Source organism: Gallinula chloropus (genome assembly GCF_964237585.1).
Source record: "Gallinula chloropus genome assembly, chromosome: 10".
In the NCBI taxonomy this organism is placed as follows: domain Eukaryota; kingdom Metazoa; phylum Chordata; class Aves; order Gruiformes; family Rallidae; genus Gallinula; species Gallinula chloropus.
The window spans coordinates 19,391,744-19,498,548 of record NC_140095.1 but is presented as its reverse complement, the minus strand read 5'-3'; the positions used below and the strand labels follow the sequence as shown (position 1 = coordinate 19,498,548).

General features: G+C 46.8%; 1 protein-coding gene and 1 long non-coding RNA gene across 2 annotated transcripts; one reads left to right on the top strand and one right to left on the bottom strand.

The window, feature by feature from the left end:
• Positions 1–12,200: 12,200 nt before the first annotated feature.
• Positions 12,201–101,615, bottom strand: HTR4 (5-hydroxytryptamine receptor 4; the record flags this gene model as incomplete). The annotated part of the gene is given in 8 exon segments (XM_084268888.1): positions 12,201–12,288; positions 62,325–62,893; positions 64,619–64,772; positions 77,855–78,055; positions 79,028–79,153; positions 101,353–101,408; positions 101,412–101,434; positions 101,609–101,615. Coding segments are annotated over 8 exon segments (1,224 nt in total).
• Positions 16,725–26,680, top strand: LOC311195251. Its single transcript, XR_014617493.1, has 5 exons — positions 16,725–16,773; positions 18,991–19,128; positions 21,162–21,239; positions 24,004–24,138; positions 26,426–26,680. It is a non-coding gene; the product is annotated as an uncharacterized lncRNA (long non-coding RNA).
• Positions 101,616–106,805: the final 5,190 nt, after the last annotated feature.

The window sequence follows — 106,805 nt, the reverse complement described above, 5'->3', positions numbered from 1 at the left end:
TGGCTGAAAGCTGAGTTTTCCCTGAAGACAAGCAGGAAAAGCAATGTGTAACTGCTTAGTTAGAGCTGTGTCAGTGCAGGATCTGCCTCACTCAAGCAGTGAGCTTTCAGGCTGATTCATGCTCGCTCATGAATGCAGATTTCCCATACAATCAGTAACTGCTCTTTGCCCCTGAATACTCATTTTTATTGTAGAAAATAAATAGAAAATGCCTCTGGTTCCCACAATATCCATAGATGTTTTGTGTATATGTCCAGAGTTTGCTGCAATTCCATATACAGGTGTATATATATTCAGCTAGCTGGCTTGTGCGCTGTTAGGAAAGTGCCCTGTGGTGTGGGCAGCCTCTTACAGGCTCATGTGCTGTGCTGTGGGGCAGTGTCTGCATGCATGTGCAGAGGTAACTGCACAGATGCACCTTTGATGTGCTGCCTGATCTACTATGGCCTTACCAAGCTGTTTTAAAGGGGTAGAGTTTCCAGCCAAGCGAATGATGGTTAACTGAATTGCTGTGGTACAAGCCACAGAGCTGATACAATTTTCCAGATTATTGTTAATGATTTTATGCCTTTGAACTTTGGTATCAGTGTGGCTCATGGGGATTTCTATGACTTTTGGCTCTGTAGAATTGAAGACACAAAACTTCAGCACAGAAAAGCCAAGCGCGTGTTTTCTCTGCATCGTGTTCCTCTGCAGAAGGGTTTGAGGTAATGTGGAACTAGAAAGAAATTAGGTATGAGGAAGAGGATGGTGCCTAATGGAAGCAGCGAGGGCTTTGGTGCAGTTGCGCCTTCTCACATGTGTGCTATCTACTCATCGCTGGAGGTGGAGTGCTAAATGCCAGATAATGATGCAAATGCTGTGAAATCTGCTTTAATGCAGGATCAAAGTTAATGGTTTAGTTGTAACAAATATATTTAACCACAGATAATATATTCAGTGATGTTCAGACAAAACGTAATTGTGACCCTTCCTAGAAGTGTTTCAAGTAATCTGAGTCATTGATTCAGTCATGTTTACCACTTTAATACAGCATGTACAGGAAAACGTTACCGCGTTTCCAGAGTATCGCACCAGATCTCCATCTGGTATCTCTAACTTTAGCCTTTTGAAGAAGTATTTATACAAATTACGTGCTTATTTATATTCAATATTTCTTTCTGTAAACAATTGAACCCTGTGGTAATTTTAACCTCTTAAACATTACACCCATTTTACACATAGCAGTAATGTAGTGACTAAATTGATTGTGTCCATCTCATGAAAGCTCTGGGTGCCTGAGGTTGTATCTGGGATGTGGCCAGGGGTCCCTGGCCTCTTTGCTAAGTTCAGCCTCTGAAATTGAGGAAAGGAGCGAAGCAAATGAAAGGAACTATTTGAATTACTTTCCCCCTCAACCTTCATTAGTAAAAATAAATACATTTTAAAAGTTAATAGTAGTAGATGAACAGGTACAGTGCATGTCAGCAGGAGCGGGTGTGCATGCAGCTTGCTTTGCACTGCTGTGCATCGCTTGCCAGGCTCGGGCTAGTGCCAGACATACAGGGTACCACCTCCCCTCCCAGTTGAAAAACTCCCCAACTGTAGGAGCTGTGCACACCTTGATTTGTTTTCCACCCTGCAGTTGTCGTTGTTGTTTGGGTTTAATTTTTGTGGGTCCTCATTCACTGTGGTGGGGGCTGTGTCTCTGACATCAGCTGCTGCACTGTGCGAGCCGTGAGTGGAAGTTCTCTCCTGCGCCTTGTTCTTGACGGCAGCAGAGGAGGGCTAACTCGAGCCAACAACTGCCTGTAAGGCGAGGAGCCTGACCCCCGGCATCCAGCCTGAGTTCGCTACCCCCGCTCATGCGCTGAGCTGTCTGCGAGGTTTTCACTTCACGAGGGCCACGCAGGACTCGGAGCCAGACCCGCCTTCGGACGGGAGCTCTGCCCGCCCTCGCCGGCTGTACGACCGCCTGCCCGCCGCTTCGCCTTGGGAGCAGGGGCTCTCTAGCGGCAGGGGGCGCTGTCTGCCAAGCTGCCGAGGCGGGACCGGCCGGCCCGGCCCTGCCCTGCCCTGTCCTGCCTCCCGTTCAGACTCTGCCTCCCCTTCTAACCCCCTTCTGCCTCTGTCCCCGCCTCCTCCTCTGCCTGGGAGCAGGTCAGCCCGCAGCGCTGCGGTGCCGGCTCGGGCTTTGCCGGCCCGGCTTGTGTTGGTGTAGCTGGGCCCGTGTTGAACCCACAACAGAGCGCTGTCTGTGGAACGCGGCGTCTCGCAGAGTCTGGGATGCTTCAGTTTAGGGGATTCTGGCATAAACTTTGTGACCGCTTAGGGGAAACCGAGGCTTAGGATGGAGACGTTTACGGTCAAGAACTGTTCTCGTGTTACTACTTTAAATGAAACCCTTTTCGCTTCCGTGTGTGAAATGCGAGTCCCTTCCATGGGACAGGCTCCTAAGCCCTTCTTGAGCGAAGATCAGCAGAGAACAGCTGATATAAACAGATAAATGCCTGTCTACCGGAGCTCTAGGTAAACTAAGTAGAAATCAATAGCTTCCTTTCCCTTTTCTTGATGCTTAAGCAGCCTGATTCCGGGAGGTCACGCAAGGTACGCTGTTCAGACATTTGGAAGTGTTCTGTATCGTATCTCCTCTGTGCCATGGAGTGTCTCTTTTAAGAGAGTTTGATACTTGTATTCATTTAATTTTCTTAAATCCTATATATGTCTCCAGAAGATTCTATGTGCCATTGGAAGAGTGTCACCACAATTGTAGAAGCAGAGGTAGAGATCCTCAGCTTGAGAAATTCTGGTTGCAGAGGGATGTGATCTTCCTTGTCTGAGCTTGCCCTGGTCTCTCCATTCTGTTTCTTTTTGGGGCAGCCTGTTGTTCAATTGCCCTGTCAAGGAAGGGTTTCCACTGCACTGACCTGCCTAGCTGTTAAGCTTTCCTCAGGAAGCAGCCAGCTGCCTTCTGTCAGTATGTGACAGGCTCCCCTCTTCACACTGAAGTCCGGTCTGACACCTCTTTTGGACTCTGGCAGGAGGCACAGGCTGCTGTCACTGCAAATAAGATGGCTGAGCGATCCTGCTCTGTTTGTCTTCCTACAACAGAGAAAGCAGCTGGGGCTTTTAGCTTTACTGTGCTCACGTTTGGCAGCTTTGGAATGAACTATGAGATCCATTTACAGCCCACTTAACAAACAGTGATATTTGCATCTGGATATCAAAGCAAGCTGTTTGCTGGAGTTCAAAAGCAGCTTTGTGAACATCAAATCTGATAGGTAAGGAAAATGACAAAGGGAACTCTGATATGATTTCATAATTTGTCTCCTGCTTCCTTCATGTGTTTTGCATGCGTGTGGCTTCAGGGAAATAATTAAACAGGAAGGATTATCTTCCCTAGGTTAGCTCTGATGTAACAGGCCTTGCTCAATAATACACCTCCTTTATACCTTCGTTAGATTTGTCAGCCTGTAGCACAGACACCTGAAGTGTGCTCGTCAGGGGCTCTTCTCTTACGGTCAGTGAGGAGAAGCAAGTGTTTCCAGGGCCTCATTCAGCTGGCCAGAGGTGGGTAGTGACCGCTCTCAGCTAAGTGGAGAGCGAGCCTGGCATGGCTCGTGCCACTGCAGGGGAGCGTGTGAACTGCTTTGTGCCTCTCTTTCCCCACTGCAAGCAGGGTGTCAGCTGCTCCTGACAGAGGGTGCAGTGGTCATGGACGTGTCACTCAAGTGCCTGAGAAATGTCATCTGCATAGAGAGTACTTCAGGTAAATGGATAAGGCAGGAAGCATGCTTGGGAGGTGGGCACTGCAGGGAGGAGCACAAAGTGGTGTCTCGGAGGGGGCAGCATGCCCACTCTTGCTTTTTTCTCTGATGTAGGACAAAAGCACTGGGGTTTTTTTTCCTGGGTTTTGAAAAGAAAAGGGTTTTAGAAGTATGTTTTCATTTAAAGAAAATATATAAGAAGTGGATGGAGATAAGAGTTTCTGCTCCAAGTTACTAGTTCAAGCAATTTAAGCTTAATCCCGTGACAGGGGACATACAAGGCACTTGTATGTACACATGTACCATCAGGAAGGCCATAACTAGTGTCCCATCCAATGGAGAGTTTCCATTAGCTCATTAACAGTCATTAGGTCTTGAGATGAGATAAATTTTCTCCATTGCAGACTTGTTAGAGAACAAAACCACCAGCTTTGTGTTTGCAGGAAACAACAACCTATGGTATGATGTCTCTAAAGGAGTTACCTAAGCTGGAAACACCACTTAGGGTGGAAGATGTGTATGATCACATAGCTGTACGTTGCTCGTGACAAGGAGTAAGGAGACATATCGGTGTTGGGAACTACCCAAGGTGATCTGTGGATGGTGACCTTGGTTTAGCCAATGTTCTTGCTTCTACAGGGCAGTTGGATCAAAAGCAGTAGCAGAGGACAGGTCAGCTTTCTCCTTCAGCAAATACTTCCCATGTTGATCTGCAGTTTAGATGTGAGCCTGTGCAGACAGAGCTGTGAAGGATGTATGAAAAGCTGTATGTTGGAACATTGGTATAGAAGAGAGAGGTGGTAAAGTTTATCTGCTGCTTATGACTCTGCTCTGCAGGCAAGCTACCAAATTGGTGGCTCAACTGGAGATCTGCAGGCAAGGGTCTGAGGATCATAGAGAGCATAGTGACAGTCACGCTTTGGCTGCTGCTGTTTGTTTGCAGGGGGGGGACAGGGGTCATGTTTTAGAGTTCAGTGGATGGGCTACAAACAAGCAGTGACCTTTTCACTCAGTTTTCAAAACACAACCTCATGTTTCTCAGTGGTCTGCACAGGCCAGCTCTGGAGCTGAGGTGGATTTCTGCTTGAGAATACTTCCTGATGTAGTTTAATGTCCTCATCGATCTCTCAATCTCCTCCTCCTCCAGAAAATCACAGCTTTTACATTCAAGTTGGACTTGGGCTTTGCTGTGCTCCTCTCTCCAACTCATTAGCTGGGCAAGGAAGGGAGCAAACAAGTGGAGGTTATCAGTTTAAACGTGCCTGGTCTAGCAAAGGGCAAAACATCTGGCAATTCAAACTGGGGAATGAGGTGTAGGCTCTCCGGGGTACATAACTCCTCTCCTGGCTGCTCTAAGCTTACACAAGAGGAGCACAGATGCTCACAGCTTGAATTCCTGTGTGAAGGGATTACCAGTGATGACCTTGGGACTGCCATCGAGGGCTGTAAGGGTGGTGGTGAGGGAATTAACTCTCGCAAAGAGAGTAGTGATTGAGCGTGATAGTGAGGCACAGTCATGGAAACTGGTATGGAGTGAACATGTCTGTGTTAATCTGTGTAATCCTGAAAGTAACCCCTGAAGCTGTCGTTCAGTCACTGCAATAATACTCTAGACGCTTCTTTCTGGTGTTTTTTACAGGTAGAGGGATGCCCTTGAGTAGGGTTGGATTTAGAGATGAATGGTATGAAAATGGACATTGACACGGTTTGACAGCCCTTTTGGATGCTCCTTATGTCAAAAGCCCTTTGGTGGGTGGGATACAGCTGTCAGGAATATGAAAAACAGATCGATTGCTGAGGCCACTGGAAAAGGATTTAGTTCTGATGCTTTGTCTGGATTGCTGCCTGACTGAACACACTCCATGGCAGCTAAACATCCTGATTTGGGGCCTCACTAATCTTGACTTTGAAGAAGGCTTCAAGGAAGTGAAGTGTGCTACTTACTCAGCAAGGAAATAAATTTTCCTCTTATGCTGGAGCCCTGAGAAGTCCCCTTCACAGCATCTCATAGAGTACAGACCTTGGCACTACAGCTGCTGTGTAGCATCAGCTAGCATTGCATTCCTGTTCCGTGGTCCAGGAAAGATGTTTAGGGTTTCTCTGGGTTTTCTTTTAAAGGTTGATTTCAAGAGTTTCAGAAGATCAATGAAAAATCATTTTAAAATGACAGAATTCTGTAAGTTGTTGAATAGTGTCTGCAAAAATAATGTTTAAGTTCTTCTGCCAAATCTTTGATATCCTTTAAGTAATAAGCATATATTAGTCAGGAGATCTACTAGATTTCCTCGCAGCACAGGCAATGTCAGTTCAGCTTTACAGGAAGCATTGGAACTCATATCCATGAGAACTGTAACCAGGTAAAGTCTACTTAAATCATATCTGGTTTTTTTAATTAGGTGAGGAAGTTCCTATGACAAGGTAAGTCCTTATAAGGTGCAGAACGAATATGTGATTATTTTGGATTCAGAAAGATTTCAGCTATACAGAAATGGAAAGAACTGAAAACCTGTATATATATATTTTTAATGAGTTCATATTAGTAGAAAAACCCAACAGATTTATTGCCTTTTGGCATAATAGTACTTAGAGATGGCTCAGGAAATCTAATGCAGAGAAAAATATTGGATCTTAAACTGGTGAAGGATTTACAGTTGACAGTTGCAGAATGGAAATGCTCTCCTTGGCTTTCGTGTTTACGAAGGCAAGTGAGGAAAACTCTCCAGGATGATTCAGAGTCTGCCGTATGTGGGCTGCCTGCTCCAAGAAACCATCATTCCACTGGCATTGTTATTTATTTTTCATTTGCACTAGGTATTCAACGGACACGATTTGGACCCAATTGGCTGGTTCTGTTGCGTGCTATGAAGCAAGGACAATGCCAATAAATACCTTAAATGGCTTTTGATTCTTCCTCATCTTTGCTGAGCAGAGCCATTTTTGAGCATATTTAATTCTAAAAACTATAATCCTTTGGTAAGATGACCTTTTGGGTTGAAGATGTTTGGTAGTAATATCTAAATTGAGAGGTATTCTGGGATACACAAATTCTTTTAATACAACTAATGTGCTATTACTGGTTATTCACACAGCTCTTGATCCTATTTAGGAGACAGTAGGAGAAGGCAGGTAAAATGAAAACCATTTTGAAGTGTGTTGAAGTCAAAGGTGAGGTGAGTATCATTCAGCCCTCTCAGCTCTGACTCATATTCATGTTTTCAGTGGTTACTGAAGGCCTTTCCAACATGCATTCTCCCTGCAGTGTCCTTTGTTCCAGCAGAAACTCATGGAGGACCAGAATTTGCAAAAAAGAACAAGAGATGCTCTCAAACCAGGGGCTTGTACTGCTCCCAGTCGAGATGACCTAATGACATTTCATTGCTCACATGAGTCCGTTTTGACTGCACTCCTCCTGCCAGCCAGACCAGCGTCACAGTCACCCTCCACCCCAGGACTCCTCCAGGTAGATGTGCTGGGCCAAGACGTGGGCTCTGTGGTTGCAAGTAAATGGTACCCAACGATGAATTAAACTTACTAATGTCACAGTATCTCTGGAAGGAAACAGCAGTTGGGTTTTTTTTTTTATCCTCTGCTGTCTGCTTGTGACTAGAAGTGTGCAGAGAACAGAGCACTGCAACAGCTTTTCACTGTGCCCTGCTTGTTTATCCCGCTCTGCGCGGCGGCGGCTGCAGACCGTACGCAGCCTCTGAAGCGTTCGCTCCGTACCGAGGTCGGGCAGGTGTTCAGCCTGCAAGCAAGCTCAATGTGGAGCCAGGCACTGTGTGGGCTAGAAGCAAGTGAGGGCTTCCCAGGAGCCAGGCACTGTGTGGGTGAGAAGCAAGCGAGGGCTTCCCACGCATCTCTGCAAGCGCCGCTCAGCTCCGGCGCTGGCGGCCCCTCCGCTGACACTGAGAGCCCCTTCTTGGCTCAGCCGGAGCGCGGGCACCGAGGCACGGTGCTGCTGTGAATGTGAACGCAGGCTATTGCTTCCATCTTTAGGCAGCTGTGGTGAATGTTTCCATTCCTTATTGTGCTTAGATAGGCACCTGGCCCTGCGGCAGGAGCAGGGTACTTATTTCTGAACTGCATGAGAAGGGTTTTGAGGATTTATTGAAAGCGTTTTTCTAATTGTTCTGCCAAGATAGTGTTTCTCCCTTTTTATTACTAATGGTTGCCTTCTCCAAGGCCAAAAGCTGAAAATACGTGCAGTGTTGAAAGAAATGAGGAGGGTAACTCTGGAAGGGACATTTCCCCATAAGGATTCATCTCTCTGCAGGGTGTTCACAAGCATGACCTGCTAGTACACTTGGGCTGCAGCCATATCTCCATACATCTGTCTAGCAACACAGCTGCTGACTGCCTCAAGCACTGACATTTACAGAGCGTGTATCATCCAGTTATTGCTTCACATCCCTCCAGACAGTCTTGATCATCAGCTAATTAAAGTGTGTGGCCTCTTCTGCACTCTTACTTGGGGCTTCTGCTTTGTGAACACAGCTTCTCCTTCCTGACGTGTTTATTAGGTCTGGATTTCACTTAGCAGTGTGACTGTGACTTAGTTTCTAAGTAAACTGAGTACCAGAGACATGGAAAGCTGCTCAGTAAGAAAGATGGCTCACCTCATGATGATGTGCACCCTGACACTGCCTAGGTCTTCTTAAGGTCAGATATGCACAGTTTTAGCACTAGACTAGGTTTTCAATCAGCCTGTTGCTCTGCTTCCCTCTTTCAGCCTAAGTAACCTCAATGCCTCTTTGGATCTGCTTGTCTGGGTTTACCCTGCTAACAAACGTCATGTAAGATCTCAGAAATGCTTCTGGAGGGTTCTGGAGGCTTTTGGAGCCTAGAAAATACGGAATATGGAAATACAACTGTGTTGACAGATCAGCCTCCTGAAGACAGTTTAGCAAAGGCCAATTTCTTATTAGCTAGTTGTTCTGCTAGCACATTGTCTCTGGCAAGGAAAAGTGTAATGAGTTGTTATCCAAGAAAACAGCTACAGCAGGCATCATGCTCAACACTTCTGAGGCTTACTGCATTCAAAAAAAAAGGAAAATGTGCCTAGACTGTAAATGTGCTGGTGTGATAATTGACTGATGAGTACTTGTATATTTATGTGAAGAAACAAATGTGGTAGGTAGATATTAGAATCTGTGAGAGATGGCAGGGAAGAGATGGAAAGGAGGGAAGTAAGGAGCATCCTTTTTCAGTCAAGTTCTCTAGGAAACTCTGGGAACCAGAGCCACACAAAATTATGTCTGGCTCCCCATTTGCAAATGTCTGTCTTGAGATTGATGCCTGAGCAGAGGCATCTCCTGGTGTAGACAGTGCGAGGTGAGGTGGGCATGGGGCAGGTAAGGGAGGAAGGGGCTCAGTAACAATCTCAGCAGAAGTGTGGGGAGAAAGAGAGCAGGCACATGATGGCTTGGTGCAGGAGGCAGGATTGTTCCAGTATCTAAACATGAGGAGCTTGCGTTGTAACCCAAGAGCTCATCACTGTTTTCAAAGCAGTAGGGCCAGATTGTGCCTTGCTGTTCGTGCTGCTTGACTACATTGGGAGGCGGGTGGAAAGTATTACTTGGGAGCATCTCATGTTTTGAGTGAAAACAGTACCAGAAATGAGCATGAGCTGGAGTTCACTGCCACGTACACAGAGGGGTTTTTATTCTTAGAAACAGCCAATGCATTACACGTCACTCAGCACAGGCAAAGACTGACACCACTAGCCAAAATGGTCAATGGAAAGAAGAACTTGGAGGCTACAGGAGCAGCTACCTTTAGCAAAGGAATGCAAGCACGGGTCCTTTCCATGACACAGCTTCTTTTCCACAGAAATTCTAATATTACTGATGATGGACAGTGTCATTTGCTGGGTTCACAGAAGCATTGCTGAGATTATTGACTTATTAAGCAGGAGCTGCCAGGTGGTTCGTGACAAGTTTACTGAGTCCAACGAGCAATTAGTCAGGTGACACAGAACACAGACATTTCATGTTTGGCATTTCATTCCAAGAATGTTTGGAATTGGAGCATTTTTTTTTCCAAGCAGAGATGTTGACCATTTTGGCTAGTGAGCTACTGATCCCATTGACAGAGTCTTCTGACCATTGCCCATGAGTAAAATTCAGTGTTGAGAAGTTCATTTTAAATTAAGACGCATATTACCAAAGCACATAAAAATATAGGAGAAAACAACCCTTCAGGGACAGCAGGGGAAACAAAACACCGTCATTATTGCATCCCCACGCTGCTGGTGCCACATCACTCCAAGAAATTTCACACCAATATTTTGATGCCTTTGAATGGGGACAGAGAAAACCTTTTCTCGGATTTCTGTAAGATACTTGATACCTGTGAAACCAAAACAGCTTGTTCTGCAGTGTTGCATATGCAAATCCAGACAAAATCTGATGCAAGCAGTTCTGCAGAGCTATAGCTCATAGGATGGAAGTGGCCCTGGATGGATCTTTTCAAAAACTTCCAATAATGGCCTAATTTTTTTTTTCACCCACTACTCTTTTTTTTGGTGTTGGCAATAGAGTTGGACAGATAACAAGTTCTTTTGGAAGCACAACGCTATTAAAACAGGTCATTGCCAAACTGTTCCTGGAGATAAACCAGGAACTGACTCAAACTCTCTCACTCTCTCCTCTCAAGTAGCTCATGTTCTTCCCATCGGCATCTATCCCTGCAAACACTGAGAGCCTGTCTCTCTAACTGCTAGCAATGTTCTACACAGGTAAGTGCCTGGTTTCTTCTAACTAGGGCTGTTGCTGCTCAGTGTCCATTTGAATCCTAGAGGAAAATGATGTGGAGCTTTATCAGTGATTTTTAGGTGGAAGAAGTATTATGGGAAGTCAGACACCATGGCAAGGAAGCCAGTTGTTCTTATCATGCACAGTTTGTTTTTCCTACTGAGTAACATTTTTTGTTTGTTTAAAGCAGGGTTTGTTTGTTTGTTTACAGTAAGTACCTGTCACATAGCAACAGAAATATTACTAAATAATAATACATATAATGTTAAGCTCCTGGGTCTAGAAGCTTTCAATGAAAAAACCCACGTGTTCCTGATAAAAAATAATAAATAATGTCACCTTTTCTTTTTACATTAAAAATATCTGTACATGATTGCACAATATAACAAAGTACAGTTTTATTTTCTAGGCTCAGGGCGGCATCTCTGGGTTAGATCTTCGTCTAAAAAGGGTCAAGGCTTGTAGTGTTGATCCTCCATACTTCCCACTGCAGGAAAGTAATTTTCCCAAAGTTGTGATGTCTCCTGCCTTGCCTACCCTTTTCATGCAAAGGTGGAAGCAGCTCACAAGGAACACTGCGACATCTACATGCAGGAAGCAGCTAAGGACTGAGATCTTTGCAAACAGAGGTGTGAGTATGGTGATACTCGAAAGTCTTGAAACTTCTTGCCTCAACTGGAAGAGAACTGAAACAAACAGAAAAACAAAGATGGGAAATGTAAGTAGAAGTTTGTCTTCCTGTTGAAGCTAGAAAAGTTTTTTAGATGGTACATTTTTCAAGATGGCACTTGGTGATCTAGTACAGACTGACTGTCCCTTGGCCAACCTTTCTTCTTGGTGCGAATGCCCAACTTTTTGCTGGCCTCATTTGCTCAGATGAGGCCAGCACAGCAGCTTGCTCAGGGTTTGAGTGGCACATCCCGTCCATCAGCCTCCGAATAGCAGGGGATGGTCACCATATAACAGCCAGGCTGGATTGAGGCAGCGCTTGCAGGGTGGTCTGTTAGCAGTGAAATGTCTCTGTAGGTCCCACTCCAGCTTGTCAGGCACTATATAGACCCTGTGAGTCTTCTTTTAACAAACTTGGCCAGGAACCACAGTAAAAGCATTTACAAAGCAAGCTCTGCAGAGTAGGGTGAATCAGCAGCTCGTGCTGACCTTTCACCAGTGGCTCTAATCAAAAGGCAAACATTTCCTCTTATTTTGCTGAAGAAACGTAGTGCTGTTTCTCCCCTGACAGCATCCGACGGGCAGGGTCTTGTGCCGACAGAGCAGGCATTTAGTCTCACATCATGTTAGGGCTCTAGCCACAACTTTAAGATCATGATATCACAGGAGAGGTGCCTCGTACACAGATGGCAACTGGGAAGGAATAGTGGGAGTCCCTGCACTGGGTGATTTGTACCTGTGTTCTTTCCTTACATTGGCAGAAATGAGCCCACTCCTGGAGTAAGGCTCTTCAGTCACATAGTTCAGCTGTCCTCGCAGATGCAGGAGGCTCCCCACCCATTCTGCTCATGCACCTTCCCCTGTGCCCATCAATCCACGTACATGCAGCTGGACATCTGTATGAGTCAGTCCAGGAGGCTCCATGACAGTACAGAGGGATGAGTTTTCATTAAGTCCCGCTGTCCATGAATCCTTTGGGTATCCCAAAATGTTCTGTTCCTTCAGCTGGGCCATTTCTCTTCTAGGACCATGACTAGAAACAGGACTCTTGGGATTCAGGGTCATTGTGAATGGGAAGCTTCTCATGTTCCTGATGATGCCCATTACGTAAAACAGCGTACCTAGGAGTGGGAAAAGATGAAGTCAGACTTGTCAGTGCTAGTCAAATGGACAAATTATGTAAAATGAGTTTTTGAAAACCCAAAAGTACATCTTAAGACAGTACATCTTCCAGGTGTACAATATCCACATCCAACATAAAGCAAACGTGAATCTCTAGTTTGCTCCAGGACAGGAAACCAAATCTTCAGTTTGATGCAGTCAAGGCAAAGCCTGAAAACCAAGAACCTGTTGGTTTTCATTAATCTAAGGGGCAGCTGGCAATGAGAGGAAACCAGACCAAAGGACTAAGGAACACTGAACAGCATCTGTGAGTGGACTAAACGGGGGCAGTTCAGTTAGTGTCTTCAGTGGAACATTTAAAGAATCATTTGAGACCAGCTTGGGAAGGCTGGGAATGCAGTTTCAGATGAAACCCAGACCAGAATTCCAGGGTGTTTCCACTTACAAAAGAACGTAGTCTCTGTCTATTGCAAAGTTGGGTTTAGTGCCACTTCTAGTATGTCTTACCACACTGGTGCTGTTCCGGCTCTATGTCCTTTGGAGGTGTCATGTCATGTGTATATCTTTCTGATATTTTTCCAGGCTTTTGGCTAGATATGGAAAAGCAGAATTCCATGTTACCTCTTACCCTGTGCCTCATCTATCAGCCCACTTCTTGCTACCCATCTCAACACAGCTTTCTGAGCAGAGCTTTTGATTTCGTTTGCTGATGACTGCAGCTCTTTTCCTGCTCAGTAGGAATAAGCAGATCTGAGGTAATACCAAAACTGTTGGCTAACTGGAGTGAAACTCATTTAGCACATCTTTCTAGAATTTCACATCTAATTGTTCCTGCCTGCACACCCCCTGAAGGGTACAGAGCAAGTGAGGCATTTTCCCTTAGCAGTCCATTTCATTTAAACTGAAGCTGAACCAAACCATCCTTTGAGCAGGTCCAGAAGTAGGAAGCTTCAAAAATAACTGTAAAAACCTAATTTTCCCTAGTCCAAATGCATATTGGAGAAATCAGGTCTCTGTTAAGACTCTCCTCTCCCAAGTGTTTAGAGATGTAAATAGATTATTTGTCGTAGTAACAAACCTCAAAGACATATCTGAAATATCTTCATCCCAATAAGCATTTAAAAAAAAAGCATAAGAAAGTAGAACAATATGTCAGTTCTCCTGCTGTTAGCAGAGGCAAAAGAAGTAGCATTAGCTTCAGGATTTGTTTGAATAGTCATTAGGAAAAAAGGTCAGGAACTCTTCATTGTTTACATATTCAAAAACTGACTCTATGACATTAATTTACTTGGTATTATTAATCTGGAGTCATGTCTCTGCACTGTGTATACCTGGGACTTAGTCTCCTAATTAAGGTGCTTACAATGCCACTGAAATGTCTTAAGTAGATGATCTGAGTGTCCTATAAATGTATCCGCTGGCTCCAGTAGATGAGTCATGGACTCAAAAGGAAAGCCTGTACTGCCTGTCTGAATTTGTCCTGGTGAATATTTCTGGAGGACATGACCCTCTAGTGTACTAGATACTGTTTTTCAACATGGTCAGGCTTGGCTGCCTTGCTACAGGTCGCTGTATGTGCAGACATGTCCATGGAACATCCTCCCCTAGTACTCTGTTTGAAATAATGGCCATATTATTTCAAACATACGTGCCAGTTCTACCCACAAGATGCAGACTTGAGGCAAGAAACAAGAGAAGACATTTTGCATCTCACACTGAACAGACACTCCAGTTAGATGACCATGAAGCATACAAGTCATAATGTAATTTTCATTTTCTATAGCAAGTCAGACAGGGCACGTTGTGTGAGGTGAACCAGCAGAGAGACCTCTGGCATGGCAAAGCCTCTGCTACAAACGGTGATGCAGAGGATGAGAGCCCAGAGCCCGCTCTGTGAACAAGGCAGGCAGACTTCAGAGCAACTTGGGACTTGCTCAGCAGCACAACAGACAGGCACTGAAAGCTGACTTCAGACAGGGTTTCCAAAGAGCCAAACCTTGCTGCTGCTGCTGTAGTCAGAAAGCAGTTGTGCAAGATCAGCAGTTTAGCAGGTGGTGCCGTTTTTTTACAAAGATGCATTAAGCTAAAGAGAAGTCACTTAGATGTCCCAGGATCTCCCGTGGCACAAAGTGTCTGTCTGAAGGCTCGGGCAGTTAGCACTTCCAGCTGCTTACCCTGTGGGGAAAGAGGACCTGTAGGAGAGGAGGAAAGAGCATCCATATGCGGGGTGCAAAAGCTGCTGTGCTGCAGGGGTGATGGCTCGCTCTGGTAGTGGCACTTCAACCCTAAAACTCTTACCATCATCTCCAGGAGACCGTTAAAGGAGTCCTCCACTGGCAGGCTTTTGAGTTCCCAGGGTTGTTTTCACGTACTGGAGTTTCTTCCTTCAAATGAGAGTTCAAAGCTACCTGTCAGTTACGCGGCACCGATTGAACGTTGGGTAAGGGGCAGGTTTGTAACAACCCTGCCTTTTCACACCACTGTGTCTTAACTGATCCACTCTGAAAATACAGTGACTGTTTCAGGCATCAGTGTCTATGGGAAACACGTTTCAGAGAGAGGGCACAGCCAATGACAACGCTTGGTTCTACCTCACCTACAGGACCACAGACCCAAGGTGCCTCAGCTCCCACCCCACCGAGAAGCCTCCCAGCACCGTGGGATTTGGCTTAGTGACCACAAGCACCAACCAACCCTCGGACCCTGCGTGTGTGGAGTGAGTTTTTCAAGAGGAATTTGTCAAGTAAGTTTAAGTAATCTGAGGAAGCAAATTTAAAAGGTTTAAATGCATTAAATAAATTATCTGCAGCATATTGGTTGCTCAGCTTTCCTGCCTGTAATGCGTTCCCTCGGTGGGGTTTGGATCTGCTGGCATGCTAAGCTACCAAGCTCGGTTACAAAGAGCATCCTAGGCTGCCTGTGCCCCCTACATCCCACTGGTCCCAGAGCTGGGGGTGAGTGTCACTGTCGTTTCACCCGCCAGCCTTACTCGGTCATAAACGCCACCACCCAGCAGTAAAGCCCAATAATGAAAAGCCATTACCACCTATAAAGGGACCCTGCTGCAGGCTATTCACGTACTTGCCAAATGGTACTTTAATTGTGATGATGACCAATTTGGAGATAATTGCTTCTGCATCTCCTGCTGTTTCTGACAGTCCAATGGACTCTTTAATTAACTGGTTGGATTAGCTCTCAGCACAGCAGAGGGGAGCTGCGTGGTTTTATCCTCTGTAGACCCATGACCAGGACAAGAAGAAGCTCCAGCGTTATTCTGGGAACTCAGCAAGAGCCAGGGACAAAGCACGGAGGGGATGCAGAGGCTGTTTTTAACCTCCTCACTTTCATTCCCTGCAGAGCTATCTCCCCCACCAACGGGTACAATGCACTCAGGAAGCAAAGCCAAAAAACTGCTGGTCTTCGGCTTTCCTTATAGCAATGAGAAACAGTCACCCTTTCCATTGAGGCAGAAGTCCCTGCTTAGCCCTCTCCAGACAAGCAAACCCCTGGTGACTTGCTCTGTGCCCCTGGATTTTGGGGCCAGGCTCCTGGCTCTGAACACAAAAGCTAACTGCATCTATTTCCTCAGCACAGCACAATGCAGGAGGAGGGGATGTGAAGCCACAGTGGAGCCGTGCCACCCCTCTATCAGAGCTCCCAGCTAGCTGCTCACTCTCTGGAGGGCAGTTGCTATGAAGAGTCAGTGCCTGGGGACCTTTGGACAGGATGGAATGGCCAGGAATTGGAAGGTGTCTGCTCTCTTTCCCAAAACTGCTCCTACCTACCCTTCATGCCTGCAGTATCCCTGTAAAGCTCATGTCTCTGGCTTCCCCGTGCCAGCCTGGGAAGCGCAGTTGCAGTTCTGCAGGCGTTTTATCCCTGAATTGCTCCTGATTTTTAACCATAGCTCATGCTCTGATTACCTGTATCCATCCCTGCCTAAGCTCCCTGAGGCTGGAGTTCTCCAGGCTGTGGGCAGTTCATCCCCGTGGCTGCTGCGAAGGGCAGAGGGCCCCTGGCAGGTACAGAAACTCTGCGGGGTTTGGATCACATTAGTGGATGCTGCTCATTAATAACAGGGCACCAGGGAGCACAGCCAGCCATTCCCAGCCACAGCTTAGTTGCTGAGGGGCTGACTCGTGTGGTAGCATCTCCTGCGCCTTCCAAGCCTCTGAACAAGCACCGGGCTCTGTCCCTTTACCCTGGCAGGAGAAATAACTTCACCTTGAGGTTCATCATAATAGCAGAGAAGAAAAAAGGAGTAAAATAACTTCCCACAACCACCCAGCACAGTGAAGCTTTCGGCTGGGCTGAAGGGGGATTAATGGAAGAAGCCACAGCCATAAACCCGCTGTAGGTGCGCAGCTGTCTCTGCTCCTGTTTACTAACCCTTTCCCAACGCACCTGTTTACATTATTAATTGCTTCCATTTCTGAACTGGCAGACGATGGTTCCTGTTGCCCTGACATTCACTGGAGACTAAGGTGAGGTTCTGCAGCTGTCCCTGGACTGGGCTGGGAAGGGGTTGCTGTTGTGCTGTTGTAGCTCACTGTGCTCCCTGGGGCCTTGCCACTTAAACCCACTGCCCCCTGCCCAGGACATGAAGGATGCATTGTCACCAGGCAGAGAAGAGGCTTTGCACACACGTTCAGGCACCGAGAGGTTAAGGTTGCTGCAGAAGGAGGTGCATTTCTGTAGGTATGTCTCAGTCCTAGGGTGCTGCCAGGACAGCTCAGGTCTCAGCAGGGACACTCGTGGCTGCAAAGTTTGGGCAAGTTTAGACACCAACTATACAAAGAGCTGATAAGGACCAAGTTTCATTGCATTTGCAAATATTTTTGATAGCCTTTATATTTTAAATGCAGACTAGTTGCTGCCCAAGTTTTGAAATACTCCTGGTAATGCCAGAATGGAAGACAAACCTTGTATCAGATTTTTTCTTTGAAGTAAGAGCTGCTCTCAGCAGTTCACCTGAATTTGTTTGAAGCCTGAATCTGCTCCACTCCAGCTGACCCCACACACAGTCAGACAACTCAGGAAAATTTCCCCTAACTGAAACGAAACTGTGGCACTCAGACATCCCTGAACTGGTATTTGGGGTTTCTTGCTGGCACCTCATTAGTGACTTTCCCTGGATTTTTGTCTCTTTGAATGATCACATTTGCAGAGGCAACTCAAAACCCCCAAGTATTTGTGGTTGTTCTTAGTGAACCCAGCTCCCCAGGGCAATAGACTGTAGGAAGAGTCTGCACATAGGTAGAAGCCGGCTGGAGCCGCAGTTTAAGTGGAATTGAGTCTCCAAATTGAATAAAGAATTGAAACTTTGCTTAGATTGAAAACTGTCTTGGTCCACAATTTATCTTTCCCTGCATTTTTCTTCGTGCCACAGCAGCACACCTCTCCAGTGCTTTCTTGCCTGGGCTACGTGCAGAACCGTTACCGTATATAGTGCCCATTTCTCAAAGCTCTGTTTCTTTCAGATGGACTTGCAGAGAAAGAATAAACATCTCTCTTCCATATCAAGTCAGGATTACAGTTAACAATCGCTTGGCAGACAAGAGCAGGTTATTTTAATGAACACATCATTCTGAAATAAGCCTTCCACCATCTGCTCAGTCCCATAATTATAAATGCAAACAACATAATTCATAAATGTGCTATAAAAGAGAGGGAAAGAGAGAACAGCTCAGGATGACTGTTTGCTAGTTATTCCAGGCAGTGATGCATCTGCTTACTTTATTCCTGTTTCAGGAGCAGGTAGAGAACAGTCATTTAATTCTGTATTTTGTGGCAGTCACTCAGCCACAGTAAGCAATGCCTGGAGATGACAGAGATGCTGTTAAGTGCAGTAAGGTTTCTGGTTGGCATCATTATTTAGCCATGCCTATGATGGAAGCACCTAGGAAAGATCACACAGACCATCCTGGGCCAGGAGTAAACTTTAAGAATGTGTTTTAGAAGAGCAGGAAAGAGCCTGTGGCATTGGAGTGCCCTCCAGGCTTACAGGAGCTAAGGGTAAGGATGGTGGTGTCATTTTGTCCCTGAAAAGATGCTTTTAATGCTTTGGAAAATTTGGAACTGTTGGGAAAGTTGAGAAGAGTGTCAACATAAAATCCCAAGAATCTCTGAAATTTGCTAGTTTAATTTGTGACATTTTTCATTTTGAAAGAGGCAGAAAGTCTTTTTTAAAATCCAAAATACACAAAATAAAATGTGAACAAAATATGTTATTTCATTCCCATTTTCTGTTGGGAAAAATGAATATAATACAAATTAAGTGTTTTTTTTTTCATGGAACATTTCATTTAAATGCAGCTGCATATTTAATTCTCAAAAGGTCAGTGCAGAATTGTCCCTCTCTCACAATTAGCAGGTTCAGAGACTCCATAAAATGAAAAGCTTTCTAGTAACTCTCTAATCCCTGGGTTGGGTGACTCATGTTTCCATCCACTGGAGTGAGCTGCCACATTTGGCCACCAGTAGCAAATCTGTGTGGCAGGATAAGAAGAATATCCTGCTACCCCCACCTTCTGAACACGATTCCCAGGGCAAAAGGGAGCCAGAAAAGACAAACTCATTCTGTCTCTGTTGGTATATATCAACATTGAAGAGCAACGTAAATGGATTTCATATTCAGTGCTGGAAAACTAGCAATATCTCTCATAATTCCAGGATTAAGAGCTCCTGTCATTTCTCTGCAGGTTGCTCATTCCTTCCCGTTTCTGAGATGAACAAGATACCTGCAAGACTTCCTAGAGTAAGGTTTAAGCTCATTGTCTGTCGTCCTTCTGCTGCATCTGATTGACCTGTACCCAGAGGAGACCAGCACTTGATCTAAGGTGAGCTTGCTCAAGGTAGGACTTCCACTGTGCCTGTGCTATTACCTGTGACCTGCTTTGGGCAGCCAGTGCCGACTGAGAGAGAATTTACCTACTAAATGTATGGGAAAGCCATGAATGAACTGAGGAAATGAGACCTGCCCCTGAGAACACCCTCAAACACTGTAATTCAGTGGTGAAACACCCGGTGTTTGTCCCACCCCAGCATGCTGGAGGCAGCAGGATTTCCAGCCAGGCGTGGGGATGGTGCAGACAGTGTGGCTGCTGCTGCTCAGGGGCTGAGCTAGCCTGGGCAGTAGATGAACATCTCCATCCCCTCCTCCTGGGACTGATTCTCCTCATTGCAAGCCTGCAGAGCCTGTAAAGATATGGCATGATCATCTGAGTAAAGAGGCTGGGGTAGATGGTCTGCTAAATCGGCTGTTGGAGCTCTGGGGGAGAACCAGCCGACCAGACATGGTGAGTATCTGTCTGCCCCTCAGCAGCCAGGCCCAGGGAAGCACAGTGATGTGGCTGACAAAATTAAATCCATCCTCTGCAGTGAGCAGGAACCTGCCTGTGTCTTCATTGCCTTCTGGTCCACTCCTGGGGAGGGAATGTGTTTCCCATGTGTAAAACCCCTCAGTCAGTGCATTTGATGTCTCATGACATCAGTCTGTCCCCAAAGAGAAACTATTCCTCCATTCTTACAGCACTCTAGCCAAAGTTGAAGGCTGCCCTAGACTTACTATTTAATTTTAATATTTTTTAAATAAAGAGGAGCAAATATCAGTGGACCATTCCTCCTTAGCAACACTGGAGTCCTCTGGGAAAACATGGGTAAAATCCACAGCAATGTCATCAAAACTTTGATTTTCCCATTGCAGCTGAATGGTGAATATCCAGATCTTGGGAAAACATTTGGATGGCTAAATTATTTATAGGGATATGACAGCAATGTGGACTTTAAAGCCCTTTGTAGTCAAACATAAATACAAATTTGTCTCTGTCTCACGACAAGTGTTTATTTTTTCCCACTCTGGAGCAGTTACTCTGAATATCTTAATTATCTTTAAATCAAATAATGCTGTTCAGACCTTGTGAGCTGGAATTAAGCACTCATCTTTCTTTACTAAATTTCAGTTAGAGGTTTTAAAAACAGCTGTCTCCAGCCCACGTAATCCAGCATGTGGTACATTTTGTAAGACTTCGACATGCCTCCTCACATTTAAAATTAGCAGACAGCTCTCCAAGTAAGCAAAGCCCTTGAGTGAGAGATACATACCACTGGGAAAAAAAAAAAAAGACTTTCTTTGTATATGACAAGGCACAGAAAACAAAGAAAGCATCTATCAATACCTTAGTTTCTCCCCTTTCTTATTCCTTGGTTCCATCATCCCTGAAGGATGTTTGCCTTAGCTGTAGGTTGCCTGTTCTCTCACTCACAGGCCAGCTTTAGTTGTTGCTTGAATGACCTGTGCCTCCAGATGTGTTCCCAGAGCCTCTGGGCCAGACACTAGCCAGGGCATTCCTGCTGTGAGGGAAGCCCTCATCTCCAGGGGTGGAGGAGGTCAGACAGTGCCTGGTGGAGCTGTGACTGTACCAGCACATGGGCACTATTGCTTTGGGCTGCCATAGGATAGAAATGTTTGGGGGAGGGGGTGGTTTGGTTCTGGCAAAAAAGACCAAAATCATTCCCTCCCCCTCCCAGCACCATTCATTTATTGTGTTTACATTAGAAGTGTATTTTTTTCAGGAGGATGTGTAGCTCCTTTTAAAAGTGCAGCAAATAATAAGCTGAAATATGATTTTGAAAGAAAATGTCAAAACACGTCAGCATTATGTTTCCTTTTCATTTTCTCCTGCTGAAAACATTTGTGGAATTTGACCCAATCACTTTGTTTCCCTGGAACTGCAACTGTTCATTATATCTTCCTTTCTCATTCTTTTTACTGCCAGGCTCTATTAATGAATTTGGTCTAAGAAAAATTATAGGAATCCATTTAAGCTACTGTAACTTCAACAGCTCATCCCAGCAAATGCTCTTTTCACAGGACTCTTGCTCTGTGAATGGAGGAAAATCATCTTGGGTGGAGTGCTGAACACAACTCCTCACTTGGCAGAAGAAACAGGTAGGATAGGGATTGATTGATGAAGATAACTAATTAGGACCCTGGCCTGAGTCAGCCAAGGCATGCCACATAGACCAGCAAAGAACTGAATTCAGTAAAAAAACAGGGCTGAAAGAACACATTCTATATGCCATTATCTCTGGGTGCTCACTAAAACCTTTTCATGATGTTATAAAGTCTAATCACTGTATTGAATAACCACCTCTTAAGATGATAATTACACTCTTTATGGACCTCAGAAGTTAAAAACAGGAACACCATGATGGATACTTTAATGCTAAACAAATAGAGAAATGCTAAACCTGTGTTAATAAGAACAAAGATCAGCCAGGTTCTTCAGGGAGCTATTTTAAGGAATTGTTAGCAGAAGGTTACCAGCGACTCAGGACTGCAGTGGTGACTGTGCCAACAGCTCCTGCTCGACTGTGGGCAAACCATGACACTTCTCTTGGGCTTTCTTTCACAGAATCATAGAATGGTCTGGGTTGGAAGGGACCCCAAGGATCATATATTTCCAACCTTGTGCCACAGGCAGGGCCACCAACCTCCAGGTCTGGATCTACACAAGGTTGCCCAGGGCCCTATCCAACCTGGCCTTGAACACCTCCAGGGATGGGGCTTCCACCACCTCTCTGGGCAGCCCGTTCCAGCAGGCTGTTCCCCTAATATCTAATCTAAACCTTCCCTCCTTTAGCTTTAATCCATTCCCCCTTGTTCTGCCATTATCTACCCTTTTAAAAAGTTGATTCCTCTCCTGTTTCTCTGCTCCCTTCAGGTACTGGAAGGCTGCAATGAGGTCCCCCCACAGCCTTCTCTTCTCCAGGCTGACCCAGCCCAGCTCTCTCAGCCTCTCTTCGTAGGGGAGCTGCTCCAGCCCTCTAATCATCTTTGCAGCCTCCTCTGAACCCTCTCCAACAGTTCCACATCTTTCTTGCATTGGGAGCCCCAGATCCTCACTGGGAGCCGCACAGTACTCTCTGTGGATAATACCGAGGGAATAATACTTCCTTTGTAGTCCTTGTCTTTAGATTTCAGTCCCTTTGGACGTTGTGTCATTTCAGGTATGAATAGTGTCTGGCACGACTAACTCAGCTCTGTCCAGGGCCCTGGTGCTCCAGGAGCAGCATTAATCACTTATATAAAAATAGTTTGTTTACATTTTAAAATGTCAGAAATGCTTTCCTGGACAGAGCAACCTGCAGCTGCAGGGACAGTGCTTTATTTATTGAAGAACTTCTTTCCCCTCTGAACCCTTCGCACCCACAGAGTCCTGTGTCTGGGTTACTGACTGCAGAGCTGCTTTCAGGCTGGTAAAACAGGAACAGGGAGATGGCCAGAGTTTGGTTTGGACCTCCCATTTCTCACAGCACAGCCTCTGTAACTAGATTCCACCTTCCCTCTGGTTCTTTTAGCAATGCTGACAAAAAGGCTGAAGCCTCCCACGCTGTAAGGGTGATGCTGAGCTGGGTCAGGACAGGACACTCCCTTCGCACCGAGCAGCCCCCACCCGCAGCTCTCATCTCTCCCACCGACCTGTCAAACTGCCATCCTGGCTTAAGCTTCAGCATCCCAGTTTCACCTGACATCATTTCTGACAAGGGCAGTGATTGTGGCCGGGCTGGCACTGTGCCTGTTGACCCTGGCTCACCTGAGCAGGTTTGTTTTCCATCGCCTGGTGTCCATCAGGTTTGCCACTGCTGGCCAGCAGTTAATTGTAACATGGATGTTGCTGAGATATGCCTGGGATTTTTAATAACTTTTTAGTTAAGAACAGTGAACAATCTGAGTGGGGCCTGGAAGAGGCAAGAAATGCAGGGCATGATCCCTTGAGTGTATTGAGAAAGTTAATCCTTCTGGGGATGGTGACCAGATCTCCTCCTTGAGTCAGAACACTGAGCTGCTGATGGCTTTTCAGACTGCACTTTAAGTAAACCAAATAACCACATATCCCAAACATGCCATCCCTGTTGTCAGTTATCCTCTGCTGTCAGCCTGACCCAAGAAACAATGCTCAACTGAGAAGTTTTGGGGAACTGATAAATTCTCGTTGCTGCTGCCCTGTGCTCCCCTGGCCTGATTGCGTTTTCCTTCCTGTGCTCACACAGGTGCTCGAGCTGTCAGATGTGGCAGCTTTCAAACAGCAAAGCTCACTTTAATCAGCCTCATTATTCGGTTAGCAGTTTCCATCCTGCCAGAACAATAGCTGTTGTGTTTCCCCAGCACATCCCAATGCATCTCACGCTCCCTCGCTGGGAAGATTAGCAGTTTCTATCGCACCTCTTCCTGGGTGTAGGGATGAGAATCACAGGCACCTCTGCATGGAAAAACACCCAATTTAGGATGTGCTCTGTCCCCCTCTGCCCTATTCACAGAGACCTGCTGGGCTCTGGCACCCTCAGCTCCCTCCCCCACAGCTCTGGCTGCTGAGCAGTGCCATGGATTTTAAACAGAAAGATGATGCTGGCTAATGCCCCTCCTCGCCCCACTGGAGGGGTTGAAGACCCCCCTCACCTCGACTGCTGAGCTTGACTATTGTGATATATCAGCATATAGTGCAATAGTTTAAAAATAACCCTGCTTTGCTTTTGTTTAGAGCCACTGAGACAGGGTCTGGAGAAGCAGCCTCGGGTCTCATGTCAGAGTGAACCAGGGGGTGAAGGCGGCATCACCAGGAAGGTCCCCAGGCTGAAGGGATACTTAAGCTTCTGCCCTTCATATTCTTGACCTGAATGATGTTTAACAGTTTCCCCGTTTTCCATTACAGGACGATCTGCTCAACTTTAGGAAAAGGCCTTGGATTTATTATCAACGTGACAGCAGCTGGTGATGAAAAACATGGGATCCACACAAGAATGAAGATCATGAGTCAGTGCAGAGATGTCTACTTCTGCCATCACAGGTTTGCAACTCGTTAACATTATAACAAATGGTGTTTTCACAAGAGAAACAGAAACCTGGGCACAGAAGGACAGAAACTAATCTAACTTTAAAATCAACAAAGGACCTATTTGTGTTTGTGAGCTAAGTCCATTTTCTAATTATAAACACCAGGATAAACTAGTAAGCAAATGAGTCAGGCCATTCAATGACACTCTGTAGAAGATGGGCACTTTCCCCTTTTTCTTACATTAACTCTGTATTTCCACTTCTCTCTCATTAATGTTAAGTTTGGCACTACATTATATGCTCTAATTACCCACAGATTCTGGCCTACAGTTCATTTTTGCACCATGATTAATGCAACATTCATAAGAGGTCCAAATCTGATAATTAGGAGACTACTTGGAAGTGCTCACTTAGGTTAGAAATACACAGCATCACATTAAGAGGGGTTTATAACTACCCACAGATGGGATAGCTCATAATAGGCTTCTGCTTTTTAAGTAAGATGTTTCAATTACCCAAGTACAAGCAGGATCAATTAAGAATATTCAAATGGAAGATAATGAATTTTTTTTATATATAAATGGAGATCTCATAACTGGCATAATTATATCTTTCATCTGCCAGGGAAAAAACAGGCCATCCATCAAAGCTATGGAATGAAATAGTGACAAAAATACCTGGAGCTGTTCCCTTGTGCAATGGAGGCACCACAGTTTCCAACGTGCTGCAGAGCAGCCGTGAGCTGCAAGGCTGACTTTGGTTTGTCAGGCTTGTAACACACAGCACAGGGTTAGAATCACAGCTCCCTGGGAAACGGGTGGCTTTTCTGCAGTGAAAAATGACAACTGCAGTTTGTTGAGATCTTCCAGCAAAAAAAAGTTCTTCCTCATTTCATGTGCCCACTTTGTGTGCCCAACAGCAGAACTTTTCTGTGTCAAAACATGACTTTTGTAAAGAATCATGTGTTTCATAACAAAAGTCTGGCATATGCACATTGTTAATGTCAGTCACTACTGTAAGTTCCTTTCTGCATAGCAAACCATCACAAACTCCCTCTCAGCATCTGGGGTTCACGCATGTTCCCTCCTACTCCACAGCCTGCCGTCCGGTTTTCTGGTCACTGGGGTATGTATCATCCTTCCCTGCCTTTGGGAAGGATGGTGGGCATCCTTTGGGATGTGTCCATACATGGTCAATCGTTTTGTATCCTGGCAACTTCTGGATACACTGAAAGCACTGGTAGGAAGCTGGCTGTATCTTAAGGCATCTGATGATAAGATCTGATAAGTATGTTTTCTGGTAATGGAACAATGACACAAAAATTACAGTATTAAGATCAAAATTAATAAGGAAGATCCTTGTTGGTGCTTTTAACACCTCAACTAGTACCCACTTCACTTTAGGTTAAGTTGTCATGAGCCTCACTAACTGAAGGTGAAGTTTCTTTGCCTCCATAGCTGCTGCCTTTTTGCAGCTGCAGATCCTGCTCCCAGGGAAAGGCAGGTCAGAGAGCAAACACCGTGCTTCACCATGCTGGGTGGCACAGGAGTTATCACTCATGTCTCCTTCCTCCTCCTTTTTTGGTTAATACTCCTGTGATAAGCATTAACTAGCACATTCCTGACTTGAGACCGGTTCTCTCTTACAGCCCACTCACTGGGTGGGTATCCATGTAACTTCATACATCATGGAATGAAAAATAGGAATGGAGCAAACTTTTGAGCTGTGCTCACAACTAATCTTATTTAGTAAGCATTTTATTAGGATGAAATGTCATTCCATAGGCGGTGGCATTGGAAAGGGGTGCTTAATTTGGGTAAACTGTCCACGTTCTTCCCGCTACAGCCTTGGTTGGGCACACACCGTGTTTTCCCTCCGCACACTCAGGGCAGCAGCAGACCCTCCATGCTTCCCACCCTCCTCTGTCCTCCTATATGCACCCCTCTTGCAAACATGAATTCCCTGCATCACTTTCATAGGCAACGGCTCCTCGTTTTCAGCCTGGTTAAAACCAGTACCAAACCAAGCCGGTAAGCACTCACTGCTGTTTTCTTTCCCCTCTTGTCCTTCGGGAAGGATGATATGTCGTTTGCTCATCCGCCTTCCCTGCCAAGAGCTATTTCACAGCTAGGCTAGATCATCTTCAGGAGTGTGCTGGGGAGGACAGGAGGTGCCTTTGACAATTTCTTCATTTTAATATGATTCAGAGGTTGCTAAGTCCCCGTTTTCTGTTAGCTACATCCCCAAACATCCTGTGATGCTCGCCCATTATCTGACTTCACCCTTTCCAATCTCAACAGGAGCAGTTCCTGGACATCTGCTAGTGAGGATTTTGTATCAGTGATGCCAGCTTGATGTCGTCTCCAAGCTCAGGGACCTTCTGAACTTCTGTGTGCAAGAAGGACCCAAGGAAAACGTTTTCTTAGTTGAGCATAACAAGCAGAACCTCATCTCTTCTAAGATGTCTAGAGAAAAATGTCAAGCTCAGTCTGAACATTTGATTAACCCATGTTCAAGGATGCTTCATCAAGCAAAATATCTGAAGTGGAAAGAGCAAAGCTGTAAGAAATCTCTGATTTTTTTTGGGCAGGTGGGGGGAGTCCAAGAAACTAGGAACCATGATGAGAAAGAGATATTTATCCTCTAGTGGGTTTCATAAAGTATAAAGAGCCCTAAGCAATCCCTTTTGAGATCCTGTTACACAAATGCCTTGTTGATTGGAGCATGACACTTTAGAACTGTATTGATCAATGTATTGATTTGATTATGGGAGGAGGTAAATTATGCAATCAAAATACTTGGCCATCAGCTGGGATAACCACATACAATAATTGCTGATAAAGTCATATCCCTTTCCCTGCTGGCACAATTAAAATTTCAGTTTTCTTGCAGAAATACAAGGTGGGGAAATTAGGCCTCAGGTGAAACTAGTCATTTATTCTCCTTGATGTAAAGTGAAATGCTGGCAGAAAACAATCCAAAAATATTTTATGAATATTGAGTCTTTGGATTGAGTCAGCCAAGTTTGAGTCCTTTAAGCATATGTGAAGCTCTGGAGTTTGCTGGAATGAGTCTGTGGAATATATATTTTCACTGGCATTCAAGTCAGCATCATAGTTACACCAGCAAATGGCAGAGAACAGCCACAAGAGTGTGTGGTGCCTAAATCTGAATGCTAACTGTCAGATCACAAACATTCTAGTAATTTGTGCTGTGGCAGCAGTCACTGTATGCTTCAGATATCACAGGGGGTCAGAAACAATAGACCCTTTTGCTTCAGGTGGGACAGATCAGCCCAAAGTCACCAAATCCTGTAACCAGCAAATTCTGTTCTGCAAGGTCAGCTTTTTCCATCCCGTCCCAGTAACAGCTGTTCTCCACACCAGTGTCAGCCCAGGGGGCACAGGAACCCAAAAGAGGTGCCTGGGAGGGAGAGCGGGTGTCCCAGCAAGCCTCAGGTGCAAGACCACCCTGCAATCCACAGATGAAGCTCCTGTCTAAATGAGAGTTCCTGTTGGCTTACTCAGGGAATTTCTTTATAGTCCTGCTCCTTGGCACAAGCTGGTGGAATATCACCCTGTCTGTGTCTCTCCATGCTCGTACCTCTGTGTGCAAATACTTCATTTGCAATGCCTGCCAGTTACCCCAGCCTACCCAATTTCTTTTAGTCCTTCTGCAGATGCCACTGCATCTTCAGGGCTCACAAACCCAGCAGCCCCTCCTGGCTTCAACTTTATTGTCTTCAACTTTAAAGTGCAGAACTGAACAAGCAAGTTCAAACTTCTGAAGGGTGTGATACCCCCTTGCTTGGTTGCTTCTAGACCTCTTACTCTCTGCTTCAGGGGAGATGACACAGTCTATAAATCTCTGCCTTAGCCTCTGCTTTGGTAAATAAATGTTGCTCAGATTTATGTTTATTCTGGAGGAAAAGCAAAATAATGACCCATGTAGCAAATGGAACAGGAAATTGCATTCAGCCAGCAGGTTTCAAATGCAACTGACTTAGGTCTTGGCTCATCTAAAACTGTCACCCAGCAGTAAACCCAATTTTGCACCTACAATTCATTGTCTTACATTGAGGCAATCTCAGATGCACTTTGCCCAATTACTTAGCAAAAGATCCCACCCCTGCATGATTACCATAATACTTCCTGCATGGCCAAAATACAAAGAGTCTTCATCCCCTTTCTATGGAAACTCCTCTCTGTTTCTATAAAAATGTGGAGCTGTGTTGGCCCTTACAACAGAGCTAACAAGGTGTGCTGGACTTTGCAGACCATTTGTTCTTTATTATTTTATCAATGCCCATCCCAAGCACTTTGCTTTCACTTCTGTTTCTTCTTAGAACAGTCTGTCAGTAACCATTATTTTTAAAAGTTTAATGATTTCTTTCAGAGTAGGGATCTCTGATGTGGCCCAAGCACGTGGTTTTCATGCCCTGTGCCTCCAAGTCCTTCCCTTGTGCTTGTAATCAATTGTTGTTTCTAAGTGAGCAAACCTAAATATTTGCCTTTGGGTGTCTACATTGTGGCACTGTTTTCCATGCAGAGCTGTGCTATCTTAAAACTAACACCTGGGAATAGTATTATCTGGGAGGACATTGTCACACCCTTGGCTAATGAGCACATCTGACCAGAGTGATTGCAACCACACAGAGCAATGAAATGGAACCCTGATATCGAGGATATCAGCACTGAGCTCCTGGTGAAAATGTTCCTGTTCTGAAGCTAAGCTTGGCCCTGAGAGCTCAGAGTTTCTGCTCACAGGCTGCCATTGCTCACACTAAGGGGAGGGCTGGGGACACTAAAGACTCACACCTGAGGTGGCAGCTTACCCTGCTGCCATGACAAAGAAACCCAGCTCAGATTTTTGGCTTTCTCTGGAAGCCATGGAGCAACCAGCCAGCCCCCAGGACACCTCAGGAATTACTTGCATGGTCATGGGAAGGGTTAGAAGGAGCTGGACGACCACAAACCTCACAGTTTCGGTGCACAGGCACACCAATTACAGCAGGGAAACACAAGATTTTTAGCATCAGGCACCCTAAGTTGATAAGCAATTTGTGGATCTTCCATTTAATAGGAGTCACCTCCCAGACCCACTGAATGGGTGTACACCCCACACTCCCCACACTGAGCTGCCTGGCTGCTTGCAGTCAAATCAATCTGTGTTTTCCCTAATAGCACAGCCAAGGAATCTAGGATGGGTGACCTGAAAAATAAGGCTTCTTCAGGAAGCAGAGGCAGCGATTACACTGTCCCTGTGTTCCTAACGCAGCCAGGAAATTACTTTCAAACAGGACCACAAGATCTGGTGGCTCCAGATAGACTTGTCACCTCATATACCATCCAAAAAGCAATTCAGTTACCAACATGGAAGTAATTTCAGCTGACTATATTGGTGCAAAGAGCGTTTTTCTTCCCGAGCTTTACAGCTCTTGAGTGATTGAAAAGCACTAAGCAAGATCTCACGGTGATGAATAACGGGCTGGAAAACATGATTTCAGCTACAAAACTTGGTGATGTACTGCCACTAAACTTGTGTGGAAACTCCCAAGCCAGCTGTGAACGTGTGCTGTGAGCACACAGAGCTAGGACATCGTGGTGCTGAGACCTCAGACCAGTTAGGATGATGCATGGCTTAAGGAAACAGATAGTTTAAAAAACCCCTAAGCTGTCATGGCTGAGAAATAAAATATGGAGAGAGGCTATCTGTGGAGATCATCTATTCTAGAGGCATTATGTTTGCAAAACTGGAAGCTGAGAAACAAAAAGTATCGGGACCCCCAAGATTCCTGCCTGGGCCACAGGCATGGCTGGAGCACGTGTGCAGCAAGAGAGCATCACAGCTGAAGCACAAAAGCTGTGACATGGTAACAGGTCAAATGGGGATTTCTGGGCAGGGATTCCCCAGCTCTTGTTAAAAAAAATAATAAATCTCTAGCTTGATTTTACTTTTTAATTTTATTTTTTTTTTAGTTTGACCCAGAACATCTGAGCTTGCTTCCCTTTTATGGGAGAGACAAGAGAGGATGTCTCTCCTGAAGTAAGAACTGATGACACTGGAATTATCCTTTCATCCCAAGTAGGCTATGACATGCTAATTTCTTCCAACCATTTCATACAGCAGGTGTGCCTGGAGTGTGACAATTCTGTTACATAGATAAACCGTGTTGCTATCAGAGTAAAAGATCAGAGAAATTAAGAAGACACCAACATAGCTGCTGCCTCAAGGAGGGCTCCTAAAGGAAACTTTGTGTATATCTTGGCAGTGCTTTATCTAGGCTCCCAAGCTTCCACCTGCCAAGGTCTTAACTCCTGTGGTTAATAGGCATGCCTGTGTTTGGCCAAAAATAAAAGGGTGTGTTTCAGGGGCCAAACCCCATTGAATAAACATGGTTGGTGAGGCTGCCATAGCAGTGTTGCTGAACATCATGTTCCTGGTATGTGCCTTCCTGAATCCAGCATGTCACAGTGCTCTGCCTAGCCAGCTCTGAATTGCTCAGTTTCATCTTCTCCAGCTGGAAATCATGTGGCTTAATTAATCTTAATGAAGTGTTGCGGGCATCTCTCGATCTCAGTTATCTCTTTATTTAATTACAGTAACATACCATATAATGATCTCTGTTTGATGGGATGTTTTGCACAATAGTTTAATCCAAAAACTGAAAGAATTAATTAGTTCTTAGAATATGCCTCTGAAGGGGTGGCCAAGTAAACAGCATGTTTGTCACAAACGCCTGGACTCGCCAGTCATCGTAATCCATTGCTGATATTACGTACACAGAACGAGGAGCATGTCTGGTTCTGTGGCTCTCACATCTCCGTAGGCTCTTCTGAAGTAGGAATCACACAACTACCAGACAGGGATAGCTGGCATTTGTCAGCTGAAAGGCTCGGCTGCAGCCCAGGGGAGTTCACAGTTCCACTTTGGTTCCATCAGCGTCTGCTCCCGGCGAGCTGCCCCAACGTGCATCCCCGGCTGCGCTGTGCCGTGGCCCGAGCCGTCGCAGAGAGGCTGCCTGCCCAGGGCCTCCTGGTACCTCGCATCAGAGCAGAACCAGCGCAACGCAGGACCACTGCTCCTGGAACAGCATCTCACTGCTGGCGGTGGCTTCACAGCAAACAGATTTCCTTCCCTACCACATGCCTGGGTGTCTTTTCAGGGCCATACTGGTTTGATTCTCTCAACAAAGCCCAGAGCTGCTGGCGTCCCCCTTCTCACTGCCAAATAGAAGCTGGGTCAGCAAAAAATTGAACTTTACAGGAAAACTGTTGCAGCAAGGACAAAGCTGAGCCAAGGCAGGGGACTGCCCCGAGCAGACCACAGCCCCTGAGCTCCCAGAGCAGCGTGGCCCCAATACTGCTGCACCACCGGGCTTGTCTCTGCTCACCACCTTGCCTTGTTACACCCTTTGCTGTCACGCTTTTCTCACAGTGCTGTGTGCAGCTGTAGCTCCTTCAGCAATACAACTGGCGGTGAGCACAATGAGAGCTGCACTGGTGGCCAGGGTAAGTGTACAGCCCCCGAAGACGATTGTTTAAGGTGAGCACTTTCTATCCAGATACCCACCCAGATAATGTACACTTGGTCAAATAGACTTTGCTGTACAGTACCAGCTAAGGAAAGACACGTAGTGCCCGACTGGCTTGCTAGCAAACTTTCCATGAGCTTTCTGCTTCCTCCTGAGCTGAGCAGAGAGGTTTAGAAGCATCAGCAGTCTGTCTGCATGCAGGACACTTGTTTTCTGCCGGTTAGAAGACTGATGACAATGTGACGATCCTTGGAGATTCAAAAGTAAGTACTGAGGGGGAATTACTCCCAAGCAGCATGAAGCTTTCATTCATACTTCAGGAATCGGCTTCATCGAAATGGGGAGATAATCCAGCTGGCCCACAGCCCTCACAAGCTTAAATGCCGGTTTTCCGGTACATATGGCAGTACCATTCAAAGAGCTATGACAATGATACTGTTTATAGCTCTGAAAATGGCGCTGCCATCTGCACCATGGTGCAGCAGCTCTCATCCCCAGGACGCAGCTCTGCAGCACGGCCCGTCCCGTGCTCGTGTCCTGCTAAAACACAGCGCGACTCCCGGGTCATTAGTTGAACTAAATGAGAATGGAGGCATGGTTTTGGCTGAGAAATCCCTGCCTTCTTAAAGAAAAGCACCCTTGTGGTTCCTGGGGTGGCTGAAAGGATGAGGAGGTGCCAGCCGCACGGTCTTCTGCTGCCGCTGCTGCGGCTGTTCCCTGGGAATGCTGAGGAGGCTGTTTCAGTGGTGCAAGTGGAATATACTGACACAAGCACACGTGCACACACACACCTGTTTCCTCCTGTACTCTTGGCTTAACAGGAAAAGAAGGGAAAGCGAAGGGAAAGCTTGCCTTTCTTTCCTGATTGCCCCCACAGACTGGCAGATTTTCTTTCCTTCCCTTTTGATTAAAGTGAAGATGTTGCAGTGGAAACATATTGCCCTCCCCTCCCACCCAGTTAGCAAATGCTGCCCAGCACTGGGCATTAATTTCTCCTGGAGAACAAGCACATGGCACTTACAGGGCATGATGCAGTCACTGTCCCTACCAAACAGATTGCCAGAACCCACTCTGCAATTGCTCCCAGCATGCTGCTTGCAGTGAAGCACTGATGGCTATGGTTGGAAGCTGGTTCTAGGCTGTGTTTGTCCGGTTGCTCTTTGAGATCAGTCTTCAAAACAGAAAGGTTTGTGCTTTGGCACATCATGCAGCCCCTCATTTGTGTTGCTGAAGCATCTTTCCAAGACAACTGTTGTATGGCAACAGCCATAACTCCCACTAGAGATTATCCTTATCGCACTGATGCATTGTCAAAGTAGGAAGAAAGAGGAAAAAGGAGTTTTTCCTTCTCCTTGACAGTGGTGTCCTACCTGCAGTCTCCAAGGATGACTGTGGGAAAAGGTTTGTGTTACAAGCTGAGAATACTTTTTCTGCTGTCTGAAGTGTTTGAATCAGCTGTGCTCCTACGACAGGCACTGACAGCTTTCCTCTCAGTGCTTTTAAGCCTCAAAAAACCCCCAGCAGGATCTCAAATAACTTTTCTGCAGCCTCTCTGAGTGTCTCATCAATAACAACTGTGACATAATCAACTGGGGGATATAAACAAGGACAAAAAAAGAAGCAGAAGAACAAGAAGGAGATTTTCCAGTCCAGTTCTGTGCCTAGCCCATGTTACACTGGCCCAAACTGGTATAACCTGGGTGGGTGACAGTGGCATTTAGGGAGTCCATTTATTTTAGAGAAATACAAACAACTTACTTTCCTGTTCACAGTACAATATAAAGGGGTCTAAAGGACACCACCATCTCAGAGAGAATATCTGCACAGGTTTGAGTGTGGATTTTCTATGTGGCAATTTGATTTTAAAGTCTTGGCAATACTGTGAATTTACTTGGCCCGTGAAGGGAGTATATTGAAGCAAGGTGCTGAACTGTTTTATGAAATCACTGTTGAGCAGCACAGTCAATCCTCTTTTTTGGCTATAAATTTTTTGGGGCTGTGGATGTGCTTTCTTAAGTACTTCAGGAAATGTATGTTTTGTCAAAACTTTGGAAAGAATTGTTTGAGGGACTGGGACTGTACAAGTGTGTCTGTGTTGCTCTGGCTTTGTAGGTAATTGTCAAAGCTCAGCAATGCCTTAACGAATCTGTAGGAAAACTTCTCCCTTTGACTGTTCCTGTGGAGTTCCATTTGGGGAAGGAGCTTCCTGACCAAAGTAGCTAGCAAGGGGGTTTTTTTAACAGCAATTACTTCTACCACAATACTGTCATGCCAGTTCATTCTGCCACAATGCTCCAGCTCTCTGTGCTGATTCACTGAGCGAACCTCTCATCATCTCTCACCAGTGACACGGAGGCAGAGTCACCCACCTCCTTAACAAAAGAAACGGAGCAATCCACATTACACAGGGAGGCAGCCCCGACCCAAAGTACTGCTCTTAACTAACTCCATCATTGCAGCCTGCCAGGGCTTCTCATTTCATTGCAATTCCATGTTTTGGAACTGCTAAATTCACTTCTGAATGAATCACGCGGCTCAGAGAGTGTCCTGGCAGCCTGCACGTTGGGGTTTTCAGCCCCTAATCAAAGTAGTGGTGACTTTAAAGCCTGGGATAAATCAGGACTGGTTTTATCAGCGCCAAATTGTGACACAGCTCTGTGCTCCTCACAGCAGGGAGAGCAGAAGCCTGTGCTGTGAAGGAGCCTGCCAAGCCACGGGGTCAGAGCCCTGGTCCCTGCTCGTTAGGCAGAGCAGTGTTGGGGCAATGAACTGTGCTGATTTACACCGGCACCAACTGGCTTCTGCCAGCGGCGTTTTGCTTTTTGTGTCCTTTCTCCCCGTTGTTTTATGGCCCTGAGATACTTCTGCTGCTGTCCTGGCCTCTTCACTTTCACCAGGAAAGGGTAACATCCTACTAGACCAGGTTGTCAAGGCTTTGTAACTACTTAGCGTAGCTACAACTGGCTGTATGAAGGAGAAACAAGATTTTCCTGTGTTACAATCAAGTGTTAGTGGGCTGCAGGATGTGGCAGCAGCTCAGTTAGCTGGGGCTGTTCCAGACAGAGTTAATTATCTCACTGTAAAGCAGAGGTACCGGCACACAGACCTCACCTTCTCCTTCCTCTCTTCATTTGCACTTTGAGGAAGAACTGTGACTGAGCCAGGTTACAATCAAGCGATGGACATGCTGAGCTTGGGCAGGAACAGGGCATGTGGCTGTACGATGGGAAATGACAGTGGAGAAATTGCCAGAGGGAGGAAAGCAGACACAAAATCCATGAGGACATTTCACACACACCCCACACAAGGAGCTGAAGGAATAACAGACACTTTAGACATTTATGTCTGAGATTTAGACCTTTGGCCCCTGTGCTCATCCCTCATCTAATGATAAGCACCCAATAAAGCCCCTTAGATCCCTCAATGTGAAGAACTCGATGAGCTAGGAACCTGCCTCAGGCAAAAGCCACAGGAACCTCCTATCCCAGGTCTGCGTGAGCCTCAGTTTTCCAGCCCCACCCCATCAGCTCCAGCAGGCTGGTGTTGGTGACAGCAGCTTAGTGAGCAGAAAGGGACTTGGAAATGAGCCTTCGGCTCTCCTTTTTCCTGGAGGGAGTTGAACTTGTTTCTCCCCATCCTGTGGTGACCCACCACCTCCAGACTAGTAACTGCTTTCAGGGACAGATTCCTGTTTGGGGTTTTTCCATTCTGCACAAGTATTTAAATGCACACAGTGACTTTCTGGCTTATGTGGCTAATGGCCCTGCTTAGGGAACAGGCTGCATCTTTCATCCCACCTTGCCTTGGTTGCTTGCCAGGTGGGCCAGCACAGCTCATGTCCCACCCATGAAGGAGCCCAAGAACCTTCCAGAAGGTGACAGAACTTGGCAAAAGGGTCTGATGGCCTGAGACTGAAGCTAAAGGAGGGAAGGTTTAGATTAGATATTAGGGGGAAATTCTTTACAGAGAGAGTGGTGAGGGGCTGGAACGGGCTGCTCAGAGAGGGGGTGGGTGGATGCCCTGTCCCTGTAGCTGTTCAAGGCCAGGCTGGATGTGGCCCTGGGCAACCTTGTCTAGATCATGCCTGGAGGTTGGTGGCCCTGCCTGTGGCAGGGGGTTGGAGCTCTGTGATCCTTGGGGTCCCTTCCAACCTATGCCATTCTATGATGAGACACACAAAACCAAGCCGAAGACAACAGCCAGCTGGTCCCAGGCAGTGGCTTAGGTAAAGGAGTAAACTACAGTATTATAATCCTCAGTGAGAGAGCTCATCATAGAACGGTTATGATTGGGAGGGACCTTAAAGATCACCAAGTTCATAGGCAGGCTGCTCATAGGCAGCAGAGATCTCCTGAGCTGAGGCGTGTCCTTCCCTGCCGAGGAGTAGTGTCTTCCTCAGAGCAGCAGTGTGGCTGCAGGGTGCTGGCCTTGAGAGCCTGGCCAGGAGAGGTTACCAGGGCCAGCTGTGACTGCAGAGAGGGCAGAGGAGAGGGGTGGGGGGAGCAGCTATGAAGCCTAATTAGCACCTGCTCCTCCTGGTGAGTGGGATATAAAAGAGCCAGGGTGGGGAAACAGTGCTTCTTGGGTGCTGGGGTGGCTGGAGCTCTGTTAGTGCTCCCTGTCCTGCAGAGCATTGGAAAGGAGAAGGGAAGGTGTTATGAGAGGTAGTGACAGCTGTGCTAGTCCTCATCTCCCTGACAGCTGCCTCAGATGAGGAATTTATGGGTTAGGAGTTAAAGGTTTGTATCTGGGCTCTTCTACGTGATTCCCTTTGTCTTTCCTGTCTCCCAAGTGAGGGGAGGTGCACCCTCTTCTCTCCACCTGTGTGGGGCTGGGGAAGGACCTGGCTGTTACTGAAAACCAGAGCTGCTTGTCATGGGCTCTGTGGGGCAGGAACTGAGCTGTGTGGGACAAAACTGATGTAGGGTGATGCTGGCACCATTGCTGGGAGACTGCTCTCCCTGCCCTGGACCTGGCAAAGGGTGAGAGGATCTCTCCTTTGGGGAACTTCATGGGTGCTTTTGTACCTGCTAGTGTATCTAGGAGACAGTCCAAGACTTAATCACCTTAGTCTCCTCCTAATCCTTCAAGTTTCAGTGATGGCCAGGAACTGAGGGATGCTGGTGGTTACTGAGGTTTTCTTCTCTTCTAGTAAGGTGCTGGGAAGTGCTCAGTGTTCCCTTCCTGCTTAGTCAGGGAAGCTCTCTCTGGGCCTGAGAACTCTGCTTCACATTAATCTACTTTACATTAGCAGCTCCTGCAGCTTCTGCCAGCTGTTTCCAAAAAGGCATTTGTGCACCCCCTTTGTTGCTGAGAAATGTCCTTTATCCCTTACAGCCTTTGGGGAGACGGTGCCAGTTCCTCACAAAACTCCAAAAGCAGGTTGAGTGCTGATACAGGGAGCAGATTGCAGCCTGATGACAGCTCTGACTCTGCGTATGCTGCAGCCTATCCAGGGAATCTGGCTACACAAAGTCACAGATGGCAGAGACAGAAACTCTGTTCTCCACTTGCACTCCAGTATCTTAAAAGCAACTGTTGAAATCTGCTGCCTCTCTTCAATATCTGAGTGTCCTAATGAGGGATAAACAAAAGCAGTGGAGGGGAAAAGGAGATAAACCCCCTGCCTGCACAAATCTGTTGGGACAATTGGAGGCTTTGAAATCTCTGCAGGGTCTGTGGTTTCATTGGCTGGATTCAGAGGGCATGGTCTGGAGAGTAGGAGGGATAGGTAACCTTGAGATGCTGGAGCAGTTGTGGGTGTGTGATGCTGAAGGGCTGGATGCATTCTGTGTGTCTCCTGATGGAAGGTGCAAAAGGCTGGTCAAGTATCTGGTTCTTGTGATGTGTCATCCCAATTTCAAGCTAGGGAGACTGTCGTCATGACCACCTGGTCCCAAAATTAATTCTGCTCCTTTTTCCTACCCTCTTACCAGGAACATATTGAACAGGAAACCAATTTTCCTCTTTTCTTTTTAAGGCTGAGCTGATTGTCTGGAAGTGCCCAGCTCCTGGAGCATTCCCACTGTGGCAGGAACCTGGCTGGAACCCAACACACCATCTGAAGGAAGAGGAAGCCTCAGAGCTGTCAGAAGGCTGAACTGACTTAAGACAGGTACTGGAGTTTTCCATATCCCTGTGAGAACTTCTCATGGCTGTATCTAAACTCGAGGAACTATGAGAAACCCCATATGCTTTATGCACAAGTCAGGCTTGGTCCAGCCTTGGTCACGGAGAGCTCATCTGTCCTGAGCACGGTCTGTGATTTGTGGTGTTGTGCAGCTGTAATGTGAAATTGGTCCCAGCTTGCTACTGTCCTCTGCATCTTGTTCTGCTCTTCCATGTGGTACCTACTGGTGAGACCCTGCACTGCTGTAGCACAGTCCTTTGACAGCAACCATCACCAGAAGGCAGCATCCCTGTCACATGCTGTCCTGCAGCCAGGAGCCCACCCTCAATGTCCTGGGGTGAAGCATCCCCACCCAGCTGGGACTTCTGCCTCTGCCCCCACAAGTGTTAAGCTACACATGAAATGAGGTTTTAAATTATGCTATGGTAAATACTGAACAGACACATGCACAGAGCTGCAGTAATAAAAGGGAGGACTTACAGAGCATGTTCATGGTTAGACAGGAGCTGGTCTACTGCAGAAGAGCAGGAGGAGCTTGGAGACAGAGGAACAGCCACTTTTAGTGCAGAAAGGAGGAAAGACAGACATGGTGAGGTAGTAAGAGGAGAAAGGAAAAAACCACAGAGATCATTAATAGGAAAATGCTTTCCAGCTAGCCTGACATCAAACACCAAGAGCTTACATTCCAGTAGTGTCCCAGTTAGAGGTACATCCCCAAACCTCCCAGTAAAGGTGACACCTGACTTGCAGTAGTGGTTAGAGCTGTGGAAACCATCAGGTGGGGTCTTTTTTCATAAAACATTTGGGGAATCCTTCAGCTTTTCAAGAGTATCCTTTATCTGTCTCACTGACATGATTTTAGGCAAGAACAGTCTGCTGAGCCCCTTTTCCCAAAAGGTCTAGGAGGGAATTTGGTAGCTGCATATCATCTTCCTCCTGATAACTTTGTGAGCACCACCAGCCCGTTTGGTCTGGCTGAGGAAGCTGCCTGTGGGAGCTAGGTCACTTAATTTCTACTCGTGATAACTGACATGTTTGCAGCTAAGAAATGTGATTTTTGGAGGTATGAAGACCTGCCATAGATTCCCTGGCTGGTGATCCTTGGAACTCTTGACAGCTCTAGTGTGCTGGAAATGTCGGTCTGCTTTAAGTACAGATGGGGGAGTAATAGCTGAGCTCCTTGGGTCTGTCAGACTGCAGAGCAGGAATCCAGCAGTTACTATTTAATTTTTAGTAAAGTTATAACTAAACCTGGCTGCTAGCCAGCCCCCAGGGCTGACTCTAAAAATATACTGCTGTTGGCTGTGAGCAAGGTACTCTCACCAGCCCTCTGAAGTGCGACAGAGGATTACCAGTGCCTCTGGATGCACTTAACAGCTGGAACCCCTGCTCTAGTCTTGCACTTTTCTCCTGACTGACCAACAAGAACCTGCTAAAGTGAAAATGGGAAGGAAAAACTTCATCTATAAACAGTGGCAGCTCTGATGCAGAGAAGTTGAGAGCTTTTTAGACTTTGTCACAATGGGGATTTCCTTGGATTTGTTGGGTTTGATGGGTGTTTTCTCCATTGGCAAGGTGCCTGGAGGTGCCTTAGTCCCTGTTGTGGATTTTGATGTCATTGTTCTCTTCCCCCGGGCTGCCCTACGGATAAAATCCACCCTATTGCCTACCTATAGCACAGAACCTTGCTAAGTGCTTTGACCAGCTGTGTCCTTGGACCTTTTAGTTTCTTAAAAGCTGTGCAGCAGTTGAGTACCAATGCTGTAGTTTCATCTTTCAGCTACAGGATTCTCTTTTCGCTGCCTTTTATACTGAAGGTTGTCTTTGATTGTCTTCTGGAAGCTTTGATTAAAGACCAGCTTCCCCTTTTAGGCACCAAATAAGAGGTCATCTGTGAATTTTTCACTGCAAGGCAGGCTTTCAAATATTTCAGTTACTTTGTGCTTTGTTCCCCCTGATTTTTCTGATTGGTTTTTCTTTCATGTTCCTGACCTGGGCATGTCAGAACAGGCTACAGTATAGCCTGTGACCACATTATGTCAAAGAAAGAGGTCACTTCTTTATCCTTTAGTCCTTTTATTTCTTCATTCATGGACAGGAGAGAACCCTCTGCCCTCCTGACCCACAGGTCTGCTGTGGCTGCCTGTCCTCAGACAAACCTCATCCTCTGCAGACCCATCCCTTCTCTGATAGACCCCCACTTACAAACAAGTCATGGGGATCAGGAAAAGGGACTCTGAACCTCCAACATCTGCTCAAAAACAGAGTTTCTGGGAATTAAGAGAAGGAGGTAGCTGGGTTTTAGCTGTATTGGAATGAAGACTACGTAGGGTTGCCTTTCCAGCATTGAGGGGATTATCTCCACCCATACATTCAGGTCATACATTTCCAAGAACCTGGGCAGAAAGTCATGAGATGGGAAGGTAGTGGGGTTTTTTTTATCCCATAGTTATTAAAAACAGTAAGCATCAGCTGTAGCCCTTACTTCTCTCAGGTGCAGCTGCAGTTCTAGACCTTATTCTGCAACAATTATCAAAAAGAAAAATACAGTGATAAATGAGGCAGGACATATGGAAAGGGGAATGTACAGCAGAAGCTATTTGCTCAACACAAAAGGACAGAACAAGTCAGGGAACACGAGGAGCTTTGTGGGTTTGAAGGAGGCTTTGCAAGCTGTGGAGGATGTGGGGGTTTGAGCAAAATACAAGTGACCCAGCAGCTCCACTGAATGACGAAGAGAAGAATTACACATAGGGGACAACTGAGAAAATTTGCCCACATAACAGACCTGGTTTATTTTCTGCATTTCCATCTCTGGTTGATTAAGAGCCTCTTTGTTTCAGCCCAACAATACCCTTGTACTTCAGCATCTGTCCAGCCAGTATTTTGAGAGCATCTTACTGGGAGTTGTATGGTGTTCAGCTCAGGGGTTTATTGGTTTATTCTTCTGCTGCTGACTTAAACTGGAGGCTGGAGAGAAGGCTTTGCAATACACCTCTGATACACTGGATTGCAGAGGTGGAGTACCCACAGAGCCCAGCTTCAGGCATGTTGCTACCCCAAATTGCCTTCATTGTTTTCTCTGGGGTGAGGCAGATGTCCCAGCTTAGGTTTCTCACTAGGGCGGTGGGACGACCTGCTCCAGGTAACTGCCAGCTCATGGCTATCTCAGGCCTCTGCCTGTCTACAGAAGAGATGTATTTCTGACACCCATGTACTTGGGTATTGCTTTGTTTGCCTATTTTCCCTCCCCTAAAACCACTGAATTGGCTCAAGACGCTGCAGCAGTAGTGCAAGTAGCATCAGTGACAACATAATTAACAGCTGAAAATTATCCTGCTTGGGCATGAAAGCTTTGTAAGGCTAATCTAACCACGGGGGATGTCTCTGAGCTTGTTATCTGTGTCATAGCTTGACAAAAATTGTGGCAACAACAGTTGAGAATTTAGATTGGTGAGGAAGCCAAACTTTAGCATCTGAAAATTCATCTGAATTAGACAGCTTTCCTTGTGTCACAAGAGTAAAATTTAGAGCTGACCCTAAAGGTATGTCCAGTGTTTCTGAGCAGTATCCCACAGACCAGTCTCTGTTGCTTCCCAGCATATGTATTTCTTTACTCACAGGAACATATGGATTTTGCAGATCACTGAGGATCTAACTGTCTCTGAAACACTCAGCATCCAGGTCTGTGCTGGAAGCTAAAGGGAGAAGCGCTGCTGAAAATCAAAGCCTTTTGGTTTAGTCTGGGGTGCTCTGAAATCTTTGATTGTACAACTCTGCACGTGTGCCTCCTGACTTCACAGAAGATGTGTGAGTGAGGCAGGATGGCTCTGGAGGAGCACGACAGCCCATACTGCTCACCCATTAATTAAGCTGACAGTACGAAGCCCAAGGTAAGTGTACACAATTTTACAGCCCAAGTTTCCGAGGCAAACCCACATGAACCTGTGCACAGGGGAAGGAGGCTTTTAAGGAAATTAATTTAGCCTCCAGCTGATTTTAAAGGATGTTTATGGGCCTGTTGTAAAATTTATTAGAGAACAAAGATTCTTCCAAAACCAGATAAAGGAATTGTGTGTGGATAAAGTGCATCCTTTCCCTGAGGTTTTTGAGCTGTGTTTTATGGGCTTCTCTTGCATCCTGCTTTCTTTTCACTCCCATATGATGACAGAAGCTGAACGGGGCTGTGGTACCGAGGGATGCTGAGATGTTGCAGAAGGTCCATCTCCTTGCTGGGGAGGTGGATGTGACATTCCTGCTGGGGTGGAGCTGAACCAATGTTCCCATCCTCTGCGCTGACAGCGCTGTGCCGTTGCCAGGTGCTGGGTAGTACGATGGTAGGAAACTGAGCTCTTTGAAGATCTCTTGGGTAACGCTTCTTGAAGTGTCACTCGTAATTGCTTTCTTGCCTACAAAGTACTTGCTTTGTGCAGTTCTTGTCTCAAATATTGTATCAAAGTGTTATAAAGAGCTTTCATTGCTAATAAATACTAACTACGGTGCTATAAAAACTTGTCAAAAAAGCACCATAGGGCACGAATCTCACTGAATAAATTATATGTGCCTTTAATATATTAATGTAAACTGTTACTGTTTCTGTGCACTACCAGGCAGCTTACAGATCAATCAATGTGAAAATTATTCATACATAAATTAACATAAGATACTACCAGTTTCTTGGTTTTATTTTTTTTTCTTTGGTATAAACACTTGACTCTGGCTTGTTTGGCTTCCTGTAGCAATGCTGCATCCCTCCATTCCTTACGAAGTGTAAAATCCCATACTTGGATTTCCCTCATGTCTTTAAAAAAAGGGAGGGGGAGTGGAAGAAAAGCCTACTGCTGTGGTTTATCCTGGGACAGCTGTTACGTGTCTTTCAGAGACAGGCCACCAGAAGCACTGCCAAGACTCAGACCTTTGGAGACGTCAAGGCTAAAGGTGCTTCTGCACCTCATGTTGAGAGGTAAGGATTTCAGAGCAGTGTCATGATCCTGTGAGGATGTCACTTTAGAGCACAATGTGGGCTGCCTTTTGATTTCCCTTCATACAAGTGGATCTACATGAAGATAAGCTACAATGAGACTAACATGCATGTATTTGAGCTAGATTATGTGGAAAGTGGTCAGTGCTTCTCAATCTATTTTGGCCTGCCTTCTGATTCCAGGAGAGCGCAAAATGCGGGCGGGTGCCCTGCAAATGCCATGCTGCTGCCTGGCTCATGTTGTGGGCCATCTTAGTACCTGCCAGGTTAGGGACCAGTGAGTCAGGGATCCTCTGCAGCTCCAAATCCTCCTGGGGTTGGATGAATTCACTGTCAAAGCTCTTAATAAGTTCAAGAGGATCAACAACTGACCTGGAAGAGCATCTTTCTGAAGTAGAACAATGTTAATGATCTCAAAAGCAAGTGCACCCAGCCCCCTTTGGATTCCCAGTAGAGACAGCAGCATTTGCTGGAGGTTCAGCTGCTCTGCATTCCCCCTGCATGGGTGCATGACATGTCACTTAAGGAGGCTGCAGCCACAGCATTGAATAAATACAGACTTATACCTGATGTTCTTCCCAGGTGCTAAATAGCACTTTGAAGATAAAGCTAAATGCTCTATAGTACTGTGTGCCTCTAGCACTGAAGTACTGCACAGCATATGATGGGATGAGGGAATAACACGAGTCAATGGCCTAATTAACATCCCGTCTGCTAAGTCTGCAAGAACATCTCTGCAACGACTGTCAGTGCCAGTGACACTTAACCAGTGTCAGGCACAATCAACGTGCTTCCTTGAGGGAGGTGATTGACTGAAACTACTGGCTCAGTTGTTGCCCAGAAAGGTTTAACAGACGTTGGTTACATGTGGACTGCTGTGAGGGGAAGCAGCATCCGAGCGAGGGAAGAACGCAGGGCAGACCAGAGCGATGCTCCTCCTCTCCAGCACAGTACTGTTCAGGCAAAGGGAAGTAATGCAGCTCCTTGGCATCCTCAGGATTTCTCTGCTGTGCAAAACTCATTTCAAAACTTGTTCCTGTAAGGTGTCTCTCTTCTGGCATGAAATTTGAAGAAAGCCCAACTCAAGGCTCTGCAGTAGGAGTCCCTGACTCTCTGTGCAGAAACACGCAAGTTAAACTGAGCTGGAATTGCTTCAATCTCCTTCTTTCACTGCAGATGATGTGGGGACTGAGGAGTGGATAGCTCCAACAGCTTGCTTCCTGCAGAATCAGAGTTGGTCCTATGTAACCAGAGTGAGGAGGTAACTAGCAGATGGTCACTAATATTATTCCTCTTTTTCTTTCATCAGGGGAGGAAGACACATTAGCTCCAGGATCTGACAGTGCCTATGCCATTTCTTCTCCTGCTCAGAATGCCTCTGTGCTTGGGACTTGAGTTACAACTATCTTCCACAGAAAATGCTGAAGCTCACTGTGATCTGTGACATCTGTGAAGGGAGTAGCCTTCTTTGTTAGCTGTTCACATGTTGGCACTCCCTCAGAACGATCTTCCAGGGGCAAAACCCTGTACATTTCTCCACTGAGGGTGATGGCTGAGTCCCACTGGGGATTTATCTGTTACCACTGACATCAGGGACACCAGCAGAGACCTCTTATGTGCTCAGAAGATACTACTGCTTCCAATCCAAACAAATCAGTCCGCCCTCAAACTTCTTGGCTGGCAGCCTGAGGCCCCAAGCAGACTCCCACCAGGGCAGTGACACCTCCCAGCACTGCTCAGGAAAGCTCTGAGCCTTTAATGCAGACCAGCACCTGGAAATACCCCCCAAATACTCTTTACACCTGGATCTGCTCCCGCTCACCTGTTGCCTCTGGTCTGTAAGGAGTAGAATTCATACCAAAGAGCAGACATTTCTGGAAAGGTTAATTTTAGCTGCACAGAGATAACAGGCAATCCTTCCTCCTAATGGCATCTCACATTGCAATTAACAATGCTTCATGTGGAGTGTGTGAGTAACTTTCTCTATGCTTCAGTAACCTCTGGGGAAGTTCATAGGTTTTGAGTTTGAAATTTAAATATGGATTTATAAAATAGAGGGTGGTTAACTTGCTTCATGCTAGCTATGTAAACTTTGGGTATTAGATTGCAAGGATATGAACATCAAGAGAGGAATTATCATTAAATAAATCAACCAGATGTAACAGGAGAAATTAAGGGAAGACTTGTTAAAGAAGAGACAGAACTAAAAAAAGACACCTAATGGTGAAAGCTATTAGAGATCATGTAAGTGTTCTGTACAGGGGGTGAGGAATTTGCTTTGCCTCTGGAAATTTGAAGAGAGACTTGGGACTCTGACATGTGTCAGTCACAGGTTTCCCCAGGCAGGAGTTAATTGTCAGGTTAAGATATGATTGCTCTCCTGACTACAGCACCCACAAAACATGAAGGCTCATAGTGGAACTATAAATGATAAGGTTGTGATCAATGAAGACATCGTGTCCTGGGTATAAATCTTATTGATAAAGCTGCAACCATAGCAACAACAACAAAGGTGGGTTCCAAACCTGCCTCCTAAGGGCAGGTACCTGAACTTTAAAAGTGCTGTCTTCTGTGATGGGTGATGATAATGCTGAAGCAGCCTGTGACAGCTGAAGAACAGGAAGAGCAAAGCAGAAGTAAGGACTGGAAATCACCAGCTAATGCAGGAATAGCCTTACTCAGCTGTTTGTAATGGCTGATGCAGTATTTGCAAGACATTATGTCCTCCCAAAGGCATACATAAAGAAATATTGCATCTTTACTGGGGACAGAAGCAAAACAAAGCCACATCTGTGTCAATCCACAGGTCAGATCCTCTATTCAAGATGCAAATGTATATGGAGCAGCAGATGTTAGCAGCAACTATCATCTTTGCTATGCCAAATAAATAAAACCAAAAACCTCAAAATGGCCAATTTACTGTTTTGAAATGTGCAGTTTAAGATGGAGAGATGCTTACAGCTGACTAAGACCTGAAATCAGAGGCAGATGAGCAATGCAGGCAGGCCCACTGAGGCTAAGCAGGCACCTGAATCGCATGAAGCAGCCACCCAACAACTAGGTCCACAGGCAGTGGTTCAGGATCCAAAGAAACCTGCTGTGATTTGATTCTTTCACCATTTTGCCAGATGTAGTGAAAGTCCTCGACGTCTTCTTGGAGATACCAGAGAGCTGGCCAAAATGGCTTACAAATAGCAGGGCTCTTGTCCAGCAGATAGGCTGCAGGCTTTAGAAGCAGCCTTGACTACAGCAACAGGGAAGCTTTTCCCCAGTGTGAGTTCACAGAGAAAGAGGTGGTGCATGTAATGCTTAAATAAATTCTCCTACAGCAATCAGAAAGGGACTTTTTTTAAAAAATGACAACAACAAAAAAGAAGTTAACCTAAAATTAAAATGCACTTAAACATTTAGCCCTGAGTTTAACAGATGCCTGCTGCCACAATGAGTAATAGATTATCACAATAATTGCTTAGATTTATATAGCTTTTCTACCCCTAAGGCATGTTGCAAATACTGATGTGCATTATCTTAAAAACACTTTGGTAAAACGTATTAATCTCTGGAGAGGAGGGAAACAGCCCAACAGCTTCAGCACAGCTGTGCAAAGGTCTGGCTTGGGAGCTGTGCAGTTGGAACAGAAGGGAAGTAGGTGGTTAGGAAATTGCTATCTATAGTAGAATTTATTCAGGTACCAAAATTAGCTTTAAACCCTGTTTTGGCCCTTTGGAATGAAGGGCCATTGAGTCACCTTTGGTATGTGTTATGGGGGATGTATGTGTTTACCTAAATGTAACTGCTTAACTCACATCCAGCTCAGTAAGTTTCGTGTTTTCAGTTGCTCTGGGCCTCGCTTGGGACAGGAGGAGATGCCCAGCTGTCCAGCTGCAGGGAGCACAGAGCTGTGCCCAGCACTGCTCCCCTCTGGGCAACCGGTCCCAGCTCCCCCTGCACTGGGCAAAGGACCGATTACAGCTGGAAGGCAGAGAATCTGCATGCGGCTTTGTCCACCTCATCCCACCATTCCCAGCCCGCCCTGTATTCCCAACACAAGATGCACTGCTGGTGAGGAGCTCAGCTAAATAATGTTACATGAGAGGGAGTTTGTTTTTCAGCAGCAGCTTTCTGCTGTAGGTGTGTAAGCCTGAGCAAGTACGTAGCATCCTATTGCTGATTCAGGAAGCAGAGCTGGGATTAAATTAGGCACTCTGATAACGGTGCTCTGTATCGGTAAGGATTTAAGTACAATCAGATTAGATTTTCCCAACAGATAATGTCCTGGTTTTTCATCAAGGCCTCCAAACCAATTACAATTACCATTCCAATCGCTGTGCAGAACAAGAGCTGCTTGCTTTTACTCTGAGGAGAGCTAGAAGGATGGAAAAGTAAACGTGTGGAAGATGAAGGCATCTTTACTGAGCAAGTCCCACCAGGCAAGTGACTCTCCTATTTTTATCATGCCCTCCCTTGCTGTTTCCTTGCACTCTCTTTTGCAGGAGAGAGGAAAAGAAACTTCGAGGAAAGCTGCAGATGCTGGACAGGAGGGAAGCAGATGGAGGATGACAGTCAGGGCCCAGGCTTTGCACCGAGGGAAGCGTTTCTGAAGCCCTTGGGAGAGCTGTCGGAGCTCCCCAGGGCTCCGTGTGGGATTCACGTTCCTGTTCCAGGCCAGTGATTGCAAGCTGCTGGGGACACACTGTTGTTAGGAAAGCTGGCTGCACAAAGCAGAGAGAAATAAGAAACAGTCGTGCACGTCAAAGACCAGAGAGGTTTAATTGGAAAAGACAACAATTAGTGTTAAGTTACTTAAAGTTTCCATTTGAATCAGAGAGACAGTGAAGTGAAACCCAACAATAAATGCACAGAGAAGAAATGTTGACCTGCAGCAATACTAGCCATCCCCGTGGCTTCTTCCCCTCTTCTGCTTTTCCTAAGGGCACCCTTCCTGCTAGTGCCACCCTCCGACAGCACTGGAGGGGTGACCATCAGCTGCATCGCTGCAAACTTCTGTAAACTAAATTACTTTCCACTTTTCATAAACAATAAACAGGTTAAGAGAGGCTTTGCACAGAGTAACAGGGCTGAGTCGGGGTTTGGTTATGTAGGGCTTTGCTGGTGATACAGAAGGATGGAGCAGGATGTGGGATGGTGTGAGTAGGCAGCTCCTGGCATTCCTGCACTGAGCCCAGCTTCCCTGGATGCCTGTGGAGTACAAAATCTCCACTGTTCTCTGCAGAAAGGGTGCCCCCAGAAACTCCAAATGATGTGGGTCATAGTATAAGGGGGGAGCTACTGAACCAGTGGTGAGGCATTCTGCAGGGAGGGGAAAACCAGGGCAGCAAGCAACAAAGGTACACCTCAGACAGAAAGCCTTAACCGGGATCCTGCCCCAATGGAACACATCAATTGCCTTCATTACCCAGAGCACAAATCATGCACTTAAAAATAGACAAAACTGAGTTGATAATACAGTCACTTCCAAGCTCAAGGTGCCCTTCATGGCCTTGGCTTCCCTACCAGAAACAAACCAATGCAGAAGAGCCGTTCTGAGCTGGAATCTTGTATTAGGCCAAATAACAAAAAGGGGTTTATCTTGGCTCTAATCTCCTCTTCCACTATACAAACGTACTGAAAGTGATTATCTTATGAAAATTGAAGGAAACTGTGGTGTTTTAAAACCCTAATCCCTTCTTTCCTCTGTAGGAAATAAGATAAATATCTTGACTTCACTCTGTACAAGAACCTTTCCTCTTACCCAAAGGTCTCCATTTCCTCTGGTGAGACATTTTTTGTGCACCTGGCTACAGCAGTGTCCTGATTCTTGGCAAGCCACATGTTTTTGGGGTGAAGGAAGGTACCAGACAGGGTGCAGCACAGATGCCAACATCACCTTACTGGAGGGCAGGAACCCTCATGGGAACTGGTTTGTACTGGGACAGGCAGATTGCATTGTAGGTGGGACTGGCGTGACATCAGCAAGGGGAACCAAGGTCACCCATACCCTTTCCCTGGACTTTAACCTTTTTGCAGGAGAATTTTGAAGTCTCAAAAGGAAAAAAAAAAAATTAAAAACTGTTTGGATTTTAATTTCTTAAAATTTAGTACAGATCCCTAGGAAAGAAAAAGGAAGGGGTGGGAGGAGGAACCTCACCCCAGACATCACAGGTGACAGCTGAGAAAAAAGTGTCTTGACTTCCTACCCTGGGGCTAACCCAACCTCAACAAAAAGCCTCTTGCATTTACAAATACAAAGAGAGGCTCTAGCAGTACCTTCAGAAACCACCCACAATAAAATACAAGTCCACCCCCACGCAAGCTGGAGGCACACAGCATGCAGCATGCTGGTGGGTGCTTCAGTAGCACAGACACATTTTTGCCTTCCCAAATCCATGACAGGGGCAGAGCAGGGGCCGCATCTTAGACAGTGAACAGACTTTGGAGAGGGTCCTGACTGCCACGTCTTGCTATAAGCTTCCCCCCACCCCCTGGCTTTTCTGGCTTCGATTAATGGTGCAAATCCTAAATCCTGCTCTTCATTTTCCAGACTGTGCTGAAGTCTCCCTCCCTCTTTTGCATCTCTTGGCCCTTGGGATTCTTTTCTCTGATGTTTGGATGTCAAGCACCGTGGGGAGCAGCTGGTACCCACAGTGGTGGTGCTGCAGGCCCAGGTGTCTGTGTGGCAGGAGCCCAAAAGCAACCCTGGGCCACCCAGCCCAGCTCTCAGCAGCTCCTGCTCCCTTCCCCACCCTCAGCGGGACTACAGGGTTACAGAGACACCTTGGAGAAGCATCTGTGTCACTGCCAAGTAAGAGAGGCCAAAACCTCCCCTGACACCTGCTCCCACTCATGCACAGCTAGAAGCGCCCGTGCACTTGTCACCAGCTGGGGCAGGCAGCCAGGGATGCTGGGCATGTGGGGAAGCATCAGGAGGGAAGGGAAGGGGCCCCTACTGCAGCATCCCACCAGCAGGACTGTGGCTGCAGCTGCTCTGCCCTCACACATCCTCTGCACTGCCAGGCTGGATGTATGTGCTGGCTGTTGCAAATGCTTTTGCCCAGAGTGGACTCTGCCTCTGTGGGAGGAGCTCTGTGTGCCACCAGCTGCTGCCACAGGATGCCCCATGCATCCACCTACTTGCAGAAGTCAGAAGGCACAGAAATACACCCACCTTTCTTCAGATGAGAGAGAGGGGAAAGGAGGGACAAGGTGCTTGTGCTGATGACGTCCCATCTTTTAGCCTGTTGGTTGGTTGATGCTGCACAGAACAACACACAGCCAGGCCCTGGGTCACGTGTGCAACTCTCTATTTTTGTGGAGAGAACTTCTGCTGTTGTGGCACACCTCAATTCCCAGAGCCAAGGGTCTCTGCTCTTGCCTGCTGTGCAGCAGGGTGTGTAATCTCACCCTGCTCTCCCTGACCCAGCCCCTATCTCCTGCTTGTGCTACCACATACCTCCTGATATTTATAGCTCACTGTGCCCTGCTTGTGATCCGTCCCAACTCCCAGTCACAGTGTTTGTGAATGTTACACTAGAAGGCTGTTACTGTGGAGAAGACTGATGCCAAGCTGTAAAATTATACCAGGGAAGTTGGAACATAAGTTTGAGTGTAAATATTGGCAAAGCTTCATAAAAAATTACAAGACAGCTCCTCCAAGAAATGACAAAACTCTTCTTTTAGTTGTTACTGAGTCTAATGAACTCCTGTATTTCTACAGAATACCTTTGCAGGGCTGCAGCTAAGGAAATCTCAGTGAAAACCAGCAAAAAAAAACCTAGCAAAGGGGAAGCCTTAGTAACTAACTGCTATACTCTAATGCCCCAGTCTGAGACTGTCCCCTGCACTACTTTAATGCCTTTGTCAAGTCTAGCTTTAAATGGCAAATGAGAAGAGCCCTTTGTACGTGCTGTACATGCCATTGCATATCCACTCCGAAGCAGAAACTGGAAATAAGAGCAAAGGCACAACAGCAATGTATTTAGAGAAGTGATGGAGGTTATTTGAAGGTCACCAAGAGCCCTGGTGCTGAACCAAATGCAAACCAAGGCACTCGTGCTGCCTCTGAGCTGGAAGCTGTTTTCTCCTTTCTCGCGCTCATCCCCCCACTGGGCTGCAATCAAACACTCTGGCTCCTTACAAAGCCACACACTGCTGAGAGCTGATGGGCTCAGGCCGTGGTCCAACCTGCCAGCTCAGAGCCAAGCAGTGTCCCTCTGCTCCTCAGCTGCCACCGCCTGTCCCTCGCTGTCCCCAGGCTCGGCTGCGGGGTGTTCTGGCTGCCTTTCCCCTCAGAAATTGTGGGGCACCCAGCACAGTGGTGAATGAACTCCTGGCTGGTAGCCCTCAGTGCTGTTACACCAAAGCAATGGGTTGAAAGCAAAGGGGGCTGAGACCACCCCCACCCTGGAGACCAGGTCACTCAACCAGCAGAGATTCTTGTCATTACCCAGCATGTCCTGAGTGAAACAGGCTGCAGGGCTTCCCTCTGCTCACCCTAGTGTTCAACACCCGTTCTTGAGCAGGCTGTTTCAAGGAAAACCAGCCTTAAACCTACATTTCAAGTGGTAGAAAGCTGCACATGATAATCAGTCGTCATGGCTTTCAATTTTCACTTTTAAAAACCCACACTGTGTGTCCAAAGCACTTTAAACTTCCAGGCCTTTCCCTTGCTGCACGCGTTAGGCTTCTGTACCACAAGCAGACACCGAGCTCTCTGCCTTCTCTGGCACAAGACACAGAGTCCACTCCAAGTCTCAGGACTATTTTGCTTTCCTACAACCTTTAACCACACTCAGCTTTTCCCATCCTCGTCCTGGAGCGTGGGGCTGCACTGCCAGCCCTGCCTGCGCTGGGTACACGGGCAGCACCGGCTCCGTGCCCACTCCTCCCTTCAGGCATCGGATCGAGCGGGGCTGATGTTCAGCACCGAAGCCTGTTTCACACTGGCTGTTCATCGGACTGGCCTGCGTTCAGCACGCTGAGGGGCACAGCCATGAAGACCACCTTTCAGTAACTCTGTGGAAACATTTCCCTTGTGCTCTGTTACCCAAGGCATTCAGAGCGCAGGGCAGCCCCGTGCTGCTCGCTGTCACTAGGCAGCCCTCTAATCTTCCACTATCTGCCTCTGTTATCAGCAATTATTTTTTTTTCCTCCAAAGAGAAGATTAAAAGTAAACAGCTCACGGCCCAGACCTGTTCTTTAAACATCCTGACTAGAAATACAGCCGCTAGAAGATGTTAATTTATAAGCTATGGGGCTGATCCTGTTAATACGTGCCATGCTGGTGGAGGTACCGAGTGACAGTTGTCACGCTATGTGAAAATTGCAAACTCATAAAAACACAATTGTTTGGAGAACTGAGAACTACTTTTCACAATCTCATGTTTGCCAGCTGTACAGACGTTGCTCTGCCTCTTCAGACATTTTGTATCATATTCTAGATGAAACAATTTGAACACTATCACTTAAGCACCACATCCTTCCTATTTATCTGTGGATCTTGGGATAATGCTGCTGACCTGCAGGGTTGTGGTCTTGACCATCCTGCTTGCCAGCCAGTGGGGCATACTGCTCTGCAGCCACAGCTCGCAGGAACAGGGAGGCAGGAAGCATGGGAACCCAGCCCGGGGGTCTTTTGGGAAATGGGGACAATTTCTGTCTCTATCTCTCTCAAAGTTCCCTGATGGATGCAAAATCAGCAGGATGGAGGAGAAAGCTGTGCTTTCCACATCCAGTGTGGTCAGGCATCAACTAGACCAGAGGCAGTTAAGCTCTACTTCTGGTTTCCACAAGGGTGAGTATGGAGGCAAACATGAGGCTTTTGGGGGTCCTTAGGCAGTTCCCTGCTACTACAGTTCTATCATACGATGAGACAACTTTTGCAAACTCATCAAGCTTCATCTTGGTAAAAACTAGCCTTTTTTTCCCTATCAGTCTTTCAAAGAGATTGTCTCAAACCACCACTGCCACAATGGCTGAATTCACCTAATTCCATGCCTTAATTTATTCCTCACCACTTTATCTCCATTTGCTCTTGTGACAACTTAGCTTAAATAACTCTCTTTACCCCCTGAAATATTTACAGATAGCATTTAGATCCCCTTTCAGCATCCAATCTGCCAGAGGAAACAAGCCAGCCATGCCTGGGCTGTGGTCCGCAGCCACGCAGTGTCATTCCTGTCGACACGGGGAACTGATACTTGAACTGAAACTATCGGAGTGGGAAACACATCTTGAGCAACTTCTGGTTGCATTGCCCAGAGGGCTCAGCCCTGGGGTGGTGCCAAAATGAAGGAAATACTCTTTGTCAGCCCTGACCTCACCATTTTTGGTTGTTTTGGTTGATAGGGTATTTCATGCCCTGGGATGGAGAGCTCTCACGAGGTTTCTCTCTTCAGCATGGCTCTGAACCATGGTGGGAAGAGCTGTCTCTGGAGTGACCCATGGGACCACCTGCTCAGTACCTTCCAGCAGTGCTCATGCCATATACAGGGTATGTTTTTGGCCATCCCAATGCCATGCTTGCAGACTTGCAATGCATAAAATGCACACGACTGGTGAAAAGGGCTGATGGACAGCACCCAAGGATGTCAGCATGGCTTACCCAGGTACCTGCAGCTGATGAAAAATGGCACTACTGCAATTTAAAGTCAAGTCCACCAGCAGATTTATGTCTATGAAATGAAAAAAACAGCATTAGCTTCTCTTGTATCTCTTGCTAAGCACTGGAGTGTCCCTAAGGACAGAGCCCTCCCAGGTGCAGAAGAGGATGGCCCTCCAGGTCCTCCAGCTACCGCAAAGCGATGCGATAATGTGCCCACAGGGTACCATCAGCTGAGTGGCTGCCCACAGGCCTGCTAAACAGAGCAATTCAATCCTAGAAGCATGATGGTTTGCATACAAACATAATGCTTGCATCTCTTCGCTAAGATGAAGCAAAAGAACTTCCTACCATCAAGGACAAAAATCAGAATTCCAGCCCAAAAGGGTAGCTGCACCCTAGCAGCATTCCATCAGCTCTCCTGAAAGCAAAAATGATTGGTGTCTCTCAATGGGGAATTTCCACTAAACTCCTGTCCAAATGAGGAATTACATTTAAAACCCCAAATTTGCAGTGGGTGGAGATGGCAGGGGATGTCAGGATTTGTTATGTTTCTCAAGCTTCTGCTCAGAAACTTCCTAAAAAGAACTTGGTGAGAAGGTGCTTTATCAGCACATTCACCTAGGGGTGAAGCTCTTGCCTACTGGTCCCATTAATAAGGTGACTGCTGGAGAAATTACAAGAGCAGCCTGTAATTGCTCCAAGTCTCACAAGCACAGCAAAATAGATGCTACTTCCATTGTGCCTCCCAGTGACCTATGGAAATGCACTGTGAGACAGCAAGCAATGAGGCAGTGAAGGAGAGAGCAGACCGAGTCCGAATGATCTGTCTGGGGGCTAATGAACTTGTAGTATGTCACAGCTCTGATCCGTCTTGCAGGGTGATTAAAATTCCCAGGCAGTTCCTGCCAGTCAGAAATTATAACCCTAATGGCCTGATTTTGCTCTAAATAACCATATAGCTTTGGGCAGGAGTATTCTGCCACTGAAATTATTTTCTAAATGATACTTGGTGATAAGGAAAAAAACCAAGAGAAAATCTACAGAAAAATCTGTGCAAAGGGGGGAAAAAAAACCTTTTAGAATGGTATTCATGTTGGAGTTAGTGCTAACATTAAAGAGTAAATCCATTTTAAATCAAAGATGTGCATCCTTTGTGTGCATAAACTGAGTCACCATGAAGATTCACTTCCACATCAATTTCAAATTGGGTCAAATCAAGCTAAACCAGCATGTTTGCTTCTGATGGGTTCTAGTTCCCTCGACAGATCTGTTTGTGAGTTTTGTGCACCCAGACGCCTACCTGCCCTGCTGCCTATTTCTCCTTAAAAGCAAAAACAAACCCAAACCTTCCAGAAACTCAGGAAGAACCAATAAATGTTAGGTATTTACCCTTTGGGCTAATTTGGTGGAGCCTCCAGGCAGCCTGGCCGAGTGCGTGAGGAATGCCAATAGCTGCCTTTGAAGCTGCATCAGGATACCCAGAGTTTGAACCCAAACCTTAATCTTTCACCTCTGGGTCAGCTGAAGATCGGACCCTTTTGTGAGTTTGTCCAAAGTTGTGCATGTACCAAAATATCTCATTCTCTTTGTTTTCTAAAGCAGCACTGAGATCCTTCCTTGCCCAGCCAGGCCGGTTGCTGCTGCAGCCCAGAGCTGAACCACAGGCTCTCGCTGCAGCCCTCACACACCATCCTCCTTCCAACATCACCAACAGAGCAGGGCTGTAACACCCCCCTGATAACACAGCCTGGAAACATCTCCTTTCCAGAAAAAACTTCCCCGTCACGTTCACATAATGAGTCGTTTCCACAGACACGTGCACATGAGTGTGAGAGAGAGAAAGAGAGAAAACAGAGGGGAGACAAATAATTTAGCATCGTGTAGCAGCACCAGCAGACCTGGGCTCTGACTCCTCTCTGCTCCTACCAGGATGGTTTTTAGGGGCTTCAGCAGGGAGGAGAGATATTGTCCTGGCCGTGCCCGACCTGTCCCCCAGCTCTTGCTGCCGCGGTCCCTCCTTTCTCCAAAACACTTCTGCCGGTGCCAGCGGCCACCGCTCCATCCCACAGGAAAATGCGGTAACGGAGGCACGTGTTCCCCCGGCTCTGAGGCTAAAGGCACCTTCGCCGACCGAGTGCCGGTGCTGGGAGAGCTTTCGGCTTGCCAACCGCCACGGACGGCTCTGCCCTGGGCGGGCTGGAGAGGAGGCAGGGGAGCAGAGGCCAGGAGGCTGCGCTTGGCCGTGCTGTCGGCTGGAGGCTCGGCCGGGTGGGTGGGAAAGCCCCACTGCTGGCGCCAGCCCACGGCTGCTGCGGAGGAGCGGCGAGAGCCGCCGGGGCTTTCCGACCCCCGGCAGCAAGTGTGTTACTCTGCCTCGGGAAGCTCTGCGGTCTCTGCGGCTCTCCTAGTGCCTAAGGAAGGATAAGAGATAAGAGGAACAGGAGGAGGCAGAACAGGATGAGGTATTTTACTTGTAAACCCAGATCCTTGAGAGACACCTGCCAGTTCCATCAGGAAAGCAGCTCTGAGTAGCTAAGCTCTGTGTTTTCTCAGTCCAGCCATAGCTGCAGCCCATGAAATCCCACCATTCCAGGTGGGATGGGATCCTCGTTCCATCCATGCTCTATGAACACAAGTGGAATGACACACACTGGGCACTAATCCTGCTGTGTGATCCAGCCCATACCTACTGCCTGGGTGCCCAAAGGAAACCTCAGCACACTTTAACACATCTTGTGATGCCATTTCTGAGGCCAGGAGCTTGGAAACAGCCAGAGGATTTCCAAGACCACAGCCTCCAAATGTGCTTGTTCTCCTGAAGGCAACCCAGCAGGAGAAGGGGATGGTGCACAGTGACACCTGGCCAGCCAGGATTTGACCTGTGAGAAGGCAACTGAGCACTGATGTAGTTAATGACCTTGTGAAATTAAAGCTGTGACAAAAGCATGGTCATTCAAAATCATCTTTATAAAGATGGAAATTGCTTTGCTGCCACAGCAACGCACATCTGGGCATCCCGATGTGTATTTGCTACAGGCAGCATCTGAGCTGCCCCTTAGGCAGGAGTGTTCTTCCCGTTGGAGTGCTGGTGAGACCCCAGGAGGAAGGGGAGATAGGGCTCTGAGCTGGCAGCCTTGCAAAGCCAGAAGGGTTGCAGAATGGCTGCTCCTGTCTATGAAAAGCTACTTCGTAAACAGAGGTGCAATGTCTCTAACTTACTCACTGCTTTCAAGCTGCATCAAGTACTGCAGCGCCATCAACCTATCCACCTCACCTGTACATAACGCCCTGCAGCCCAAAGGCTCTTCTGCTCCTGGCTGGGAAACAGTGAGGAGAAAGGAGGAGCTACTGTCTTTGCCTTACAAGCTGCAAGTGGCAACACAAAGCTAAACACAGGCACAAATCCCGTCTCAAGTCCCTCCCCACTCCATCAGGCACCCATGCAGCTCCCCTGGCTGTGCAGACACTGCCAGAGCCACGACAGGTCCCCCCTCAAATTACAGCAGATATTTCACAATACACATGTGCCAGAGCAGCTTCCAGCTCAGAGCTGGGGCAGCTCGGTGGGAGGGTTGTGCAGGGGACTGAGCCACGGCACAGGACCACCCTGCTGGGGAAGCATCCCTGGTAGGCACACATCGCTCCTTCCTTTACCCTATGGCAGCTCTGACTTCTTCTTCCCTACATCCTGGGCAGATTTAGTTTCATTCCAGCAGCTCTGTGAGCTGTGGAGTTGCTAAACTTCTACAAACTGGAGTTGCTGTGCTGCCTGTTCCAACAGCAGCAAGGAAGCACGGAGGCTCACAGCAGGCTGGGAGATTTACTGGCACAATTACTCATGTTCCCTATGGGGACCAGTAAGACCCCTCAGCAGTGCTGAATGCCGGCTGCACGCCACGATTTACTGCCTGCCTCCCCCAGTGCCTTCGGAGCGCTGACATGAGTAGGGGCTGATGGGGTTACTTGTTTAATTTTGTATTTAAGAAAGTGATGAACTTCCAGACCCCCAAGCTGCATGTTTTTTTCTTTCTTCCCCCTCCCCCCCACTTTGTTTCTCTTGGCTCTTCTAAAGGGAAATCCAGATGTGTTGGACTTTGGAGAAATAAAATCACTATCAGCCTTGTCTGAGGAGACCTCCCTGTGATGCAAAAATAAACCACTCACTGTTTCCCTGAAGGATGGACACACTGCACTGCGCTGGACACTGACTGAGAGGGAACAGGGAACATACCAAAGCAACCTCCTTCACCCAAAAGTTCCAGTTTGTCTACTCTGATCACTCTCAATTATATTTTACCCAAAGTCATCTTCTTCATGTGATAAAATTTCAGAAATTGTTTTGTCCAAGAATTCAGGCAATGCTGAGCTGGGTTCCCATCTACTTGTGCTGAACGAGAGTTTAATGATTCATAAAGGCATGAGTTTGTTGTTTTGTGCTGAATAAATATCTATGCCCAACAAAAGATATGCAAGCACTATGTTAAAAGGGGAAGACGGCAATTTCCAGATGATTAGGGCATTTTGCTTTCAGTCCCGTGGTGCACAGAACTCCTGAACACATGCTACAACCATCCAGAAACCTGTATCTATTGCAGTTAATTATTGTACTAATTTTTCCCACACGTTAGTTGAGGGCTCATTGTAAATTCTCCTCTCCACTCATCATTCAGACTGATTCCCAAGTCCTTTCAATGAATGATATTCCAAACCATAGGTTATTAGAACTATGAATTGCAAATATTTGTAATGAATTACACAATTTGTGCTGCAACCAGAGAAACAAACCTTTGTATATCACATGGGAGTTGCAATCTCAGCCATTGAAAAATGAATAGAGCATGAATTTGGGATTGTAGCCACACCTGCAGATTTCAATTCGCCATTTGCATGTGTCCTGCCTGAATTTTTGCAGTTGATGGCACACATCAGAAATTAAATAGGTGAATATCCAGAGGTAAAAAAAACAAAAAGGGTTCTGGCAATTCCAACACTTGCAGAAAGGCAAATGAAAATTCTCTTTCAAAGCTGAGTATTTAATTCTAATATTCCTTCCCCTTGAAACGTAGGCTCAGCTCAAACCAAACCCCATCTCCTGGCCCCTTTCAAAACATGCATTGTACCCTGCCCAAGGAATGGGTGTCTCACACTAGCTGATGGAGAGTTCAAGAAAAAAAATGAGTGATGGGGAATCCTTTCCTCATCTGCTGGTTCATAATTTAGGGATAAAAAGGGATGGTTGCCAGGGGATTAAGCAAGCTGTGGTCACCCTGTCACCATGGGCAAGCAGCAGAGCAACTGTGCAGTCTGTTCCCTCATCCCAAGTGCTATAAAGAAGTTTCTCCCTGCCTGGGTCACGCAGGGCACCACAGTCTTCCCAGATCACTTGAAAAATAAATTAAACCATAAAAACTAAAGAATGAGAACTGTTTCCCAGCACTCTCAGTCTGTGTGTGCTGAGGGCACCTGCCTCTTCTCACTGACGTGTTTTATCACACTCTACTCCCCCTTCTTTTTTTCCCATTCCTAATATAAATGCAAAAAACCCCAAAATGGGAATGTCAGAACATTTTGACACTAAATTTATCAGAAGAAAAAAAGCAGAAATTACATGCCTCCCTGGAAAGCACTCTCACAGGTCAGACACACTCGAGAGCAGGAGCCAGGATTCTAACAGTGACAAACACGATCTTTGCACTGATAAACACACTGTTGAGGTGACTGGGAGCAAGAACAAAATGGTCTGGACAGGTGGAGCTAAGGAAAGTTCAGATCTTCTCAGGATTGGAGATGGAGAGGTTAGAAATCTCAGACCTACTATCAGCCACTTCTGACTCCCTTTGAGGCTGAATGACTCACACCAGACTTAACACAGAAGTGCAGATCTCTGGATTTGGGGAAGAACTCTGCCCTAGATTCAGCACAAGGTCCGTCCTTCACTGGGCTCAAAAGCAGCAGAAAAATTGTACTCACACAACTTCCCCATTTGCAGAAGCTCTTGGTTGGGAAGAAACAACTTTGAGGTTGGAGAAGTGTGTGAACCTGGTCCAGCCCCTACACAGCTTCCCAGTTGGGGTGCTATGAAGCCAACCCATGTAAGAAGGTTTCAGCTGCTGGGGACAAATCCCTTGTATTTCCAAGCTAGGAAAGCAAACATAAACCTTGAAAGAATGTGCCTCAATAAATTTCTCTTCCATCCGTGCTGGGTCCAACCTTTTTTGCATTTAAGAGAAGAGCACTGAAGACATAAAAATTCCTCAAGTGAGATAACCTATCCAAAGATTAGTTGGTTTTGCTCCAGTTCCCACACCTCTAACACCACCAGTACATAATCTGCACCAGGAAAAGAAGTCACACTTTTCTCATCAGCTACAAAGTGGAAGAAGAAAGCAGAAAATAATTGCTGTCTGAAGCACTGATGTGCAGAGCTGCATCCCTCCAGCATGTGGAGAGAGGAGGGGATGTGGCAGAGGGAAGCGAGGGCCTTCTGCAGAGCTGCAGTGATGAGGAAAGGCAGGGGATGATCGGGGTTGCATGTGTCGTGTGTTGAAGAGCAGCAACAGGCTCTTATTCATAAAAGTACTCATAAAACTAGGAGTGGACAAGATACCCTGTGCAGGTTTGGTTCTCGTGGGGGCTTTTGCAATGGTAGTTGCATCTGGACTGACAGGACTGTTAGACACTTCCTGTGATAACTTCTGTATAGGAGCAGAGTTGTGCAAGTGGGAGGGAGAAGCTGGAAATAAGGAAATCCTGATCTCAGCTCCATGGTGGGATCCACCATTTACTGCTGCCCATGAGCCTCCCCAGCTAGCCAGACCAGTCAAGGTGATGGCCACCCCTAGCTTTGGAGGAGAGGAGACTCTTCACATATGCTTTGGCTACCACAGGGACACTGTTATGTTTAAAAAGTCTCAAAATGAGGAGTTCTTCAGCTGAGGGACACTCAGCAGAGAACGAAGGAAACCAGCAGCAGGCCAGCCCCTCCTGGAGGCATGCAGAGCCTCCCTGCCTGCTCGCTTGGGAGCCTGTCTTCAAGTGTCCCCAGGGCAGTGCTGGCCTGAGCCTGCCAGCCCCACAGGGACAGGCAGGATGATGGGGTCTCACAGAGAGACAACTCAGTGTGAAAGCAGCGAGATAACTTGTAGACATGAAGAGGCACCAGCATTGCCAGTCTGTAACACTTGGAGGCCAAACATCAGCACGGACTGAAGGGATTCACCTTCTGGGCTGACGTGCTCCCTGCCCTCTGCATCTCCCACCCACACATAAGAGAGGCTCCCTGTCATCTCTCTGCCTTCTATACCCAACAAAAAGCATCTTCTTGCTGTGCTTACTAGCCAAGAGACACCACTCTCTCCCTCTTTGTGTTTAGGCCACTGGTCTGACCCCCTGGACCTGCCAGGTACAGGCATGAGAGCACGGAACCACCTCCATTAACCAGGGACAGGAACAAGGCCTCTGACTGCGCACAGGGACACCTGTCCAACGTTCGCCCCAGCAGCTCCCCAGCCACAGGTACTGGTCTCTGGGATGGAGAGCTGTGTCCACCAAGGGCTGCTCTCTCAATCCTCCCAACAACAGCAGAGGAACATCTGTCTTGTCCCTGAGAGCACAGCTCCAATAGAAATAGAAGCTGAACATGGCATGGTGCCACACATCTATCACAGACAGAGGGCTCTGGGACCATGGCCATGGCCCCCAAACAGCTTTTAATCAGCAGAAGATAAATGTGTTGTGATGGCCTTCATAACTTAGAAAGCTTGAGACGTCTGTCTTAAGGTTGTGACACACCCCATCTCTCATCCATTATACAGCTCGGGCCTCTTCCCAGAGCTGCAGAGGTCACTGCAGGAGGGAGCCTGGGCAAACCAGCACATCAGACTCATCTGGGGAGTGCTCAGTGTCTGATTTAGTCTCCAGATGCATTCAGGGCTGAACTCAAATATGGTTACCAAGTTCTCATCTGCATGTGAAGAGCCATGAATCCAACTACTACAAGAACCAAATCTACTGTAGACAGTTGCACTCTATGGTTGGGTGGGGTTTTTTTCAGAGATTGCAGTTTGTGCTGATATTATGGGAGATAATTGTCCTTCCCTCCCCTCCTCCCGTGCTCTGCCTCCCACCTCTCCACTTGGTGAAGACAGCAGAGTGTACCTCATACCACAGAGCTCTCCAAACCCCTCTGTACCCCGGCAACACACAGCCCACACGCTCGCCTTTTGCAACACACGCCCTGCAGTACTCAGTGAAGGGTACAGGGTTCAAATTCAGCAGGAGCCCAAACTGCCCACCACCAGGACTATGTCCCGCAGCCTGCACAAGGCACACTCCGCTCCCAGGGCTCCCCCAGAGCTGTGTGCCAGTGCCCAGGGACAGGCTTTGACTGGGTTACAGTAAAAAGCAGATACTTCAGCATTTTCAGAGCTACGAAGACAAAACAGCAAGCACCCCTTCTCCCAGAGAGCACTGAGGTGTCCCCACAGGGTGAGGACATTGGGGAAGTTCATCTTTTGCCTTTCATTAGGTCAGAAGATGTATCTCTGCTTGGTGGGGCTGAACAGGGGCAATGGGAGGGTGTCCTGATCCCTTTGCTAGAGAAGACAGAGTAGGCAGCCTTCCCCAGGGTGCTCCCCATGGGACCAAGTTGCTCCCCTCAGACCACAGAGCAGGGCCTGCCACAACACACACGGGACTTCTGCATTCCCACAGCTCCATCCTGAACACACCTCTAGAGAAACTGCACAAGCCAACAGAAACCTGTTCTCTACAAACCCACATTGTCTGAGCACGCTAAGGATTTCTGGGTGCTTCTCTTCCCTCCTCCCCTTTTTAAACATCGAATTGATCAGGATGTTTCAAATGCAAAGCAAAATCAGTCCTTTATGAAACCACTCCAGAAGGACTCTTCCTAGCGACTCCAGGCATTTTGCAGCATCCAAGAAACACTCACCTTAGTACATGAGTTGATCCATTTATTGTGGTGGTGGAACAAGGGACCGTCTGCCCCAAGATGGAAGGCCTTCGGTATCGCTCATCACCACAGCACAGGATGATGAGGAAGGCACGCCTGAAAGACTTGTTCAGGAAGGCGTAGAGGAAAGGGTTCAGCCCTGAATTGATGTAGCCCAGCCACAAGAAAGCCGTCCACAGCTTCCCTGGCACTGTGTAGTTTATGAAAGGGTCCACTATGTTTGTGACAAAGAAGGGGGCCCAGCACAGGCAGAAGCACCCCATGATGATGCACAGGGTCTTGGCAGCTTTGGTCTCAGTCTTCATGCGGTGCGTGCTGTGCTGGTCTGGGTGGTGCTGCCGGCCATCGGTGGGGGCCCCCGCACGCTGCAGCACCCGGATCTGGCGGGCGTGATCCCTGGCCGTGACGTAGATGCGGTAGTAGGCCAGCACCATCAGGAAGAAGGGAATGTAGAAGGCCACCACAGAGCAGGTAATGGCGTATGGCTTGTTGACCATGAATATGCAGTAGGTGGAGTTGGAAGCCTTGTTGAACTGCCTTTGCTGAATCTGGGGCACAGGGAGGAAGGACAAGGACAAAGAAGGAGGAAAGAAATGCATCACTTCTCCTCTGATACCAGCAGTCTATTTGTCAGGACACCTCACCACAACTTTCTGGACCTCCATGCTCCTTCCCCTCTCCCATCTGTGGTACCGGCCTTACCCGCTGCTGCCTCTCCTGTCTGTGCTCACACCATGGGCTGTGTGGCCCCACTGGTCCCCAGGTCTGCTGGACCAGCCCACATTGCATCTCTGGCATCCTAGAGCATGTCTCAACCTGGCCAGTTAAAATCAGCTCAACTCCCCAGTTCAGACATAGCAAAGGCCAGTGATTTCACTTTGTGCCACTTTTTGCAGTTCTCTGTGTTGGGGGGTGACACTGAGCTCCCCAGGCACAGGGGCTGTGGGCAGCAGCCTGTGCAGGAGAAGGCTGCAGGGTGAGTCTGTAGCCTGAGATCTGGTCAATGACTTGTGATGGAAAAAGAGACAGCAGACGAAGAAAGGGGGTTTGCATGTAAGTTTGGGGAGGAGGAGGCATAACTGGGACAGGCAGGATCTCACTGAGGCTGTTCTTGCTCCAAAACAACATACCCACAAGTCCATCAGGCCTGTTTATTCCAACAAGAGAATAAGCCTGTCTCCTATTTAATATCACAATTATTTAACTGGGCCTGTGAGGAAATTTACTTCTAAAGCAAACAGTGAAGCATTTTCAGGAGGTGGTGTTCAAACCCTGCACTACCTGCAGTAGCTTCAGCTACCAGAATCTGCCTGGTGAACACCAGCAAGTTACAAGGAAGGGCAGGTCTGCACCGGTGTTTAGAAAAGCTGGTACAGACTGCTGGGTGTCGAGTCTTTTCTGAAAAGGTGAGGGCAAGAAATCAGTGGAAGAAATCAGATACCTGACATGGTTTGGGAAATAAACAAAAATGCACCTCCCTTGTCTACTAGCTGCATGTCCTAAAGGTGCTTCTTCAAAAGTGATTCTGGCTTTATCGCCTTGTCTAGAGGCTTGGCAGCTTGGACCTATATTCTCCAGGAGCCAAAAGGTATTCATAGTCCTTGACTGAGACTTGGCATTAAAGATGCCACATCTCATTAAACAAACTCATCTAAATAAGGCATTTTCACAGCTTGCCATTTTTCATCCCTGCATCTCTACACTGGAAGGAGAACAGATTTGTAGCTCCTAACTCCTCGCCCTGTAGATGGGATCCTGCAAGTGAAGCCAGACTGCGATGGGGAAAATTGACTTCTGCTGAAATGACTTCACGGGGGAACTTCATCTTCTCTCTGCTTGTCAAGACTCACACCAAGACAGGGGTTTATTGACAGGACCTGCACAAAGCGCCACACCTTCTGGGGAAGTCTGGGTTTCCCAGCTCTCCAAACACATGGAGGGATGCTTGGGCTCAGCCAGCAGCAGCCAGCACTTCCCCAAGAGCTGCAGCAGCCAGGGGTAACACTGAGGATTCCTGAGGTGCCTGTCAGGAGCCAGGTGGTGCCTGGAATCGTTCCAAAGGACTATTCACTGAACTGACTGGTAGACATGAATAAAATGTGTCAGTCCTTCCAGGACAGTAATTTCCAACCCCCTTAAAGACATCCTTGGAAATTCAGCAGTAAGCTTCTCCTTCAGCCTCTCCTGCCTCTTGTCTCTGAATATTGCTTTTAAAGAATATACAGCACCAAACATATTTGACACCAGGTTGGTGTACCTCCTTAGCTACTCACCAGATCGATGATGCCAATGCTATTCCAGCCTTGCATGATAGGGAGGAAAGAAATAAATGTTGGGATTACCCAGCACCCTCCAAGCATTACAGCGATGCGCAAGGGAGTCATCTTGTTCCTGTAAACCAGAGGCTGGCAGCAGATAGCATAGTACCTGCAAGGGGAAAAGTCAGAGAACCACCGTCAGCAAAGGAGACTTCCAGGCACTTCAAAAAATAAAGGTGCAAGGTCTTTTCTTCAGCTTTTTCCTCCTGCCTTTCAAAATAAGAAGGGAAAAAAGAAGAGTCTATAGCCTATTTTCATTGACTGCCTCTTACTCAGGGAGCTCAGAACATTTTCACAGCATGGGTGAATGAGGTTTCATAGAAACAGGGGAAAGCCAGCATTTTCTGTTTTCCAGATAAGGAAAACAAGGCACAGATTAATGCTGTGGTTTGTCTCTGAGGTCGCAGAGAAGGGGAGTGACTTCATATTCAGCCCTCCTCTCCCTCTGCACTTAGTCACAAAGCTGTCTGCACCCTCCTTACCATGATGAATGAGTCCACCTCCCTTCCATTTAGCCAGAACCGAGTAAGGGGTTTTCCTAACTGCAGTGGACGTTTATTTTGACAAGATTGCAAAAGCTGTTATTGCAAATTAACAAAGTGCTTCAAAGCTGTGAAAACGTCAGTAAAATGAAGTATGTTTTCCCATAACCAAGCTCCCTTTCTACCTCCCAAGAACCAGTCTCTCATCTGCCTGGGCTTTAACCTTCTCCCACAAGGACAGGGCAATGTCTGCATGGGGCTTCCAATCTTTCCACTGTCAAGTGGATGCATCCTCTGCTCTCCGTTCTCCTCCTGATCCATCCAACATATGCACAGCACAACAGGTCCCTGCTCTTCAAATAACAACTGTCTGTGAACTAGAAATGTCTCCTCAAAGAGATACTAAGCCAACTCTTTTTTCTACCCACCTGCCAGCCAGTTTCTACATCAGGAAGGTGCATCAAACCTAAAACAGGAAATCTGCTCTGAAATCAATATAGGCCCACAAGTATAGTGGATCAGCAACCATACAACAACCATTCTGTTGGTCCTGACCTGATGGTCTGTCTCAGGTTCCCAGAGAAACGCTTTTCATCTGCAGAGATTTGGATTTCAGGGCACAGTGCAGAGACGGCCAGTTCCAATGTCCCCACTGCTGCAATAGGGCCCCGTTTATGGTGCCCATAAATTCTCAGCTCTTCTAAATAGTGAAATAGATGATTCAGCTATGTGCTGCGAGGTCAATAGAATCATGAATTAGACATGGAATTAGCAAACACCTACTAAAGCTGGACCATTAACCTGAGCTCACAGGGTCACAGAATCACACAGTGTGTTAGGTTGGAAGGGACCTTTAAAGGCCATTTAGTCCAACCCCCCTGCAGTGAGCAGGGACATTAAACCTTTAACTAGATCAGGTTGCTCACAGCTTCATCAAGCCTGACCTTGAATATCTCCAGGGATGGGGCCTCCACTACCTCTCTGGGCAACCTGTGCCAGTGATCCACCACCATCAGAGAGAAGAACATTTTCCTAATATCCAACCTAAACCTCCCCTTTTCTAGTTTAAAACCATCACCCTTCATCCTATTGCTACATGCCTGCAGCATGTTTAAATAAGACATATATGAATGCACACATGCACACAGCTTTTGTGTATGCATTACAGAGATGTCCTTGATATGCACCATGTATTTCATCAAGATTTGCGTGGGAACCAAAAGTTTTGTGCCAAACAGGCATAAAAATTTAAGATTTTCTGATTTTTCTTGAGGCTTTTTTTTTTAAAGGATCACATGGAGTCAACTAAATTGCTTTATTTTGATAAAAGCAGATGATATATTCCACACAAAGAGTTGAAATAATACCAAAGTGTCAAAAGAAAACATTTTTTACAAGTCTCTTTGAATCTTGTTTCAAAATGTCACAGGGGAAAAATGTTGAAACAAGCATTCAACTATTTCAATTTGATCATTTCTACATTCTCTTCTGGTTTCCTGTGTGCATGAAAATCAGCCTGTTCCTCTGGAAAGTTTCACTTTGAAAGAAATCATACATTTGACAGCAGCTGTTCTTCTGGAGCACTGGGTGAATGTTCCCTTTGCAAAGCTTGTGCTAAGGGCCATGGTAGTTGGTGGGTCAGATCCCTGTGTCCACCAGCACAGCCCTCCCATAAGGGAGAAGCAGCAGCTGACTAACTCACAGGAACAGGATTGACTTAGTTTTGGAGCTTGTCTTCATTGGACGACGAGCTGAACTAGTGAGAACATCCAACCTTGGATTCAAAAATGCAAAATTCAACTGGGTAAGACCTTGAGTGACCTAATTAAATGATGACAGATCTGAGCTTGGCCCTGTTTTGAGAGGAAGGCTGCATCAGAGATCTCCAGAGGTGCTTTCCAACCTACATTTTTCTGAGTCTATCAGATCATGAGGATCACCACGGTCAGATTTCCATATCTTAATGATTTCAGAGGACAGAATAAATATTTCATTGTTCCTAGGATAACTACCCTCCTCATGACAGCCATAACGTGCTTGTGTAACCTTGTCCTGTGTTTCTAGGGCTTGCTGTGCCTGGATTTCCCCCTGCTCTCCATACTTACTTCCCCCAGGAAATAAAGTAACCTTTGAATTCAAACGTGTACTTTTGATTATGTTTAGGACAGATGGTGCTTCTCTTGGCATTACGTGCAACTGCTCCTCTGCCTCGAAACACAAGGGAGATGCATCTGGGGTATTTAATTGTTCACTAGCTGAGAGACACCTACTGCAAAGGGCTACCCAGTGCTGGACATTGAAGGATTCCTGTGACATGCCCAACAGCAAGTGACTGCAAGTCACAAGAGACTGCATTTATTTGCAGAAAGGGCAAACAAAGAAATTGAATAAATAAACGGGAAAGAGCAGTAGAGACACCAGCTACCATTTCTCAAGTTGAAGAGGCAAGCAGAGAGGGAAAACCACCATACACTGCTCATTAACTGCAGCACGGAGAATATTCATCCCAGCAGTCTGAGTCTGTATTTCTGTACTTCTCTCCCTGCTGCAGCTGACAGCGTTACGCTGACTGGTACACGCTATTAAAGGCCATTAGAGTAAAAATTATGCCTGTAAAAATGACATCTTAAGCTCTCCTATTCCCTCCCAGTGATTCAACAGCAATTTCCCTCCACTTACATGTCAAAAGATTACACACACGCACATTTTGCTAACTGCTGCTACCGCCGCTTCCCTCGCGTTCAGCAAGTGGAGCTGGGTTCCTCCTGCCCTACACCTTTATGGGCAACAAGGTTCTGTGTTCAGAGTGGGTGACAGTCTTGCTGATGGCAAGGGAAGTGGTGAAGCACAGTGTCCGTGCTTCCACGGCCCAGCAGCATTTCCACCCAGGGGCCCAGAGAGCCGTGTGCTGGCTAACAGCAGCCACTGGAGCCACGCTGATTTTTGCAGTAGCTGCTGTTTTGATGGATGTGATGGCTTGGGCATTTAAGCAGGTGTTTAATTCACGGCAAGAAAAGTAATTATAGCCCTAAAATTATCAATAGTTTTAGTCAAAAGCTGAAATAAAGATATTTTCTTACTCTACATTTCTGCTGCCTTTCAAGCTAGAGCTGTTCTCCCGTGCTCGTAAAGAATTCCTATTCCATCCTGGTATATGACAGTGTGATGGATGAATGCAAAATGTAATACATACACATGATTAATGCGATGTCCAAGTTTAATTAAATATTAATTAATACTATTATCAGCCAAACCCCGTGTTTCTGCAGTTCCCTGAAAACATTAACTTCCTTGTTACCTACAGCAGAGCAGATGATGCGAAACACAGCCTGTCCTCTGCCCTGTTACAACATTCTATGCTGAAGGGGTAACACACTCCACAAAGCAAAGGTTATTGTAATACTTTCTTTTCCCAGATTAGATATCTGCCACAGGAACGAACCAAGCGCTAACTTTTTGCGGATGACCCAAAAGAACAAATCCACTGTGGATATCTCCAGCTACCAAGGATGTGTGACCTGCCCAGTGTCACCTGGTGGGTCTATGCCATGGTCAGGACCTGTCTGAAGGAAGACATATGTGACACTCCCCAGCCATCCAATGGAAGGGCCAGTGATGTGGATATGAAGGGACCAATTACTGACAACCGGATCCATTCCCAAAAGCCAACCTCACATGTTACAACTGCTCTCCCAGCATCTCCAAGGGGATGTAGGTGCACCTTCATCATGTTCATAAAAGTTATAAAAAAAGCCCAAAGTTCAGTGATTCAATGCCCCAGAATGCAATTTCATCCATATTCTCACAGGCATGTCCAGCAGGAGCTGCCACACTCATTGAAGAGTCCACACAGCATCCATGAGCTGTGAGAGCCTCAGGTTTTATCCTTTCCCTGCAGGACCTGCACTTTGCCTGCTGGCACGCTCCTCTTCACAGACAGTGCTACACGTAAAACAAGGAAGGAGACAGAAATGCCTGATGAACTGTACATCAGCAACACATTTATACCTAACAGCTTTCACACTTTGGGTAGAGAAGACATAATATCACATTGCTCGGCAGCAGGATCATGGACAGCTTGTCTGATGTTAAGCTTGTGTGTGTGTGAAGGCAGGAGATGGCAGATAAGAGGGAAGCTGTGAAGACAAAGGCAAAATAGACAGAAAATGAACCTCAGCTATATTCTTGCCTTGTACAACTGAATGCTGAGTCTGCTGTGCTGGTCCAAGGCTTCTGTGGAAATTTAAGTGTTGTAAGTCATGGGTGTTTGCTGCTGCCATTTCACCCATATGAAAAATCCTACATATATATGCACATCCATGTATGCACACCCCTTGTGTGCACATGCATAGCCCATGTATGAACACCCCTTGTACCACACCCCAGCTTTCCTCCAGAAAAACAAATAGGAACAAAACTGGTTCTTGAAAAGCACATTGACTTTTAAGCGATGGCAGCTGTAGTTATTACAAGTCCACAGTTTCTAGGTTCTTGGAGAGAAGAACCAGAAGTGGAGGGACTGAGAAACAGCCTTTGCATTTCAACACACCGGTCTCCAAGATCAGACAGCAACGTAACTTTGCTGAAGTCCATGGCAAGGATGGCTATCTGTGGTAGTAACTATCTGCATACTCATCAAGTACCAACACAATGAGACTCCAGCTGTGACTGGGATCTGTGGCCAAGACAAAAATCAAGGGTTGAAGAATCCAGATAAGCAGCTGGGCCAGTAATCTTAACATACACTAGTCTGTGTGGCCAAAGAGAAGCAAGCAGTGATACAGCAGCTCACACACCGGGTCACCCATCAGCCTGGACACCCAAGCACCTCCTCAAGCCCACGGTGGTGTAGGAGCTGCCCTGAGCACATCCCCAGAGAGCAGCCCTGCAGTCTGCAGCTCCTGCCTGAGGATGCTCTAACCACACCGCTGCTCTTTCCTCGCCTCCTGGGCATGACAGAAATAGAATTACTTCGCTGCATCAGGCAGTTCCTTGCCCTTGGAGAAAAACTAAAGTATCCCACTGATTTGCAATACAATTTTATTTGAGCTATGGTTGTGTAGACACAACCCTGAAAGAAGCCGCTTAGATATCAGACAGACAAATACACACCCACCTTTACTAAACAGACTGGTTCTGTGGGTGGCCCACATTTAAAACCATTTGGTGTCATGTGCATGTATAAAATAGTATATGTACCGTATGTTTCATCATCACTGGGGCCAAAACAAGCCAAGGAAAATTTACTGAGTAGTTATACTGAATAATTTGCTTACCCCCTTTAAAGAGTCTAGAAAAAAGAAGACAAGAGGGTGGGAAACTGTGGGTGCTGTTAGCTCTCTCCCAAAGCTTGGGTGCAACGACCATCCCCATCTAGGCTCTCTGCCTGTATGTGTCTGCTGAACCATGCCTCAAACACCAAAGTGAGAATGATTTGATTTGTTCATGACTTCCTAGGGAAGAAAGGGCCAAAGAAACATAGTGGGAGGCAGTCAGGCTCCAGCAGCTGCCACCACAGGGGACCCTGCTCTTCACCCAAAGTTTCCAGAGCTGCATTCCTAGGCAGCCTGCTCAGATACTGAGGACACAGAACAGCACTGATGGCAAACTTGTGGGCAACAAGGATGCTTCTCCTCACAAGACACAAGCCTCACACAAGGATTTAGCTAATTTGGAAAATCTCCTCTGTCCTTTTGGAGCCCCGTGCAGGCACGCTCCACAGAACCCCAATCCAAGCGTGGTTTTACACACTCCTCTCCTCTCCCTCAGTTAACCCAGACTGGGCCAGACTCTTCAGTTGAACACTGACCAAGCGATGCAGTCTAAGCAGCCAGGATCTCAATCTATTTGTGCCTGTGTGAAATTAAAACAGTGCTCCCAGCTTTGCTGGTATTTCAGTGAAACCAGATTCTGGCCTCCACATAACCAGATTTTTACCTTTTTTTACATTTTTTTTGGAGAGAGAGAAAAGCTCTTTCTCTTTTCCTTTTTCCCACTGAGCAAAGAAGTCATGCTCTCAGACTGTGCCAAATAAAACAAAGTTATGCATTGCTGGTCCAGGGAAAAAAATGTCCTAAAATGATTATATCTAACAAAATTAAATTCTTATTAGAAAAACAACGGCCTGCTGGTGTTGAGATAATTACACTGAGAAAAATGCTAAAGAGAACAGTTAATTGGAACTGGATAAATTTAGCTAGTAATACAAACAAACGTATGTTGCCAAATGGAGACAGAGGACTCCTCCGTGGTCCCCATGCGGGTCGGTGTGTGTGGAGGGTTATTGGCAGCAACAGTGGCAAAATAAATTACCAGATTTCGAGAGGGTTTGTAAAGATTAATAAAGGACAGTGCATCCCTCCGGCTGTGCCATGGCCATCTGCTCTGCTATTTTTCTTAATGCTCTCAGACCTGAATTCTGCAAATCCCATGCCAGTTTTCTTGCCCAGCCGAGTGCTAACAGGGATAACTCCCAGTTACGGGCCGTGTCTCACAGCCCTCGGGATGGTCTCCATTGGCCCTCGCTTGGCCCCTCTCCATTCCTCCACCTAAGTGACCAGAGAGCTGTATGAGATCAGATGCCTCTTCAGCTGAAAAGGGCATGGGGGATTTATGGTCTTGTTCAAAATTATAGCTGGAATTTGTGTCATATAATCAGATTGCCAACTGCCTAATCATTACTTACTGATAGCTATTTAAAACCTAAAAAGTCTCCCCACTAATAACCTCCTCTCACCCCTGGCCTGCCAGCAGATGTTCTGCAGAACACAGCTGGGCACAGCTGCTTTCTTCCTGTCCTTGAGAAAGACATCCTGCTCCCTCAAGCCCTACCATGGCCCAAACATCCTTTGGCGAGCCATCGATTCCCCTGCACGTTGGCTCTAACACCGTGCAGAAGAGACAAGCAGTGTGATGCAGCACTGGAAACAGGAGGCAGCAGCAGAGGGTTCTCCTGTAGGAGGACTTCCACTGCAGAGCACCAGGGTTTCGGATGTTTGGGAATCTCTAAAGCATCATCTCTCTCGAGGGATTGTGCTAATTTGATGTCTGAACAGTACATTAATGTTAATTAATGTTTGTAAATGGTGCAACGAGCATCTGTCACTCTGGTGCTCCAACACTCTTTGGATACATCTGCTTAGCTTTAGCCTTTATTTAGCAGTGATTATGTGGTATGTTTGAATACCAGTAAGATTAGCATTGAATATACAAACACAGAGTTCGGTCTGTTTTGTTGCATGTTACATAGCAAATCTGCAAATGTTTCAAACACGCCAGGCAAACAGTGTACCTAGTGCCCAGCAGAGAGATGTAGGCTTGGAGGAAAGCTTCACAGGCTGGGACACAGCCAGAAGAGCTGGAGGAAGCAGAGAGGATGCAGGATGCTCTGGTTCCACCAAGAGCAGAGATGCCAGATGTGCATCCAAGCCCAAGAATACAGACACCAAGGACCTGTTTGCTTCTCTGCTGTTTTTTCTCCCCAAGACTTTAAGAGGTAATTGTATTACAAATTGTACCCTAAATATTGGAGAAGAAAATTGCCTTTCCTGGCAGGTTAACTATATTTGGAGACTCCATCATAGCCACTTGATCTACTTATATGCAGTACAATTATAGACAGAAAGAATAGATATACATAAAACATGCAGAAATAAACATTTCCAAGCCAAATATTTCTTTTATACTTGAATACAAAAGACATGATGAAAAGGCATAACCCAGTGACAGCCAAATTTGGATTCAGTGAGCCCTTGGGTACCCTGATACCTCAGAAAAACACTTTTTCAGATAAGACTGAGAGTGTCTCTAAGTCCCTGCAGCACTTTACTCCCTGGGTCTGACCAGTAAGATCAGTTTATCCTGTGGCAATTTCTCCAGATTTTCTCAAATCCTTTTGAGAATGAAAGCTGAATGCTTTTTTCCCCCCCAGAGGCAGTAATGGAAATAGATACAAGATATTATCAGATAAAAATCTTTCCAAGCAACACTTTCTGAGAATGTTGAACAGAGTGACTTTCCAAACTGATTTCTGAGGGTCTGATTATCCACCCAGTTTCTTTAAAAAACCCAAACCAACAAACCACAGCTGTATGCCTTGAGACAAAACAGAAGGCAGGAAATATGTGAATCACAGGAAAAACCACTGGCTAGAAAAAGCACAAGCCCATAACATCTGAATGAACAGAAGGGCACCAGCTAGTGAAAGTGAAATAAAGCACTGTGAGGGAAGCCGTGCTGCCAGTGCTCCTCCAGCCCAGCTGCCAGGCCAGGAGAAGCAGTGGTGATGGAGAACAGCTCCACCACGGGCTGAGTCATCCTTCCCTGCACAGACACCTTGGCATCCATCTACCTGCTCTGATCTTCTCATCTGTCACTATCTCCTCATCTCCTCTTCCTCTTACCACTGTCAGGGAGCCAGATCCCACCACAGAAAAAAAAAACCAACCACAAAACAAGTGAAAATGGTCACAGAAATTCAAGTTTCTGCCAGCAATGTTTAAAGCCTGAGTCTGAGACTTTGCACGAGAGGGACAAGACACGGTGCTCTTACTCATAGCAGAGTATTTTGAGCTGACCTGAAAGTTGCTTGGACATGACTGCAGACCACCACAAAAACTAAACTGCCTGGAAGCCTTTTCAAATCTCAGCTCCTGTCAGCACAGGACAAGACATGCTTTGAAAGCCTCAGTCCAAGACCCAAACAGAGGACTGGGTGCAGCAACTGGAAATGAGGAGGGCTTGCTAGCCTGTTCAATCCTTGCTGTGCACAGCACGGGCTGGGTGTGCTGCGTGTTTGGGTTAGAGAACGGCTGCTCTGCCAAGCCATTAATCTCTGTTAGACTGCACTGTCAGGTACCCAGGCTTCGACCAATCCACACCACGAGCAGCACAAGGCTTTGAGTTCAGTCCACAAAAGGAAGAGGCTTTTAAAAACTGGCAAAGTGGCCAAGAAAAAGGTGGGGAAGAAAAAGTCATGGCCTTGGTCTGTCTTCATATTTAGACCGGACAGTGTTGACAGGTAAGTGGTATCAGGTTTTGGATCTGCAGGCATCAGGGACTGTTGCTTCCGTGGTGGAAAGCAATTGCTGTCATACAGCGTGTTTTCTGATCTACCTCATCAGGCTGCCAGACCACAGCAGCGAGCAAGCACTGCAGAAACACAGAATAACTTAGACAGTGGTAATTCAGGCAGAAAGTATCTTTAACAGGCTGCCTGGGACATGGATGGGCTCATGAGTTAGTGCAGAAATTAGCACTTGTCAGGTTAGGCCTGTTTCTGTGCTCAAGGACAGTGTCCAAGGGGATGTTGAACAACTTCAGCAGTGGACCCAGTACCGTACTGGTGTCCTACTAAGTGATATTTTGAAAATCCTGTTAATCAGCTATCCAATCAAACAGAGGAAGAGATTCAGCTTTAGGAGAGGAAGACAACTAAGGACTGACCCACTCCCATAATATTTTCATTTACAGCAGCTCAGGAGAGCTAGTCCAGTGGTACAGGAGGCACTTGGCCTGTCTCAAGCACCACAGTGGGCAGTCTGAACCTGCTGTTTGGTCCTGGGAGAACCCAGAAGCCCATCATAGACTTGAGACTCCATCAGACTCATACTGAGGTGCCTGATCAAACAGAAAGTGGTAAAAGCCATGCAGCTGACTTGAGATTCTCCTCTTCACATGAGACAGAGAGATGATCTTGGGCTTTCTCTTTTAGCTGACACTCACTGTCAGCAAACACAGACATAATTGTGCTGCCTTGTACTGGCAGAAGAAATACATCAAAGATGAAATCCTGACTTCTTTCATGTCAGTGACAAAGCACTAAATGATTACCCATGGTGTCAAAACAGCATCCAGGATGAACTTCTACAGCAAGAATGAATGGCTAGGGGAGCTATATGTGCCCTGTATATATAGATTAGATGATAGCAAAAAACATCTATGGCAAATTCAAGTGCCTTTGGAGAGGAGCAGCCTGTCTCAGGGATGTGGCTGTTGGTGCTCTGCTAGCAGTGGTGTGTGAGGTGGTCATTGCTCTAACAAGGACTCAATAAAGCAAAAAAACACAGTACCAGAGGCCTACCTAAAATTCAGATCAGCTCTGCAGCTAGTCTGCAGGAGCATTGTTCTCCAGCACGAAAGCACCACACAAATGATCAAGGCTGCAATAATTGTCCATGTCAGGCTGCATCCAGCCAGCAGCTTGGAGGACCTTTTCTCTCTCCCTGAGAGGACCAGCACATGTATGGTAAACACACATGAAAGAGAAAGAGCATCTACACATCCTGAAACAACCCCCTGAACTGTGGAAATCTCAGGTTTGTTTGCTGTCAAAAATTGCTGCTGTGTTTCTACACCCCAGGCAGTGCAGCAGTGCCCCCTCAGCCCTGAACTTGTGGAGGTTTTCAGCACACCCATCACTCATTAACGAATTCATCCTTAGCTGCTTTTCAAGCCATTGACTGCTATATAGTCTAACACAGCCAATACTGGGAGGTTGGCAAGTACTGGGGGGCTTCTCTCCATCAGTGCATTCATGGGGAAGAATTTTACTGGCATTTTTAGAAAGTTTCTTATTTTTTCCCTGAGACACTTAAGATGACCTCCAGCTCTTGGGACCTTCATGTTCAGAGCTTTATACACTTGCTTTTCAATCAGTAGGGCACCCAGGTTGGTGGAATCCTTAAAAGCAATATAATTTTATCACAGAAGGCCAAGTCACTTAAATGGAGCGATGCTGATAGAGACTCATTCAAGTGCAGTGCATGGCACCCCTCAGATGCCAGTTCAGGGGTGCTGCCCCTTCCCAAAACCTTTTTAGAATAATTGTGGAGCAAGCTTAGAGAAACAGTGTCCTCCAAAGCACAGTTACAGGTCCTGCTTTCTTTCAAGACAGCTGTTCTCCTCTCCTGTGGAGTATTCTAGTGATTAAAGCGCTGGCTTGGAATGGGGGGATGGAGCAGGGGTCCCCAGACTCATCTCCACATTTCTCCCTGTCCAAAAATGGGGAACCTGTCTCTGTTCCTGCAGGCAGCTCCACATCTGACACAGAGACCCAGGGACTCCTGGGCCAGAGAATAAAAGAGCTCAGAAGGAAGAGCAGAGCTGTAGTCCTCTCCAGGTGAAAACACTCTGCTCCAAATGTTTCGTTTAGTACAGAGTAATCTAATCAATCTCATTTTAGGGTTTATTTTGATTTTCCAGTTCCAGTTCCTTCTGCTGAGCTGGGTGTTTGCAAACTGCCTCAGGTCTGTTTACAGCAAGAAAATCTTCCTGTACAAAACCGTGATCTGTATCCCTAAAACATTAACTCTGAGCCACACATTTCAACAGTCATAGAGCCCAGGCTGCCCCCAGCCCCTTGGCAGCCCCCACACGAGCTCCCAGCAGCAGGGGGACCAATGGGGACAGGCTGCAGCAGCGAGAGCTCACAGCGTGACAGGGCTCTGCGACTGGGTGGCACAGGCAGGAGAAAGGGTTGGGGGTTGGACTTGATCTCTGGAGATCCCTTCCAACCCCTACAATTCTGTGATTCTGTGAAAGGGAGTTTCCCACCTGTGCACCCCACACATGTGGGTCCCATGCCCTGTGGGTGTCAGAGACTGGGGGGAAGAGAAGGGGAAAAGAACAATATTTAGCCTCCCCGTCCCCTTCTCTACACGACCCCCTGTGTTTAATTAAGAAGCCAGGGAATCAAGCTCCAACATTTTATATACCAAGGCCACATCCAGAGCTCAGTGCAAACGAAAGCTCTAAATACTGGTTGTTAGAAAAGCTGGTGAAAAAAGGTTTTCTTCTAAGCATTTACCTTGTGACAAAACCGTGCTATTCTGAAAAACCCCAGACAACAATCAAACAGAACAGTTTGCCATAAATTACTTGGGATTTTGGCTTCATTTTAATTTTGCAATAAAAGTTTGAAGGAAAACAGAACTTTTCTGTCTCTGCCACAAAGCTTCTGCAGCCTTTTGACCAGCTTAATCTACCTCCTTGTGAGCCTAGAGCAGATGTGCAAATGGATGCCCTAGAAAAACAGCCCATAAAATTTAGGGAGAGGGGGTGTGTGTGTGCTCTTTTTACTCTTTCTCTGTATAATGTAGCAATACATGTCACAACGTGTCATTTAGAAACACCAGGTTTCATCTGCCCGCACGGCTGCCAGCAGCAGGAAGAGCCGTCCCTGTAGTGCTTGAAAGATATGTCAAGTATTTTTTTGACAAGAGAGAGAAAGCCAGCTGATTTAGTGCTTCAGTCCCTGGAAGCCGGGGCTCAGCACATCTCATCAAGCCTTCCCTGCAGCCCCTGGCAGCGAGCAGCACCTGACATCTTAACGGAGAGATGCGTCCCCACTGAAACCACGTCCCCTGCACCACGCACCTCCGCCCGCGGCAGCCACAGGTCTTTCCACTGGGTACATCTCCTTGTTTTAAAGCAGGAACTGTGCCTGCCTGATCAGCCATGCAAACAGAGCTGTGCTGCAAAAGCAGCTGAGAACCTGGCTTGCTCGATCGATATAAACCTCATTCCTATCAAAGCTTTTCTACGCTGATGAGGATTCAGGGAGCTCTGTCCAAAATCAGCTACCGAGAGAGATTTATTGTGCTCTGGCTCGCAGCGGGTTCACATTTGCCCTTTGGTTGCGGCTGACAAGCAACAACACTGGGCAAACCTAAAGAAACTGTAATAATTCTCTCTGCTCTTCAATTCATACCTGTCCAGAGAGATGCAGCACAGGTGTAGGATTGACGCTGTGGTGAGCAGGACATCGAGGGACGTTCGGACCAGGCAGAACATCTCTCCATAGATCCAGTTGTCCTGAACCAGCTCGATGGCTCCGAACGGCATCACCAGCACCGACACCAGCAGGTCCGCAAAGGCAAGGGAAACAATAAAGTAATTGGTCTTGATTTTCCTGCAAAACAGATCACAAAATCAGGGGTGGAATAGTTTCAGTGCAGCAGCCTCTACGTGTGGGCAGAGATTTCAACCTGTGACTGGGTCTAATTCACTCCATCACGCTGAAAGGTCCTCTCTAATGTACCCCTCGCTTTATACAGTCACCTCTAGCATGTTCCTGAATTCTACAGCCACACATCCACTGTGTCCTCCCCATGAACACATCTTTCTGCTCACACAGAAGAGGCAAACAGATGCCTACAGGCCTCTGCATGTGGCTCAGCCTCACGGCTTTTACTGGAGAGCTTGGGGTGGAGGAGGGGGATTTTGTTTTAACTTGTGAATTGAGAAAAGCCTTCCAGAAAGCACTGGGAAGAATCTAGACTGAAGCTGTAATTTTAACTTGAAGAGTACTTTTTAAATCATAACAATAAAATAGAATTAAATCCATTAAAAATCCCACGCAGAGTATGAATAGAGGCTGCTGAATTCCTCTCTCTGCTCCCGAGGCTGGTCTGACAACTCCCAGGGGTAGCAGCAAGCCTCGAGACTGGATTTTTGCCTGTGACCCCCCCCCCGATCACTGGCAGAATTTGTCAAGCTGCAGCAGCACAGCTCAACTGCAACAGGACCTGATCTACCCGGTCTTCTGATGGGACTGGCAGGAAATCTGAGATCGAAGAGGGGTAGAGGCCAACCTGCTCCTCAACAGAATTGCTGCTGAGCTCTGTTTTTCACCCATTTATCTGGGATTTTTTGACATTGAGAGTGCAAAACACATAGAGGATGGATACTAAAATGACCCCACCACCACAGTGGAAATCTGAGCGGGGATGCCCAGAGGCCGGTGTGAGAGCCTGACGTTGCCATAGTGCAATGCACAGCCAGAGCAGTTCATGCCCTCAGCTGTAGGCATGGGCTTTTTAGGCAGCTAATGGCTTTCCCCTGTACCCCCGAGGCTGGGCAGGCGCTGGCTGGCTGGGCTCACCTGAGCTGCCTGTCCCGGCACACGGCCACCATCACCAGCAGGTTCCCCAGGATGGCCATCAGTATAACGGCGGAGATGAAGGTGAGCAGCACGATCCTCTCCGCTACGCCGAAGCCCTCACTCGAACTGGGGAGCAGACACACACACACAGAATAAAAGAACAGAAGCTGCAGCACTGACAGGAGGGGATCACCCAGGCAGCACCCAGGCGCTCAAGGTGACTATTGCACACCCTGAGTTTAGAAATCTTCTACAGAATCTTTTCCCTTGTTCTCTCTTCCCTTCACTCTGTGCGCCCCAAGAGGCAGTCTGTTGTTAGGGGGGGTTTTAAAGTAAGTCCCCCATTTTCCCCTAGAATGACATTAATAATTTATTTCACTTAATGAAGAGAAAGAAAAGGAAGGATAACACGAAAACACACTGTTGAACATGTTTCAAGTCTGTGTTTCCTTGAATACCTTGTTAAATGTTTTCCAAAAATTTATTGGTTTTTTTTTCCTGGAGCCTGCAGAACAGGAAGGTCATACACCACATGCAAGAAATAGCATTCAATTCCTCATAAAATTGGTTTTAATCACAAAATTTGGAGCCACTTTTCCTTTAAAGCTGTTTCCAATTATGTATACAGACCAAAACGTGTCCTAAGCCTTCACCTGCTCACGTAGCTTTTCCTATTGCATTCCAGGGAATGGGTGTTTTCTCATGTTATCAAGCATGGCTGGGAATGAAGTGGCATTAAGAGCAGCGCTTGACACTATTTCAGCAGGGAAATTTCTTCACAGGTATTGGGCACCCAGGATTAACGTGAGATTGTTCAGGTAATTGAAAAACTGAACTGTTATTCTGTTTTACTTTGAATTCCTCAGGGGTCTCTATTTACTAAATACATGCCAGACGTTTACACTTCATCTCACTGAATTCACCTGACTTTGGCAAAGCTAAAACAGATGAGAGACTGACAAAGTCCTGCCTCCACTACCTGTGCCACACAAACGAGCTTCTAGCGACAGACTTCACCCAGAGCCTGCATTGCAGAGCATCCACGTAATCACAGGCTCCAGGTCTGTCCCTAAAAGCGATGTCACCTTCAATGTGACTAGATCCCCCCTGCCAGTGACACCACTGGGTCAGATTGCAGCCTGCTGCAGTTGGACTCTTCATAGTGAGTATGACCAATACCTTAGGAACTCTCATTTTCAGCGTGTTCACTGGGTATAGGTCTGCCCAGGTGGGTGAGGATGGTTATGAGCAAATAAAGAAGAGGGAAGGAGATGACACAAATGTACGTCCATATGCCAAGTTGTGTTTTTTCACTCTGAGACCACCAGTAGCTTTTAACACCAATTAATCCCATGTTAAAAGTAAAGGGATAATGAATGTCATGCTGGGCGGACAGTGGGGTGCATCCCACCTCCCCACGAGGCAAAAAGCCCATGAGCACCACGAGGTACGTGGAACACAGGTACAGGTCATTCTGGAGGTGGGCTGCTGGGGTACCAGTGTAGCAGGAGAGGGGGGTACAGGTGACTCAGGGTAAAGGGTACCCAGTAAGGAAGTGGGTTTTGTCTTGTGTTGGAGTGAATGATCCCAGCCCAGAGGCAAAGGCACAACTGCTTCTTTCGCCCTGCTGGTTTCCAGTGCTGCCAGTTAATCCACTCCCGGTTAATGGAGGAAAGTCTCCGCTGTTACACTGGAGAGGGGTCAGATGGAGCCATGGGTTTGCATCCAGTAAGACAGTTATTTTTGTGCAAACCAATTAGAAATGCTAGGACAGGAGAAGGGCAAAGTCAAGATGTGATTTTTTTTTTTTCCCAGAATCTGAAAGAGTTTGCACTTAATTAGAAAGAATTGTCTACTGAACGTAGCACAACTTCAGTGAGGGCAATTAAGGCTCCAAGAAGCTAGCAGCTCTGGGCAAATCCTTCGTGCATTCAGAAATGTTGACAAGGTGCTGTCTGAACTAAAGGCAGCTTCCCCAGTTTTTACTGGAGACCGTTGCTTCCTCATGCCTGGGGTCACTAGTTCCTGGACAGCTCTTGCAGCGAGTGGGTTTTGTGTCTGTGGTTCTGGCAATTATGCTGCGATTGTTGCCTGCAGTTTGCCTGTGTTGGGCTGGACATACTTCCTCCCATCTGACAGAAGAAAATCCCTATCCATCAAAAGGATCTGCCACATCCATGCTTACATCCATTCAGTAGTGCCTCCCTTGCTCTCTCACACCACAAAGGTCTGTGTCACAGTGAGCTTGTGTTTCATAGCTCTTGGTGGGTTCCTTTGCCTTCCCTCCCTCTGGCCCATCTTTCCAGCTCTCAGCACACAGGGACCTCCGGGCAGCCTTCCTCCTTTGTCTCACAGTAACATGATAAATGCAAATTCATCCAACCAGCTTCAGCTTCTGTGCTTCTCAATCAGCAGAGACCACCCCAAATTGCATACAGAAACTCCTCCCACAAAACTAAAGGCAACTGGCATCCAATTCCTTATCCCAACACTAAAATCCCAAGCCACCCTACAGAACTGCTCACTGGCCACACGGCTGCTCCTACAAAATGATGTCACTCCTTCCCTGCACCCAGAAATTACTCACTCTCCCTCTCATCCATCCTGAGTTACTTCTGATCCGAAAGACCTCATTTTCCCAGTAGAAAAGTCCTGGGTGGGAGATTTTGGGAGGCAGGAAGATGGGGGCTGCTGACACACAAACCTGCACTGCTTTGGAAATGCTTTGGAAAAGGATGGGCAGTTGGGATCGGGCCCTTCCCTGCAGGATGCACAAGGTGATTCTCCTCTGTGGGAGCCGCACAGCGTCCCTGTCCCACCTCTTGCTCTCCTCCTGTCCCTGGCTGTGCAGCAGACAGGGAAGGCCAGGCACTCGCCAAGCATCAGGAGTCTAAGCACACCCGAATGCTAGAGGCTTCATTAGGAATGGTCATCAGCAGAAAAAGACACCACGAAAATTGAAGGGAAATGGAAAAGAAGCAGCTTCAAAGGCAGGTCTGAGGCGCAGGCCTGCTAGCCAGGTACAGGCTGGGATGAAAAGCCACAGGAACAATGGGGAGGCCAGGATCAAAGGCACCTTCACTGACGAGCTGTAATTGTACCTGTCTAAATAGGCCTTCCTAATAGGCTAACATCACCCCATGGCTGGAAGGAAACATCAAACCTCACTGAACACTGCCACACAAAAGGTGTGCCTCTTCCTCCCGAGTGAGCGTGGCAGCACATACGTGCCAGCACAGCAGTAAAGAGGATGACAGGAGGATGATGATGGTGATTTATACAGAGTTAGATTTATATTTTGTCTTATCTAGCTTTGCATGTGCTTCTGCTGCTCCTAAACAGTTCTCATCACTGAATTATTTGAGCACTTTGCAGCAAGGACAGTGTGGGGGGGGAAGCCCTGCCAGGGGGTGAGCTGACCATCAGCTGTAAATGGGGCTTGGCAGTGAGGCTGGCAACTCAGCCTGCTAACTCTTTTTTGGAGGAAGCTCTGGGGCTTTGAGGCTTCCTGCTGAGACCTCCTCATTCCCTCCCCTGGCAGGGATGCTGGCCCTCAGGCTTGTGGCTGTGCTGCCCAGTGAAATGCACCCTGAGGTCTCATCCATCCCACAGAGCAAGGCAGAGAGGATTGAAACATTTTGATTTGCCCTGTTCTTGGAATAAGCTGCTCTGATCCTAAAGGCAATGGGTTTCACTCAGGCATAAACATTTCACAATAATCAAGATAAGATGTAATAAAAGCATGAGTGAACTTAACCACCTGCTCATCTCCCACTGGAAAGCAGCAGCTCTGCTTACATAGGGAACCCTGACAAATGTCAAGGCTGCTACTGTCACTGAAAGGTAGCCCTGAGCCCAGGGCAGGCTCTGCACATCACATCCGCTTCTCTGGAGTGCTGTGTCCCTTCTCTAAAGGTGTACCCTCTGCTGCTCCCTCCCCAGTGGTGACAGCATCCACATGCTACAAAGCTGGGTGTCCCTGCATGCTGCTGACTGCTCAGTCCACACTGGTCCCCCTGCGATGGGCATGGGGGTTCTGTGGGATGGGAGGGAGGAGGGAACTTGAGGGATGCCAGAGAAAAGGACTCTGGAGGTGGAAAGAAATGATGCTTGTCACCATGCAGCGAGGACAGAAATAGCTGCAGACACCTCTGTGCTCTTCCACAGCAGCAGGATTTTCTGCATTGAGAACTCCTACAGCTGCAAGGAAGTTACAACTCTGAAGTTATAACTCAGAAGTTCTAACTGGACAATTTTGGTGCCTTCTGGCAGGAGACTGACACCACACTTCAGCTGGGTTTTGCTAAGTAGTGACACCCAGAGTGAGGGAATGTGGTTTTGGGTGGAGGGGAGACTTGTCCTCACAAGGCAGGTACTGGCTGTCTCCTTTTCTAAGAATCCCAGATGTTCTCCTCTCATTTGGGTTCTGAAGGAGGACAGGGACCATAATAGCAGGTGAAGACTTGCATCTGCTCTGTGTGCCCAGACATCTTCCTCCTCAGTGAACAAGCTTACTGCCCAGTAGAGAGACCTCCATCCCTTCCAGCCTCATCAGCTGCAAAGAGCTGTGCAATGAACAAACACCAGAGAGAATTACCCACCCCAAGCCTTCTTTCATGCACAGAGGTTTTGAGTGTTCCTCATCAAAACAATCTCTTGAAATGCCAAAGGAGGCCAGCACTGAGCCACATTTCACCAGATGTTGCCCTGCTTGAAGACTGAGTGGTGCTTCAGCTCCAGCCAGCAAGGAGGGCAATGCTTTAAGGCCACTTCTTCCACTCAGAGTACCTATGCATCCCTGTCCTGGAAGGGGTGGCATCCCAGTCTGCACCATTTGACTTCACCCAGGGTTCTCAACAGTGGCCAGCAAGTCAGAAACATACCCTGGCACACTGGTCTATGGAGTATTTGCTGCGATAATCATTTCAGAAACCCTTGGGACATCTCTCCAAAGAGCATTTTCCTTGTGCCACGTTGCATTGCTCCCCTAGGGAACATTAAACAGGCATGTGCATCGCTGGGGGTGCAGGAAGGATGCTCGCCTGGCTGCATTTCTGCACATCTGCCTTCTGAATGATCTATCATCAAGTAGGGACATTTGTTAATTATTCAGTCTCAGTAATTCAAAGCTGTTAATAATGGAAGAAGTGGATATTGCTGTAAATTAAAATCAATGGTTTGCATAACATCTTTGATCAAATCTGAGTGCTCTGGCTTCCAAGCATGCTTCCCTGCTTAATAAAGCAGAGATGGATGGGTTTGCTATTATGAGGAAATGAGATTCAGACAAAATGATTGTTGGTTAGTAGGAATCTAGAAATCACTTAAGGGAAAAGGTGAAATACTGATGTGGAATGAGAGCTTAAAACCCATATATGGCCACAGTTAAAAGGCTCCTCTGTATAGTCATTAATGTGAAGAAAAAAAAGCGCAATTATTTTTTCAGGCTCAATTTCTACTTTCCTGTAAACACCCCAACTTTTCTAAACGACCTCAAGTGCTTTTGCATATTTTACACAGCAATTAAGCTGCACAGATCAGTTGTGCTGGTAAAACCACGCAGATTGCTCCTCTGGCTTTTGTTACCCATGTCACAGCCTGACCTCCCCGCTGCCACAGTGGGGAAAAGTCACTAATAAATAGCTCAGCGCTGAGAACACCTTGGGCACCGCATGGGCACTGCCACAGGAACGAGGGGCATGGAAATGAGAGTGAGGGCTGGATAAAAAAAGACTTTGCTTTTGGGGGACAGAGGAGCACAGCTGATGAGGAGGAGGTTGGGTGGACCCTTTCTAAGCTGGAGAGGACTAACTCTGCCCGCAGAGGTAACCTGGAGCATCTCCTGGGGGTAGTCAGGGGCCGTAGCGAGCACTCCTAACAAGGGTGATTGTCACTGCAGAAGATTAAAAGCTCAGAGCAGCAGCCACCTAGAGAAGAGCTTACTCCTGATTTAGCAGTGAGCTCAGTGCACGGGGAATACATGGAAGAGTTGGCCCACCTTGTTTTCAACCAAGCCATGGCTTTTCCCTCTGCGTAGCTCCAGCTGACGTGATCTCATGTAGGTCTTTAACTACAAATAAGCTGTCATTTGCCTCTCCTCCCTTCTATTCCCAGGTACCAAATCAGAGGCTGTGTTAAAAGCTTAAAAATCAAGATAGATTACGTTATGCAGAAACCCAACAATGCATGTCTCAGTATAGAAACATGACAACAGGGAAGATATTATTTGATCTATGGCTTTCCAGCTGTTACCATATTCTTTTCTATTGCCACCTAAAAATATGAATCAGAAGTCAGCATTAATCCAGAAGCATATCATTTCTTTTAGTGCCTTCAAATGCTACGCTGCCTGTGCCGCTTCGCTTCAGACTGTGCAGATGGCAGGCCAACTTCTAACAGATTCAAATCAACTATGTACTTCACTTCTGTTTTAGAAACAGATTGAATTAATTAAAGTATTGACAAGCCAGAAATAAACAGCATTCCACGTATCAAAATAGCTCAGTCATATGATTAGTTTGAGTGGTTTGTTGTGTTGGGTTTTTTACCAAATAAATATGGTGGTGGGGCAGGTGGAAAGGGATGAGGTTTTATCCTTTTATGCTGGTTCTGCAAATCAACTTGCTTCCACTGATGGTGTGGGGTTGAAAACCCACCACACTACTGCAAACAGCAGGGACTGAAGCAAGACCATGAATGATGAAACGAGGACTTCAGGCTTCCCCCTCCTGGACAAAACTACTGATAACCTCATCCCGCACCCTCTGCATCCCGCACCTCCTGGAGCCTGAACGCCACAGTGCTTCAGAGAATTAAGTGTTTCAAGGAGCTGATAATGCTGATTAAAATCAATTGTCAAGATGAAGCAAAGAAGACAGGCTATTTAAATGTTTTTTAAATTGCTGTGTGTGGGCTGTGCAGTCAATCAGTACGCGCTAGGAACGCTTCCCCGTTTGGGAGCAGGTACATGCTGGAGCTCCAGAGGGTGCGGGACCTCAGGAGGCATCGGTGCCAGAGCAACGGCTCCAGCTCTGCACACCTGCAGGCTTTGGGACTGCCCACCTTCGGGCTGCCCAGTAAGGTGCAAGGGGCTCCAAGTAATCCTAGAAAAGAAGAAAACAAAGAGCTTTCTGCTGGTCCATGTGATTTCCTTAGCACCAGCAGAAAGTTCTTGCCTCTTCTAGTTGGAAACTGGATCTGGGGTTACAAACCAATCCTGAACAATGCGATCCTTTACCATGATCATCATGCAGAGGAGGTCTGAGACCTCGAGAGGCAGAGCGGGTGAGAAGCTGCACGGTTTGGACCGGCACAGGGCAGTGTGTGACAGAGGTGGGAAACCGCCTTAGGTGCTGCCTAAGGCTAAGGAAGGAGTCTGGCCACCACATCTACTTCTCATACAAGGAGGGATGAAGCCCCAGCTCTGCTCCTTCCCAGGCAGCAGATCAAGTGTTACATAATTCACACCCACACAGCAGCGGATATCGCTGCAGGGCTGATGCGTGTAAGTACAATCCTTAAAAAACATTAGACTGTCACCTAAAATATAAGCTAAAATTAACTTACTAAATTAGCATTAGATTAAGATCATGGTATTTACATGGAGGAAGGGCAGCTGCTGCAGTTACTCTGCTTGGGATCCACTGACAGCTACTGCAGAGCACTCTGGTGCAAAGCCCTGTGCCACCACTAATCGCAGCCTCCCACATCTGCCTGGAGTTGGCAGGACCTTGGCACTATGTGCCTTGTAACATACTTTCAAGTCTTTAAATTTTACTCCTTTGCATGCTTAATATTCCCCTTCTGCTTTCAAATAAACACAGTACTATTTTCACATAAACATAACAATACTTCTCAGATACACAGGGTCTACATATTTTAATGCGATTAGCAAATTCTGTAACTATGAAAAAAACCCATGTCTCGGGGTTAGGCATAGCCAGGGATTTAGGCACACTACAAAGTGCAGCAGACATAGTGTAACAATCCTTTATCATTTGTAAGAGCTGAATAAACCCTTTAATCAGAAGTGTCTTGATCAGTTCCTAATGAGAACTGCTCCTCAGAAGTAAGCCTGCTGCATCTACCAAGCTACGTATCAGTTTAATGAAGAACAAAAGATGATGAAAGAAGCCCAAAAATAAACCTGACTTTTGGTGCATATTCCATGTCAGTAAGGTGACTGTCCTCTATATTCCCAAGTAAGTGGCTCTTACCTATCTCACGTCATACAGAACTCTCAAATAGAGCAGGCTGTATGTTCAAGTGACAAATACATCATAGCTATGCTCTGGAGAGCCAGAGATTTAACAGAGCACTTTATTTACCAGCAGCACCCCCCCTAATTGTCATATTCCATATTCTATAAACACCAAAGACGAGCCTAGTATGTACTCTCAAACAGGAATGTAATTCAATTACCATACAAAAGAGTTTCACTTTACTGAGACATAAGCGACCCCATCATTACACATACAACTATCTTGAGTTGATCTCACCAGTTTAGAAATGGGGAGTAACCTGATCTGGACTCAACATAGCATCCCTTGGCATGGGAATGAGCTGGAAAAAGATCAAGGCTTAGACTCATGCTAAATGTACACTGAGAGCCAAGATCTCTCAGAGAAGTCAGTGCGATGCCTCCTGCAATAACCAGGTACAAAACTGAGCTGCTCTGAGACCTATCAAGCAGAGCCTGCTATTCCTCAAGGGCAAGCTGCTGCTGCTCCTGGGCTAAAAGCATTTCTCTTCCCTGCCTCATTATAATATATTTTCCCATAACAACTAAGTCCTGCCCTATCCAGACACATTTGTTTCCCAAAGGTAACACTTTATCGCAGCACCGCTGAGGCAGTTCATAGACCTTACTGGCATTCCCATACTGAGTTCTGATGCTCAAACCAGGGAAAACATTTACTCCCACCGTTGCCAAAAGCCTTCAAGTTGCAAGACTTTCAAATCAGAAAGCATGAAAGTCCCGCTCTGCTCTTGCAAGCAGTACTTGCAGCCAGGGAACAACTGTTAAACGAGAGGCATTCAGTCAAGACCAGTGTAGGAGTCCTGGCATCAGGCTGTATATTAATAGTCCCAGGCTGTGTACTTTCCCCACTGCTTGTTTACACCTCAGACAATAAAAGGCAGATACAGCTATTGGCTGTCTAACTTCTAATATTTCCTGGATAGTTTCCCAGTTTCAAGAATCTAGAGGGATGAAAGAGTTTCTTGTTGTTACCCCGCTAATGGAAGACTTGGCACAGACAAGATAATACATTGATTTCTGGAATATATTTTGTTTGAAACAACCCCACCCCTCGGGTACCCTGTGTGGCTCTGAGCACACAAAACCAGTCCCCAGCTCATTCACAGGACTGAGTGGCTGCCCCATGTCCCAGGGAATGGCGTGTCTCCTTAGCCCCTCCTCCAGCACCACGGTTTCTGGACTGCCCAACCAGCCTGCGATACCCCAACACACAATCCATCAGTCAAGTGGGGTAAAAGTAATCTTTGTGACATGGTGCATTTCCAGCTCTGCTACCCCAATATGAGCTTTACTATAGAGACCAGAGTTTGGTAAAGCTAGTCCCAGAAGTAGCAGGCCAGAAGCCTTCATCCCCTGAGAACATCAGCTCATTTTGTATGAACCAGGCTCTTGTATTTCGGCTCCAGATAGGTGTTCTTTGTAAGCAAGGACATGGAAAGTCCTTGATTCAAGAACAGAGCACTTAAATTTCTTGTTTTATTTAAACCTCCTTCTACGTCCCCTGCTAAGTGCATATTCTAAATACTCTCCACAAAAGCCTCATCGCATTTCTCACTTCAAATAAACAAGAGAGGATGTCAACTTGGGCAAACAGCGGGACAGAGGAAAAGCAAACAGTTAGCACTGCTTTGTAGATGGTACGTGCAGACAGCTCAGATGCAACCCAGATCCCACCCAGGAGTCACTACCAGCACACTTCTCTGAAGGCTAAGAAGCTCTGGAAGTGTTTGCTCAGTTGTGATTTCCTTTGGCTAACAAATGCAAAAGCCTCCAGGAGAAATGTCTCACTGTGTTTGTCTGCAGAAGATTCCTAGAAACAGCCGTTCCTGGAGAGGAGACCAAGGCAAAGGGAGAGACTGTACTGTGCACAGGGGAGTGAAGTTACTTGGTGGCATTTTGTATGGACTCTCCACACACTAGGTATAGACTTCAACAAACTTAAGTTTGACCCACAACTGGGAGCTAGCTGTTGCCTCTCCCAGTTCCCTCACTGCAGGCTGATTTTTAAAGTCTGCCTCAGTGTAATAACCACCCCCTGCAAATAAGTTACACCCTGATGCACTGGGTATCCCAGGTCTATAATTTTCCTTGCCACTGACTGAGGAAACTGGCCCTTCAGCCCCTTCCCCAGCCTGGTTGCCCTTCTCTGGACTCTCTTGAGAACCTCAATGTCCTTCTTATAGTGAGGGGCCCAGAACTGGACCCAGCGCTCGAGGTGCAACCTCACTAATGCCAAGTACAGGGGCATAGTCACCTCCCCAGACCTGCTGGCCCCACACTATTTTTAACACAAGCTAGGATGCTATTGGCCTTCCTGGCCACCTGAGCACAATGCTGGCTCATGTTCAGCCTGCAGTCACCCAACACCCCCAGGGTCCTTCTCCACCTGACAGGTCTCCAGCCAGTCTCCCTCACACCTGTATTTTCTGGCCATTTAAACTTCGTTGCTAACTTCAGCAGGTACTTCAGGTGAGGGACACTGCTAGATGAATCAGCTTACTGCTTTGAGCTCCAATGGAAACTTCCTCTGTCTTACAGTGTGTCACCAAGAGTAGTTCTAAACAGATCCTCATGTTGCTGCAAGGAGAAAGCATCAACAAGGGCTCAGAGCAAGGCTTACAGGGAGCAGTACAAGCAGCACTAGAAGCCTGCATTGGACTAGACCCAGATCAACCAGGCATACTGAACAGTAGCTGAATTGCAAGATATATTTAAAAAAAAAAAAAAGCAAAAAAAAAAAGCAGCATGTTTCATTGTAGCTGCCAGCTCTGTCTGAGAATCACATCCCCATTATGGCCCATAAAAATGGAAATTGCAAATAATGGCAGTAATGGGACCAATCTATTCCAGCTGCTTGGGAATGGAGAAAAAACAATGCATTCTTCCACTCTAGCATGGCTCAAAACCACAACAAAAGCAGTTTAATTCCCAAAGAAAGCCTACTAGTTTTCCAGGGATGTCTACCAGTGAAGAGGAGGTTCATATCTTGATGTACAAGGCCCAAAGAAGCTCCTCCAGCAGAGGTTGGTGAGGGAACGGGCCCATACCCCCACCACCTCCTTTCCACAGAGTAACCAAAGATCCTTCCAGTGTCCTGTGGTGCTCTCTACCTGCCCTAACCCTCCAAATACATAAGACCCTGGTTGAGTCTGCTCAGAAACATGTCACAGCTCTTGGGCAGCTGCCTCAACACTCATCTCTCAGTCCTGAGAGTGTCTTGACGAAATTATCATGACCTGGCCCTGTCTGCCTATCTTCTTATGTTGGATTTATTTATTTTCCTATTATACTTCCTGTTAAGTAGACAGCAGCCAGTTTTCAGATAAGGAAACTTCTCAGGAAGTTCATGAGAAGAGCAAGCCCTGGACTGGTCTCCAGAGTAGTTTACTGGTAGCAAGCAATGAGCTGGCCCACCATCACAGCCCTCTGGTCTCCGTGGAAAGCAGGTTTTGGAAACAAGCAGACTTTGTGTTTTCAGGTCCTGGCCTTTAAGGCAAAGTTGGACAGAACTTAAATGCCAATAGACGTAACTTTGGAGATAAGAGTGTGGAAACATCATCATCTGTGCCCTGGGAGCCAACTGATTTTCCAGATAAGGCTAAGGGACTGGGGACTAAGTGAAATAATCTGTTTACACACATTCAACTTCTGGAAATGACTTTTAAAAGATCCCAGTCATCAGGACATGCTCTTGCCCAGAACTGCAGCCACTGGAGTCTGCTTTCACCATGGTATCTGGTGCCATGCTGGAACAGTGACCCAATGTTCCCAGAGGAGAGTGCTTGGGCTGTGAAAGTCACACATCAAACAAAGAAGCAGATATTGGGTGCAAGGAAATCAAGGAAAGCATCCGTGCCTACTGTTAGACAGAAATACTCTGCCTGTGCACAGAGCCCAGTGAGAGACGAGCCATGAGGTAAGCACCCAACCTGGGCAGGGGTGACAGAAGACAGAGATGACCCCAAAACAATTACATGTTGCCTCTGCTCTCATGCAGGCATGATCTCACGAGCCCAGGAAAGGCCTTGTTCCATTCACTCTTCTTCACTCTGAGCCAGCAATAGATAGATAGCCAGGTATTTAAAAGCATCCTGCTCACTCCTCCCTATCCCTCACTAACAGCAAGCAGAGCCATTTCCTTTCTCCTTTCCTCCTCTCTGAGCTTACAGCAATGCCAACGTGCAGTCAAAAAGTCAGCTGCTGACCCATCTATCACAGGTATACCAGCACAGAGCCAGAAGCCCAGCTCCTGCCCCCAGCAGCCCTCTCCAATGCTGAGATTCTGTTTCTAATGTAAAAGCATCCAGATTTACTATTTTTTTTAAGCTTGAGAAATAGAAGAGCATCTAGCAAGCATGAGATCAAACGCTCCCAGCAGTCCAGGCATCATAGTCTGGGAAAGACTTGAGTCGCTCAAGGCCACAGTCAGCTTTCAGCAACTGAATAGAGAGCAGAAACTGCCTCAAATGCAAAGAGGCCCTTGCAACAGGCAGACCCTTCACCTCCTGCTCATGTGCTTAAAAGTAGTTTGATCTCCAGTTACTTGGTTTGTCTTGCACGACACAAGGACAAGAGCTGAACGTGCCTCTTCACAAGTCCCTTCTCAAGCAGGAGCTCAGCCTTGCCACGTTTTTCAGCATGCCTCCAGTTGGGGTGGTTTTAGTGCTTATTTTTATTCTCATAAATAAAACTGCCTCAATGGATTCACCCTCAAACAGCCAAAGGCTCCTGAAAGCTCCAGCTCCACAGGGTTCCTGTCCATCAGATGGCAAAGCTTATGTTCCAGCAGCGTCCAGTTTTACTTAATGGTCTGACCTTGGGCAGGCAGAGGCTGCGGCTCAGGGGACACGTGACGGCAAGTCCTCGGTTAGCAGATGGGGCAAGACAGCAAGTTCAGGCAGCAGCTGAGGCTCAGCCCTCCAACTGTTTGCCAGACCAGGGAGTCACATTGGTGATGATTCATTGCCACTGTACAGCAGGGGCAAAATAAATAGTGGAAAGACTGAAATCAGTAAGAAGAGGAGCACGTTTCTTATCTGCCTCCCAGCTGCACTCTGCTCCAGGGTAACAGTCTATCAACAGCCATTAACACTACCTGATAGCAGGTCCCAGACACACAGCCAAGCAACTAGCACAGAACAGGCTTTGATATGGCATCCTTCATATCCAACATCCTATAAATGCTCTTTCCCACACAGTGAGTGGCTCGTTCTGCAGCTGCACACACTATCACAGCAGGGTCTGGAGCTGGTAGCAGCTCACCCCAGCTCTCAGCATCGCAGCTCTATTCCCAAGACAATGTTCCCAGCAGATGTCTACCCAGGACTGTCTTGTCCAAAAGCAACTCAGGGAATTCTAACTCACTTAGTGGAGAGCAAAAGCAGTTAGATTTCCATCTACAGCCTGACCAATACCACATCTGTTCTACAAGGAAACACAGCTCTGTCAGCATAGCTCACGGTGCCGTATTAACCCTCCCACCGCCAATCTGGCCCACAGCTCCTGCATAGCTGCCGTTTCATTGCTGTCCTGTCTCTGAAGACACCCTAACACCCCCTTCCAGCCTCCTCACTCCTGACCTCTGAGCACAGCCAGCTTAACAAGTCCCAGACAGTGAGACAAGTTATATTTTGCCAGTCTAATGCAAAGAGTCCACCCTGGAAAGTCAAGAAGAGAGTCCTGAAGAGCTGCCAGCCTTGCCCTTCCAGGCAGCTGGCATGGGCAAAAGCTGGCAACCAGGTCCATCCCATTTCCCTGCTCTGGCAACCTGCTGCTTTCTAGGACAGCTGCCAGGTTTTGCCAAGCCCTGGAGGCGGGTCTGCCCTGGGATATCCCTGCCTGTCCACAATCACAGCCTCTTCCAGATCCTCAGCAGCCACCACTGGACAGAGACACTGAAGCTAATGAAACAATGTGCAGAAAGGCAACAAAAAGTTAATTTTTATGGCCCAGCTCTTCATCAAGGGCATTTCCATCCATGCAGATTCTTCAGGGCACACTAATAAGAGTGAAACATCACCGAAGTGTGTGATGGTCTCACCTCCCTGGGGGCTCAGCACACACAGACAAGTGGTGGAGCTGCCCCACTGCCTCTGCACCCTCTGACTTATTTCAGAGTACGTGTCTCCCTTGCTCCCCAGCTGCCATGAGGGAGCACACTATTCATTTGCAGAAGCTGGAGCCAGGCTTAAAAATTCCATTAATTAAGTGTTGGCGGAGGTGTTTGGAAAGATGTTCCGATAAATATAGTGCTAAAAAGTGTTTCCCTAGAAACTGAGAAGAAAGTTGAACAATATGAAGAGTACCCAGGCTGGTAACAGCTATCGCTCCTGCTGAGCAGGGCCTGGGCCCTTGGCAGAGAGCTCCTGTTGCAAGGCTTTGTGAGGATTTGGGTTGGTAGCACAGAAAGAGGAAAGTGAACCCTCACACAGCATGTTTGCTTCCCTGTGCCCTCCCTGCTCTGGCCCTCTTCTTGCACCTGGTGTCAGCAGATGGCAAATGCAAAGTCTACAGCTGCAGATTCAGCAATGCCCCATGCATTTCAGTGCTCCCAGCTTGCAGACTCCTTCCTGGGTGCCCTCTCTATGCCAGACAACCCCAGCACCCCTGGGCAGCAGCCAGGCACACAGAGGCTCAATCCAAAAAACCCAGCAACTTCTTCTAAAATGAACCATTTTGTTCAACAGCACAGCTTACACACAGTCACATCTCCCACTGACATAAATCAGTGCTGGTAAGTCTTCCCTCGTAAGGATTCTGTTGGGTTTTACTTCACTCTTTCCTGGCACCCAGTGTTCTGCCTGTCCTTATCCTGAGGAGAAAGCACACTCATCCCCAGCAGCTCAGCAAGTGGAACAGGACATTACATCGCTTGTATATCAAGGGATGAAAACTCAGCTCTCATCTACATGCTCCTCTGCCCACTGCACCATTCCTGCCTGGGGATGCCAGTAGAGAAGACAGGGCTCTGCAGAACATCTTTTCAATCGGTGTGTCTCTCCACAGAAATAAGTGACCAAATATATTTCTGGATGGATGCTGCAGGTATTACAGGAGGATTCGAGCTGAACTTCACCTAGAAGGGGGACTAGGAAAAGAAGAATGCTCTAGACTGATCCTGGCCTGTTAAATGGCGTTTTAGCCTGGTATTTCTTACCTAAACAGAAATGTGATCAAAGAAGTTGAGATAAACAGTGATTTAATGACTCAAAGTGTAAAAGCTGGACCAGTTTTGAAAAGAGCTTGTGTATATATAAGAACCTGATGGAGGAATCTCAAGCAGTTTGCTTTCTATGAATCCCCACCGGCAAGGCACTCAGAGCACACAAACTCTTTACTAAAACCCTTCCATTTTCTGCACTCAGGGTCACTAAATTGGTCTGTTATTTGGCTCCAACCACATAGCACAGCCTGCACCTCCCCAGACATCCATCTCTGCTTTCAGCTCAGTTTTCTGCCTGCCCTGCCTCACAGCTCTGCTCTTGGCCCCCTCAGCCCTCACTGCTGGCTGCCAGTGTCCCAAGGGGAGCACAGGGACCAAGAGCACACAACAAGCTCCTCTTGTAGGGCATCCCTTAGCTCTTCCTGCGCGTTCAGGGATGGCGCTTTTTGGGTCCCTCTCCCTCCCACTACATCCACGCCCAGATTTGGATGGGGAAAGGCAACTCAAGGCTGTCTCTGCCTCTTTTCACCATCAGCCTTACTGCTCAGTGTTAACAGACCTGGGTTAGAGAAGCTACCCACAGCACTGCTTCTCATGGTCCACGGAGGAAGGAGCCTCCTGGGGCAGCACAACCAGGGTCCAGAACTGGGACTCACTCAGACATACACCTGACTCAATGGGGTCTTTCACCAAGGGGGTCAGTTGTTGTCAGCAACATGTTCTCTATGCCTCTGCATGAGGGCTTCAGGAAGAGCAGCTAGGTTAAATCATAGAATATTGTATCTGCTTCCAAAACAAACACCACTGATTCAACCAATTTGATTCCTTGTTCTCTCACCTTGCCTCTCATTTCTCAAAGTCAAGGCAAGATTAATGAACCCCACACAGTCCTGCTGGAGGGCTCTGCATTTTTCAGAAGACCTCAAGCCACAAAAATATCTTCAGCAACAAACTGAGAAAACTAAAGCTGATAAAGCCAAGTTTGGAAGCAACTAACATCAATCTAAAAATTCAGCTGTTTGGGGGGGCTCAGGCTTAAAAATAAAAAGCAATTACTGTTGTGACAAAGTCAAATAATACATTGTTTCTCCATAGTTGGTTTAGCAAGGGGAGTCTGCCTGCACCAACAGCTATAATAAAAAGGCTTATATAAAAGCTATTTACTTCCACTGAACATTCTCATGATTATTTTTTCTCAAAAGCTTCTCTCTCAAGCGCGTAACAGCCTCTCCCAGCACCCCAGGAAGCAAGAGCCTCTTACAGAGTGCAAAGTGTGCAGAGCAGCCCTGACCGCACACACAAGTTCCCACTCAAATAGCAGAGGGGTCTTCGTGTTGCCCAGGAGTGTGAGAAAGGCTCCAGCCAGCAAAACTGCAGCTCTGCTCGACCGCTCATGGCCAGAAACAGCAGGCAGCTGCTCTCCCACTTCTCCCATCCCAGTTATGAACTTGCTCATCCCAGCTGTGGGCTTGAAGAGTAACAAGAGCAGCACTGCTGGAGCTTGCACGGGACTCCAGTTGTCACAGTGAGGAGAATCAGTCAGTCTTGAAGATTTGGCCAAGGACCTACGAAGTTTGGTGTGTGAGTTGGGAAACAGCCTGGCTCTCAAAGCCCAGAGTGCAGCCTCTTGGGTTTACATGCTAATGCATATTTTAAAAGCTGCCTGAAACACACTTGTGCCACCGGTGTTCAGCATGCAATCGTAGGATGCTTGTTCAGTGGAAACACCAGCCAGCCCATGAAAATCAGTTTGCAGCTTTTGAGAAACGTTCAGATGGCCCCTTATTAGCACCTGCAACTTCCCAACCTGCTGAACTGTGGCAAGCCACACTAGAACCTGCCTGTGCCAAAACCTCTTTCAAAAACCTTGAGCCAATGGCTTCCAAACTCTGTCAGCAGAGCACCCCTGCACAGCTGACCCAGCAAAGCATTTCAGCACCCTGCAGCTCTAGGGTGGTGGGAGACTTGCAGGGTTGCATCACAAAGAGTCCTCTATGATGCCTGGCCAGGTAACATTGCTGCAGCCCAGAAGCTAGAAACACTGGGCTGCTGTGCAGTGCCCATAGCAATGGGATGAATGAACAAACACTGTGTGCTGGAGCTCAAAGGGAAAACACACAAGAACACCATTCAGAACTGGTGTAGATGTGAGTCACCTGCGCTCCCAGCAATGTAATGATGTCAGATTTAGCTGCTACAAGATAAGAAGGGACTGGCAGGCTGACAGGAAGCTTTACTTCATTCACACAGGGAATTTTGTGTGGTGAGATGATGAAAGTCTTACCAAAGGTCTAGGAAGGCTTTAATGGTCTTTAATAAGGCCATTGCTTACTCCTGGTGCACAGCATGTTTGCAAACTGCACTGGCACGTGCTCAAGAGAAGCAGAGTTGTCCCTGTTCAGGCCTCTCTGGATTGCTTAGCGAGGTCTGCAGGTGCTGTTCCCACAAGACAGAAGCTCCTCTCTCGGTTTTCATGGGCAGAGTTATTATGCACTTACCCACACTCTGCAAGAGACAACTGCCTGGTCTGTGCACAGAAAAACATGAGTCCACAGACTCTCAGATGACTTCTGGATACATGAACTGTTTGGTTTAGCTGGTAATTTAAAGGAGCAGATCAAAGCACTGGGCATTGAGGTCCCTACATCTCCACCCTGTGCAGGACACGGTGGGGTATTTTGGATTAGTCACAGCCCAGTCTCCCTGCCTGAATGTCCCCACCACACCTAAATGTGGAAGCTGCATGGCTTGAACCCATGCTTCAAAACCTTTAGTCCTCATTATGGACTGCAGAGCATGTGGTATGGAGCTGCTAGTTTAATGTCCTTCACCAGGACTGTAGTTTACAAGTGCCCTTGCTAAGTGCTATGTGATCTGATGTGCCACATGTGGGAACCAGGGGATTCACCTCACTGCTGCTCTGCACCGAAATGCAAGCACAGGCAGTGAAACAAACTGCACCAAAACCATCTCTGTGCATAATTTCACATTGTGTGCCCAAAGAGATTCAGCCTTTCTCCAGGGCTGGCACAATCACTGTGCTTGTATGAAAATGAAATTGTCTGGGTCAAAACCCAGAAAAACTGAAAAGAGAGGGGCAGAACTGTTCTGAAGGTTTGCACAGATTTACAAGAACCATGGGCAAATGCCTTGCCATGAGCAGGCAGGGCAGCAGCCTGATTGCTAAAGCCCTTGTGGCAGGTCTGGCTCCAAACACACTCTCGAGGTCCCTTCCAACCCTTACAATTCTGTGATTCTGTGATCTGAAGTGGTACTTTGCAGCCTTCACATGGAAGAAGGGGTTGGATTTCTTTGTGCCAGTGCCTTGTCCTTTGGCCTGAGGGCATCAGCAGCAGTCAGGGGCTCACTATGTGCTAGATTGGGTCAGTGGAAAGGACCACTGCACTCATTTGTAGTGTGCCCCACTAGCATTTTTATAAGGTTGCTTGAAATAAAGAAAATAGCCTTTTTCCCCCTCCATACTTTAATTCAAGAGTTGGGGTTTTCATTCCAAACCACTTGACAGTATCTCATTAACCTACTGCCTATAATGAATGTGTCCAATAGCAATCACCAAGTCACATGAAACTAAAAAAAATCCTGTAAAGTCTAAATCAGAAATACTTGCAAGTTCATGTATTTTTCTACTCTAGAATTAGACAAAACGAGGTCTGCCACCCCCCTCAGCTGTGATAAGTACAACTCCCAAGCCACATCACCTAAAATTTCCAGGAATGTCTCTAACCTCACTCTGCAGCCTTTGTAAAACCCATAACCAAGTTTCTGCACAGAAAGAGAACGCTTGTACAGTTGAATCTGCCTGCAATGCTTCAGGTGGCTACAGAGATGTAAAGCTGCTCATCACTGGGGCACCCTATCAAAAGCTGTCTAAGAGCTGGAGCCCTGCACCTACAGCCATCCCAGCAGTAAAACCACAGCACTCCTTGCTCTGAACCAAAAAGCAACATGCTGTTTCCACAGGGCTCCACTCAAAACAGTCAGCTGATCCCTCTCTCCTTCCATCCTGCCACTGTCCCCATGCTGTCCAAGCACCTCCCATTTCCCCAGGCTTTGCTCCCCTTCTTGTGCTGACTTCCCACTGGAGCATCCCTGAGACCCATTGGGATGGGGAGTGGGGATCCAAGCACTCCCATCCCTCAGGCTCACCACACAGCTTTACAAAGCAGGTTTCAACAGCAAACATTCAGCATTTCACATCTTGGGGGGGAAAAAGATGAAGTCAGGGCAGATAAAGGAGAAGTAGCAGCTGCTTTCCTGGTAGCTGACAAGCAAAGCTCTCAAAACCAGAATTTCATGGCTTGGAAGTGTGGAGGCAAAATTAAACCATATGACTACTACAAAGTCTGCACATGCAACCAGTCACACCAGATGAGGCACTGCCTGGCTCAGAAAGAGCCCCTGGGAACACAGGAATAAAATCATTCCTTAAGTGTAACAAAGTGAGATCTGACCACAGTGATTGATCGAAACAGCCGGGGAACAGCAAATCAATATTGATTCACGAGAGCTTTCAAATTCCCATAGATCTTCATTCAGCAGATCCCCAGGAACACCTTGTGTTGCCTCTCTTCACATCCAAAGGGGAAGTTGGATGGAGTAATTCACTGAAGGAGAAGCTCCCTCTCAGGGATCCCTCACCGTCCTGCCACGGTCTGACCATGCCAGCTGGCCACAGTAGCCACTTTCCAGGAGAAGGCAGCCTCTTCAGGGACTCTTTAAAAAAATTTAAAAAAACCCCAAACAACCTTTCCCCAGGCCTCTGCAAGAGGCATTTTCCACAGCAATCTGAACAAAGGAAACACACCAGCTTTGCCCACAGTCCAGCACCCCCCCGGGACCCAGACCCCTTCCTTCCAAGCACCTACTGCATTCAGGCTACACCATATATTGGGAAGTATCACAAGTAGGAAGAGAAAGTCTAATTCTCACAGGAGTTAGTTTTATCTGGGTTTGCTTTTTCAGGCTTGGGACGAAAGGTGGGGTTTTTGCTGGGGCTTCTGTTGGAGTAGTTAAGGCTGATTGGAATTATAGTAAAATTCAAAAATTAGATGAAACAGACAATGATCTGTTGGTTCCTACAAGTAGCAAATTACAAAACTCCAATAAATGACCAACATCCATGCCAGGTCAGACCTACTCAGTGTCTGTCTCCACCAGTGAAAAATAGCAGGTTACTGAAAAATATCCAGGTAAGATAAATACAGTGTCACATCTCCCTCTCAGTACAGTCTTCTTGTGGGCATCAGGCCTCTAGCCAGGGTCAAACCACCAAGTCTCCCCGTGCCCAGGCACCTGTGGCTCGGTCACTCGCTGAGGCAGCTTCTCTGCACCCCTTGGTGTTTATAAATGGGCAGATTTTCCTTCTATGAATGATGAAATGGGTAGTGGGGAATTTTTTTTCCACCATAATGAGAAACAGAAGATTTTTTCCTAGTGTCTTTAAAGGAAGGAAAAGATTGTAGGGAAAATGGTTTGGTGTCAGCACCTTAATTCCCTTTACAGAGAAACAGCAGTAGCCTATGCATTTGACTATGCTCCTGGTATTAAAAAGGCAAGACAAATTTTATTAAGCAAAACACATTAGCTCTCAGCATTGATTACTGGGTTATAAATGTGACCTGCTAAGTGTGCATTAAAGCAGCAATCCAGAGTTGCTGGTGACTTTCTTGGTACTTGAGTAGGTGAATGAAGACCAGAGATGTTCTCTCTGATAGTACAACACTTTGAAGAGGCCCATTAAGAACAGAAATTGTCTTTGAAAACGTATTATCTCACTCTGTGCATGCAACTGGAGAGGGTGGGTTATGGCTTGCACAGTCCCAACCTGAAAGCCCAATAGCTGGAAAGGTGTGAGGACAGGGTGGCATGAAAGGATCCCTTGTGAGGTGTAAGACCCTGCTCCCCCCTTTTCTGTATGGAATTTCCTACCAATCTCTATTTGGTAACATCTTAGGGAAAGCTTTCCTGGAAGACCAGAGCAGAGCACATACATTTGTTTTCTCCAAGACATTTTCTCATGAGTGTTCAGGCAGAGGAAGGGTGAAGAATTACTCCCCAAAATAAATTCCTGAGACATCAAAAAGATACTCCCTGAGTGGATTTAAAGAAAACTCCCTGCGGATATATACACCTCATTGCAACTGGAATATCACCTCCTCTCATGTCTGGACCATCAATATGGATTTGGTCAGAAGTTTGATACCCTTGTGTGAAGTTTGGGGTTTGGTGGGTCTTAGTTCAGCATCACCAGTCAAAAGGCCCAGAAACAAAAGAGACAAATCCCAGTTGAACAGAAAACCCCTGCAAGTCACACCCCAGGGAGAATGGCACAGCTGATGCCAGCCTTGTGTCCTGGAGACAGCTGCAAAGAAGATCTCCAGCCTGTTCTGAACAGTTTCTATGGGCATCACATTTCCAAGGCCAAAACAATCTGCACTGAGATTTGTCTCTCACTGTTACCAGTACTGTGCCCAGGGGGTTGAAGTTACTCCAGAGATGTCATTTTTGCTTCTTTCAGCATAAGGTGGCAGAGATGAGGCTGTAAGTTCTTAGAAAGAGGAAAAACCCAACAAACTGGGATGAGACATTGAGCAGGCATAGATGGGCTTGTGTGTGCCTGGTCCTTAATGGGGCCCTATCCATCCTACAAGGAAGTCCTTGTCTTGGCAATGCCACAACTGACAGGGACACAAATAACAGGACAACATTGCATCCTTACAGAAGCCCCAGGACACCCCAAACCAGGCACTGTGGCATAAGCAGAGACCTTCATCTACAGGCAAACAGGAAATACCATCCCACAACCTTGCAAACACACCATGCAGCTGCTGACCCCCTGCAGCTCACCAGCTGGATGACACACTGCAATGTAGTTTACCCTACCTCACATTAACATCAAGTTCTTCCATCACAGGCAGTAGGCATAGGAAGCTGGGAGTTCAATGTCCATAGAAGAGACCTCGTCCTGCAGTGGAGAGAGTTCAAAAGCACAATTTTAAGTTAAAGGATCTCCCACAGGCACACATTTGCCCCAGTGAAGACACCCATACGCTGCACTCTGCCCCCACCTCAGCCTGGCTTCTCTTGAGAGCAGGGGTTACAAAGGCATGTCAAAACGAAGTCACAGCTTTGCACAGACCTGTCATAGCAGACTTTTCGGTTTTCTACCCTGACATATTTCTATTTCACAACATTAAGGCACATGCCTGGAGGCATGAAAGCAAGCTGAAGTGATGGGCAACGCTTTGTGGCTGCGTACACACCACTCATTCCTGCATAACCTAGGGCTAAGAGTGCTCCAAGGTCCAGGGGAATGCTGGCTTTACTGAAAATAACCCAGAAAAATCCCCCCTTTCATGAGTAAAGCCAGGTCTTCACCTGAAACATAACATCAGCCTTCAATCCACTCCGTGATCATCACTTCTCACAGGGACTTCTTGGATTTAGATTACCAGATGATCATTTCAACTACAGCAAGGTAGTAAAAAGCTGTAAGGACTGCCACACCAGCCCAGGGCAAAGGATCTCCTGGCCAGTGTCCACAGAGGTATGGAGAAGCTGCACAGGCAGAAGTCATAATAAACAATGCATAGGATGCTGATCACATCTAAGACTGTATCTGTCAATGTCCTTTGTAGACATCTTGTGTCACTTGTTGACAGATCCCATTCTGTGCAGCGCTGCTCAAATGGTACCAGCTCCTTCCCTCCAGTTACCACAGACACATTAGTAGGTAAATCATTTGAAAAAGACACACACCCAAAGCACTGCACCAGCACACACAGTACCATGCTGTCCCCAGTGAGCTCTGCATGTTGGTGTGGAAAGGGGCACTCACAAAAATGGCATGGGCCAATCCACCCCATTCTTCTGCAAAGCAAAGGATCCTCCAAGCAAAACCCCCAATGACCTCAGAGAAACCCACCTATGTATGTCACCCAAGACCCCCACAGCTCCAACAGTCATTCACAGAGAGAAACACAAGCAACACAAGCGATTAACACAGGTGCCATTCTTGAGACTCGTTCTCCAAGACCAACTTTATGAAGTTTATGAACATATGTCATATTGTAATCCTGGCAGCACCGAGGAGCTGAGCACCACGATGCAAGTGGCCTCTGCTTACAGTCACAATTACCCGCGACAGCACGTGCACACGTGAGTTGCACCAGACCCAGGACTTCTCACAGCAACTTCCAAACTTTCAAAGCTCAAAAAAAGAGAGAGAATGAGTCATTTAAACACAATCACCTGGAGAAAGCTTGCAAAACCAGCCTGGGAAAACACAAGCAAGAATGCTTGGTAAATTAGTTTGTTTTTACACAAAATTAAAACAGTGACTTACTGCTAAATTGAAATAGGTTCCCTGTGACACTATATTGTACAGCCTTATGAATACTTAATAGCAGTGCTGTAATTACAAAGAGCTAAATGATTTGCAGCTCAAGTTAAAATAAATGTACTTACTCCCCGTAACACTAAGCGATATAAATATTAATGGGAGTTTTAATTCTATCAAAATTCCATCAGGACTCCAAAGAAATGGATACGCTGCCTTAATAAAGAGTTTGTGTGTTTGCTGGTGGAAAAAACTGGGTAAGTTTCTAAGCAATTCAGACTGTTGATTGTCCCTTGTGTTATGTCCCTAGAGAGCCAAGGGTAACGCCACCACTGCAGCGTTATTAGTAGCTCAAATGTGAGTAACGCCGTGGTGGTTACTTGGCTTCACAGAAAGGATCATCATAATACTCATATTTCCTAGATGTGCTGTTTTTCACTGCAAATGAACACCCACTATCCAGGCCGGGTTCAGTGTTTACTGGGATGAGTACTTGACAACATACAGACTAACACACAGCTCCGAAAGCAAAACTTCCTCAGGTCAATGGGGTGTTTTCATCTGAGGGTGGAAACCTTCAGAATTCGGCCATTATTTACAGCTTAAGCCTTCAACTGATGTTTCTAAGGGTCCTCTGGATTCTGGTGACATAAAGACAACTGCGGTATTTTGCAAATATAAGGGTGAGAAGTCTAGGGTTTTCTGATCAAGTCACCCCTATGTCCCTACGACCTGACCTCCAACTTTAATTTGGGTGGAAAAAAAGCTCGCTCTGGAGCTCTTCCATAGAACAAAACGCCTCACAAGCTGCCTCTCAAAAATTCAGGGATAAAGATCCTGGAAGATGGTCTTGGGGAGGTAAAAATACAACCAACAGTCTCTAAACTCAGACAAGAAGGAGCCTAATTATTTTATTTCCAAGGAGGTTTAAGTAACCACTTAAAATCTTCTCTTTGGCACACAAGTTAAATTCAGTTAATTCAGAAACAAATACATCAGAATAGGTCTGATATGATGCTTTGTTTCAGTGGGGACAGAAACCCATTCTTCCCTGACCTGCCATTCAAAAGAAAGGGAACACTCCACAAACTGCTGTTAAAACAAATGAGCTCTTGACCCACCTCCTCTACCTGCCAGCACAGGTTGTGGCCACTGGTTAACTCAGCAGGTTGCGATCTCAGTTCGCTGCAGAAGCACAAAAGAGTTGGCTGAACCCTGCCACGAGGACTATGAGCAGGGAAGAAGCAGGCCACAGATAGATGATCACAGAATCACTAGGTCAGAAAAGACCTTTGAGATCATCAAGTCCAACCATACCCATCCTCTACTAAACCATATCCCTCAGCACCTCATCTACCTGTCTTTTAAATACATCCAGGGAAGGTAACTCAACCATCCATCAAGATGAGACCAAGTACTTTGGTCTTTCCCCATATGACGAAGCATATAATGGAGGGACACAAACCCAATGACATTATTCATCTTTCATCAGCTTTTCCATAATGGATTTTTAAATTGGATCTTCCTTTCCTTTTGCTCTCCCCATGACACAGCAGTGGTTAGACTTACGGCCACTGGAGTCCCAACAGTGACGTCAATACCATGTAATAAAAAACATCTCCACAAGTTACTCTGTAAATGTGGGTGTCTCACAGAGAGGGACGGGTACTATTCTTTGTTAAAGTGATTACTCATACTCAATTAGGAAGCTGTTCTCTGCCTCAAAGACAGCACTGACCTCCTAACTCAACCCTTATAGCATCCAGCCCATCATATGTATATATTTTCCCTTTCAGCATGGAAGAGCTGCTTTGCTGTGATTACAGGCACATGGAGCAAGGGACACTGCTGCAGTGAAGTCACGGCTTCCTGAAGGTGACTGTCCCATTTCCAACAGCTCATAAGCAGTCCCTGATCTATAGCGTGGGCTGATGGCAATGGTACCACAAACCCATGGTCTCCCTTCTCCCAGGCTCCAGGTCTGGTTCCTTGCACAAATGTGGTTCCCAGCCCCTAGCACAGGGTCCTGCTCAGGCACAGGTCTGCTCCACTGGCCAGAGGGGAGAGTCAAGCTGAGCCTCCACCCTCCAGATACACCTCAAAATGAGCCTTCTTGTATGTGTTCTCTTCAGGTTTGGTACCAGGGGCCAAAAACAATGAAAAGCTCACTTAATCTTCCTAAGAACTTCAGCTACAACGAGGGGCTAACTGCAGGCAGTGAAGAGAGGTTAAATGGTTTCACTCTTTCAGGTGTTAGCACAAAAATAATTTTGATGACTCCCACAAAACAAAAGCAGAACTTTTCAGTGATTTTTTTATGTCAGAACTCCAGTTTGAGGAGTTTGGCTCATTGGTTTTTCTGCAAAATTTCTGAATTTTGATGTGCACTGAAGTTACATAAACAATGTGCACCATCATGGAGACCCCTGCAAGCTTTCTATATCAGAAAAAAAGAAAAACCAAATATGGAAATCTCCAACAACAAAAACACCAAAGAAACAAATAAAAACCAAAAAAAAAAACCCTAGCCTTTGCTAACAAGTGTTCCCCTAGAGAAGCTTAACAAAGTCAGCACTCTTGGCAGTATTCTCACTTCAGCAAAGCCCCATGTTTTTTAACAGAAAAAAATGCAGGCACAGCATCTCCAGCAGGCTTGACACGACAGGTCCATGACATCCCTTGTGAGACAAGAGCTCTTCACTTTATTCTCCAGTACTCACTGCCATTAAAAAAAAATGTGTAAACCAGATACACCATATGTGTACAACTAGTCCCAGTCATCACTGCACAGGAGACCAGCTCTGCCTGGGGAAGGGCAATCCAAGCAGTACTAAGCTTTGGCAAGGCTGCACTGAAAGCACCCAGGGAAATCAGAACCCATCCATCAAGATGAGACCAGCTGCATGCTTGTCCCTCACTCCACCTGAGATGCCACTAAGTCACTTTAGCAGATGGTCCCCTACCTCTGTCCCTTCTGCTCCTCAACTCCACAGCTGGGGGGTAGGAAGGGGAAAACCCAACGAGCTGATGGATAAACAGACATATCTTCCCAACCAAGCTTTAGGGACTGTTGGATAAACTTTACTCCATGCTTTTAAGGTATTAACAGAGAATTCACTTCAGAGACCATAAGGAGTTAGGTGGTGGCTAATCCTGTCTCTTAAGTGGCCACAAACTCGCCCGCTCCACACAGCAGTCTTGGTCTGCCTGCTAGAGACAAAACTGTCCCACCAGATAACAGCAATAGCCACACCAGCCTTGCAAGACATTTTCCTTGCAAGGCACTGATTAACTGAAACACTGACACATTCTTCATCCAATTTATTTCCATCCCACTCAAGCCCCATCTAGTACCACTTTCTGTCACTGCTGAGCTGATGACAACAGAACATTTGACTCATTCTCCTGAGAAACTTACACCCCCATTTCCTGCAGTGCTGGATTGTGCTGCTTCATCATCTGCAACGCCTTAAAGCTGCGTCCACTGCATGGACTGAGCAGTCTGAAAAGTCCATTTCATTTATCTACAGATGAACATCATACTGGTTCCTTCTGCTCTACTGCACCACAGAGGAATAAGGGGGATATTTAGAAAGAACAACAAGCTTAAATTCAATTTGTGTTACATGCTCCCTGCAAAGCACTGGACTCACTGTAGTTCTGACTTTTCTCTTTACAAATGTGAGGTGAAAACCTGCCCTTTTCCTCCATCTTTTGCCAGCTTTATCTTTTTAGAGCAGAGCGTGGCATGCAGCAAAGATTTCTTGATGCAGCTTCTGACTGCAGCATATATGTCCAGCACACACCCCTTGTTATTGGGTAACACAGGCCAGTGGGCTGATCAATAAGGATGTGGCAGGTGTTTGGAAAGCATGGTTAACCTTCCCCTAGAAACATCTGTCCTCCACATGCCAGAGTATAAGCTCTTGGAAGTACAGGCAGTCATTTTGCTTTCATCCAGCATTTGTGATGCCTGATGGAGGCCAGAGGAATCACT